Source organism: Notolepis coatsorum, assembly GCF_963971535.1.
Source record: "Notolepis coatsorum genome assembly, chromosome: 3".
NCBI classification, from domain to species: Eukaryota; Metazoa; Chordata; class Actinopteri; order Aulopiformes; family Paralepididae; genus Notolepis; species Notolepis coatsorum.
This window is the reverse complement of record NC_140167.1, coordinates 142371826-142481903: the sequence shown is the minus strand read 5'-3', so window position 1 is coordinate 142481903 and position 110078 is coordinate 142371826. Positions and strand designations below refer to the sequence as shown.

Genomic DNA, 110078 nt, shown 5'->3' with positions numbered 1-110078 from the left:
CGGATGTCTCCTAGATTCCTAGAAGACTCATTTCTGAACGGATTTTTATAAAATATGGACCTGTACTACATAAGACTTCAGGCTATGGATTTGCTGTGTTTTCCAGCTTATACAAAAAAAATATATATATATTATTTTTAGGGATGTCCGATATTATCGGCCTACCGATATTATCGGCCGATATCGGCATTAAAATGTGATATCGGAAAATATCGGTATCGGTTTTCCAATTTTTTTTTATTTTTGCATTTCTATAGAAATGATGTCCGATATTATCGGCCGATATTGGCATTAAAATGTGATATCGGTTGGTATCGGAAATTAAGAGTTGGACAATATCGGTATCTGTAAAAAAGCCAATATCGAGCATCCCTAATTATTTTGGAATATTGCAACTACTACACAAAAACGTGAGTACACAAGTTCAAGTTCAACTCAAGTTCAGCCCTATGTTACTCATTAGCACTAAAAGTGATTTTTCTTTATTGTGTAAGAAACGTCAGAATGTTATCTTTCAAAAGAGACCAAGCTTATGCGTGTGCTAAGCATAAAGTATAAAGATAAGCTTTGCAAAAAAAGTATGCAGTCCTCAAGTTCAAGTAAAAAAGAATTGGCCACTTTTCTGGGTGCATGTTATGTGGTTAAATTTGGGATATTGCAATCACTACAGAAAAATGTCAGTACACAAGTTCAACTCAAGTTCAGACATATTATGCTACTCTATTTCATTTGCACTAAAAGTGATTTTGCATTAGTAACTTCAGAATGTTATCTTTCAAAAGAGACCAGGCTTATGCATGTGCTATAGGGAGGTGTAGTCTGACGTCACTTTGGACCGCCCGCACGGTCCACCCGTTTAGGGATTTATCATTGGGAAAATGTATTATCGGCTATTGTAATAATTCTGCCTCATGAACATTGGCAAGCTTTCCATTTTTGCACAAAATGTGTTCCCTTCTATCACTAACATTGTTTAAGCTTTTTTGGTTGAAATCAAATTCAACGTAATTATTTTACGATTAATTGTTTCATTTTGAGCTATAGATTGTGGATGAATACACACAGAAAGGTACACCATGCCAATGTTCATGCTTTATTTGTTTTAAACGAGACGATTTACAAATGTGTCCATTGGAAAATTTACAGTGCAATTTCAAGCGAGGTGGACCAGCCGGAAACAACAATGACGTAACCACTACACCTCCCTAGCTATAAGCATAAAGTATAAAGATAAGCTTTACAAAATAAGTATGCAGTCCTCAAGTTCAAGTAAAAAAAATTGCCACTTTTCTGGGTGCATGTTAAGAAGTTAAAACAATAAGGCATCTTCAAGATTCAAGAGGTTTATTCATCACATACATAAGACATATAGTGAAATGAAGGTGGCCATGCCCGCTTCGATTGTGCAAAGTATCATTAAGTATCTCGAGGCTGGGGCCAGCATGTCCTCCTTTTTGGAAATCAAAATATGGTCACCCTAACATATCTACAATTGAACAATTTGCTATACCGGAGAAATCTTTGAGTTTGGCTAAACTGTCAAATTGTATGTTAATGTTACAGTATGTGTAACTGAGGGGTACAATTCCCTGACTGTATTGATAAGTATGGTATCATTAAACCACTACCGCTTTATGTACTTTAACTACTGGCCATACAGTACACGATATCTAAATATGATGAACACTTTCCACAATGAAATCGGTTCCAGTCAAAGGTAATAATCAAATATTTAATGGAGCAAAAGGTACATAGAATATTTATCTTACATTTATCATTTGAATGCACTTGTAAGGCAAATGAGTACTCTAGGCAAATCAACACTGAATGTCCAATCTCTGGTTACGCAGGAAGCAAGTATACAACCTGGCTCTTAGGGAATTATATCTATGGTACACTTAATGATATAGCGGGATATTCTGGAGGGGGTCCTCCCGGTTGTAAGCCGGTAGGGGGGGTAGGAGAGCCGTCGGTAGTAGACCGTCTGGTCAACGATATCTATGGAGACTTCAAGTACAGAAGACAGTGCAATAGACTCTTGATCCGCAGACGAATACACCTTGGTTCTCTTGTAGGCTGTAGCTCCACAATGAAGAAGAAGCTAGGCGACCTCAGTCTCTCTGAGCGCCGACTCAACTTGACTCCTCTCGGGGGTAAATCCAACACTCACAGGCGTCGGCGATTATCCGCTCCACAAATCACAGTACCAAAGCAAATATATATTCCAGCCGCATAGGGCTCAGCAGTCGTCGGGTAGGTAATCCAGTGTACATGTCCCTCGGTCCTCGCCTAGATCTCCTCGGATGAAAGCGCCATGTGGTCGGCCCAACCTGGATAAGACTCTAGATAACACGAGGAAGCGTTGGAGATGCTGGTCACTTTAGAACTCTAACCGCACGATGCACCATACACGATAGACTATTATTACTTGATAGAAATACGTCGCACTCGGCGGTACAGTGCCAAACTCTGACAATTCAGTTATTAATTCGCACGAGGTCTCAATGCTATTCTAAGGCCAAACAGGCCATACTTCACCGCACGTCGTATCGTGGGTGAGGCTTCACGTTCTGTTACTAAGTTGGGAAGAAGGGTAAGGGACTTCTACATTTACTTGCGCCATATTTATGCACGGTGAACAAATAGTGCCACTCTCATTTCGGTAGCCGTATCCCTGAGCGGAGCCGGGGCTAGTACGGACATGTCTCGTCGGTACCTTTGAACTTGACGCCAGGGGCTGGTCCCCTGGCGCCTGGTCCTTTGTCCAATAAGAGAATGAACTATTATGGGCTATAGTAGGCTAAAGGGATATTCCGTGCATATGTACAAGGAATATACAAGGGATATCAAACGACATACAAATACTATTCAATATATATCCATAAATAAATATATATATTCGGTTTAATCTGATCCTTCGTAACAGCCGCCCCCTAATTAGTCCCACCTAATTAGCTAAGCAGAGACAGATTAACCGCACTGTCCACTACTCAATGTCCGCTGTGAGGGTCAGTCAGTTCACAAAGTCATGGGGTCATGGTCGTCATCGATAGTATCGGGGAGCCTTGGCAGTTCTATTAGCCTCGCCACGGGTCGGGTGTAGGTCCGCCCTTGGACGAGCACTTCAGCTGCTCGGACCTTTCCATCGGCACCGGTGATCACTTTGCTTACGCGGCCAGCCGACCACATAGCTCGGGGTAGTGACTGGTCGATAATCATGACGACTGTTCCTTCTGTCAAATTGTCTCTCTCTTTCACCCATTTCTGGCGGGTCTGTAGAGACGGTAGGTAGTGGAGTAGGAAGCTGTTCCAAAACTTGTCAGCCAATACTTGACTGTACCTCCACATTCTTCGGCCGTTCGCTTCTTCAGGCCTGTACATTGTCTGGGGTAGCGCGGGGTCCAGCCGCCCCATCAAGAGTGTGTTGGGGGTGACTGGGTCGACATCTGCTACACCACTTGAGACGTAACCGAGGGGCTTTGAGTTCAATACTCCCTCGATCTCCGTGAGGACTGTCATTAAGACTTCTTCCGCCACGGTCTGGGCCCCAAGCACGGCGTACAGGGCTGTCTTTATAGAACGTACTTCTCGTTCCCAAGTTCCACCGAAGTGAGGTGCGTTCGGGGTATTAAACTGGAAGTCAATCTGGGATGGAGCGAGGTGGGTCTTAAGTTCTGGGCCCATAACTTGGAAGTTCTCTCTCAGCTCTCTTTCTCCGCCTTTGAAGTTTGTCCCGTGATCAGACAATAATGTAGACGGTTTTCCTTTCCGTGATGTGAATCTTTGGAAGGCCATAAGGAATGAGTCTGTGCTCATGGTTGGAAGGAGTTCGATATGTATCGCTCTGGTGGTCATGCATTTGAATACAATACCCCACCGCTTCTCGGTTCCTCTTCCTTTCTTTATATACAGCGGGCCGAAACAGTCCATACCGGTGGAGTGAAAAGGCTTGTTGCCGAGTCGGAGGCGACAGGGAGGTAGGTCAGCCATCCGGGGTATACTGGGCTGGGCTCGCCACTTACGACAGTCTAGACAGGTTCGCTGGAAGCGCCGCACTGCTTCTCTCCCTTGCAGTATCCAATAACGACGTCTGATCTCCGCGAAGACTCTCTCTGCCCCTGCGTGGTGCACATCCTCGTCGTATTTCTTTATGATCAGCTCTGTGACCTTGTGTCGGCTGTTCAAGACTATCAGGTACTTGACGTCATCCGGTAAGTCTGGGGCTCTCCGCAGACGACCACCCACTCTGATGAGACTATGGGCGTCGCTCTCGGGGGCTAGGTGGAGCAGTCTGCTGTCTGATGGGACGGGCTTTGCTCCCTGTAGACAGTCTAGCTCATCGGGGAACGAGTCTCTCTGGGCTCGTTGTAGTAGAAGAAGTTCTGCTTCTTCGTAGTCAGCTGCTGAAATGTCAGTCGTGGGCTGAACCTCTGGGTGGTGCCACAGAAATGTCTTTAGCTGCGCACTCTGTAGGGTGAGGCAATCGTCTATGTCGGGGTCTGTGGAGACGAGTGTGTTCAATCCACAGAACATAGGTTTCTTGTTTTCGGCCTCCTCTTTACTCGCCTGGGTGGGTGTAGGCCACTCTTCTTCGGGGAGCTTGAGAAACTCTGGTCCGTCACTGTAGAGGTTGTGACGGGTGAGGTCATCCAGGGACATTCCCCGGGTGATGACGTCAGCTGGGTTGTGTTTGGTGTCCACATACCTCCAGCTCGCTACTTCTGTTAACTCTTGAATCTCGGTGACTCTGACTCCCACGAAGACCTTGTATCTGCACGAATCAGACCGGATCCATGTGAGTACTGTCGTGGAGTCTGACCACAAGATTGTTCTTTGCACCGGGATGGTGAGTTCACGTTGGATTAACGTGGCGAGCTGCGCTCCTGCTAGGGCTGCGCAGAGCTCTAGACGCGGGATAGATTGTTGCTTTCGTGGGGCTATTCTTGAGCGAGCCAGGATGAAAGCAGTATGTATTTCTCCTCCCTCCTCTCGGGCACGCAAGTAGGCCACCGAACCGTAGGCTACTTCGGAGGCGTCGCTGAATACGTGCAGGTCCATCTTGCATGTCTCTGGCCTCACTGTGGGTGGGAAGTAGCTGCGGCGTATGTTAACACCTGGGAGTGAGCGGAGTTCCGTCTCCCACTCTCTCCATGTGGATGCAAGGTGTTCGGGTATGGGATCGTCCCAGCCCTGGTCCTTGTCCCATAGCGCTCTTACAATCATCTTTGCCCTGGTGGTGTAAGGTAGAATACATCCCAACGGGTCATATTGTCTGGCGAGTGTTCTGTATACACTCCGTCTGGTGGTCGGTATTGCCGTCGACCTTCCCTGCTCCTTGGTCAGGGGTTTGTGTCTATAATGGAGCGAGTCTGTTTTGAAGCGCCAGACTAGTCCTAGTGTCATTTCTTGGGCTTCTCCTGGGATGGTCGCCATCCAGGTCTCGCTGCTCGCTGCCTTGTCCTCGGGGGAGAGGCTGCGCAATACTTGCGGGTCGCTGCTGGCCCACTGCCTGAGATCAAAGCCGCCTTTGATCAGGGAGGCGCGGAGCTTGAGTAGAAGAGCCTCGGCTTCTTCTGGCGTCGAGACGCTTTGTAAACAGTTGTCCACGTAGAAACTATTTGTCACACTTTGTCGGACCTCTTCATCTGCTGCTGGGTCCTCTGCGACGTGTTTTTGTAGTACAAACGTAGCACAGCATGGGCTGCATGTGGTTCCGAAAGGGAGGACTTCCCATTGATAGATGGCTGGGTGCTCATCTCCGATCCTCTCTCTCCATAGGAACCGCAGCAGGGGCTTGTCCTCCTCCACTAGTCTCACCTGCAGGAACATCCCTTTGATGTCGCCGCTGATAGCCACCTTGTCCTGGCGGAAGCGTAGTAGCACGCCTAGTAGAGAGGGGCCGAGTGTTGGGCCGGGCAAGAGCTCTTTATTCAGATTTTGTGATCCGATCTGGTAGCTGCAGTTAAACACAATACGATCCTTGCCGTTGTGGTGGACCTTGTGGTGCGGCACGTACCATGATTCGGTCGTCTGATCGGCCTCTTTAATGTCAATTTTCTTTATGTGTCCCGCTGTGATTAGCTTGTTAATCTCAGCGCGGTACACAGTCTCTTGAGCGGGGTCTTTGGCTAGGCGCCGCTCTGTGTTCAATAGATACCGCTCCGTCGCTTCTTTTGTGGCGTGAAAGGTGGGCATTCCCTCTCGCCTCAGGAGTGGAGTTGCGTATCTCATCACTTCGTTGACTGTGACTCTCTTTGTCCCTTGCTCGAGGAGGGCTATAGCGTAAATATCTTCCTTAGAACGAATGTCTTTCTTTTCGTTCTTAAAGGGCATTGTCTCTAGTGTCCATAGCCTCTCTACATGCTGCAGGAGAGTGGTGTCTTCTTCTGTCACTCTGGAGTGGAGGCAGCTAGTGGCTGCTGTTCGGTTAAGAGACTTGGCGAGGGGGCCTTGTAATGTCCATCCTAGGCGGATCTCGACTGCTGCAGGACAACCTCTGGGTCCTGTATGGACCCGGTCTATCGGGACTATGAGGTCTGCGTGGTCGGAGCCTATCAGCAGGGTCGGGGTGGCACCGTCTATGAGCGGGATAGGTAGTTGACGCAGGTGCACATATTTATCCATCAGCTTGGCGATGGGGTAGGTGTACTGCGATAGTCCTATTTCTTGGCTGGTGAAAGCATTAGTAATCCTATACCGTCTCTCTGGCTGCCCGCTTGCTGCGATAGTGAAGGAGACATTCTCGCCCTTTATTGTCTTTAGATCTCTTCTTATTGTCCGAATCGTCATCTGGTTTTCGCTCCCCCGCAGCCCCAGCTGGGCCGCAGCGGACGCGAGGAGAAGGGTCTTCTCTGACCCGTCATCAAGGACGGCGTAAGTGTCCATGACCTTATCTTGGTAACTCAGTGTTACGCTGACCACCTTTAAGAGCACCTGGGCGCCCCCGCTGCTAGCGGGGTCAATGTACATAACACTTGCCTTTGTGCTGCTGGATGGTGCAGGCTTTCTTCTGTTACTGTCGTGTAGGACATCTAGGTGGGCTCCGTCACACCGACTACACCTCTTCTTTAGGCGGCACTCGGCTGCCATGTGACTGCGCGCACATCGGTAACAGCGCCTGTTGGACTTTATCCAGTGACTCACTTCTTCAGCGGTCATCTTCTTGAACAGGTCACATTGTGACAACCAGTGTTCCTTTTCGCAGTACGGGCACACCATCTTCCACTTCTCTTTCATCGAGGGGGTACTGTGGTTCTTGCTGCTCGGTACTGATTCTGATTGGTGCATGACAGTCACCAATCTTCGGCCATCGTTTGCTCTCCTAGGTCCCTCTCTGGAGCTTGGTGTGCTCCGCACGAACGTATCCAACCGTAGGCTGCTGACTTCTCTCGCCAGGAAGTCGGCTAGGTCTAGGAGGGATGGCTCGGGACCGTTAGGATCACGGTGGTCTCTTTGCCGCCTGAAGCGCTCCTGTCGGGCGGGCGGCAGCTTCTCTAAAATCCTCTCGACATTCGAGTTTGCGTATAGTTCGTGCATACCCTTTTCTCGTTGCGCCCCCAGCATCCCTACCAGGGATTGTACTTTGATAGACAGGTCGTCTAGTGAGCGATTGTCTGTTGCTGGGGGTAGGCGGTCAATATGCCTTATCTCTTGTATTACGTAATCCCATATACGTCCATATCTTTGGTCTAGTGCTGCTAGAGCCGCGGTGTATGGGGTCGTAGAGGTGGCATAAGCTAGCGCTATGTTGTGCGCTCTGGGCACTTTCAGGTGCTTCAATAGGATAGCATACTTGTGGCGTTCATCAGCTACATCCACCATCATTGTCTCTAAGCACATCCGTAGCTCCGTGTACTGTGCTCGGTTCTCATGGGTGAAGTCTGGAAACGTCGGTGTGCCAATGTATGACGCCGTGGATGGCTGGCACATCGGTGAGCGTTGGAAGAGAGGCCTCCTAGGCGAGTCTCCTCTTACGCCTCTCGGTGGGCTGGTACCGGCAGGGTACCATGGCCCGCTGGTCCAGGTGCTATTCCTCGGGACTGGTCGTGCGTCATGCTCACCCGTGAATGGAGTCGGGGGTCTGTAGCGCAGAGCCGCGGGGGTATAGCCTGGGCTGTACTGGACCTCCTGGTCCTGTGGAGTACTGTGCTGCTGTCGGGCTTGACTCTCCTCCTCTCCCTCTTCTTCTTCCTCTGTCAGGTCCTCTAGATCCTGTAGTCGTCTATTTAGCCTCTCCGCGGTGTATACCGTTCCTTCCTTGTAGCTGGGTCTCACTGGGACCGGTCGGGGAAGGAGTTCGGAGGGGGGTATAGGCTCTCTCTGGTGGTCGGGCTCAGGGTCGCTTAATCGGTTAGGGGAGGGTGCCCTTGACCCGTGTCTTGACGAGGCCCTGGAACCCCGTGTGGAGGGAGGGGGTGTTGCCCTGGCGATCAGCTGCTCCATTAGCTGCGCTTGTAATCGGTCGCGCTCGGCTTCGCGCTTGGTGAGAGCGATGTCGCGCTCTGCTTCTCTTTGGGCACCGGCAGCGGCGCGCTGGGCTTCGGCGGCGGCGCGCTGGGCTTCGGCGTGGTCTCTTACCATATTCTCTTCCGTCTGAAGGCGTCTAATCTCTAGACGTATACGATCTTCGTCGCTCCGTTGCTGCGCTTGAATGCGTTCTCTTTCCATGGAAGAATGTTCGCGCTCACTAAGCGTCTGTGCTTGGAGTCGATCGCGCTCTGTTGAGGCTGCTAGGCTGGCGAGGAACGCCTGTGCCAGCATCTTGTCCGCCTCGCTGGGGGAAGACGCTGGTTGAGGTGATCCGCTCCTGGCAGTACTCGTTGGAGATGCGTTCTCCTGCGGGGAGTCCTGGAGCTCTATCTCCGCGGCGCTCTCCTCATCTTGTACCGTGCAGAGTTCCATCTCTGGAGGGTTGTCTTCCTCCCGGAGCTCTCCGGGGACTACTTCTTCGGTCTTGGCGGGGGGTAAAGTCGTGTCGGTTCCCTCCTGGTCCCCACCGTGAGCTTGGTCAGTTACATTAGAACCCACTAGGGCCTCTGTGGTCGGGGTATCCTGGTTGATAGGGTCGGACATAATTTTACTTTCTACTTTTACCGCGTTTACCGTCTGTAGAAGGCTAGGTAGTATACTGGCAGCGTAATCCTCTAAGTACTGAGGTGGCTGCCGTCTACGCTGCGGGCGATCTACTTTAGGAGGACCGTTTTGTGGAGTGTTCATCATAGGCCATTTCAATATTAATACCACTATATTAATATTACACTAATTACCCTCCGGCTCGAAGGACCAATTGTAACTGAGGGGTACAATTCCCTGACTGTATTGATAAGTATGGTATCATTAAACCACTACCGCTTTATGTACTTTAACTACTGGCCATACAGTACACGATATCTAAATATGATGAACACTTTCCACAATGAAATCGGTTCCAGTCAAAGGTAATAATCAAATATTTAATGGAGCAAAAGGTACATAGAATATTTATCTTACATTTATCATTTGAATGCACTTGTAAGGCAAATGAGTACTCGTAGGCAAATCAACACTGAATGTCCAATCTCTGGTTACGCAGGAAGCAAGTATACAACCTGGCTCTTAGGGAATTATATCTATGGTACACTTAATGATATAGCGGGATATTCTGGAGGGGGTCCTCCCGGTTGTAAGCCGGTAGGGGGGGTAGGAGAGCCGTCGGTAGTAGACCGTCTGGTCAACGATATCTATGGAGACTTCAAGTACAGAAGACAGTGCAATAGACTCTTGATCCGCAGACGAATACACCTTGGTTCTCTTGTAGGCTGTAGCTCCACAATGAAGAAGAAGCTAGGCGACCTCAGTCTCTCTGAGCGCCGACTCAACTTGACTCCTCTCGGGGGTAAATCCAACACTCACAGGCGTCGGCGATTATCCGCTCCACAAATCACAGTACCAAAGCAAATATATATTCCAGCCGCATAGGGCTCAGCAGTCGTCGGGTAGGTAATCCAGTGTACATGTCCCTCGGTCCTCGCCTAGATCTCCTCGGATGAAAGCGCCATGTGGTCGGCCCAACCTGGATAAGACTCTAGATAACACGAGGAAGCGTTGGAGATGCTGGTCACTTTAGAACTCTAACCGCACGATGCACCATACACGATAGACTATTATTACTTGATAGAAATACGTCGCACTCGGCGGTACAGTGCCAAACTCTGACAATTCAGTTATTAATTCGCACGAGGTCTCAATGCTATTCTAAGGCCAAACAGGCCATACTTCACCGCACGTCGTATCGTGGGTGAGGCTTCACGTTCTGTTACTAAGTTGGGAAGAAGGGTAAGGGACTTCTACATTTACTTGCGCCATATTTATATGCACGGTGAACAAATAGTGCCACTCTCATTTCGGTAGCCGTATCCCTGAGCGGAGCCGGGGCTAGTACGGACATGTCTCGTCGGTACCTTTGAACTTGACGCCAGGGGCTGGTCCCCTGGCGCCTGGTCCTTTGTCCAATAAGAGAATGAACTATTATGGGCTATAGTAGGCTAAAGGGATATTCCGTGCATATGTACAAGGAATATACAAGGGATATCAAACGACATACAAATACTATTCAATATATATCCATAAATAAATATATATATTCGGTTTAATCTGATCCTTCGTAACAGTATGTATGGTACAATAAAGGTGACAAGTCTGATCTACACCATGTAAGATTCAACATCTTGAAGCCTTTCCCTGAAATACAGGTCACATTCAGTGTAAGAGGGCAGGTTTCCAACATCGAAACGGCCAGAGATCTGATGAATGTACACCGGTTTCCTGAAAAAAGGAAAAAAGGCGATAAGCTAAGAACTTATGCAACCGTATGCAACAAAGAACATTTTCAACTGCATACTATGCACTACATGAGTCGGTACACATCCAACAGCATCAAAGTAATGTTGACAGAGTTATCTGTATTTGCTACATGTACCATGCATCCTGCCTTCCTAATTCATTCAACATGTATTGATGCTATCTGTGGCTACGCCTGGGCTGGCCTGACAATTGCCCCTCAATTAAAAGTTTTCCTTTAAAGGAACACACTAACATCATGGGAAATGCACTTTTTTGGTCACTACCATTATTGCTGTGACAAAAGAATGAATGGAAATACCATACTTTTTTGTAGCTAGTCTAGCTGCTGGCTAGTGGTCCATATCAGCTTCCATTCATTTGTGCCAAGCTAGGCTAGCTTGCAGCCGGTAGCTTTCTACTTGAGAGTAAGTTTCCCATAATGTTTGCGTATTCCTTTTTAAAGGTTTAGGCCCAGTATATTTCAGTGTTTTACACATGTGGAAAATAATGATAATTGGAATCCATCGTTGAGATCATTGCTTTGTTGTTACAGCCATGAAGTGAACCATCGATTAAAAAAAATACCTTGGAATGAGCCAAGACACAAAGTTTCCTGGAGCATCTCTTTCTTCAATAGGAGCTCCCTGTGAAAACCATTTTACACATTAGATTAAAATATATCTGCTATATACTCTTTTCTGAATTCACCACAGGATTATTAAAGTTCTATCTAATTTACCCTTTTTTCTTCAAGGAAGGCATCCAAGAGGGGAAGGCTTTTCTTGGAAAACAAATAAAAACAGGGGCACTGCAAGACAAATGCAATGAAATTAGTCAGATTCTGCTTTTCTTGCACCAATGTTAATTGTTCGTTCTGATGTAGAATCCAGGTTATTGTCCGCTTACTGCTCTCCTTGATGTCGTCTCAGAAGGAAGCGGTTTCTCCTTCATGCAGATCACCCGGAGATCTTCATCCACCTCCAATATTCCATATTTACGGATCTCTGTGAAATTAAGATAAGTCTTAATTCTACCATAATTGGTCCAGAGTATGTAGATATATTTGAAATTAACGTTTAGATTTTACAGGCAGCAGGAAACATTTCTTGTGGGCAGACGTGGAACTAATGCAGGACTTGCCTTCGTCTTTACACTGGTAGGAAAGAACTAGACAGGTGGTGGGAAGATGTGGAACTAATGCAGTACTTGCCTTCGTCTTTACACTGGTAGGAAAGAACTAGACAGGCGTCCTCGCACTTTGCTTGCAAGTCAGAAAACCTCTCCTTCACTTTAATGAGGCTGAAGTCTTCCTTGAAGAGGGTGTCACTGTGACAGTAAAGATTCATCAGCTGATTAGAAATGGGCTTCACACCTGTATTAGCATTGTTAGCGCATGCTAGCATACAATGGTTCAGCAAATGGCTTGTAAACATACCCCCCTATAACAACGATATGATCCTCTATTTCAAAGTGCTTGAGTACAAGCTGCAAGCAGGCCACTGCACCAAGACGCTCCTGGTGGAATAAGACAATAAGTTAGGCTGATCATTAAGTTGACAGTGAAAACACAATGTGTCAATTCCATTGGGTGAATTCCCATCCAACCCTTATGAAAAAGAAGCATGGTAGTTTTGATGGTCATTTAACTTTTACCATGGTACTGCCATACAGGTTTATGGCCCCCCCGACACTCGACTAACCGCCTCGGACAGTCCTTCATACCAGCAGCCATCAGGCTCCACATCAGTGGGCAGGGACTGCTGCCAGACATCCAACTACTAGGAACCTAAAAGGACAATATACTACCTTATGCATACCGCACCTTATGTGAATACTGTATACTTCATCAGATCATATATTTAGCATTTTTAGATTATATATTAGATTAGATTTTTGGATTAGATTATATATTGTAACTATTTATTGTAGGGCTTAATTATGTTAATTATATTGATTTGTTATATTGTTTACACTGCTTTTTACTACCTGTACCCCCTCCCCCATGCTGCTATGATGCCTGAATTTCCCCAAGGGGATCAATAAAGGAATATCTTACTCTTACTTATAAATAATGTACTATGATGGTACCACTTTTGTACTTAAATAATACCATGGTATAATTGTATTTAAATCATGATACTGATGGTAACATGGTATCCGGTCACTACCATCATTGCAGTGATGACAAAATAAATTATGGAAATACCATGATACTTTTTCATAAGGGAAAGAACTCATCCCTAACTCCTAGTCCATGGTCACAGGTACCCGACAAGAGATACATCATTGGGGAACCTGCATTGTGTTATTTTAGGAGGAAAAATTACTCTGAGTAATCCTTAGAATGATACATTTTTATGTCATAAATCTAAATCTTTCTGAGGCAGTTTGAACCAAACTTAAAATTAACACGCCAACATTATGGGAAATGCACATACCATTTTCTCCAGTCAGACAAGAAGAGAGATACCAATTTACTCTCTGTGCTTTCAGTAGAAAGCTATCCGGCTACAAGCTAGCACAGCACAAATTAATGGAAGCGGATACAGATCAGCCAGCCCAGCTTTTGGCCAAAAACACCTCCCGGAGTTTCAAGCTTGGCTAGCTGATCCGTTCTACTAAACGCACAGAGAGGAATTTGTTATCCATCTTCTTGTCTGACTATGGAGAAGACGGTAAGTGCATTTCCCATAATGTTGGTGTGTTCCTTTAAGCCTAGAAGCCGGGACCTCTTTACATAGTATGCATTGTAAACCAAATGGTTGGCCCCTGGACATGTATAATACGGTGACACATCAGTTTGTTATGCATGTTATCAGATAACAGTCTGTCAAGGTGCCCCAGGACCACCATGTCACTATATAATGTGGAGGAGCCTGTAGTAATAACAATCACAAAATCTTGATTTACATCGTTGCTTCTTGTCTGGTCGCTGAGAATCTTGACATTTGGGAACTGGGCTGCCCACTCGCTGAACGCATCATGGTAAAGCGCATTGGTCTGTTGTAGAGGAGAGGGTAGTGGGGACAGTTGGGGAAGAGAGAAATAGTGAGTGATTAGACAAATAGATTCAAGTCTCAAGTCATCTAAAGGCCAAATCTGTAAATTGATATAAATGTTGGCTAGATGCATGATTCTTGATGTGTAAATGGAATATTGGAAATGTTTCTAACTTTCATAACTCATAAAAACTCAAACCTGGTAACATTTTAAAATATTGTGAATGTAAGCGAAATGTACAGCATACAAAATATATTTTATTTGCATCAAGAGCTCACATTCTAGAATAAGAAAACATTCAATCACATAATTTGGTTTTCAGTGGTAGCCTGTGGCTGTGTTACAAAGTGTTGTAAGAATGGGGGTGGAAGGTATACTCACCTCAACTCTTGTCTACCTTTTTGATTTTTGAAAGGCTTCAAGACTTACTGAAATGTTAAAGTTGTAGGCCTATGATCTATTATATAATTGTATAACCTACTATGTCGTCTATATGTTCTACAGTCTATGGTTATTATACAATTTTCTCTAAATACGGTAGTTAGTTAGGCTTCCCCAAGCCAATAGTGCTCTCATTCAAGATGGAAACTCCTCATTCTACATGCGTGATGATGTGCCACGAACAATGAAGAATATATCAGAGCACATCTTCAAAAGTCTACCGGCTGCAGCTGAAACAGTATTCAGCACAGACACTATACCTTGACCGTCTTCATTCACCTAAATCAGCTGAGAGGGATTGCAGAGGTTGTGGTGAACGTTTTTTTTTTATCCACTTTTTCTCCCATTTTCTATATTTTCTCCCATCCCAATTTCGTATAATCCAATTCAACCCTCCCCTGTCACAAACGCTGTTTCTTGCCTCCCACAAGCCGGCTGCAATGTGGACTAAGTCATACATAGCACAAGTCCCCTCCGGTACTTGAGGTAACAGCAGTCGCATCTTTTCACCTGCGCAGCTCGATCTCTCAGTGGCGAGGAGTAACGCGTGGGAGGCTCACGCTGCCCCCGACACTTCCTGATTCTACTGCGCAGGCGCACCAACCGACCTGTAGGAGTCGCTGTCCACAACGCCCGATCCCCACCCATCAGTTTCCCACCCCCTAATACGGCCAATGTGTATTAGTATGAACGACCAGCTAAACTGAAAGCAATGTGGAGCGCTGGCGTCTCCGCATTCGTGGCGAGCGCCTTGCCCATTACGCCACGTAGCCGCCCTGTTGTGGTGAACGTTGGGGCTAAATGTTCATCGGCCCACTGATTGGAATGGTTCTCACAAATGATAAACAAGAAGGCCCTCATTAATTTACTTCTGGATCACTGGAGCTCTGAAGATATGATGAAAGACATCCTCCGAAGGCCTGTTATTTTCATAGAGGCTGGTCAAGCCTTTAACACTTTAATCGCCAAAAACGCTGGAACACGTCTTTCCCCGCCATGCTCATTCTGCCAAAGACGCTGGACCACATCTTTGATATCAATATTTCAAAAATCTGTGATCGAAATCATATTTCTCCCCCGGAGACCTGAGATCTACTGTTGAGCCCCTCTCAACTCTCCAACGGTTCAAGAGCGCCATCTGGTGGCCGATCGGCGGATCGCCCAAACAGGAAGTGATGCGCCGGATGTGGTGCTCTCCCATATTTCGTCCGGGCACTTGCTATCGTTAGCGGGACTCTATCTTGAAACACTGAACATCGATCGGTTGCAAATAACTCGATAAACAACATGATTTGGACGTATATACTACAGGGTTAGAAATTAACATTTTTTTCAAGGGCTTTTTTTGCCCCCCTTAATTGATTTTCGGGGGCTTTTTTTTATTTCGGGGACACTGAATTTTTATGATAAACGGTAGGGGTGGGACGGTTCACAAAATGGACGGTTTGGTTCGTATCACGATTTTGGGGTCACGGTTTTCAGTTCGATATACGTTAATTTTTATTAAAAAAAATGTAACACTCAAATCTAAACATGCTTCTCATTTATTAAAAATAAAATAAAAGGTTTACAGTGTTTACAGCCTTAAATAATGTTTGGCACACAAAGACCGAACTGACTGAAAAATATAGGCTACATTTGTCAAAGTATTAACTTAGTGCAAACAAACAATATGCTCAGCCAGCACTAGACTTTCCTTTCTTTAATTAATATAAACACACACAAACAATGTCAACCATGTTTAAATTCCCTGATTGTCAGTTCTTAATGGAAAGATTCGTTTTCTGCTTGAAAGTATTATGTTTCTGTCTACATTTATTTAGACTAACATTATTTAAATATTGAGTGCAACTGTGGTGGATTACGTAATTCGGTGAGTTGGAACTATCTATGGGTTGGCGCCGGGTCCCCACGGACATTTTAGCGTGTGGCACCTAAAGCTCCGGTCACGTTAGGAGCAGTTCATAACATCAACAAGCAGCGCGAAAGCGATAATAGTCCCGGTTGGAGTTAGTAAAACACAGTTGTATGTTAGCCTTCTTGGATGTTAAATAAACGCCTATCATTGTCTTTAAACACCCCGCCTCTCAGACTCCCATTTCCTCCTCTGCTACAGTAGCTAGTAGCTACGGTGTTAGCTGTTGTTGTGAAGGGCTAGCTAGCTAACAGCTACAAACATTGTACAAACTGCTAACGCTATGGCAAGATGTGTGTAGGCCTATGTAATGTTAATGGCTATGTTTTTAAAGTCGTAATGAAGATTGATTTATATTGTGCGTGCCATTTTTACACAAACTGACTAGCACCTGGCTGGCTGCAGTGCTGCTGCCTGCAGCCAGTGCAGAACACCGGCTCCGCCAAATGAATTTTTTTATTTGCGCGTCATCTGAACCGTACGATACACAGACGCTCCATTACCGGATAAATATATATAATTAGTAAACTGTCGGGGGCATTAAGTGCCCCCCTTAACTGATTTTCAAGGGCATTTTGTCCATTTCAAGGGCATTATGCCCCAAGCCCCCGTTAATTTCGAACCCTGATATACTATTATACAACCTGGAAATGGATCGCATATTTGTACATCCCATAATAGGAAAATTTCTGTTCCACGCTCATCGCCCAACGGCGCGAGGAAGCTACGGTGAGTTTCAACGTTATTTTTCAATGTGTTCGATACTAACTGCTCTAATGATCATATCACCCACACTAGATGAATCATATAACGTTGGCCACGGAATTATAAACGACCCCCCCCCCCATCCGGTCATCATCCGATCATACTTAGTAACTTCTAGAAGCACGTCCATTTGAAATTTATCTTGCGCAGATTCCTATCAAACTGTATTTCATCATCAATATAATGCATTTGGAGCTATAAATCACGTTCTGGAGAAAGCTGCAGAAAACGATAAAAACATACTTATACTTTAGACCGTATTTTAGTATGAATATGTGAATGAAAAAGTATAACGTTGCTACACCCTGAACAATAGATATAGGACGTTGAATGGGCCATAGTAATGTCAATTTAGCAATACAATTTAAAAAGTTATAGCCCTGCAAAGAAGGGGAACTTCTCCATATTAAATAGGGCTGGCGGAGGATGGTAAATTATGAATTTAAGCATGGCGATCAAAGTGTTAAGATAGAATGCAATGCTGGAGTGATGTCTAAAGAGCTTCTACCTGAGATCTGTTAAAAACATGAAGAAACGGATGTGAGGGTAATCATTTACATGCACGCAGTATAATCCAAACCAAAATGCCTCACATCACAACAGTCAGAGTCAGAGCAAAAGATTCTGACATTTTCTTCATCCTGTATTATGCCAAGTCATCAACTGTCAACATCCTCTTTGACATGGGAGATAGACTTATCAACATCAACCAGCTGGCTGAAGATTACTCAGAGGAACACATTTCAGTTATCCTGGCCTTGCACGCATTCACTGGTGCTGACTGCACACATCATCATTCAAAGGCAAAGGGAAGGTGCGACCGATGAAGATTCTGAATCAGAACTCAAAGTTTATCCAGATCATTGCTGAAGTGGGGAACTCTTGGGAGCTTGATGAGCGGATTCTCAGTGGTGTTGAAGAGTTTACCTGTCGCCTCTATGGTTTCAGTCGTCGAATAAAGAAGGTTGATGAAGCAAGAGAGATTAAAGTCAAGATGTGTGGCTCAAGCCTTGAGCGTCAACAGGGTATCTCCGTTGACCTCTCTACCTTCCCACCTTGCAAGAGGGTCCTCTTACACCACATGAGAAGAGTCAACTTCCAGGCATGTGTCTGGAAGAGGGCTCATGAGATCCCATCCACTCTCGACCATGGATTTCACATTAACACAGAGACTGGCAAGCTAGAACCACTGTGGTTTGAGGGTGACGTCATCCCCAAAGCCCTCGTCGATGTCTTGGCAGAAGGAGAAACAGATGAAGATGACTTTGCAGATGGATGATGATGAGGAAAATGATGATTAAAATTGTAATCATAGTTTTATAATCAGCTAATGGATCACAGCAAATAGAGTAAGCAGCAAAAATGGTCTAAGAACCAAAGAAATGTATTCTATTTTTAGTTTGAGCTGTATTTTATTTTCTCCATTTGGCTGTATAGAATATCTATCTACAGTTTAGTCATGTTGATTCTATTTACTTCTTGATAACAGACTTCTTCAATACATTTCATATTTCAATCTGTTTTATGTTGCACTGTGATACCCCGGTCCACCAGGTGGCGTAACATTGTTCACTTTTCATTGATTGATTGATTGATTGAAAACTTTATTAACAGATTGCAGAATCGGTACAGTACAGTACAATACATACAACTGTTAAGGGGATGCAGACCAGAGAAAGACTTTCGTCTTGTTTACATCAGGGTCCCCCATTTTCAATTCATAACATATATGACACACACGACATACAGATAGACAGTACTGCTACATCTATACATTTATGACATACCAGATTTGCAAATACAGTACTGTTTGTGATACAAAAAGAGTCCAGAAAAGAGAGTATATACATTTGACGTAGAAACTGTACATTGGAGGAGGTTGGTTAGGTGGGGTGGGGGGAACTGTACATTGGAGGTGGTTAGGTGGGTGAGGTGGGTTGGGTAGGGGACACTGTACACTGGAATATTGACAAAGCCATACTTGGTAATTTACTGTACATTGGAGGGGGTTGGGTTAGGACATTTGCAGGGGCCAGTTTAGAATTGCAGTCTCCCGTAGGTGTTCTTTGAGTGTTTTTGAAAGTGGGTAGTGATTCACATTCCTTTACAGCTTTGGGTAGGACGTTCCACATTGATGTGGCATAATTGCGAAACGTGTTTAGTCCCTTGTTTGAGCCGAATCTGGGTTTAACATGATTTGTGGAGCTCCCTCTGGTGTTGTGATCGTGGTATTCACTGACCTTTGGGAAGTATTTTGACATGTACATGGGTACCTTGGTCGTGTAGTGTATCTTGTAGACCAGGCCCATTGCAAGTTGCTGTACTCTGTCGTCTACTCTAAGCCATCCTAGGTTGTCAAAGTGGGCAGGGGTGAGGTGGGTTCTAGGAGTCAGGTCAAGCAGTAGTCTGACCAGTTTGTTTTGAGATGTTAGTAATTTAGTTTTTAGTGCCTTTGAGGTGCTTTGGTACCATGAGGTGCAAGCATAGTCGTAGTACCCTTGAATGAGTGCTCCTGCCAGAGTCTTCAGGGTATTCTTGTTTACCAGAGAGGAGATCCGGTACAAGAATCGAGTTCGTTGGTTGACTTTTTTTATTACATTGGATGCCATTTTGTCACAGGAAAGATTAGCTTCTAGGATGGAACCCAGGTAGGTAATTTCATCTTTCCTTGTGACAATATTGTCACCCACTGTAACTGAGAAGCCGTTGGTCTTGCTGAGTTTGTTATTTGAACCGAAGAGAATGGACTCTGTTTTGCCCATGTGTAATGATAGTTTGTTATCGGCGAGCCATATACATATTTTGCCTAGTTCCGAGCTGAGGGTTTTTTCAACCTGTAACTTGTTCTTGTCAGAGACCAGCAGGGCTGAGTCGTCTGCAAACAGGAAAAATGTAATTAACTTCAGATAGTATAACATTACATTACGTCTCAACTCTTGTTTAATATATTTTAGATATAAAAAAAATAAGGGAGACAAAAAAGAGAAGAAATAAGGGTAATGCTTGAATGTTAAATCTTCTCGATTTGAGATACAATGGAGAACTTTGGTCATAGCAGGAGTAATATTCTAGATAGGTCATCTTGGACTTAAATTGAAGCTTATAAATGTGGCAAGTTTTTATATCCATGTGAGGCAGCAACATGTATAATAAAATACTTGAAAATTATCACTTTTGATGACAATTTGTCAGGCGGACAGAATTCTTTTTGTCTTTTGGGGTATTCTGAGGGTGATATTTGACAATAGAAAGGTAAGCCCCAGAGTATTATTCTGATACTTTCCCCCTATGTGTCAGGATACACCATGCAAAGTTTCAGACTTATTTGACCATTTATGCAGTTGCAGACACCCTCATATTTGCAATTACATAATTTCGCCAGAAGCTTTCCCCAAAAAGAGGGTTTTTTGGCCCCTGAGGCCAAACAGGGCTGAGTTGGGGCTGATCATTATCAACTCGTGATGGCCCAAGGTCAGGTATGTATTAGGGGTGGGACGATACATCGATCCAGATCGATACATCGATGTAATTATCAACGATCGAATCGGATCGATGCGATGTAATAAGATCGATTCATATCGATACTCTTATTTTGAAAATCCTGTGGCAAGTCTCATAACTGATTGTGTTAAATGGGCATATGATATCATCTCATATCGATCGCAGGCACCTGAATCTAATCGTATCGTATTGTATCGTGAGAGACTTTGTGATATCGGCAAATATCGTATCGTTGTCCAAAGAATCGATATCGTATCGTATCATGATGAAACTGGTGATTCCCACCCCTAGTATGTATGGGATAACAGGAAATAATAATGGAAAAAAGGTAGAAAGAGACATCCTGAGGGGTGGACCTGGCTCCCGGAGTGCTCTGGGATTTGTAAACTGCCCTCGGATTTGCGTGGGTATCGATTCGTAATCCGAGATCCCCCCCCCCACCAATGTACAGTTTCTACGTCAAGTATACTCTCTTTTCTGGACTTTTTGTATCACAAACAGTACTGTATTTGCAAATCTGGTATGTCATAAATGTATAGATGTAGCAGTATCTGTATGTCGTGACTCGTGTAGACATACGGGGGTCAGGGTCCCCCGTATGTCATATGGGGGACCCTGATGTAAACAAAACGAAAGTCTTTCTCTGGTCTGCATCCCCTTTTTGTAACAATTTTATGTATTGACTATTGAGCTGTACTGTACCCATTCTGCAATCTGTTAATAAAGTTTTCAATCAATCAGCGCGTTTTACAAACCAAGAGATACCGACAAATTCTCACTTCCTTTCCTCAGATGACCTTAATAATTACTTACAACAACATAAACGGTGTCTATACATCCAGAGGCGGTCAGGGCGTGAACCCAGTGTGAGATCAGGGCACAGGGGCCCACGGGGAGCAGGGGTTTGGCGACGCCAGCCAGGTGTTGGAAGCGTCCGCTCCTGTCGACGTCTCTCTGGAGCCTCGTTCCATATCCTGCGGCAAGAATCACCGCTTTCATTGAACTAGGGGCTGACGTTAGGTTACTAGCTGAAGTAGTTTGTCTGGTTTGTTTAGGAGAACGTTACAACAAGCAACACACGAATGAATCAACCTGAGATTTTAAATATTTGAGTCAAAAGTGAAGTTAGCAATAACAATCCAGCAGATTGAGGAGTTTAGGGGCGGTGCTCATGTTGGCTGCGCCTCTTCCTCTCTGCTGTGTGAAGGTGGCAAATATAGGATTTTCAAAATAAAGGTCGCTATTCTTTCTCTCTCCCTTATAACCTTATGGTACCGTCTTCCCTCTCGACCGGGAGCGACAGACCATAGGTTGGCCCCAGCACTGTATGGGAGGGAGGTCTAGCACTACAGGTGAAAAATACTATGTTCAGTAGGCTATTATAGCTTCTTAGGTAATTTCCCCAGCTGTCAGAATGTTGGAAGGTACAATAACGACATTAAATCTTCCTATAAAATTAACTGAACACTGCAATGTCCAAATCATAGTGGCTCTGGTGGGTCTTATAGTATAACATTTAAACGTAAACAAATAGATAGCCCCGCCACCACATTTTAAAAGAGCAATGGAGACAAGTTTTCATTCTCTAGTTGACCGACTCAGCTCTTGATGCATGGACTAACACTGGCATTACCCTTTCATTTTAAACGTCATCAGTCTTGGACAGAAGATTGAAAGACACAGGAGTAGTGAAATCAATACAAATGAGATCAGGAGAGACTATAATGTTTCTTTTATTCATTTATTATTCACGACAAATAAATGCAATAGTAGGTGACAAAAACAAACAGATTTGCAGAGAAATATAATTGTTTATCTAAATTTTGAATCCATTCCTATTTCCTCAGATCCAGATTCCAGATTCACTCAGCGTCTTCGGTGACACTACTGGCCTCAGCTTCTGTGATACTTTCTTCAGTAGCATCTCTTATGGGTTCCTTTGAGTCTGAAGGTTCAGCATGCAAGGCTTCCATTGGTTCCTCAGTGTCTTCTCCTGGAGGTGGTGAGCTTTCCTCCACACTCAACGATTCCACCACCTAGCACAATTATTCAAGGGGGTTTAATCATTCCAACTGTTTATGCAACCAAGGTTTGGGAAGTTACAGATTATAGTAATCTGATCACAAAACATTGGAACCTGTAATCAATTACAGTTATTAAATTAATTAAAACCCCCCAAAAAACAGTAATCAGAATACATACGTTTGAAAACATAATACCTTTGAAATAGTTAGTTATAATAGTTAGTTATAATAATAACCTGTTCCACCCCAGGTGAAAATCTGCATAAAATGTATACCTAAGTAAATGGAATATTGCTCCACTTCTACAAGGGCTATTTGCATATTCTTGGTATCTAGGTATATCTATGGACCTCAGTGAATGTATTCTCAGTGTCAGAAATATTGTGTCTATTACTAGGCTTGCTTAAATTGTGATGAAACAAAGGAAAATATGAATTATGATTTTTCTTTTCATCTTTGACAGTGAATAACACCATGATAATAATGACCAAACTTAAAAAACTACCACTGAACTCATTCAGTACCCTCTTGAGATCATGTGTACAAAAGATCTAAGGAAATTAATAAAGGGAAGATGATAAAACTGAAGGTTCTGTATATACAGTACTGAATTCTCCCATCCGGACCAATGCAATTTGAAATATTATTATAGAATATAGAATATATGCTTATACATTACCTTATTATAGCCAATTCACACATATATATATATATATATATATATATATATATATATATATATATATATATATATATATATATATATATATATATATAGTATCTTTCAAATGGCCGAGTTCAATTTGGATATAGTATCACCAGGCGGCGTGTAGCTTTATGCCAAGCAAGCAGTGCACAAATTTACCGTAGTGGCGTGCAGTAATGCGCCTTTCATTTTCCGCCGCCCAGCGCCCAGGTCGCGCGGAAATAGGCTGTCTATTGCCATTCTCTTTGACAAACTCTAACCTTAACCAGCTCCTTAACAGCGCCTAAACTTAACCGTTCTAACCTTAACCAACTCCGAAACAATGCCTAACCTTAACCTTAACCTTAACCATGCCTAACCTTAACCATAGAAATTATATTGCCATTCTCTTTGACAAACTCTAACCTTAACCAGCTCCTTAACAGCGCCTAAACTTAACCGTTCTAACCTTAACCAACTCCGAAACAATGCCTAACCTTAACCTTAACCTTAACCATGCCTAACCTTAACCGGCGAAAGAATACACGTTAAAAAAAAATCACGTTAAAAAATATTTTCGATGGGATTCGAACTCGCCAGCAAACGAGCCATAGGATCCACAGCCATGTGGCCTTGCCAATTGAGCTATTTCTAGATACTGAATAAGGGGCGGTGACTTATATATATTGAGCTCCGCTCGTGTCGAACCAAGGCGGGATCTCATGCGCATGCGCGGGCACCTCGCGCGAGCACGCCGGCGCGCGCACGCACGCACCTGAGCGAGCACGCCGCCGCCGGTGCACGCACGGTAGCATTTGTCTAAGCGGGGCCTGAAAAGAAGGGCGCTTTACCGCACTGGCGTGCGGTGACGAATGCGGAAGCATTTTTGCACTGCTTGCTTGGCATAAAGGAAAACGCCACCAGGCGTGCATAATAACAGATACTGATATTTACTGTAATCGACTGTACTTTTTTATTTCCCCCACAGTGTAACCATTTTGAAACTAATTTCAGATCCAACTGTTCCTACATGGTAACAATAGTGAGGAGAAACTGACTGCGTTTCAATATTTGTCAAAAACGTTACCTTTTGTAGCTTATTATCGCGAATCATAACAATTATTGATATGATTCATTCAGAACGCTGAACTTTGAACCACCATAGTATGTGACAGGAAGTGTAGATCGGAGAAATGTCAACGCTGGCCGATAGCTATAGACCACCGTAACACTTCCGGGATTCTGAAATCAGGGAGGAGATTGCGGGGGGGTCAAATGAATGAATGTGGACGAGAGCCGTGATGTAAGTGGTTGCCGATACGGCTGTGGGGGTGCTAGAGACATGATCGAATAGACGTTTATGCGCCTCGCTCTCCTGAACATGGCGTGACCCATAACTAATCGATCAGAACTAAATCGGCAGAGAAAAAGCCCATTTTAAAGCACCTATTCCGCATGGACATGCGCAGAGTGCCCATGGAGTCTGGACGACGCGAGATGACGCTCGAATGAATGTGGACTGTTCCATCAGAGGGGGAGCTTTGATGGTCATGTAAGTGGCTACAGACCGCTGCACTTAAATATAAACATTAGTCTACCTGGAGACTCAATGAGGTAATTGTAGATGTCGCCATAAGACGCGTCTGGCCATTTAGTGGGATCATTTTTTCATTATCCTGTTCGGCTGGCCACCGAAGCTCCCCCCTCTGATAGAACAGTCCACATTCATTCGAGCGTCATCTCGCGTCGTCCAGACTCCATGGGCACTCTGCGCATGTCCATGCGGAATAGGTGCTTTAAAATGGGCTTTTTCTCTGCCGATTTAGTTCTGATCGATTAGTTATGGGTCACGCCGTGTTCAGGAGAGCGAGGCGCATAAACGTCTATTCGATCATGTCTCTAGCACCCCCACAGCCGTATCGGCAACCACTTCCATCACGGCTCTCGTCCACATCCATTCATTTGACCCCCCCGCAATCTCCTCCTTGATTTCAATGTAACGCGGAAGTGTAGTGGTCTATGAATCTCCTCTACAAAATGGCAGCAAAAAAACTACAATTCCCATGGTTCAACATTTCCATTTCCGGTTCCGGGTCAGATAGGCGATTGCATATCGAAAACTTAAAACGATATAAGTACACTTTTAACCTATTGCTAAACTATTGCCAACCTAACGTTTTACATTCTACATGCATTTGTGACATAGTGGTGATGTTAATACTTGAAAACGGTTGATTTTAAAATCACAAATTATTTTCATCATTCATAAAAATATGCCTATATGATTATAATGTCAAAAGGGGTCGGTACCGACCCCGTCGAGTGGAACAGTCAATAATTTTCAAAGGTAAAAAGGAATTTTCATTGTAGGAGAATGATTGCAATTTATATAACATTTCTTCAGGTGTGTTACTGTAATTTCTTCAGTGGAATCTACAACTGACATTTTGGGGGAACCTTTGTCTTACTCCAGTCAACAGCGGAGGAATAACATTTTAAATTGCAATGCATGGAAAACAATGCTCTCTCTGGCCATTTTAATTATCAGTAAGCAAGAGAACAAGGACACACAATGTCAGATGTAAAGCATACTATGAATTGACCTTACACAAAGTGTGATGTACATGAGCCGCCACTAGGGGCAGAGTGGCTAACCATGAGTGAGTGAGTGAATGAATGAAGGAAGGAAGGAATGACTGACTGAATGTCATAATCCGGAAGGAAATCAATATATGTCATGCATGAGTGTAGCTGCAGCCATGTTATCCAAACTTCTTCTGTTTACTTTGTGTTTTTTATTTTTTATTTTTTTAGGTATGGTGAAATGGATTCACCCATGACCCTTTTGTTTTATTTTCTATTGATTATGTATGTGATATATGACTGATTTACACTGAATGCTTCATATTTGTATGTGTATATCTGTGAGGACCCCAGGAAGAATAGTCAACACGTTGATGATGACTAATGGGGATCCTAATAAACATAAACACATTTGTGAGTGACTGTGAGTTGGTAGCATTGCCGTTTATGAGATTTTTACATATTAGGTCCAAAACTGCAAGCCTTCCCTTTAATAACTAAACATAAGATTTATTTTACCGGAGAAGATTCTTGAGTAGTTTCCTCTTGGCTTTCTGGCTTGGTCTCCTCTTGCTCCATGGGCTCCTCCTCATCCGGTGTATTCGCTGGTTGTTGCTGGGCTGGTTGTTGCTGGACTGGTTGTTGCTTGACTGGTTGTTGCTTGACTGGTTGTTGCTTGACTGGTTGTTGCTGGACTGGTTGTTGCTTGGCTGGTTGTTGCTTGGCTGGTTGTTGCTGGACTGGGTGCCGTTTGACTGGTGGTTCTGGAGTTTTCAGTGGAGCAGGACGAGTCACTACTATGTTGGCAGGGACTAAAGTAGGTGGCGGCTCAATCTGAGGAATAGAAGAGAAGGAAGAACGGATAATTACAAAACAGAGGAAAGTCCCAACAATGTATTAATGTTGCCCCCATCATCATCATCACCACCACCACCACCACCACCACCACCACCATCATCATCATCATCATCATCATCCGGCAGTTCAACAAGTTGAAAGTACTAAACTCCTTGGAGTGATGCTGGATTGCACTCAGTCTTGGTCTCTCTCAGCATATTAATTATATTGTTTTGAAAATGGGAAGAGAAATAGGTATTTCCAGGAAATGCGCTTCTTTTGGTGCCCATCCCCTTTTATGTCATCTTGACTATTGCTCTGCGATGTGGTCATCTACTGCCAGTGGTGACCTCAGGAAGCTCCAGGTGGTCCAGAACAGGGCAGCACTTACAGAGGTCAATAAACATGTTTTCCAACTCTGGGTGAGTTGACGTAAATTGCCCACTGTCCCAGTTAAACAAATAAATAAGTCAACAAGACGTATGCAGTATGGTAGGCCTCATGAACCCGACTGTGTCCATTACCTGTCTCTCCACAGCAGGCTCCACAGGCTTCGGCTCTTGTGGCTTCTTATTGGCCTCCAGTACCGCCATGATGGAGCCAGGGATGTGCAATTGCTGGAACACAGAAATGAGGGCGTTTCAGATGAGCAAGATCCCTTCCCATTTTACACGTCAAAAGTCATTACTTATTCAGACCTTGCTGGTCCCTGGCTGTTAATAATCATGCAACACTAGCTACACATCACAGCCAGTAAAGATTCACTGAGATTAACTCAGTTTGGTTTAGTTACAATGTTAAAGGATGCACAGTGTGTCTATGCAACACTCTGCAGGTTCCACAGACATTGGTTTATGTAAACATTACAGTAGCAGTATAAATTGAGCATGAGGATCCAACATCTCATAGACATGTCCAAGCCTACAGATGGCGTGGTTACCTGATGGGGGGTGAAGGAGTGGACATGCTGTAGTAGAGGCTCTCTCATCTCTGGGCAGCGCTCAAACACACTGCTGAGCTGGGCTGGCGGCAGCTGGAGCAGAACGCTGTACGACTGAGGCTTGGTCCTCTGGCAACACTTCACAAACCCCTCCCACACCTTGGGATACTTCCACACCTACGCAACACAAACATGACTGCTGTTAGTCCGACAGGCACTGTGGTCGTCTGGCAACAGAGGAGCCTTCGCCTCACCGATAAGCTTCACCGATTATCCCAGATTGTTTTCAGTGACTTCACGTTCACAATTCACATCTTTGCGAGCCCAACTATTCAGCTATGTGGAGGAGGGGTGCTTGAACTATGTCCATTTCCTCCAGTGACTGGACAAACATGTAATTGCGTAACACATCTTGCAGTTCACAAATTCATCCCACAAAGAAAAATATGACTGAACAGTGGGAGAGTCTCCTTTCTTCAAACAAATTACTTTACTTTAAAGTCTGGATCTGACATTAGAATGACTACTGTAAAGTTGAAATCTGGCATTAGAATGACTGAGGTAAAGTTTGAATCTGGAATTAGAATGACTTTACTGTAGGGCTGGACGGTATGGTCTAAAATGTATATCATGGTATAATTTGAAGCATAGACGGTAATGGTATATATTGCGGTATATAAATGTATCTTAAAATGGCTAACGTTAGCCCGTTGCTGTGCTAAAGCAAGTCTCCTCTCAGCCTCCTTAGCCAAATTGAAATGCCCAAACTATATGACAAGGTCCGTGAGCAAGTGGAGAAAAACTCAGTACAATTAAACACTATGCAACGACCACTGCAAACGTTGAGTGAATCGTCAAGTAACGTTAACGTCATTGTTACTGCTGTGACTAGCTGCTCTAGTCTACCGGTCACAAGGTATGAAGGTATAATCAAAATCCATACCGTAGCGCAAATTCATACCGTTTATACCGTCCACCCCTACTTTACTGTAAAGTTTGAATCTGGCATTATAATGACTTTACTGTAAAGTTTGAATCTGGCATTAGAATGACTTTACTGTAAAGTTTGAATCTGGCATTATAATGACTTTACTGTAAAGTTTGAATCTGGCATTAGAATGACTTTACTGTAAAGTTTGAATCTGGAATTAGAATGACTTTACTGTAAAGTTTGAATCTGGCATTAGAATGACTTTACTGTAAAGTTTGAATCTGGAATTAGAATGACTTTACTGTAAAGTTTGAATCTGGCATTAGAATGACTTTACTGTAAAGTTTGAATCTGGCATTAGAATGACTTTACTGTAAAGTTTGAATCTGGCATTAGAATTACTTTACTGTAAAATTTGAATCTGGCATTAGAATTACTTTACTGTAAAGTTTGAATCTGCAGCAGACAGAGCGGGGGATGCGAACAGGCTGGAAAAGCTGGTCAGGAAAGCCAGTAACGTGGTGGGGGTGGAGCTAGACTCTCTGGGGGTGGTGTCAGAGAGGAGGAGTCTCGCTAAGCTCCACACCATCATGGACAACCCCTCCCACCCACTATACATGGACTTGACCGATAGGAGTACGTTCAGTGTTCGACTCAGACTCCAAGATGCAACACTGAACGTCACAGGAAGTCCTTCATTCCAACAGCCATCAGACTGTATAACGCCTCACTGAGCACAGAGTAACAGTATAAATCCTTGTATATCTTCCTGTACATTTTACTGTATATTTCTGGACTGTATATTTTAGAATGTATATACATATTTTAGAATGTATATCTCTGACTGTGTACTCTTATTCCTATTTTTTTTACTACCTAAATGTTTATTGTGAGCGATCTGTGGTGCCGAATTTCCCTCGGGATCAATAAAGTACTTCTATTCTATTCCATAAAGTTGGAAACTTGGCATTAGAATGAGGTGGCGTTTGAAATGTGGCACCAAGACGTTGACCTGCTTGCTGATGAGGCGGGACAGGATGTTCATGACGAAGCCTCCGAGGCGCGGGTACATGGTGAGCGACTGGATGACGGTGCGCATCAGCAGGATGGGGAGCGGACTCTGCTCCATCAGCTGCTGCATCACCACCGCCAGCACCTCCGAGGTGTACACGTTCTTCTCCCCGAAACACAGGTTGGTCGCTGCGGAGATAATGTACCAGATTCACTTCACCGCCCAGCTTTGATCGACCAATTAACTTCCATGTACTTAAAAAAACAAAACATGAAAACTACAGCTATGAAAAACAGGGAGTCAGATAACGAGTTCATCATTCCAATAGTGTATTCTGCCAACGTTAAACTTGATCAATATGGTGCCTAAAGTGAATAAGGAAAATATTAAAAATGTACTGTATGTTTCCAATAATTTTAGATTTAACCAAATCTTTTTTTTTTTATAAAAGATGCTTAACAAAAATATGCTAAAGCTATGGCGTAGGACAGTTAATTTTTTTGTGTATAATTTATCATGAGCTAGGAGTAAACGGGGACCAAGAGCATTTCTCTTAGAAAAATAGCACATTTGAGTCCATAGAAATGCCATGCAGATTCTGCTTTCGGGTGGAAAAGGAATTTAAAACTCACCTTTTATGATGGACTTCATGTCACACTTGGTTGAGTCTATGTTGTGCAAGGCAATGAGAAGCTCGCCTGGTGTGAGAGGAGACATGGAGGAACTGCCCTCACCTGAAAGAAGACACACACTATAGTGTCAGTATGTTACAGGTCATCATGAACCTTAAGTGAACAAAGATCTGTTAACATAGAATGTTTTCCTTATGGTTGCTGGCAAACACATTTTCATTTTCAACCAGAGAGGTCGCCATTTCGCAGTAGCAACAAGTTCCCAGCACTTTTGCAAACATTTGCTTGTTTCTATCGCAAAAAAACATTGAGAGAAATCAAACGTCTTACGGGAAAGAAAACGCAGCAGGAATCAGATGGGTTCTAGCGATAGAGAGTATCCAGGCACGTGCACACATAGAGGCCAAGGGGTGCCTGAGCACCTGCCTTTTTGAGCCTCATCAAAAAAGTGCCCTTTTTGAAAAAATAAATAAATAAAATGATTTTTTTATTTCTTTTTTACCATTACGCATATAGACTGCCCTTCCAACTGAAAAATGTCAGGATAGAATCAAAATATTAGGTAAAGAGAGAGAGATGCCCCATATTCCATTGCAGTTTGCACGGCCTCCTCACCGTGCCTCTCCGCGGACCTATATATTTTATGCATAGCGTGGGTGGTGATGATGATGATGATAGAAACCGCTGTTGTTTTCAAGTTTCAAGTTTCTTTAATAGTTGTCATACAGAAGTACAGAATACTTTCATACAAAATGCTTCTTACTGTTACGCTCCAGAGACTGTGCTAGACAAGATAGTATCAAATAACATAGTATAGCATGTAATTTAGAAGAAGAAAATGAGGTCACAGTGTTCGGTATAGACATATGTACAATGTTCTGAGTTACCATATAATATACAATACTATGCAGTGTACTTGTTGTGAAGGGCCAGATTAAACCGAATATATATATTTATTTATATATATATATTTAATTGTATTTGTATATTCTCTAATATTCCCTGATATCCCTTGTATATTCCTTGTACAATATGCATTGAATATCCATTCTAGCCTACTGAACATCCCATAATAGTCTCCATTCTACTATTGGTCGAGACCTTGGTGCCAGGCTGCCATACCCCCCAGACCCAGTTCAAACGTACCGCTCAACATGTACGAACAAGTCCTAGTTCCGCGTAGGAATCTGGCTACCGCACCACTAATGGTACTATTTGTTCATAGTGCGTATATATACTGCGCTACTAAAGTAGGACTTCCTTTTAGTCCAGTTTCTTACCCTCCAATAGAGTGACAGACGTAAAGCCTCCCCGCGACGCCACGTGTGGGAGTAAGGCCAAGTTCGGCCTACCATCGGTATTGAGACATCGTGTATATTAATATTTGAATAGTCATATTTGGCACTATATCGTCGAGTTGGACGTAGTCTATTAAGCTAATAATAGTCTATTCATATGTAGTGCTTCGTGCGGTGAGAATACTAGCGTAGTCAGTACCCCCATCGTTTCGGGTAGAACTGGCTGCTTATCCAGGGTGGCCGACCCCATGTGAGGCTGCACCCGAGGAGCCCCAGAGCCGACGAGCGAGTGGACCTGCATACCGGATTATTCTACCGACGACAGCCCGCCTTCCCAGGCACGGATTATGCTTTGTATACAGTGATTATTCTATGGATAAAGACCAACACTGCCGTGTGTTGGAAACCCCCCCCCCCGGAGAGGACGACAGGTGAGGAGACGCTCTACACGACGAGGTCGCTTCACGTCTCTCCATCGTGGACCGGAGGAAGCCGGCCCACAGAGAGTCCAACTGCTTTCATCTGTGGATCGAGGATCGCTGAGGCACCGAGCCGCACAACCGTGGGTTCTCCCAGGATACCCTCGGCCAGACGGATACAGCCAGACTCTACCCCCCCCCCCTTCTCCAGTTGTCTTACAAGCGACCGGAATTCCCCCCTAGTGTATCCAGTTCTATAATCATTAAAGTATCATTGCTATTATTCCTTAAATATTCCAGGTTGTATATTTACCGCCTGCGCCACCAGAGATTGGACGTTCTCTATTGATATACCAACGAATACTCATTTGCCATAAAAGTGCATCCTATTTCAAATCATAAATGTAATTAAGTGATTGCTCTACATACCTTTTGCTATGTATTAATTATTATTAAACGCAGACTTTCGACTTGGTACATTTGTGTTGGATCGTTTCATCTACGTGGGAGTGTTTACCATAATTATTTATGCCTAGTACTGGGTGGCCAGAGTCTAAAGTACAAGAGGTAGTGGTAGTAAGTATCATATCTAACAATACAGTCAGGGAATTGTACCCCTCAGTTACAGTACTAATGTACAGTACTATATAATGCAAAGCAGAAATGGGATGAGGTACAATTTAGGTACAATTTACAGTAAGGTGTACGAGTTGTAGTGCAATCCTTCATCAATAAATATAAAGTGTGGGGAGTGGGTGCTACAGTGTGTTTGTTTAAAGTGAGTGTGTGCTATAAAGTGTGGGGAGTGGGTGCTACAGTGTGTTTGTTTAAAGTGGGTGTGTGCTATAAAGTGTGTGGAGTGGGTGCTACAGTGTGTTTGTTTAAAGTGAGTGTGTGCGTGTGGATGTGTGTGCTATGTGCGTTTGGTGGTTGTTGTTGTGTAGTGTTCATTGTTCGTTTAGCAGCCTGATGGCCTGGGGATAGAAGCTTCTTCTGAGTCTTTCTGTGCTCGCCTTGAGACTCCGGTATCGCTTGCCTGACCGCAGCAGTTCAAAGAGGCAGTTGTTCGGGTGACTGGAGTCTTTAATGATTCTCTTAGCCTTGCCCTTGCAACGCTTGTTGTAAATGTTCTGGAGGGTGGGGAGCCCCCCTCCAATTGTGCGTTCGGCTGAACGTGTCACTCTTTGTAGTCTGCTACGGTCTTGTGCAGTGCTATTCCCAAACCAGGAGGTGATGTTGCCGGTCAAGATGCTCTCTATTGTACATGAGTAGAAGTTCTTAAGGATCTTCTGACTGACTTGGAACTTCCTTAGGCGCCTGAGGAAGTAGAGGCGTTGTCGTGCCTTCTTCACAACACTGTCAATGTGTGTGGTCCATGTCAAGTCCTCGGATATGTAGGCTCCGAGGTACTTAAAGCTGTTGACTCTCTCAACCGGTGCCCCGTCGATGCTGAGGGGGCTGTAGTCCTTGACCCCCGACCTCCTGAAGTCCACAATCATCTCCTTTGTTTTGCTGACGTTCAGGGAGAGGCTGTTTTCCTGGCACCATCCCGCCAGGACCTTGACCTCTTCCAGGTAGGCCCTCTCGTCGTTGGCAGAGATCAGGCCCACCACCACTGTGTCGTCAGCAAATTTGATGATTGCATTGCTACTCCGCTGAGCCACACAGTCGTGTGTGTACAGGGAGTAGAGGAGGGGACTCAGAACACAGCCCTGGGGGGCCCCTATGTTGAGGGTGATGGATGAGGAGGTGCAGTTGCCTGCTCTCACCACCTGGGGTCTGCCAGTCAGGAAGTCCAAGACCCACTGGCAGAGGTCATAGTTCAAGCCCAGGTCCCTGAGCTTGGCTATGAGTATGGAGGGGACTATGGTATTGAATGCCGAGCTGTAGTCGATGAATAGCATTCTCACATAGTTCCCCTGCCTCTTGTCCAGGTGTGATGCTGCTGTGTGCAGCACATGGGCTATGGCGTCCTCCGTGGACCTGTTGGGGCGGTATGCAAATTGCAGGGGGTCCATGTTGATGGGGAGGGAGGAGCAGATGTAGCCCTTTACTAGCTTCTCAAAGCACTTCATGGCTATGGAGATAAGAGCTACAGGGCGGTAGTCGTTGAGGCAAGCAGGCTTGGATTTTTTGGGTACAGGGACATTAGTGGACTTCTTCAGGCAGGTGGGGATGACAGCCTGTTCTAAGGACAGGTTAAATATGTCAGTGAATACTGGGGCCAGTTGGTCGGCACAGACTTTTAGGACGCGGCCGGGGATGCCGTCCGGACCTGCTGCCTTCCTGATATTCACTTTTTTAAAGGTCCGCCTCACCTCATGCTCTGTTACCCTGAACACTGCGCCTCCATCAGCAGCCGACCCCCCCCCCCCCATTGCCGTGGCTTGTGAGCTGGTGTTGTTATTACCAGCATCAAACCTCGCATAGAAGGTATTGAGGTCATTTGCTAAGGAGATGTCACTGTTCAGTTTGAGGGAGGCGCCTTTGTAGTCTGTCATCGTTTTGAGCCCCTGCCACATAGCTCTAGAGTCAGCTTGTTCAAACTGGAGTTCAATTTTATCCCTGTAGCGCCGTTTGGCCTCTGACACTGTCCTCCTTACGTTGTATCGCGCCACCTTGTGGTCATTCATGTTGCCTGCCACTAGACCGTCGTTGTATGCTTTGGTGCGCTCTCTCAGAGCTTCACGGACGGATTTGTCTACCCAGGGTTTTTGATTTGGGTAAACTCTCATTTTGGTAGTGGGGATTGTTTCTTCCACCAAAGTACAAACATAGTCCAGCACTGTCTCCGTGTAGACATTAATGTTATCTGTGTCGCGGAACACATTCCAGTCTGTGCAGTGAAACGCAGACTCCTCTGACGTCAAATCCCATTTCTGCACCTCTCGCGAGACTACAGGAGTACTTTTGATTCTCTGTTTGTACATTGGTGAAAGAAAGATGGACGCGTGATCTGATTTACCAAAGCCACTATCAGAATGAGCCTTGTAGCCACCTTTAAATTGCGTGTAACAGTGATCTAGGATGTTACCGCCTCTGGTGTTGCAAGTCACATGCTGATAGAAGTCAGGTAATACCTTTCTCAGATTGGCGCTATTGAAATCACCCAGCACCAAAATGGCGGCGTTAATGTTCGCCGCTTGTATTCTATTTACCTCGTCGTGGAGTCTGGAGAGCGCGACGTTGTTGCTGGCTTGCGGTGGAATATACACTCCTACAAGGATGATCGCCGTTAACTCCCTCGGGAGGAAGAAAGGACGACACTTGATGGTTATATATTCCAGGTCTGGGCAGCAGTGGTTGGATAATTCCTTCACGTTAGTTGGATCGCTCCAATTGTTGTTAAACATGAAGGCAATACCTCCTCCTTGAATGCTGGTATTACACTCATTGAGGGACACGAAGAAGTCAAGTCCGATGGGATTTGGGAATCTCAAATACAAATCGGGATTGGAATAAAAAATGCATTTATATTAAACAATACAGAATATACAGCACTTCTTGGGGTCTGTAGGGTAAGCACTTATTCCCTCCCCCCTGAACATTTATGGAGATGTATGGGCCTTTTATGTCAGTGATAAAAGTGTCTTTCAAGGATAAGTGAGCTCCTGCACTGATTATTATAGTTCAATATTCAATATTTGATCACCAAAACCCCCCAAAAAGCATAAAAAGGGGGCCCCCGCCCCAAAAAGGGCCCTTAAAAATCGTGCTCGCGCGCTACGCGTGCTCGGTTAATATATACACACAAGTGTAGTGCCCTTTTCAGCCTTTGAGCACCTGCCCCTCTAAAATCCTGTGCACGTCCCTGAGTGTATCCACTTCTTCTTGCAGAATTAAAAGTAATGCGTGAGTCTATGTCAACTATGCAAAAACAGCTGGAGAAGTTGGATCTTTTAAAAAAGCTAAGTGACAACGTGAATGAGTTAAAGGAATCGGTGGAATTCAATAAGTCCCTAATTGAAGTCCTAAAGAAGGACAACGCTTCTCTCAGGGCTGACGTTATTAGACTACAGAAAGTCACAATCGAGCTCCAAGAAGACAACTATAAAACAGCGAATGATGTCCTGGATCTTCAGAACCGAAGCATGAGAGACAATATAATCATACATGGGCTTCCTGAACAAAGTGGTGAAGAAAGAGGAGGTAAGGGAGCTTACATAAAGTCGGAGCAGATCGTTCGGTCTTTCTTGGTGGACAGTCTCAAGATGATGAAGCCAGACGCAGACGCAATACGTTTCTGCAGAGTGCACCATCTTGGACAATCCAAGCCTGGGGTCCAGAAGTCTCGTCCCATAGTGGCGATGGTAACTGAGTCCAGAATGAAGCACGCCATCATGGAGAGAGGCAGAGAGTTGAAAGGCTCTACCTTCTCGATCACGGATCAATATCCATCGGAGATCATGAGGAGACGACGTTTACTACATCCAATCATGACGGACGCCAGAAACAGCAATAAAAAGACCCGTCTGTTCATCGATAAACTCTTCATCGATGGACAGATGTATCGCAACTCCGACATCACATATTGGCTGACGGGTGGTGATGAAAAAGCACAGGCTGGACGCTAACGTGTTTCTTACTGCAGTAAACAATGGCGCAGGCTTGTGACGGTACACACGCGACGATGGTTGCTATGGTAACTATCCTCATTGAAAGTAACATCCCGTTCCAAGTGATGTCTGATGACCATGTATGTGTGTCCTGGGTTGTTGTGGTGTTTCTTAAGTATTTTTATAACATGTGTGTGGTATTTTCTACATCATGTCTATGGGCAATTTACCTAAGGGCTTAATCTTTGCCCACATTAATATATGTAGTCTTAGGAATAAGACACATGAGCTGGCTCTCTTCTTACAGGCTAATAGGATACATATTCTTGCTGTGTCAGAAACGCATTTGGATGACTCTATCTGTAACTCTAGTATGGCTATAGCTGGTTTTACTTTATATAGAAAGGACAGGAACCAATTTGGGGGAGGAGTGGGATTATATATATGTGATTAGGGCTGGGCGATATGACGATATTATATAAATATCGGGTACAGTTCATTAACGATACACTTTTTCAACGTATCGTGGATATCGTGATGTTTTGCCCAAGAGGATTGTGTCGCGTCAATCTGTCCACACGTTACTCGTTCATATCTCAGCCCGTGCTGAGATATGCCCATTCCGCGGTCTGTTAATAAAGTTTTCAATCAGACAGATGTATGGAAAGGCTTTTATTATAACATTCGTTGTAGTAAAATCATTATGCCTCATTTAGTCATCCTGTTGAGCACTAGTCTCCTACTCGACGGCCGCGGGGAGCTAACGTTAGTAGCTTTGTTGACGTTGTTCAGCCACAGGACATTCAGGAAGTAAAAAACTAGGAGCTTGCCGATTGGTGCTAAGAACAGCAGGGCGGGTGCAAGCGCTGTGACGTAATTGGCAGACTCGACTGTCAATCAAAATTATATGTTTCCGTCAGAATGAATGAGTGAAGACTTTGTTAAAGGGTTGCAGAATGGGTACAATACAGTACAGGAGGATGAAGACCAGAAAAAGACTTTCGACTTTTTTACATAAGGGTCCTCCATTTTCAATTCATCAAAACATTTAGAGACATACATATATACAGTAGTTTCATTAAAATGCTATTGATTGATTGATTGATTGATTGATTGATTGATTTAAAACTTTATTAACATATTGCAGAATGGGTACAGTACAGCTCAATACATACAATTGTTAAGGGGATGCAGACCAGAGAAAGACTTTAGTCTTGTTTACATCAGGGTCCCCCATTTTCAATTCATCATATTTCATATCTAAATCATATAATATCTCATTGCTAAATATATGCAATATATAATCTAATAATCTAAATCTAATATAAAAATGCTAAATGCATGGGTATTTTATTTTGTCTTTAATGTTAGCTTGCAAAATCAAATACTGTCTTGGTAAGCCTCATAATGAATTGTTTGGGGTAAAAAAGAAAAACATCGTGATGTGTATCGTGTATCGCCGAAAGGTCAGAAAATATCGTGATATCATATTTAGGCCATATCGCCCAGCCCTGTATGTGATCTATTTCCGGTAAAACTACGAAATGACATTGACATCAGTGATATCAAGTGACTAAGAAACGACGTAAACTCCATGATCAAAAATGCAAAAAAGAATTTCATCAATGACAAAACTGAGGAAAACAAAAACAAACCACGTGAACTTTGGAAATTACTCAATAATCAACTAGGATGCAGTAAAAAACTTAAAACCAGATTCTCAAACATAAACATAAAAACGGACAACACGCTCATCACAGACAAGCTGGATGTAGCCAATTACTTAAACATTTTCTTCACAAACATAGCCACAACACTGGTAAACAAACTACCCTCCCACTCAGGGCTTTATGGGGTAGAACACATAGTAGCTTACTACAAAAACCTAGGGGTCCACAAGGACGACTTCAAGCTGGAAATGGTAACAACAGATGAGGTACTCAATAAACTGAGCGCCCTCCAACCTAACAAGGCCACTGGCCACGACAACATCCCTTCCAAATTCCTCAGAGACTCAGCAGCCGCCATCACCCCAATCATCACACACATAATAAACCTCTCCATAAAACAGGGACACGTCCCCAAGGACTTCAAAATTGCGAGGGTGACCCCTCTGCACAAAAAGGGCAGCAAATTAGACCCAGGCAACTACCGCCCGGTTTCTATTCTTACCTCCATCTCGAAAGTCATGGAAAAAATAGTCTACAAACAGGTCGAAAAGTACCTAGCAGAAAAAAATCTAATCTACGAATTCCAATCTGGCTTTAGAACATCCCATTCCACTGACACATGCCTTCTCTATTTGAACGACCACATCAAACAAGAGGTGGACGCAGGCAAATACTGCGGCATGGTCATGCTGGACCTACAAAAGGCCTTCGACACTGTCAATCACTCCATTCTGATTGACAAGCTAAAAGCAATAGGTTTTGATAGTTTATCAGTGAGCTGGATGCAATCCTACCTTGGGGGGAGAGAACAGATGGTGGAGGTAAATAGTACTCTATCCCCCCCTCACAGTGAGCTGTGGTGTTCCACAAGGAAGCATACTAGGACCGCTACTGTTCCTAATTTATGCAAATTACATGTCGTCAGCTTGTGACTGCAACTTGTTCTTGTTCGCGGACGACTCAGCCCTGCTGGTCTCTGACAAGAACAAGTTACAGGTTGAAAAAACCCTCAGCTCAGAACTCGGCAGAATCTGCACCTGGCTCGCTGATAACAAACTATCATTACACATGGGCAAAACAGAGTCCATTCTCTTCGGATCAAATAACAAACTCAACAAGACCGACGGCTTCTCAGTTACAGTGGGTGACAATTAGGGATGGGCATTTTTAAGAAAAATCCAGATCGATTGATCGCATGCTATACTCGATTGATCGTGTATTACTCGAAGGGGGAAAAAAAATACCAAAAAATAAAAATGTATATATATATATATATATATATATATATATATATATATATATATTGTTTTACTTAATTTTGTTCATTCACGTATATGTTTAAGGAAACCAACAGTTATAATCTTACACATACATGTGAAACAAATGTTAAAAAATATATATATTTTTTTTCATAAAGATTATTAACACTTTAAGTGCCAACCGACGAGAAATCTCGTTTTTAATCGTTATTTTGTTTATTACGATTTCCATAAATGTTTCATCAATCTAGCCTCACGTTACCACTGGGACTCTGTCTGAGTTTGAACAAGGAGAATACCGCCCCCTATCGTCTGACGGATGGTAATGCACCCTTTGGATTGGATTGAATGAAAACGCATTCAAAAAATCAAGTCCGGAATCCACATTTTACTTGTCAGGCATGTAATCCGAGCCGATTGCAGTCTTCGCCGACCCTCAGAACAGCGTGGAATCGGTATTTCCAGTACCCAGCGTTGGATCAATAAACACGATCGATATTTGGAATGGCGATCAGGAATTGGAATAATCTTTTTGGAGAACATCTGAGGTAAGGAATCTATTTTACCAGTCTTGGGATAATCAGAGCTCTTTTCACCTATATCTCAGCGTGTCCCATATGTGTGTGTGTGGCTGTGAGTGCGTGTGTGCTGATCAGGAAATAAGAGAATCGATTTTTCAGCCCGCTTCTCTAGCGTGCATAAGTACACATATACTATCGATAATCTAGCGTTTATTTGAAAACGATTCATAAATAGGCCGGAAAATTACAACATGTTTTGTGTATTACAGTAAAACGCGATTCATGCAGAACCTTTTTTTTCTTCTTCTGGAAGTCTAAAAAAAACGAGCGTTTTTCAAAATGGTATAAAACGGAAATGAACCGATTAAAAAAACAATCCGTTTCGACAATGTTGACTGCAAACAAGTCATTGATAAGCGACGGGCGTATTAGACACATAGCCATAATTTAAGATATAGTTTATGCGTTCGCAAATGTGATCCCATTGACTACAGCGCTGGCACTCAAGTGCTATTTTTGGCTCCCCCTGCTGGCACGGAAAGTGTTAATAATTTAAGATCGAGTTTCAAGTTTCAAGTTTCTTTAATAGTTGTCATACAGAAGTACAGAATACTTTCATACAAAATGCTTCTTACTGTTACGCTCCAGAGACTGTGCTAGACAAGATAGTATCAAATAACATAGTATAGCATGTAAATTAGAAGTAGAAAATGAGGTCACAGTGTTCAGTATAGACATATGTACAATGTTCGATGCATAATAGCCGTAACTGAGTTACCATATAATATACAATACTATGCAGTGTACTAATGTACAATACTATATAGTGCGAAGCAGAAATGGGATGAGGTACAATTTAGGTACAATTTACAGTAAGGTGTACGAGTTGTAGTGCAATCCTTCATCAATAAATATAAAGTGTGGGGAGTGGGTGCTACAGTGTGTTTGTTTAAAGTGAGTGTGTGCTATAAAGTGTGGGGAGTGGGTGCTACAGTGTGTTTGTTTAAAGTGAGTGTGTGCGTGTGGATGTGTGTGCTATGTGCGTTTGATGGTTGTTGTGTAGTGTTCATTGTTCGTTGAGCAGCCTGATGGCCTGGGGATAGAAGCTTCTTCTGAGTCTTTCTGTGCTCGCCTTGAGACTCCGGTATCGCTTGCCTGACCGCAGCAGTTCAAAGAGGCAGTTGTTCGGGTGACTGGAGTCTTTAATGATTCTCTTAGCCTTGCCCCTGCACCGCTTGTTGTAAATGTTCTGGAGGGTGGGGAGCCCCCATCCAATTGTGCGTTCGGCTGAACGTGTCACTCTTTGTAGTCTGCTTCGGTCTTGTGCAGTGCTATTCCCAAACCAGGAGGTGATGTTGCCAGTCAGACTGCTCTCTATTGTACATGAGTAGAAGTTCTTAAGGATCTTCTGACTGACTTGGAACTTCCTTAGGCGCCTGAGGAAGTAGAGGCGTTGTCGTGCCTTCTTCACAACACTGTCAATGTGTGTGGTCCATGTCAAGTCCTCGGATATGTAGGCTCCGAGGTACTTAAAGCTGTTCACTCTCTCAACCGGTGCCCCGTCGATGCTGAGGGGGCTGTAGTCCTTGACCCCCGACCTCCTGAAGTCCACAATCATCTCCTTTGTTTTGCTGACGTTCAGGGAGAGGCTGTTTTCCTGGCACCATCCCGCCAGGACCTTGACCTCTTCCAGGTAGGCCCTCTCGTCGTTGGTAGAGATCAGGCCCACCACCACTGTGTCATCAGCAAATTTGATGATTGTGTTGCTACTCCGCTGAGCCACACAGTCGTGTGTGTACAGGGAGTAGAGGAGGGGACTCAGAACACAGCCCTGGGGGGCCCCTATGTTGAGGGTGATGGATGAGGAGGTGCAGTTGCCTGCTCTCACCACCTGGGGTCTGCCCGTCAGGAAGTCCAAGACCCACTGGCAGAGGTCATAGTTCAAGCCCAGGTCCCTGAGCTTGGCTATGAGTTTGGAGGGGACTATGGTATTGAATGCCGAGCTGTAGTCGATGAATAGCATTCTCACATAGTTCCCCTTCCTCTTGTCCAGGTGTGATGCTGCTGTGTGCAGCACATGGGCTATGGCGTCCTCCGTGGACCTGTTGGGGCGGTATGCAAATTGCAGGGGGTCCATGTTGATGGGGAGGGAGGAGCAGATGTAGACCTTTACTAGCTTCTCAAAGCACTTTATGGCTATGGAGGTGAGAGCTACAGGGCGGTAGTCGTTGAGGCAAGCAGGCTTGGATTTTTTGGGTACAGGGATAATAGTAGACTTCTTCAGGCAGGTGGGGATGACAGCCTGTTCTAAGTTTGAGTATGAGTTTTCTCATAGCTACGAGTAATCGATTACTCACGCCCATCCCTAGTGACAATATTGTCACAAGGAAAGATGAAATTACATACCTAGGTTCCATCCTAGAGGCAAATCTTTCCTGTGATAAAATGGCATCCAATGTAATAAAAAAAGTCAACCAACAAACTAGATTCTTGTACTGGATCTCCTCTCTGGTAAACAAGAATACCCTGAAGACTCTGGCAGGAGCACTCATTCAAGGGTACTACGACGATGCTTGCACCTCATGGTACCAAAGCACCTCAAAGGCGCTAAAAACAAGATTACAAACTTCACAAAACAAACTGGTCAGACTACTACTTGACCTTACTCCTAGAACCCACCTCACCCCTGCTCACTTTGACTACCTAGGATGGCTTAGAGTAGACGACAGAGTACAGCAACTTGCAATGGGCCTGGTCTACAAGATGCACTACACGACTAAGGTACCCATGTACATGTCAAAATACTTCCCAAAGGTCAGTGAATACCACGACCACAACACCAGAGGGAGCTCCACAAATCATGTTATACCCAGATTCGGCTCAAACAAGGGACTAAACACGTTTCGCAATTATGCAATTATCAATGTGGAACGCCCTACCCAAAGCTGTAAAGGAATGTGAATCACTACCCACTTTCAAAACCACTCTCAAAGAGCACATATGGGAGACTGCAATTCGAAACTGGCCCCTGTAAATGTCCTAACCCAACCCCCTCCAATGTACAGTAAATGTCCTAACCCAATAATACACGAGACCCTCTTCTTGGGACCAAGTAAGGTTTCGTCGATATTCCCCCCCCCCCCGCCTACCCAACCCCGCCCCCCACCCCACTCACCTCCAATGTACAGTTTCCCCCCCCCACCTTGACTTCTATTTAACTTAACTAACCTGTGTGAAACACCTCACATATCTAATAAATCAATAGAAGTCATGAATAGATCATCTTACTATGCTGGGTTCCCAAGAGGCGGTTGAACACCTCCTTCACAACAATGGGGTTGAGTTTGATCAGCTTGGGAAGAGCCAGGATCACCTCTTTCTGTACCAGAAAAATGATTAGGAATGGAGTCAATGGAGCACAGTAATAATGACAATCTTCTGTTAACTCTGTCCCACATCTGCTATGAGTTTCAGAACCTTACAGAACAAGGCTATCAAGGGAGTCCATTCACTTTCTATTCCAAATGTAAAACAGAATAATGCAGCTCATTAGCCAATGATAAAACGTTAATTTCTCATTTATTGCACAATAGGTTAGATGAGACAATTTTCTTGTGCTCCAAAAAAATAGTAGACAGTAGACTATAGTATAACTCTACATATAAACATTAAGTTCTATATTACAGTACAACAATTTAATAGATTAGCGCGGCTGGGTGGCGCAGCGGACTAAGCGCTCGTCACCAACGCGAGAGACACTGGTATCGAATCCGGCTGTCAGCGTTGCCTCCGGCTTGGCCGGCCGTCATACTGGCTCAATTGGCAGAGTCAGCGGGAGGGAAGCCGGTAGGTGGTAATCTGGTCGTTGTAAACAGCGACTCCTACAGGTGGGTCAGGGCGCCTGCACAGCGAGGAAGGGAGATGGTGAGGGTAGTGTGAGCCTCACACACGTTACACCTCACCAATGAGAGTCCGCGCTGGCAGGTGAAAAGAAGTGGCTGGCTGACTCCGCATGTATCGGAGGGGACATGTGATAGTATCTATCAACCCTCCCTAGACCGACCAGTGGGGGGCACATGCGAGCAACGACCAGGAAGGGGAGGGGGGAATTGGCATGACTAAATTGGGATGGGAGAAAAATCACAGAAAAACAGGAGGAGAAAAAGTGGATAAAAAAACAACAACAATTTAATAGATTAGCATACAACAGTGATCATCAACTTGTGGTAAAATGCATTCTATTTAGGACGGGCCCGGTGCCACAAGAGCTTAATTGTATTTTTTGCCCCCGCTGTTTAAGCAAAAAACAACAACAAACTGACTGGCAGAGATACATGAGACTAATGCTTAGCTGTTGTTTCAGAACCATGGACAAGTCTCTTGTGAGTAGGCATGGGGTGCATGAAACAGCTAAGCGATTGGCCAATAATCTTCTTGTTTTTGCTATTTTTCTCTAGATACTGTATATAAACTTAAACAGGGGGGGGGGGGTACAATTAAGCCCTTGCGCAGTCTCGTCCTAAATAACACTTTTGTTCCTCTCACATATTCTGCGGGGCTGGATGGGGAGCGGCCCGTGGGCCACCAGTTGATAATCACTGCTATAGGGTGTTAAATTCAATAGTGACTTGCATGAGTTATGTTGCTGGCGTTTTTACAATAAAAAATTGTGAAAAACTGTGATGGATTAAAGAAAATCCATTTTGTGAGGAAATAATACCAACATGGTTACAGAACTGGAAGACAAGCTTACCTTCTCCAGGCCATTTATGACTGGGATTAGGAACCGAACATCTGGTACTCGTTTATGGTAGAGGTCTCTTACTCTCTCCACCAGCTCTGGTGATGGAGGAACTAGAGAAAGAGAGGACAGAACCGTGTTACAGTATGCATTTTGTTTGAGCCTATGGTGTACTGCACTTGAACTGGAGATAGTTGACTTAAACAACATAGGGAAAAATATAGTGTAGCAGTTCTTTTGACAGATATAGTGTAGCAGTTCTTTTGACAATTGCATTAATAATAGTCCAAAGTTTGAGAAACACTACCAATACACAGATCCTTATAAAAGTGTGTATAATAAAATAAATAAAGGGTGTATCTTTACCTTTATCAGTCAGAATGTGCAGGCAGCGAGTGACTAGAGTCTCTGCTCCTTTAGGGCAGTTTTCAACCAAGAGCAGCAGATCAGGAGAGTTCATTCCCATTCCACGGATCTAGATGGTGGTCAGATAACTCATGAATATGGGGTGATGATCAAGTTGGAAAGCAGCTACAGTACACAGTTAAGATTGAAAGGAGTCATGCTGGTTTAAAACATGCATTAGATATGCATAACAGCTAACAGACTAATATTAACGCACAGAAGTCATAGCAAGGATTTGATTCACTACGTGCTTTTTGACTGCTGACAGTTGATAAGACTGAATTCAAATGAACTGGGTGCAGAATTGTTGCCATCTACCCTGGAGTTAGACAAGAAGATACATACCTTTTTCTTCTCTGTGCATGCAGTAGGAGTAGGAAGATGTTGGGAACTAGGCTAATGGAGGAACCTACTTCCAGTGACTGACGCTAAACTAGGCTAACGGTGCACGTCTTCCTACTCCTACTGCATGCACAGAGAAGAAAAAGGGTATGTATCTTCTTGTCTAACTCCAGGGTATATGGAAAATGCCCAAAATGTTGGAGTTTTCCTTTAAGATGCTCAAACGGGGTACTAGCTCATTTTTCTTATTCATCATTATTTTAATATCAGGACAACAACTTGATTGGAACCAGAGAGGGGCCTACATGCAATGAGCACAATACAAATTAAAATAAATCTCACTTCAGAAACACTTTTAGCAAAGAAAACTAGAAAAGGTTTACTTTTTGGAATGTTTAACGTATACACTATTGGTAGTAAAAAGTAAAATGAGTAAAAATCAATCCAGAAAGAAATAAACAAATCTTTTATTTTTTTTATTTAAAACAATGAAGATTTTACTGGGTCCCATTGTTAGAAGCATTCATTTGACACACTAGACTGACAGGCTTAATTGTTAATTGACCAAACAAACTGAACCAAATATAAACATTAATGGTTGATAATCATAGATAACCATGATAAACATTATTTTAATGGTTATTAATAATAACTCAGAGCTGAAAATGTCATTCCTATTGGGTGTAGTATCCTTTGAGCATGAAACTTTCAAGTAACATTTTTAGCAGTTTTCATTGTGCTAAAAGGCAAGTGAAAGAATATACGAGGAAGGAGTGACTTACTGGCTGTTCAATCACTCTCAGCACGCTGCGTTTGATGTCGGCGATGGCCTCTGTGTAGACGGACGCCAGCTCGTGTACCAGGCGGTGGTTCAGAGGCAGGAGGGACAGGTAGAGGAACAGGCACTGTCTCACCGTCTCCTCCGTCCAGGGGGACGCCACCTCTGTGGCAAGGAAGACATATTGGTATGACGGATGGCAGCGTTGGGAAGGTTGCCCTGTTATCACCATCTACAACTAGTATCGATAATTATGTTAACTTAAAAGGAAAACTCCAACATTTTGGGAAATTAGCTTATTTAACATCTTCCCTGGAGTTAGACAAGAAGATACATACCTTTTTTGTCTATCTGCATGCATTAGGCTTAGGCATTAGGCCAATGTACAGTAAATGACAAAGTATGATCTTGTCAATATTCCAATGTACAGTTTTGCTTGTACAGTTGTACAGTGTCCCCCACCCACCCCTCCTACCCAACCTCCCCCCCACCCACCCAACCACCTCCAATGTACAGTCCCCCCCCACCCACCTACCCAACCTCCTCCAATGTACAGTTTCTACGTCAAATGTATATACTCTCTTTTCTGGACTCTTTTCGTATCACAAACAGTACTGTATTTGCAAATCTGGTATGTCATAAATGTATAGATGTAGCAGTACTGTCTATCTGTATGTCATGTATGTCATATATGTTATGATAAATTGAAAATGGGGGACCCTGATGTAAACAAGACGAAAGTCTCTCTCTGGTCTGCATCCCCTTAACAATTGTATGTATTGAGCTGTACTGTACCCATTCTGCAATCTGTTAATAAAGTTTTCAATCAAGGGAAGGCCCGCACCGTTAGCGTAGCTTAGCTTCATCACTGGAAGTGGGTCAGACTTTTACCCTGAAGTTCCCTACAGTCCCCTACAGTCACGAAATACACTCCAAATACAACTCCAAAATGTTCCTGTAAACATGTTGTGACCTGTGTATTTACCACGTGGAGAAATAAAAAATAATTGAATTCGACATTTACGTTTTCTAAGCAAATATACTCTGAACAATTTTTTGCCGAACCACTCCTCTCTGGGCACAGTGATTTCACGCAACGCAGTGCTACTTTCTAACGTGACACCAGTGTTTGTTTACATTTTCATTTCATTCAAAGGATCCGAACCGATTGAAGTTTATGGATACCATGATTGTGGTAAGTTTTAATTTATGTTTTTAGATGGAAGGCTGTATTCCATCTGTCTAACGTTAGCGAATATTGTGAGATTGATGAATCACAACGTTGCTGGACTATCGACCTAGTTAGCCCCTGGCTTTCGTGACTGCGATGCACGGCTACAGGGTTTGGGCGAGTGAATCCACACTTGTGGTATTATTATAACTAATTTATTGTGTAACGCTAGCCCCTTAAAAACTTACCACAGTCATGGTATCCATAAACTTCAATCGGTTAGGATCCTTTGAATGAAATGAAAATGTAAACAAACACTGGCGTTAGCGTTAGAAAGTAGCACTGCGTTGCGTGAAATCACTGCGCCCAGAGAGGAGTGGTTAGGCAAAAAATAGTTCAGAGTATATTTGCTTAGAAAACGTAAATGTCGAATTCAATTATTTTTATTTCACCACGTGGTAAATACACAGGTCACAACATGTTTACAGGAACGTTTGAGTTGTATTTGGAGTGTATTTCGTGACTGTAGGGAACTTCAGGGTAAAAGTCTGACCCACTTCCAGTGATGAAGTTAAGCTACGCTAACGGTGCAGGCGTTCCCTAAGCCTAATGGATGCAGATAGACAAAAAAGGTATGCATCTTCTTGTCTAACTCCAGGGAAGATGTTAAATGAGCTAATTTCCCAAAATGTTGGAGTTTTCCTTTAAGTGTCTATTAGTATGACTTTAAGTTGTGTCTAATGAGAACCATCTTAGTGTGTCAACCTCCATTAGAACCAAGACACAGATGTGAACCCCCCCCCCAAAAAAAAGGTTTCCAAATGTCCATAATCGTATAACTGTGTTTTGTCTCGTTTTTATAAAGTAACTAAAGCAACAGAAAACACCATATTCTATTATCTTGTAATGGGATTAATATAACCACATGACAATGACATAAACACCCAGAAGTGAGTTTGATTACCACTGGAACCACCCATAAAACTATTTATGCACACAAGGCACTTTGGACAAAAGCGTGCACCAGAACAGTTGACTTATAAATGTTATGTTAGATCACAAGGTCTAGTGAGATACTAGTTTGTGGGTATAGTTATATCACAATGTCTAGTGAGATACTACTAGTTTGTGGGTATAGTTATATCACAATGTCTAGTGAGATACTACACAGTAAATTTCGCAGAGTAAATTTTACTCAAACTGAGTACATTTAACTCATTTTACTCAGTTTGAGTCAAATGTACTCAGTTTGAGTCAAATTTACTCTGCAAAATGTACTGTGTACTAGTTTGTGGGTATAGTTGTATCACAAGGTCTAGTGAGATACTACTAGTTTGTGGGTATAGTTATATCACAAGGTGCAGAAGTGAGATTACTACTAGTTTGTGGGTAGTTATATCACAAGATCTAGCGAGATACTAATAGTTTGTGGGTATAGTTATATCACAAGGTTCAGGAGTGAGATACTACTAGTTTGTGGGTATAGTTATATCACAAGGTGCAGGAGTGAGATTACTACTACTTTGTGGGTATAGTTATATCACAAGGTGAAGGAGTGAGATACTACTAGTTTGTGGGTATAGTTATATCACAATGTGAAGGAGTGAGATACTAGTTTGTGGGTATAGTTATATCACAAGGTGAAGGAGTGAGATACTACTAGTTTGTGGGTATAGTTATATCACAATGTGAATGAATGAATGAATGAATGAACTTTATTTAACAGATTGCAGAATGGGTACAATACAGTACGGCTCAATACATACAATTGTTAAGGGGATGCAGACCTGAGAAAGACGTTTGTCTTGTTTCCATCAGGGTCCCCCATTTTCATTTCATATAGACATTTATGACATACATGACATTTATGGCATAGGGACATATAGGTATTTAGTACTGATACATTTGTGACATAAGCGGTATTCAAATATACAGTACTGTTACCCCTAGATCCTGACAGAGTATATACATATGATGGGGAGGGGACTGTACATTAGGAGGGGGTGGGTGGGTGGGAGGGAAATATACATACGGCGGGGAGGGAATATATACATGCGGTGGGGAGGAGACTGTCTATTAGGAGGTGGTGGGGGTTTTGGGCATTTACGGTGGCCAGTTTCGAATTGCAGCCTCCCGTAGGTGCTCTTTAAGAGCGGTTTTGAATGTGGGCAGGGATTCACATTCCTTTACAGCTTTGGGTAGGGCGTTCCACATTGTTGTGGCATAATTGCGAAACGCGTTTAGTCCCTTGTTTGAGCCGAATCTGGGTTTAACATGATTTGTTGAGCTTCCTCTGGTGTAGTGGTTGTGGTATTCACTGACCTTTGGGAAGTATTTTGACATGTACATGGAGTGAGATACTAGTTTGTGGGTATAGTTATATCACAAGGTGAAGGAGTGAGATACTACTTTGTGGATATAGTTACATCACAAGGTGAAGGAGTGAGATACTACTAGTTTGTGGGTATAGTTATATCACAAGGTGCAGGAGTGAAATGAGGAGCAAGTGAAATAATGGAACATTATTGACGTCCATTCGTGGAGGCAGACCTGTGTCTTTGTCAGCCCCAAAGAGCACAGAGGGGGGGTTGGGGTGGACCAGGAGCTGCATGTAGTTGAGGGCAAACTTCTCGATGTAGTCCCTGAGCTGCTCCTTGTCATACATCCTCTTGATGAAAGCCAGGGCAGTGGAGCGCACCTACACATAAAAAACACACAATGAGTGAGAAATACGCCAAGCCATGGAGAACCAACTGATGAAAAGACACGGGAAGGTCAGGGCAGGGCATTCAGCGTGAGAGAAGTCATGTAACGTACAGTACGGTCTTTCGTTGTTTTTGTTGGACTGCTGGCATCTTAGAAATGTCAACACAAGCAGACTTGGCTGTAACTGGTGACTTCAAACAGCAAAATCTGAAGAATTATGAAGAATTTCTGATTGCCATTAAGAAGAAACTGCTAGCATCGCTAACTGTACAAAATGTAATTATTATTTTGCTGTTGGTGCCGGCAGCCAAGTATGCCTGTTGTAACCATAGTGACGGAAATACTAAATCATTGTTTAGTTTAAGATAAGGCCAAGTATGCCTGCTGTAACCCTACTGACGGAAATACAAAATCATTGTTTAGTTTAAGATAAGGCTAACGACTGAAAAACACCTTAAAGTGACTTACATTTTACAAAAAAAAGAAATCCATTTGCGATGAAGGACACCTTGCTCGGCCTCCTCAGTGTTTATCTATAAAGGCCTCCACCTGGCACTTGTGTAACTGACACAGCCACTTTACAGCTGGTTGTTATGTGTTGCAATGGTTCTTAAAATGAGGAAGGTTTCAGTCAGAGACCTTCATCAGGACATAAAGCTGACCGAAACGTTGACTGAATAAAGCAGAGAAGTGAGTGTGGGTAGTAAGCCAATTCGATTAAAAAGGTTTTTACACAAGGAGATTAACTTCCACCACAACATTTCTTGAGTGTGCATGTTGATTGCTTCTTAAGATAAGCAAACCACATTCATTTGCTGCAATGGAGGCACAGCCTTAACACCAAAAGAGGAAAAATATCACCAACAAATTCTTAAAATTTTTATATTATTACCATATATGGAATATTCAAACATTGTACATTGTATATTACTATTGCACTTTACCGTTACATTTGCACTCTGGTTGGAGGCCAAACTTCCTTTCATTGTACTGTACTAGTGCTGTATAATGACAATACATTTTAATCAAATCTAATATACATTTGTCATTTGGCAAATTATGTGAAGAAAGAAGTTCCTCCATTTGTCCCTACAATGCATTGTTAGCACAGCATTTGCATTCCTCATGGAAACCAAGGGGCACAAACGAGATGGACAAAAACGTAGAAACTGTTGGCCCCCAATGCAACGAGTGCCTGGTGAAGAAAAGGTCAGGGGTATCTACTGGAAGAACAATGAAGCACCTTCTCTTTCTCGTGGGAGCTGAGGTCCAGAAGCACGTGGAGATACTGAAACTGCCTTGAGGGACGCTTGACGATCAGTTCCTTCAGAGTCGTCATGCCTAGATACACCCTGGACTAGAAAAGACAAAATGGTACAACAAAAAGAGGAGTCACATCAGGAGCCGGCAGGAAGCTATATAAGATGTCATTTTTATCATAATGAAGGTCATAACCGGGCATGGTTATTATTGTTGTACACAAGGGTTAAATGTTAAAATAAAGGGTTTTAACTGTAGCCTAAGTATCTATGTTCCTGCTCCTGTTTAAGAGTGCCGTCAGTTTGTTTCTTCTTTCATATGATAATTATACAATATGTTTACCTCATCTTCACAGTAACGTCGTATTACATCCAGCGCTGATTCTGTTATGATAGGGGCCTCCAGTACAAGCTTTGTGAAAAGCCTGGAAAGATAAAGAGGGAATATCACTCAGTTAATCATTTACATAGTTATAGTTAATAACTTACTGGTACATTGTTCCTATTATCTCAGATGGCCCAATTGGTATCCGTTAACATGAACAACTCTCTCCCAAAAACAGAAATGAAAGAACCAAGATTTGAAGATACATATGGATATCGCAGCTGAAATGTCAAAGGAATACAATTGGACATTTAATAAAGCTTTTGTTAGTCCTAGATCTGGAGAAACGCCCTCCTGATACATCTTCAATGAGGGATGAGTATTAAGCATGGCTGCCCCCATGTTTGATGCCATTAAAAATTGTCCTCTATCCCACAATGCAAAGTAGCTAGTGTTAGATGTAACATTTGGTAGCTAATTTCAGCCATATTAACCAACAGTAAAAGAGGATGTGTTGAATGCTTTGCATTGGGGGGTAGATTAGGAGGAATGTAACTTAATACAGTACCTCATTCTAGAAGCACACAATTGAGCCATGCTAGACCCCAGCAAGGTTCACAGAGAAAAACATGGGACGGGTGACGTTATATCATATTATAAAAAAAAATCTTACTCAGAAGCATTCTATAGTTAGCCTGCCTTAACCTCTTCCACCCGTGCGGACCGCAAATGACATCACGTCATAAATCATTCTCTCTAGAGTCTACTCATACCAACAGTAAACATCCTACCAATGTCACAACAGCAGTCATAGTGTATATTTTCAGCAATACGTTTGTTTGTTTGTACTTATTTGCGTTTTTGAGAGACTGGCCTTTTTTATGTGACACATTGTACTGTTTTATTGTGTGCTTTTATTCCATTTTTATGTTTTATGTTTTATCCTATGTTTGTGGACTTGTACAGCACTTTGGTCAACTTTGTAGTTTTAAATGTGCTATCTAAATAAAGTGGATTGGATTGGATTGGATTACCAATAGGTTAACACATTGGATGCCACGGACGCTTTTTGTCGTTAGTTCATGCCGACCTTTGAGTGCCCCCGACGCTATATAGCGTCTGTTTGCCGTTTTTTTTATTTATTGGCGATTTGAATTCATATTTCATCAATCGAGCCTCGGGTTAGTGCTGCAGTCTCTCTGAGCTCAATTGGGAAGATACCGCCCCCTATCGTCTCTCCCTGTGTAACTGCACCCCATTACTTAGTTTAGACTGATGCAGGGGGAGTGGTCAGTTTGCTCATTTTACTTTTCAGTCGAGCCAACTGAAGAGACCAAGTGATCGCCGGCCATCAGAACAGCATGGATTATGTATTTACATAAACGATTTCCGTTTATCACGGAATCTATATATTTTCCTTGAAAACGAGGGCTTTTCAAAATGCTATAAAACGAAAATGAACCAATAAAAAAACAATCCGTTTCGACAATGTTGACTGCAAACAAGTCATTGATAAACGACAGGCAGATTAGACACATAGCCATAATTTAGGAGAGAGATTATGCGTTCACAACGCTATCATTGAAGTGGGTGCTGGCATTCAACAGGGTTTCCAATGTTAAATGGCTGGCACTCAAACTGTTAAAAGTATTATTAACTCATTCCCCGCCAACGTTTATATACGTGATTGGCCGACAACCGTTGAACGCCAACCACGTATATATACGTTATTTGGTATAAAAAAATAGATTTTAATATTCTATTCAATGTCACGGACCCGTATGTTGCTGTTAAAAGGCATACTGGGACGCAGAGGGTGCAGTACCGGCCAGATCCTGGCAGGTGGCAGTATCGAGAGTGCAGTAAACCCTGTTCGAGACTGGGTGTTACGTTTAAACCGCTCCGGGCGCAGTTTTTTAGTACAGGGAAGCCTAGGGCTTCACTCGATCGCATTGAATCGTTTTCGGGACAATCGATGCATGTGTTGTGCTGGATTATGTCGTGGACCAGATGGACCAGATGGCGATCAAACAATTGGAATATTCTTTTTGGATTACCCCCGACCTCAGGTAAGGACTATCTGACGTCAATTCCAGCTTGATCCTGCAATGTTTTCATTCCGATCCAGCTGATCGGCGTGTGTGGTGTTCATAACGAATGCCGTTACTGGCAATCAAAGCATCAGAAACGACCCCCCCCCCTTTCATGCATTCATGATGAAACATAATACCTATTATATACATTTGATTTGTAAATAGTAGCGTGTGCAGGGATGAAACGCCAATGCTTTTAGTAGAATTCACGTTGCACCCTTTATCTCAGCCTCCCAGGAATTAGCCCGGATCATTCCGAAACTATACTTATATTCACCACGGGATAACGCGATTCATGAAAAAATGTATTCTTTTTTGCATCTTGGACAGAAGATAGGTACTGTCAAATGACCATAGTATTGTATCCATAGCTATAATACAGAATATAGATATAGCTCTACAAACAAGGTGACGCACTCCTATCTTTTAAAGCATGGCCTAGCTAGAACAGGATGAGGCCAATAGCTGGCAGTCAATGTGTTAATAAAATATGAGTTTAGGAATTATATTCAATAGATCGCGAATTTCGACTGGAAATAAACCCGAGCGGACATTTTGCTAGAGGCATTATGATGAAGGAAAGACGGGGCTTTCAATGAGCGTTGAAATAAAATAAAAAACTACATCTCCTAGGGTTCTCCAGATTTCTGGAAGCGAATGACTTCCTGATTATTATTTATTTCTCGGGATTATATACCACAAAACTGAACGTTATTGGCATAGTTTGAGAGCGCAGTTAGTTTGTCTCCCTTCTGTGAACATTTAGCAACAATCCACGTTCCAAATGGATTCAAAAATAAAAAGCTGATTAATTTCATTCTCGGTTCTTCATGCACGCCTGGTGATACTAAGTCCAAATTGAACTCTGCCATTGGAAAGATTTGGCCCGATCCATAGATGTGCAAGTTGGCTATAATAAGGTCATTTATAGGCCTCATATTCTATAATAATATTTCAAATAGCATGGGTCCGGATGGCAGAATTCAGTACTGTATCTACAAAACCTTCTGTGTAATCATCTTCCCTTTATTAATTTCCTTATATTTTTTGTACACGTGATCTCAAGAAGGTACTGAACGAGCTCAGTGGCAGTTTTTCATGTCTGGTCATTTTTAGCATGGTATTATTCACCGTCAAATATTCAAAGAAAAATCATAATTCATATTCTCCTTTGTTTCATCACAATTTAACCCTTTAATCGCCAATGACGACTTTAGACGTCATTGCTCGCCATGCTTAATCTGCCAATGACGTCTTACAGCGTCTTTGAGATCAATATTTCAAAAATCTGTCATAGCAATCATATTTCACCCACGGAGACTTGAGACTTGCTGTTGATCTCCTCTCAACTCTCCAACGGTTCAAGACCGCCATCTGGTGGCCGATCGGCGAATCGCCAAAACCGGAAGTGACGCGCCGGAAGTGGTGCTCACCCATATTTCGTCCGGGCACTCGCTAGCGGGACTCCATCTTGATACACTGGACATCGATCGGTTGCAAATAACTTGATAAACAACATGATTTGGACGCATATAGTATTATACAACCTGGAACTGGACCAACTAGATCGACATCCCATAATAGAGAACTTTCTGCTCCACGCTGATCGCCCAACGCTACGAGGAAGCCGCTGTGAGTTTCAGCGTGTTTGATTATTATTAAACATACACACTGCTCCGATCAACATATCACCCATACTAAATAAATTATTTAATGTCGGCCACGGACTTATAACCCCCCCCCCTCCGGTCACCAGCAGATGATGAGGCATGACGTGTAGGACCTTGTACAATTGAAATTTTTTATCTGATGTCAATCGGTATCAAACTACATTTGATGATCTAATATAAGTATTTGTGGCTATAACTCACGTTCTATGGAATGCTGCAGAAAACGATAAAAACATATTTATACTTTAGACCATATTTTAGTATGAATGTGTGAATGAAAAAGTAGAACGTTGCTACATCCTAAACGATAGATACTTGATGTTGAATGGGCCATAGTAATGTAAATTTAGTAATGTAATGTCAAGGATGGATATAAGCGTGGCAGAGAAAGGGTTAAGCAAGCCTAGTAATACACAATATTTCTGACACTGGGAATACATTCACCTCAGGTCCATAGATGTCCCTAGATACCAAGAACATGCAAATGGACCTGGTAGAAGTGGAGCAATCTTCCACTTCCATTTACTTAGGTATGTATTTTAGGCGGATTTTTTGAAAATAGGGCTCAGGCTTAAGAGGTTAAAGGAACACACCAACATTTTGGGAAATTAGCTTATCGTCTTCTCCAGAGAGAGACAAGAAGATAGATACCAGTTTCCTCTCTATGCGTTCAGTAGAAAGCTATCTGGCTGCATGTTAGTCTACTGTAGCTTAGCACAATGAATGGAAGCGGACATGGCCGGTTAGCCTAGGCATTGTCCAACTAACACCTCTCCCGAAGGCTAATCGGTCATGTCCGCTTCCATTCATTGTGCTGTGCTAGGCTAGGCTAACATGCAGCCAGATAGCTTTCAACTGAACGCACAGAGAGGAAACTGATATCTATCTTCTCATATCTCTCTGGAGAAGACGATAAGCTAATTTCCCCAAAATGTTGGCGTGTTCCTTTAACTCATTGACTGCCAGATATTAGTCGGGGCCCGTCGTAGCAATGCCACGCTTTAAAAGATAGGAGTCAGGAGTGCGTCACCTTGTTTGTAGAGCTATAACTATATTCTATATTATAGCTATGGAATCACCGTGGCGGCACGGTGGTGTAGTGGTTAACACAGCAAGAAGGTCCAGAATTCGATTCCCGCTTGGGGACTAGGTTTCCACGATGCCAGGTACCCAGGTGGGGTATCTCCCAGGCCCTTCTGTGTGGAGTTTGCATGTTCTCCCCGTGTTCGCCCCCATAAGAGAAACCCAATGGAAAAACATGCACAACAGATCCCGGCTGCCCCTGGGGGGGGGGAAGGACGAGCTCAATCGCATCGGCGACCCTGAGAAAGACAATGCATGTGTGTGTGTGTATTCCTGTGTGTGTGCCGCCCATTGCATGTCCTATGTTGTTGCATGCCGAATAAAGACGTCTCTAAAGAGGTCCTGCATTATTATTATTATTATTATTATTATTATTATATGGATACAATACTATGGCCACTTTGACATCACCTATCTATCGTTCAATATGTGAAAAAGAATAAATTCTCTCATCCATACGTTCCCGTGTTATACCGTGGTGAATATAAATATAGTTATAGCGTGGTCTGGGGTAATTCCCAAAAGGCTGAGTAATAGCCTTATACACGTCAATTCCACTATAGATGTTGCCGTTTCTTTCCTGTACACGCTATTATTCCGAAATCAAATCTATATCATAGGTATTATGTTCCATCATGAATGCATGGGGGGGGGGGGGGGGCTGAATGAGTTAATGAGTTAAACATGAAAACAATAATAATGATAAACAATAATATCTAATCGTGGCCCCAGTCCCAATGGGGAAGGGGAAGGTGTCTCACTGACCCGTCCCTCTGCTCCGGCTTCTCCTGCAGGCCTGCCAGCAGGGTGTAGAGACAGTGGTCGTAGCTGTCCAACAGCCCGGTGGGAAGCTGGCTGAGGTAGGTGTTGTACTCCTGGTAGAGGACCGAGAAGGCCAGGTCACTCCTGGTCCTGATGTCCTCTAGGATGAACTCCAACACGTCCTCTTTCATCATCCCTTCAAACTGACTCACCAGCCTGGACAGAAGCTTCACCCGCACCTGACAACGCCACCCAAATTAACCCTTTCACTGCCACACGACAGAAGGTTAACCCTTTACTATCACACAACCGACGGTCGCAGTGAAAGGGTTAACCGTTTTGGTAGTGCGGCAGTGAAAGGGTTAAGAATTCCATTCATGAGCTACTCAAAGCCAGAAATCAGACTCAAACTTGTGATGTCATCAGCTAAACAAGTCTGGTGCTGCTCCATAGACAATGATTGGGCATTGGGCAATTCGAGACAACTTTGAATTGGCTGCTGAATGTGTTATTTCCTGGAAAATGATAAGCACATTATCTAGCATCACAATAATATTCACCAATATGCTTTGGTTTTTAACACTTTGTGCGCCAGAAACGAGTATACTCGTTATTGCCCGCCATGCGTTGTGCGCCAGAAACGAGTTAACTCGTTTTTGGGATCAATATTACATTTTTTCGCCATGGCATTCATAATTCATCCAGCCTCCCTCCGGGACGCAGCTGGACCCTGTTCTGATATTGCAACGCCTCAATACCGCCGCCTGGTGGATTTCGGGCAAGTTACACTCCACGCCAAACCGGAAGTGGCGCTCGGTGCATCTGGGAGAATCCTCCGGTAGTAATATCTTTTAACGTGGATCAAGAGACACAATCGAGTGCATTGGGATCGCTTTCTAAATGCAATAATCAATATGATTTCGGCGTTTATTGTGTCATACAAACGGGAAATGGATCTAGCAGATCAACGTCAAATAATTGGAATATTTTTCCTCCAGTCTCATCGGCGAACGGTAAGAGGAATCTAACATTATTTTCAGGCCGATTGTTTATTTATTTCACTGCAATTCATCTGATCAACGTATCAACCCATAGTAAAAAAAGACGCTACTGACTATCAAAGAATTATAAGCGTCCCCCCCCCCCTTTCCTTCACGCATGATGAAGCATAATGTATACGATCATATACATTTGAATTTTTTAATATAGCGTGTATAGGAAAGAAACGCCAATCGATAATCTATCATATGCGTTGGGGCCTATAACTCGCGCTTTAGGAATTACTGCAGAAAACCTTAAAAACATACTTATATTCACGACGGTATTAACACAACAATGTATGAATTAAAAAAAAATAAAACGTTCCCACATCCGGAAGGATTAAAAAAGTTATAGCCCTGCAAAGAAAGTAAACATCTCCATAGGGTTACAGCACTGGCAGACTGGGCCCAAGGATGGGTACAATGCATGGCGGACAATGTTAATATACGCTAGATTTAAAGACATACTTCTGCGTTACTGCATTAATTTGCATTAGGGAAATATTACGGATAGATCGGAATCTGAGCTGTTCACAGCATATTTTAATTGATTGGTATCGGGTTATTAAATTTGATTTAATATTAAGCCCAATGAAATTCTTCTTTTGTTAGACAAATGTATGAAAACCATGAAGGAAAGCTGTGATGTAGGCTATTTAGTTTTCTTTTATTTAAAGCAGAATTATTCTTATACAATTACCTACCTACATGCTACCTACATTGAAATGGTTTTACTAACTAATACACTTGAAGTGTGCACTGTGCTGCTATATTATCTAGGAAAATACAAATATCAGATCGGGACTTGATATCGGCAGATAAAATAGAGGACAGGCCTAAAATATCCATTAATAAATTATTCAAACAAGGGCGGCTAGGTGGTGCAGTGGGCAAGGCGCTCACCACCAATGCAGGAGACGCTGGGTTTGAGCCCAGCTCTCCGCATTGCTATCAGCTTGGCTGGTCGTTCATACTGGACCTGCCAATTGCCCCCTCTGAGAACTCTTTTAAAAAACAATTGAAAACACATTTGTTCAGACAGGCTTTTGGTCATGCATAGGCACTTTTTTTTTCTTGTCCTCACTGTAGTTTGTTTTAATTAGTGACTCATGATTTTATCCAAATTCTTTTATTCTACTTTTTCTATCTGGTTTCACTGTTTTTAACTGCTGTTTGTTGTTGTTGTCATTTATTTCTGATTTTGTTTTTATTGTGTTTTTATATTAAGCTGTAGTGTTGTGAAGGGTGCTATATAAATAAAGGTCTTTTAATATAGCGTGTATAGGAAAGAAACGCCAATCGATAATCTATCATATGCGTTGGGGCCTATAACTCGCGTTTTAGGAATTACTGCAGAAAACCTTAAAAACATACTTATATTCACGACGGTATTAACACAACAATGTATGAATTAAAAAAAAATAAAACGTTCCCACATCCGGAAGGATTAAAAAAGTTATAGCCCTGCAAAGAAAGTAAACATCTCCATAGGGTTACAGCACTGGCAGACTGGGCCCAAGGATGGGTACAATGCATGGCGGACAATGTTAATATACGCTAGATTTAAAGACATACTTCTGCGTTACTGCATTAATTTGCATTAGGGAAATATTACGGATAGATCGGAATCTGAGCTGTTCACAGCATATTTTAATTGATTGGTATCGGGTTATTAAATTTGATTTAATATTAAGCCCAATGAAATTCTTCTTTTGTTAGACAAATGTATGAAAACCATGAAGGAAAGCTGTGATGTAGGCTATTTAGTTTTCTTTTATTTAAAGCAGAATTATTCTTATACAATTACCTACCTACATGCTACCTACATTGAAATGGTTTTACTAACTAATACACTTGAAGTGTGCACTGTGCTGCTATATTATCTAGGAAAATACAAATATCAGATCGGGACTTGATATCGGCAGATAAAATAGAGGACAGGCCTAAAATATCCATTAATAAATTATTCAAACAAGGGCGGCTAGGTGGTGCAGTGGGCAAGGCGCTCACCACCAATGCAGGAGACGCTGGGTTTGAGCCCAGCTCTCCGCATTGCTATCAGCTTGGCTGGTCGTTCATACTGGACCTGCCAATTGCCCCCTCTGAGAACTCTTTTAAAAAACAATTGAAAACACATTTGTTCAGACAGGCTTTTGGTCATGCATAGGCACTTTTTTTTTCTTGTCCTCACTGTAGTTTGTTTTAATTAGTGACTCATGATTTTATCCAAATTCTTTTATTCTACTTTTTCTATCTGGTTTCACTGTTTTTAACTGCCGTTTGTCGTTGTTGTCATTTATTTCTGATTTTGTTTTTATTGTGTTTTTATATTAAGCTGTAGTGTTGTGAAGGGTGCTATATAAATAAAGGTCATTCATTCATTCATACTAATACAATTGGCAGTATTAGGGGGTGGGAAGCTGATGGGTGGGGATCGGACGTTGTGGACAGCGACTCCTAAAGGTCGGTTGGTGCACCTGCGCAGCAGAATCAGGAAGCGACGGGGGGCGGCGTGCCCTCCAAAACGCAGACCCCCCGACGCTGAGAGATCGCGCTGTGCAGGTGAAAAGATGCGACTGCTGCTTCCTCGAGTACCGGAGGGGACACGTGATGTAAGGCTTAGTCCACATTGCAACCGGCTTGTGGGAGGCATGGCCTAACAGCGTTCGAGACAGGGGAGGGTAGAATTGGACGATACGAAATTGGGATGGGAGAAAAATAGAAAATGGGAGAAAAAGTAGATAAAAAAAAATAAAAAATATTCAAACAAGAAAAGCTTTAGTGCTATCAGCGCCGCTAGAACATATGCTGGGACCAAAACAGGAAGGGATACAGATCAAAATGACTTCCAACTACCTGCTGCTAAAAAGATATAATCAAAAAGTAAAACACTAACTAACTATACTGTCTTCTAGGGGTGGGACGATACATCGATCCAGATCGATATATCGATCTATTATCAATAATCAAATAGGATCGATGCAACGTAAAAAGATAGATTCATATTGCGATTATTTTGAAAATCCGGCGACATCGCCCCGCGCCCAGTATTGTGAAACTCCATTTAATATCAACATCACACAGCAGTAGAGCGTCACTAGAGCAAGACTAGTGTGCCTATTCTGTGACCCAAAACATGTCCCTGCCGTTTTATTCCGCAACGGGTCCAATGCATCTAACCTGCTTTGCAATCCTCGCCACTCCATTATGCCCACGTCGCGTTAAAGATCGAAGATAACGTTACGTTAGCGTAAGCTAACAAGCTAACCCAGAGCCATAGGCAGAAAGAAGTGGGGACTGGGAAGGAGGGTGCATTCTCGGGATAGCCCCACTAACAGGATCTGGCCGGTACTGCACCTTCGGATTCCCAATATGCCTTTTCCAGCCAAAATACAGCTCTGTGACAGTGAATAGGATATTAATATCGAGAAAAAAAAAGAAAAACGAACGAAAAACAGTGAACAGGAGGTCTATTTGTATTAAAAACAATAGATTGTTTTTCATTTAAATGTCTGGAAGAGCTCAAAAATAAAAATGTCAAATGATATTTCCATTGCCTTTTTTTTGTTGATTTAAATGTTACTGATTGTGTTAAATGGGCATATAATATCGTCTCATATCGATCGCAGGCACCTGAATCGAATCGTATCGTATCGTGGCAGACTGTGTGATATCGGATAATATCGTATCGTTGTCCAAAGAATCGATATCGTATCGTATCGTGATGAAACTGGCGATTCCCACCCCTACTGTCTTCTAGAGATAGGTGGTGACATGGTTTGGTTTACTCACGTGGGACATTCCACTCTGTGCGATGGCCTTTTCTGAATTCAGGATACGCTTCACAGCCGTTGCGGTTAACTTTTCAACCTGGGTGTCTGATAGAGGCTGGACCACATCGGCCAATCGAAACACTTTCTTTCTCCCGCTTACACCGGATGCTCTGAGAACAAGAACAAGAAAAGGATCAACTGTGGGGTAGAGACAAGACTAAGAAAAACGAATTCATGAAGACGATTAAAGGGGCACTTCACAGAAAAACAGTTGAAAGCTAAGAGGGCCACCGTTAGATTGACACTCTACTTGGCCCATTACGTGCTTCCAATTTCGGGTTATAAGACCAAACAGCCAAAGAGCATCAGTTTAGGAAAAGAGACAACCTCAGGTTTCGCCTCCCGGTGACTGGACCAATCACCTCTGACTAGGGTTGCCCCCCGGACCCCGGTTCTAAACGGGAACCAGTACTAAATTAGAAAAAAACGGAGTATTAATAAGCTCCGACGTTATCGGTACTGCTATCGATACTCGAGAAATTATTATTATTATGAGTTTTTTTCCGAGGAATTTAAACGTTGCAAACCATCTCTCCTCTCTCTGTCTGCATGAGAAGCGAGGCAGCAAGCCATTACACACACTTGTCGTGAGCCGCTCACACTCACATACACGGGTAGGGAGGTGCCCGTCCGTGGCTAGCTACGTTAGCTACGGAGCTAATAGAGTGTACCATCCAGCAACACTGAAACTGACTAACGTTAACGTTATGCCGAGTTCATCATTCATACTACACGTATGAACTCGACATAGCGGTGACGTTACTCCGTTTCCATTAAGTGTTTAATTAGCAGCAATCTGTTGTTGAAAATTTAACGTTAAGGTAGGTATCCGATGCACTTCCGGCGAGGACAGGAAGCAGTCATGAAATCGTTGTAGTCATTTTTTAGTCTTATTAACTAAAAGATTTTAACAAAATAAAAAGCAGCAGCACTATTGCATAACTGAGTCATGTTTGCTATGTATTTCTTTCTTTAGGGGAGTAGGACATTTGTTTCACAGTTTTAGCATGATGTTTTATAGATGGCCAGGTTAAACACAGGTTTTTGTTTTTTTAAGAGGGGGGGTTTGATTTGATTGAAGTTTCTTTCAAATATGCAACACAACAAACAAATATCAAGTACAGATATAGCCTTAAGCCATTCAAATAAATTGTATACATTTTTTTTTTAAATATATTTAAATAATAATCTAAAAGAACCGATAAGAGTATCGATAAAGTACCGAACTGTTAAGCAGTAACGATAAGAGTAGTATCGATAAAATCCTAACTATACCCATCCCTACCTCTGACGGTGAAAATGATTGACCGTTTTTGTAGCCAATGAAATTCTGAAAACGACGATATCTTACGTGAGGGATATTTCCAAGGATATTGTAATGGCAGAATTTCTTTGGACTTTTGTTTACCATTTCGTTTCCAGTGCGGGCAGCAAAAAGGTTTCAGACTTGTGTCCAATGGCTAATACAAATCTGTATCCACAATTATGATGTACACACTCAGACTCCAGAATACGTTTTGAAGGTTCTTTACTTTCTTTGGGCAGTGACAAAGTATAACATCATTCTTCATAGGATATATAGACCGAACTAGGATCATGGACTACGGTCAAAAAGTTATGTGCTTCCAAACTGCATGGGCACTGTCTCACTACTAACTAGGGTTGGGCATCGTTTGGATTTGAACGATTCCGGTTCCGATTCAGATTCTCCATTTAGATTCCTGTTCTAAATTATTCTCGATTCCGATTCTTTGAGGTGCAGGTCAAAACAGGTCACAGCTTATTTCGAAGGAGATTTTTATTTTTTTAAATCAAAAATAAAAATCATATTATTCACATTGTCAGTTGACTTGATACAGTTTAATTTGGTTGCTGTACTGTAACTAGGGTATTAATTAAAACAGAACCGGAAGTTAGTAACCGGTTCCTATTAGAACCGGTTCTCGTGCCCAACCCTACTACTAACTAGGCAATACATGTTCACGGCATATCAAGACTCTCACACATGCGCAGTAACACATCTAAAGTACATTTATCGTTAAATTCTTAGAATAATTCGCAACTAAATTATAAATATGGCTTATAGCATACCACAGCATTACAAATTAAACTACTGCTCATTTTCTATGCAATAACTAAATATATAAAATACAAATATATTCAAAATATGACTAAGATTTGGCTCTTACATTTCCGGCCTCTAATTGGAAGAGAAGCAGGCTGCCAATTACTCAATAAACAAACTAGAGCCAACGTAAATTTCAAACAAAGTATTATCCTATATGCTAAGCAAATTCTAGCGTGAATGTAATGAACGTACAAAGGATACGTAGATCAAAGTCCTTTTGTTTAACTGTCCTTCTCATAGATGAGACACAGCTTGTCGACAGGTCTTTCAAGGGTGTTTGTCTTCGTCTTGACCAGCACACGCCTCACAAGTCCGTTTGCATCGGGAATTATCTGAGCGACTCTTCCCAGCAACCATGAGCTCCGTGGCGCTGATTCATCCAAGATCATGACGACATCTCCAATTGACATTCTTCTTGATCTGGGTCCATCGTTGACGCTCTTGCAACTGGGGAAGGAACTCACGCACCCATCGCTTCCAGAATAAGTCGGCGAGATATTGTATCTGCTTCCATCTTCTGCGTGCATATGAATCCTCCTTGCTGAACAGTCCAGGCGGCATGACTGGCTGTTTCTTCATCAGTAGTAAGTGGTTAGGGGTCAATGCTTCGAGATCTGAAGGGTCGTCTGTTGTTGTTGTGAGTGGTCTGTCATTTAGTATGTATTCCACTTCACACAGCAATGTGTGTAGACACTCATCACTGACTGTTTGTTCCTTCAGCACAGATCTCATTACTTTCCTTACAGATCGGATCCGTCTCTCCCAGACTCCTCCAAAATGTGAGCCTGCAGGTGGGTTGAAAACCCATTGGATTCCTCTTTGCATCAGTGCATCTTGAATCTTTGATTGATTCCAATGCTGAATCGACTCTCGCAGCTCACGCTCAGCGGCTACAAAATGTGTCCCATTGTCTGAGCGCATAACTGCTACTTGTCCTCTCCTGCACAGAAAACGACGGATTGCATTCACACACGAGTCAGTGTCAAGCGAGTGCGCTACTTCAATGTGTACTGCTCGCGTAGTGAGACAGGTAAACAGGACGCGTGTAGCTTTTCTCCAACGCGTCCGTGTTTCCGGGTTCCCGTTTTGCGCTCTTATTGGCCAGGTCATGTGACATGTGCGCCAATCGTGGGACGGCAAGTTCTGCGCCTATTTCCGGGTCGAACAGCCTGCAAACTACCTAACGCCTAGTTTATCACTGGTTAAGCTTAGGCGACTCTTTCGAAGTTGGTTAAGGTTAGAGTTTGGAATCAGGGCAGGCGTTCTATCGCCATGCTCTAAGACAAACTCTAACCTTAAGCAACTTCGAAAGAGCGCCTAAGCTTAACCAGTGTAGAAACTTGCGGTCCCACGATTGGGTATACATGTCACATGACCTGGCCAATCAGAGACACGGAAACACGAACGCGTTGGAGAAAGGCTACAGGCAAACAGGACGCCATATCTCTTCACAGTGCTGCGGCCCTGTTTTACGTCAAACGGACCAAAATAATCCACCCCTACGTTAGTGAAAGGGGGCTTGTCAGGTTCTGGCGGCAAGTTTGCCATCTTTTGTCCGAGGGTCTTGCTTTTGACTTTTCTGCAGACCACACATCTTGACAAGAACTTCCTCACCATTGAGTTCGCTGAGGGGATCCAATACCTTTGACGCAAACATGAGCATATAGTTTCTTCCAGTGTCCGATTTTCTCATGAGTGTCTCTCAGAATCAGTGTAGTGACGTGCAAGTCCTTTGGGATGATGACCGGATGCTTCACATGCTCCGGCATAGCAGATGCGCAGAGACGGCCTCCGACCCTCAGAACTCCATCCTGGATCACTGGGTCAAGCTTTGTTAGATTACTGCTCTTCTTCACGTTGCTTCCTTTCTCCAGCATGAGTACTTCTTCAGGAAACTGCTGGGTTTGACTGAATCTGATGATCTCCATCTCAGCTCTCGTTAAGACATTCAACTGTCAAGGCGCCCAGGTCTGGCGTCTACTTGGTGTCGTTCTGGTTATCAGTTCTTGTTTGACCATTGGGATCCGTTTGTAGATCAGTCTTCTTCCTACAGCGCTGTAGCAGCATATCCTTCAGTCGAAGAATCCAAGCGACGGCTCTTTTCAATCTGTACCAGCTGGAATAGTGGTTGATCAGCTTGTTCACAGCATCTGTGTCTTCGACTGCGTGTGTAAGATGTACGCGTCTCACCTCGCTGTCGTCCTCTTCGACCTTCATCTCGGCAGGTCTGTCCGGCCATTGACTCTGTTTCTCGAAGGAACGCTGGACCATGAAACCAGCTAGGGCTCTCCATGAACTTGGTAGGTGTAAGCCCCCTGGAAGCACAGTCGGAAGGGGTGATTGAGGTATTGACATACTTCCATTGGTGGGGCTTCGTTGCATCTCTGATGGTGGCGACACGGTTGGCAACAAAGGTCTTGAAGCGCAGTGTTTCATTCTCTATATATCTCAACACGGTTGTGCCGTCAGTCCAGAATGTCGAGTCACGAACGTCCATCTGGAGCTCTCGTCTCAACATCTTGTCAGTGTTCACGGCCACTACCGCTGCTGTCAATTCCATTCATGGAATAGTAGTTTGCTTTGTTGGAGCAACACGGGCTCGTCCCATCATGAAGGCGCAGTGAACCTGTCCATTGTTGCTCGTCAGTCTGAGGTAGGAGACTGTCCCGTATCCATTTTCGGACGCGTCAGAAAAGTGATGAAGCTGTGCTTCTGCAACAGGTCCGAAGTCCACTGGTCTTACACATCTGGTCACACTCACTTCTGACAGTTGGTGAAGCTCTTGCAGCCACGTGGTCCATTTTTGGGCTAACCTTTTAGGAATTTGTCATCCCATGCAAGCCTTTCTTTGCACAGCTGCTGCATGAGCATCTTCGCAGGGAGGATTGCTGGGGCAAGGAAACCCAGTGGGTCGTAGATAGAACTGGTTACTGAAAGGATTCCTCATCTTGTGACGGGTCTGTCTTTAAGATTGATCCTGATGAGTCGGACTCGATACACCACAACACTCCTAAGACCCTTTCCACAGGGAGAGCGTTGTTGGTCAGATCCAGGTCTCTCAGTTCGTTTGCTCTTTCGTTGTCTGGAACAGACGCAAGCAGCCTGCGACTGTTGTCCATTTGGTCAGGCGAAAACCTCCGTCGGCGCACAATGCGGTGAGGTCTGCTCGTAGGGCGAGTTTCGTTGGAGACCGACTTTAGACAGTCGTCTACATAAAAGTTCTTGAGAACTGTATCTACAGCCTCAGGTGGAGACTTGCTCCTATTCTCTTGTGCTGTCCTCTGTAGAGCAAATGTGGCGCAGCTGGGTGAGGAGGTCGCACGGAAGAGGTGCACAACCATCTAACTCCCCCCCCTCCCCCATCTCTCTGAGTGCCTGTCTCCTAGCGCTGACTAAGGTGATGGATGCCTCGGGGTCTTGGCCAAGACTGCAGTGACTGCTCTACATGCACCACCGAGGCCTTGGATCAGCTACTTACCGTTGTCTGTCCGTGGTCCTGTCAACTGGTGTCAACGCGGTTTCATTGCTGGGTTAAGTACTTCTATTCTATTCACATAATGCTTATTTCATACATCTACTCTATTCACATATATGCTTACCACTTGTATCTATTGCTATGTCCGCCCACTACAATCACACAAGCTGTCTAACGCCTGTCCCGTCTCCCTGTCCCCCTGTGAGTTGCTGTCCTGGAGTGCTGACCGGAGTGTCGGACGTCCCGTGATGAAGGCCGGGAGGATGCGACCCTCTCTGCGTGCCCTCCTGTCTCCCTGTCTCCGGAGGTCTCGTAGTGGTGACCGGAGTGCTGGACGTCCCGCGATGATGTCGGGGAGGTTGCGACCCTCTCTGTGCCGCCCCCTATCTCCCTGTCTCCGGCTGTCTGAGCAACGACCGGAGTGTTGAATGTCCCGTGATTAAGACGTGGAGGACACGACCCTCTTTGCGCCGCCCCTGTGCCTCAAATAGATTCGCCATCAGCTCTATCTTCAATCTTTCAAAATGTTCAGTTGCTATCGCTATCAGCTCCATCTTTAATCTTTCAAAATGTTCAGTTGCTATTGCATGCACTCATCTGTGTTTCACTACACACTTGAGTGCATGCTTACCAACTGTTAGTCTGCAACACTACCATCACCGACATCTAAGAAGGGAGATCCCCCCTTGAATGGCCCTTCTATGGTTTCTCTCCTCCACACTGCCTGTGGAGCATTTTTCCCTATTGTTAGGTTTTAGTGAGTTTTTCCTTACCTTCGCGTGGGGTATGTCTGGGAGTGCTTGCATTCTTTCATTTATTTGCATTTATTTTAAATTTGTTGGACCTTATGGTGTTCTTGTTCTGTTCTTGACTTATTGTTGTTTTCTTCTTGACTTGTTTAAAGAAGACATGTACGGCCCATGGGGACATTAACGTGTTGTCGGACCTTATAAATAAATTTGATTCGATTGTACTCAGCGATGTCCTGGGTGATGTCTCCCTCGGGCCACCACAGGAAGCGCAGGAGATCGGTGTCTTCATCAGGAACGCACACTTGGTAGTACATCTTTTCGATGTCAGCCATCATGGCAATCGGCTCCTGTCTGAAGCAAGTCAACACTCCGACCAGGGTGTTCGTTAGGTCTGGTCCTTGTAGAAGCTCACTGTTCAATGAGACTCCTTGGTAGCTGGCGGCACAGTCAAACACCACACAGATCTTTTTCTTCTGCGGGTGGAAGACTCCGTGATGGGGAAGGTACCATACTTAACAGTCTTGTTGGTACTTTTACTGCATATCCTGCGTTAAACATGTCACCCATGAAGCTGGTGTACTCAGCATGGAACTCAGGATTCCTCTTCAGCTTGGTCTTGAGGTTTAGTGCTCGTTGCATAGCAGCACTTCGATTGTTTGACATTTGGACACTCGCTCTCTTCAGCGGAAGATTTATGTAGTAATGTCCATCCACATAGCGTGCAGAGCCTGACACAAAGTCCATGAAACGATGGTCCTCTTGTGACATCTCTAACTTGTCATCACAGTTTCGTTCGGGAAAGTCATGGTTATATTGCTGGAGAAGAAGCCAGAAGAAGAATACCCTCAGTCTCAACAGCAATTCTGTTCACTGCAGCACTTGATTGTTCACCGTCACTTGCTGTAGTGTCCGTTGGCTCTTCCAGTGGACCATTCAGAATCCACCCAAGAGCATTCTTGACTGCATATGGTCCGTTTGCTTGGCTGTGGATCACTTTCCATGACTCTAGCAGCTTGTGTTCTCTTGTTTCGATGAGAAGCTCCACTTCGGCGTTGATGCGTGGTAACCTGACTTCGTTGAGGTACGGCCATTTGTCAACATCCTTTTGTTGTGGAACGTTATCCTCCTCTAACCCACTAACTTCCAAGTCAGTGAGGATGTAGCTCTCCACTCGCTTCTTTGCATTGATGGTGCTAAGCACTAGCTCCGTCTTTCTGCCTTGAATGTTCAATCGCTCTGCCAGTGTCTCTGTAAAAAACGACGCAGAACTGCTTGGGTCCATGAATGCATAAACCTCCACAGCTTTGTTGCTTTTCTTGTTCTTTACTCTGACGGGCACTATGGCGAGCACGCAGTTGTCTCCGGCCCCAGTGCATGCACTTAACACTTTGTTTTCTTCTGTACTGGCTGCATTTCCTTGGGAGGCAGGTTCATCTTCTTTTGAGGCAACTTCTGTTGTCTTCTCCTTTGCACCTTTGTCTTGCTTTGCAAAGTGTAGCATGCTGGGATGCTTCATGGAACAGTGTTCACATGTCATTTTCTTTTTACACTCCTTGCTAAGGTGGCCTTTCACCAGGCAGCCTAACAGAAGCCGTTCCTCTTCAGAAACTCCACTCTTTCCTTATGTGTTTTTTCTCTCAGCTTGCGACATTCTTCCAGGGTGTGACCCTTCTCACAGAAGACACATGGCTTTGTAAAGGCACGGTTGAAGGATGTAGCATCTTTTGACTTTGATGATTCGCCTTTTTCATCATCCACTTGTTCAGCACTGGTAGCGAAGCTGCTTCCCCTTTTAGCTTCTCTTTGTTCTTTCTTTCCGTGCTGAGGTTTCTTTGTATCTTTCTTGTCAGCTGTTGCAGAGTCGAGATCTCCAAAGAGAGGGTCAGATGTGATCTTTGCTTGGCGATCTACGAAGCTCACCAGATCTGTAAACTTGGCTCGCCTCCGATGGCGTTCTTGAAGGTCATATGCATGAACTCTCCATCTCTCTCTCATCTTAAATGGCAGCTTAGCAACAACCGCCCTCATGGTCGTCGGATTGTCCATCTCTTCCATATAATCGACATCTTCCATAGCGTTGCGACAGCTCACAAGAAACACTGAAAAAGCGCTGAGGGCTTTCCCATCTTCTGACTTTATCAACGGCCACTTGCAAGCCTTGTTTATCAAAGCGTCTGCGATCTTCAGTGGGTCTCCGTAACGTTCGTGAAGCAGCCTCACTGCCTCCGAATATCCACACGCTGCAGTCATATGGTGGCAGCTCTTCACGAGGTCCTGTGGTTCCCCTCTGGTGTACTGCTCTAAGAAGTACAGTTAGTCAGCGCTGCTGTCGGCTCGTGCATCAATAGCATGATTGAAAGCGCTCATAAAGGATCTGAACTCTAATGGTTCTCCACTGAACACTGGCACGTCTTTGTGGCAAACGAGAGAGCTCCTGGTTCTTTGCGAGCATTTCAGCGAGGTCCGTCTGTCGCTGCATGAGCCGAAATATTTCTCTAGCACTGTCCATTTGTTGCGGACTGCCATTGTGTAGTTGATGATCATCATATTGTTCCATATCAGGTCTCAGCTGAGCATTTTTATTTTTTTTTATCCACTTTCTTTGGAAGTACTTTTCACATTGGACATTTCTTTCTTTTGTGGCTTGGTGGGTTGGGCGCTACTCATGCAGCCATAGAGCTCCAGACTCAGATTTTACCTGGAGAAGCGTAGTCAACGCGCATTTGTTCCTGCTCACGTTGCTCCGATGTTCCTCACATTCCTGATACTTTGATCTTTGCATTGGATACTGCTAGAGCTGTATTGATCGCCAACTGTTCCCGTTCAGCTTTAAGCTTGGCTTCTTTTCTTTCTAATGCCTGTATTTCTGTCAGGGCTGTCTGTGCCATGAGGGCAGCTCTGGTGGCTTCTTCGTTAATGCACACCGAACTTGTAGTAGAAGAAACCGCTGTGGCTACATTAGACACACTGTCCTTACTTGTCACCTCATTGTTACATGTTGCAGCCTGAATGCATTCTTCTATTTTTGTGATAAATTGTTCTGAAACCACAATTCTTGATCAGCATTATTTTCTTCTTCACTGAGATATAACAGCACTAAGTAATTAAGGTTAATAAATTCTTGATAGAATGTATCATTTTTATTTCCCTTTGCACAGTAGTTATATCAGGCACACATTCCTCATTTGCCAGAAGAATTGTCCTAGCTTGCATCTCCTGGATTTTATAAGGCCATTCAGCTTTTCCTCTAATCCCTTGGGTGTTAGCTCCCTCTTGCGGACAGTCAGTGCAACTGCACTCTCAATTTCAGGCTCCATGACGGCCTTGGCTTTGGCTGCAGTATCATTGTCGTCCATCTTTGTTGTTTGATGAGGAGGTAAACAACTTGAGAACGGTAATAATTTAACTCTTTGAATTATATTCTTCTTCAGGTGTCACTTGAGACACTTTTGATAAAGATCCAGACACTTTTCTTTATTCAGTTGACATGCACAATGTTCTTATTTGTTTCGTTTTTCTGTTTTTGCTATTAGCAACGTCATCCAGTTTAGCTCAGCAAAGTAAAGTTAGTTTCTAGCTGTCGTCACGAGTCCACATGCTAATTAGGGGTGGGAATCGCCAGAGATCTCACGATACGATACTATCGCGATACTTGAGCCGCGATACGATAGTATCGCGATACTCGATATATCGCAATTTTTTTTTATCAATTTTTTTTTACCTGCAAAGTAAAACTGTCAACATGTTTTATCTAATAAAATAAAGTTCAGTCTGTTCATCTCACTTCAATAATTTTTATTGCAGAACATGGTATTTTCTCAAGCAGACAGATGTAAACACTGTAATCTGTGTTGCATGTACCTGACAAACTGAACTGTTTGTATTACAGTCATATTCCAACTTAACTGAATGCACATGTGTGTGTGTGGACTACTGTACTATTATAGGTATTGAAATGAACAATCCAACTTCCGTATAAAAAAGAAAAAAAAATTTAATGAATAATTAAATATCGATACTTGGCGTCCCTGTATCGATACAGTATGGCCACGCAAAGTATCGCGATACTACTACGTATCGATTTTTCCCCCCACCCCTAATGCTAATCGTTGCTAGCTCCTGCTTTCGTCGTCAACGAGGGGCTTCTTTAACTAACTCTTCCAATAGCCAGTTTATTTTCTTGATAACGATGTCAATAGCAATATTTCCTCTTGGTTAGACAACTTTTTGACTATTGTAATGGCATAATTTCTTTGGACTTTCGTTTACCATTTCATTTCCAGTGCGGGCAGCAAAAAGGTTTCAGACTCGTGTCCAATGGCTAATACAAATCTGTATCCACAATTATGATGTACACACTCACGGACTCCAGAATACGTTTTGAAGGTTCTTTACTTTCTTTGGGCAGTCACAAAGTATAACATCATTCTTCATAGGATATATAGACCGAACTAGGATAATGGACTATGGTTAAAAAGTTATGTGCTTCCAAACTGCATGGGCACTGTCTCACTACTAACTAGGCAATACATGTTCACACGGCATATCAAGACTCTCACACATGCGCAGTAACACATCTAAAGTACATTTATCGTTAAATTCTTAGAATTATTCGCAACTAAATTATAAATATGGCTTATAGCATACCACAGCATTACAAATTAAACTACTGCTCATTTTCTATGCAATAACTAAATATATAAAATACAAATATATTCAAAATATGACTTTTCAAGATTAGGCTCTTACAGATATTATGTTTTTTTTCTCTGGCGAAAGAAGATGACTTGTTCGACTTCTGCTGTGCGTGCCAATGCATTGGTGCCAATGGCCATTTTGGATAAACATACCTATACATACCATTAGAAAAAAACATGTGTAAAACACTCATTTTCCGTGGTATTGTTATCAACTTTCGACCTGTACTAGATAAGACTTCAGGCTGTGGACCCATTGTGTTTCCCAGCCAATCCCTCTCAGCTGGAACCTGTAAAAGGCATCCGTTTGCAAAACAATTCAAATGAAAGCAAATAAATTTTTTAATTTCAGTTCAAACCTCTAACTATTACAGTAGCACTCAAGGGTGATTCTTCCTGTTGTGGAAGAAAATTCAGAATGTTTCTTTTCAAAAGAGGCCAGACTCATGCTGTGCTATGAATGGTTCAAGAATAGCTTTCAAATTACTTTGGGTATGCAATCAACAGGCGTTTTATGCAAAATTTGGAGGACTGTTAAGAGGTAAGAGTTTTGTTCGAGCGTGTGAAACTAGTCTGGCTGGTTAAGTATTAGGGATTGGCATTTGAAGGCATATCAATATTCTATCAAAACACTTTGGTTAATCGGTTTCCCATTTATTGGTCAAATAAATAAGGAAACCAAAACCAATTTATATGAACATGGAAGAAGAAAAGAAAAAAAGAAAAAATGCGAAATCAGTCGGCTGAATCAGTGCATATGAGACACAGAACCCACCCAAGCTACACTCTTAACACATTCTGTGCCACGCAGTTTGCCCATCTTATACCACTCTCTGCCAGTGCTGTAAGCCTATGGAGTCACTCACCTTCTTTGCAGGGCTATAACTTTTTAAATATTATAGCTATATCAACATTACTATGGCCCATTCAACATCAGGTATCTATCGTTCCGGATGTGGGAATGTTATATCCATTCATACATTGTCGTGTTAGTACCGTCGTGAATATAAGTATGTTTTTGGAGTGTATAGCAGTAATTCCTAGAACGCGAGTTATAGGCCCCGACGCATATTACACATAATCGATGGCGTTTCGTTCCTATACACGCTATATTAAAAAATTCAAAAGCATACATTATGCTCCATCATGCGTGAAGGAAAGGGGGGGGGTCATTTATGATTCCTTGATTGTCAGTAACGGCTTTCCTTAGTACGACATCATACCTTGCTTGAGCAGATGGATTGCAATGAAATAAATGGACAATCGAGCTGGAATTAACGTTAGATTCCTCTTACCTGTGGCCGATGCGCCTGGAGAAAAAAAATCCAATTATTTGATGTCGATCTGCTAGATCCATTTTCCGTTTGTATGACGCAATAAACGCCGAAAGCATATTGATTCTTGCGTCTCGAAAGCGATCAAATGCACTCGAGTGTTTGTCTTGATCAACATAACAAGATAGCTCTGCCGGAGGATTTTCCCCGATGCACAGAGCGCCACATCCGGTTTAGAGTGGAGTGCAGCTCGCCCGAAATCCACAAGGCGGCGGTATTGAGACGTTGAAATATCAGACATGGTGCAGCTGGCTCCCGGAGCCTTCCTGGATGAATTATGAATGCCAATAGCGAATAAAGGAAATAACGACCATAAAAACTAGTAAACTCGTTGTTGGCGTTATTAGATTGGCGGGCAATAACAAGTATACCGTAAATCCTCTAATAGTGGAGGGTACTCGAATAATATAAGGTCGCAAAAAAAAGTATATATTTTTTTCGTGCCGTGATATAGAATGAGATAAACTCTTGCCAATGCAAATAAAGTGCTGCCTCCCGCTACACTGACTACCGTACATTAACGTTTCCCTCTGGTTGGCGCTAGCCGCTAGCTAACGTTGTCATAATATCTAGATCTGTGGTGTCAGCTGGATGACGTTGACTTGGTGTATATATTGGGCGTTGGCAGGCGAGGCTGGCGTTGTCCAGTTGACACATTACTAGGGATGCACCGATATGAAAATTTGCCACCAATACCGATTGTTCAACTAACACAATCGGCCGATGTCGATATTTGTGGCCAAAAAAATATATGTGTAATATATAAAAAAAATAAAAATAAAATTTTTAAATTTTTTTCTTTTATGAAACTACTGTATATTTGTATGTCTCTAAATGTTTTGATGAATTGAAAATGGAAGACCCTTATGTAAAAAAGCCGAACGTCTTTTTCTGGTCTTCATCCTCCAGTCCACTGAGCTGTACTGTATTGTACCTTGTGTGGATCCGAATAAACTAAACTAAACTACCCACTGCAATCTGTCAATAAAGCTGTTTCAATCAATCAATCAGACAAATGCATAGAAAATCCCTTATTTATAACCAAATAACAAAAGATTATATTATTGTTTATGAAAATGTTTTAGCCCTATGCTTGACTATTATTTTAGCCATGGCAACAAATAAAATAATAATAATAAAATAAATAAATAAAATATTAAATAAATAGGCTACACGTCTCTCTTTTTGTGTTACAAATTGTGCTCACCGATGTGAACATAGGCCTCTTTACTTACTTAAAAAAAGGAAACATCAAGAAATATGTGTATGGTATTAATTCCACCAGTATGGTCTGCCGGGCTGCAGCTGGATACTATTGTCTCAACCAGAGCTCTCAACCAATGCAATGCAACAGAACAATTTTGATTGACAGTCGATTCTGCCAATTACGTCACACCGCTTGCACCCGCCTCTGCTGTTACCACCAATCGGCAAGCGCGTATTCATTTTTTACTTCCTGGATTGCCGCCATTGATCTGCAGCGAGAGCTCAACAACAAACCAACGCGCTAATAACGTTAGCTCCCCGCTGGCCACGAGTAGATTACCAGCGCTCCGCAGGATGACCAAACGAGGCATAATGATTTTACTGCAACGAATGTTATAATAAAACAAAGCTTTTCTATACATTTGTCTGATTGAAAACTTTATTAACAGATTGCAGAATGGGTACAACTCAGTACGGGCTCTGAGCAACGGAAGGAACTGAGCTATGAATTGAGTAATGCTTGCTACTTGCTATGTTCGGGTAAATAATATGCTGATGTTATTGAACGTGTAACACTAACTATGTAACGTTAATGCCACAAAACGAATGCCTTTGTTAATCATAAGTAGTAACTTTGATGCAGTAGCTTCAAGCTTGCGTGTGTGTGGGGTCGTCGCTTGACTAAACTTTTTTTTCTCCGTTTGACGCGACACAAATTGATGGATATTTATCGGCTACTGCCATCGGCACATCTGAGCTTATTGGCCGATAGGCCGATTGCAGTCAACAAGGCGCTTATCGGCCGATACCGATACCAGACCGATACATCGGTGCACCCCTACACATTACAGATCATGATGCTATGACAGCGTCAGCTAAAGCTACTGCATGTTATCATCAACTCGATTCGACTGAGGAAGTCGAGAAGGTAGGTACCACACGCTAAATCGTCCCCGGACCCTGCAACCTATAGACAGTTCCAACTTCAGTGTGTGAATTATGTTAATCCCACAATTACTCAACTGCACTCAATATTTAAATACCAATGCTAGTCTAAATAAATGTAGACAGACAATGTACGTATAAAATAATAAAATAAATAATAATAATAATGCAATAAAAGTCTGAAAATTAAGGGATTATGTCCATGAGTGTCATTTTTAGAAATTAAGGCCTGCCTCTTATATAAGCCTCTCTCTAATAAATGCCTGGTGCTCTTTGCAGCTGAGGTAAATAGAAGACTCGTCCTATATTTGAGGATTTACGGTACTCGTTTTTGGTGCAGAACCAGTTAATACCCGTGACATGTGGAATAACCGTGCCCATCCCTAGCAAGTATTGAGGAGGGTTCTCACTTGGGCTGCACGGAGGGGACGATGGGCTCGGGCAGCTTCTTGATGGGCGGAGCCTCCGCGGCCGTGGCCTTATCGTATCCCCCCAGCACCGAGATGGCCTGAGGCAGGGACATGGCGGAGCCTTTGCGCTTGATGAGCTGGTCCTTTGAGTCGTCTATATCGATGCCCTCGTCTTTTAGCGCGTCGTCCTCCCGCGCCTTTGTCTGCTCCAGTCCTATGAGATGGAGTGTTTCATGAAATTACACCACAAAGATGAGCTGGGTTGGGTTGGGGGGGGGGGGGGGGGGGGGCAGTTTACTTTCAATTAAATTGATTCAATCAGGACGTAGACTCAAATATATGTATACAAAAAATATTATTATGATGCCAAGGCTGTTCAATTCAACAGTGTCAGTGGTAACCTAATGGTTAGAGAAGCAGGATCGGAAAGTTGTCAGTTAAAATCCCCAAAGCGGCAAGAGAAGGTCTCACCCTCCCTCAAAACACTGCCACAGAGGTGTCCTTGAGCAAGGCACTTAACCGCCAACTGCTTCAGTGGAGCTGCTCAGCGGCCAACAATGTCAGACTGTGGTCATACTGGGCAACTCCCAGGTATGTGTAGTGTAGAACGGGGCGTTGCTGAGAAACGTTGCTAAACACAAAAGTTAAGTCCAAGGCGCTTCAGCCAAGACAGCATATAGGCAACTCTTGGGAGGAAGACACATCAGTGCTCCAGTGTTTTGCTTCAGGTCATCCATTTCAAGTGCTCAGGTAAAAAGCCTTGCCTAAACAACGCTAAAGATTGAAAAATCCATAGATAAATATAAAACTGACTGAAGTGAAGTCAGTCCACCCCTGGTTTACATAGACGCTCCACTTCTTCCAACCACTGACCTGGACCGATCCCGGCTGCAGTCATCTGTGTGGCCATCAGCCGAGCTAAGTGTTTGATCTGAGCGTCGGTCCCTGCAGACTCCACTGGTGTGTATGTGGCCTGGAAGGAAGCAGGCATGATTTCTGGCAGGTACACCATGCTGATTAGTACCTGGAAGAGAAGAGCAGCACAGAGGTTTCACTTTGATAGAATGTTTTACTTGTTTTTACTTCTTAGCAAAAGATCACTGTAGGAATTCAGGAGCAGTCCACCTCAGGCTCAGACATTAGCTTCCCTGGGTATCTGTGCTCACCACCGACATCCAGGCTTAATACCATTATATATATACCATTACCACTACCATTACCACTTCCCCCTTGAGAAGATCACCCTTGGAGGTGTGATCCATGTGTGTGTCTTGGGGCCTTTAACTGTGTGCTGTTGGACCTTACCAGCCGGCTTCCTGTTGTCTGCTTTCAGACTCTGGCATTTGACACAGCGTTTGACAAACTGACTGACATCTGTCCACATTCTAGGCCAAAAAGCTACTCCATGAAGCAGTTTGTAGGTCTTGAATATCCCAACATGGCCACTTAGAGGGTTATCATGATAGTCTGGGAGCCAGTGGAGTCGCGTGGGTAAAATAACAGAGGATGCCAAAAAAAAAGTTATTAAAAAAAGTATTATAAAAGCCAAGCAGTCACCATGTACCAGGGGTGTACAGTGCGACATATATGTTGCACGTGCGACACTGACGTCAGTCTGTGCGATGAATGAATTGACTTCACTAGCACGGGTGCGATGGCCCGTGGCGCAAGCAAAAAAATAAATAAAAAATGTGACGGTAAATGAATGGACCACGGCGCTATCCACTTGGTACTTGTAGTCTTGTGCGATTAAATAATGTCCCTTCTGCGTAAGACTCCATATATCAAACACCAAATCCCATAATCCCTAGCGAACAATATCCCCGCGAGTTGCGAGCAGTGACTCTATCCGCTCGGCTCAGCTCACAACACAGCAGGTGAGCAGGACTCGTCTCAGCAGCAGACAGTAGCCTTTGGAACGCGGATATTGAAACAGAGCTAGTGGATAGTGTTGTCGCGACCCAAAACAAATCCCTGCTGTTTTATTCGGCAACGGGTCAAATGCATATAACATGCTTTGCAATCCTCGCGTCATAAAGTCCGAAATTAACGTTACGTTAGCATGAGCTAACAACAAGCTGTTTATAGCCATATAGAGAGAACAGCAGACGGGCAGAGTGAGGAAGAGGGGGCAGACATTCTCCCTTCTCTGTGTGTGTGTGTGTGTGTGCGTTTGGAAAGATCACATGAAGTCAGACGAGTATATTATATTGATAGTAAATGTACTGAGGGTGGACAGATAATGTTGATATTTAAACATAAAAAATACAATACAAAATAAATGTATTCATGATCATGCAACATAAAACGGTTGCGTGTTGTGAGTTCCAAAACATTTAACTTAAAGTTTAAAGCTCAATATATCAAAACGTGGCACTTTACAGTGAACAGGAGGTCTATGTGTATTAAAAACAATAGATTGTTTTTCCTTTAAAAGTCTGGAAGAGGTCAAAAATAAAAATGTCAAATGATATTTCCGTTGCCTTTTTTGAGTTGATCTAAATGTTACTGATTGTGTTAAATGGGCTTATGTTATGATATCGTCTCATATCGATTGCAGGCACCTGCATCGTATCATATCGTGGCATATATCAGCAAATATCGTATTGTTGTCCAAAGAATCTATATCGTATCGTATCGTGATGAAACTGGTGATTCCCACCCCTAGTAGAGTCCATACACCCAACACCAAATCCCATAATTCCTTACACGTAACGTGTCTGGCTGTGTGACGTCAACTTGTCAGCATAAAATGACAGCCAAACATGGCACTGCAACTAAATAACACGAATACAATAGGCACATTTGTGACTGTTACAAATATAACACATTTTATACTTGTGCTACAAGATTTTGGCCTGTGCTACAAAACGATCAACCTCTGTAGCACCAGTGCTATGTGCAAAAAAAGTTAACGTACAGCCCTGCCATGTACAGTATGGCTCGGCGGCCAGTCAAACCAAGCAGTCACCATGTACAGTATGGCTCGGCGGCCAGTCAAACCAAGCAGTACCTAGCCCCTTTCGTGACTGCGATGCACTGTAATCATAACAACTACTACCTTACACTGTAATCATAACTACTACCTTACACTGTAATCATAACTACTACTACCTTACACTGTAATCATACTTGCATTTGGCGTTGGGTGCATGATGCGCATGTGCTGTGATGGCACACCAGGCAGCCAAATACAGAAATACAGCTGTTTTGAGCATTGTTGACCAGTTTATAAAAATGACTTAAAATGTTTATTAGCAACACCAAGCTTTCAAACCGCGCCGCGTGTGTGTGTGAAACCCTAATAGAATGCTGGGTACCTTTGAAATTTATATTGGATATATTTTGGACCCACCACTAGCTTTTAAGCAGTGCTTGGTGGTGCAAATTAACCTGGCTACTACGGAGGAATAAGTGACTGCGTATTCGAGCCCCTGGCTTGCATCGCAGTCACAAAAGGGGCTACAACCAAGCTAGCTTGGTTTCGTTCGTTAGCATACCTGGTCAATGTGGTTCTCCTGGACAGATAGATTTGTTGTTAAATCAGAATATCCACAGTGGTGTGCTGTGCTGGTCCCCAGTAAAGGTCCCGCCGGCGAAAAATAAGTTGCTGCTCAATGAATGAATCCGAGAGAGGAATCCGAATTTCCGCTCTCTAACTAGTGCTATATCCTTCATTGAAAGTGCCCGCGAGGCAATGACGTTTGGTCACGTTTAGCTTAATGTGATTTGATTGGCCAGAAGCAAAATTAGACTATATTCCCCTACCTAGAACCAAGCTGGGCCATGTTAACACTTTGATTGCCTAAGGCTAAATTCATGATATACCATCCGTTGCCAGCTCTATTTAACATGGAGAAGTTCCCCTTCTTTGCAGGGCTATAACTTTTTTAATTCTATTGCTAGATTGCCATTATTAGGGCCCATTCAAGGTCCTATATGTATTGTTCATTGTGTAGCAACGTTAACACTTTTTCATTCACATATTCATACTAAAATAATGGTCTAAAGTATAAGTATGTTTTCATCTCTTTCTGCAGCTTTCTCCAGAACGTGATTTATAGCCCCAAATGCATTATATTGATGATGAAATACAGTTTGATAGCAATCGGCGCGATATAAAAAATTCCAACTGGACGTACTTCTGGAAGTTACTACACGTCATCTGATGTTGACCGGATGGGCGAGGGGGCATTTATAATTCCGTGGGCAGCGTTATACCATTCATCTAATGTAGGTCATATGTTCATCATAGCAGTTAGTATCGAACACGGTAATATTACACGCTAAAACTCACCCCAGTCTCCTCGGGCCATTGGGCGGTCAGCGTAGCGTAGACAGTTTTCCATTATGGGATGTCGAAATACCCGGTCCATTTCCAGGTTGTATAATAGTATATACGTCCAAATCATGTTGTTTATCGAGTTATTGGCAACGGATCGCTATGTATTGTGTCGAGCTCGAGTCCCGGGACCTATAGCGAGTGCCCGGAAGTAATATGGGTGATCACCACTTCATCCACATGACTTCCTCTTTGGGCGATATGCCGATCGGCCACCAGATGGCGCTCTTGAACCGCTAGAGGATTGAGAGGAGATCATAACTGTGTGTGAAGGCTGCAGAGGGGAAATATGATTCCGATCACAGATTTTTGAAATATTGATATCAAAGACGAGTTACGGCATCCTAGGCAACTTGAGCATGGCTAGGAAAGACGCCTAAACACGTTTCCGGCACTTAAAGTGTTAAAGGAAAACTAAATGTTTGGGAAATTAGCTCATTTAACATCTTCCCTGGAGTTAGACAAGAAGATACATACCTTTTTTGTCTCTGTGCATGCATTAGGCTTAGGGAACAGTCGCTCCGTTAGCGTAGCTTAGCTTCATCAATGGAAGTGGGGCAGAGTTAGAGCCTGACGTTCCCTACAGTGCCCTACAGTCACGAAATACACTCCAAATACAACTCCAAAACGTTCCTGTAAACATGTTGTGACCTGTGTATTTACCACGTGGAGAAATAAAAAATAATTGAATTCGACAATTACATTTTCTAAGCAAATATACTCTGAACAATTTTTTCCCGAACCACTCCTCTCTGGGCGCAGTCAGTGATTTCAACGTGTCGCCGTGTTTGTTGAGGATCCGAACCGATTGAAGTTTATGGATACCATGACTTAAAATCCTCTTACCTTGACGATTAAAAGCCTCCCCAATTTAGAAAACAGTATTCCAATGGCTGGTCTTGATATACTGCACGCTAACGGAGCTAACCAGCAACCGGACACTCAAGCAGATAACGAGAGCAATGACTTCCTTTCTGGGGGGGGTTTCAAAATAAAAGAGCGACGTCTATAGCAGCGGAATGTTTATTTTGTACATTATCTAACGTTAACACGAACCTAAACTAACTTTAGGTTAGTTGTAACGTTAGTTTAGGTTCGTGTTAACGTTAGATAATGTACAAAATAAACGTATTCCGCTGCTATAGACGTCGCTCTTTTATTTTGAAACCCCCCAGAAAGGAAGTCATTATATTTGCTTTAGTGTCCGGTTAGCTTTAGTGTCCGGTTAGCTCCGTTAGCGTGCAGTATATCAAGACCAGCCATTGGAATACTGTTTTCTAAATTGGGGAGGCTTTTAATCGTCAAGGTAAGAGGATTTTAAGTCATGGTATCCATAAACTTCAATCGGTTCGGATCCTTTGAATGAATGAGAATGTCAACAAACACGGCGACACGTTGAAATCACTGACTGCGCTCAGAGAGGAGTGGTTCGGGAAAAAATAGTTCCGAGTATATTTGCTTAGAAAACATAATTGTCGAATTCAATTATTTTTGAATTATTATTATATGGAGTGTATTTTGTGTGTATTCGGCACTGTAGGGAACGTCAGGCTCTAACTCTGCCCCACTTCCAGTGATGAAGCTAAGCTACGCTAACGGAGCGACTGTTCCCTAAGCCTAATGCATGCACAGAGACAAAAAAGGTATGTATCTTCTTGTCTAACTCCAGGGAAGATGTTAAATAAGCAAATTTCCCAAAATGTTGGAGTTTTCCTTAAAGGGGAACTATCTTATAAATGGCCTTTTTCAGTGTTTAGCATTGTTTCCTAGCTATGTGGACTTATATTAATATGATCTATGTCTCTAATTCTCATATTGGCGCATTCTTCCAATTCTCCTCTCACAATATTCACCCTCACTGAACTGAGTCATCTGAAAATGTGCTGATTTGTGATGTCAGAGAGACTCAGCTGCATAATAATGTGGCCCCATGTGGCATCAGGCCACACAGTGGCTGGAGCCCAGGCTCAAAACGGCTTAAGATCTTGAGGTAGAAAAATGCTGTTTGAGTACTTGATTAGAAATACAAAACAATGAATTAAAAAAAGAAAAAAATTACAGAGGTGTTCCATAAACTCACAGGAATTGTGTAAAAGTGCCCAAATAGTGAAAGAAATTGTAAAATAGTTCCCCTTTAAGGCTTAGGCGCTAAGCCCATTAATAATAAGAATTAGTTCAACATGGGGGCGGTCAGGTGGCGTAGCGAAGATTGCGCTCGTCACCAATGCAAGAGGCTGCGGTCTCGACTCCCGAAGTCAGCATTGCCTCTGGCTTGGGCTGATCGCTATACTAACCCGTTTGGCTGGGTTAGGGGGAGGGAAGTCACGGGTGGGGATCTGGCGTTGTGGACAGCGACGCCTACAGGGTAGGTCTGGGCGCTTGCTCAGCGGAGGCAGGAATGGATGAAGGCAGCGTGACCTCCCACGCGTTACACTTCACCAATGAGAGTCCTCGCTGCCAGGTGAAAAAAGAGTCACTGGCTGTCGCCACACGTGTCAGAGGAAGCGTGCGGAGGACTTCAGGATTCCCTTGTACCGACCAGTTGGAGAACATGCGCACAACAAACAGGTAGGGGAGGGGGGGAATTGGCACAACGACTAAATTGGGACGGGGAAAAAAAGAGAAAAATCTGAGAAAGAGGATACAAAAAAAAGAATTAGTTCAACAGAAAGGTATAGATTAGGCTATCACCTAAAGTCTGTTGGTTGCTATGAGTTCAGCCTCAACCGAGCTCAGTCTAATAAACGTCTCTTCTTTCTCTGTTATCCTCTGACCGTCGCCGTCGGCAGATCGATGCGGGAGTATGGTATTCCTCCTCTCCCTTGGCAACACCACAACACCGTTTCCAACAAATAACGGCACTAACGTTACCACCACAGCGCTGTAGCAAAACACCTCTCTCTCCTCACTTTTATTCTCCAACTAACGGTTATCTTTTCTTTTTCTCTGTTCAATATGTGTTGAGTGGCTCGGCTGTATACAAAACTAACGGTATAACTTTGTCTCCGTTCCAATGCGCGCTGTAAGCAGCGGCGATACAAGGAGCATATATATACGGGTGAACAATAAAACACTATCAGGTCAACAGTAAATATATATCTTACAAATAAAACAATATATATATATAGAAAATAATAATAGGGCTCCACGACCGCGTTACACTCTCCCAGGTCGCACGTATTTTTCAGACATTGCCCTGTACCCGAGCTCTACCAGGCAGTGTATTCGCACATTGATAGCCTTCTGAAAGAAGACGTTTCTTCAATTAGCTTTACCAGTGATATTTGGAGCTCTGATGTCAGCCCCATGTCAATGCTGAGTTTGACAGCTCAGTGGATTGACGCATACTTCCAACTCCGTAAAGCGCTCCTGCATTCACAAGAGTTCTCCGGCTCCCATACTGCTTCAGCCTGCAGTGCTGGCATGGCAACAGCATTCGAGAATATGTTCCAGACGTGGCATATTCCGAAAGAAAATATTCATGTCATACTCCGAGATAATGCCCGAAACGTGGTCAAATGCATGAAAGACGCAGGATTACAAAGTTTGGGATGTATGGCCCACGCGCTTCAGCTGGCTGTCCAGTGTCCCCACCAATGTTCCGAGACATATTTGTATAATTGTTAGGCTATTTGAATCCACCATTTAGGGCTGGTGTATTCAAATAGCCTAACAAATTAAATGTAATATGTCTCGGAACATTGGCCCGCAGATGCACCGTGCTGCAAACCAAAGAAATGTGAACTCAAGAAGCCAAAACAAAGTTTAGCCTGTTTTAGAAGGCTATAGCCAAAGTTGCCTTTTACCACCGCATAGCCTATATTTTACACAGGCTAATTGTTTTTTTATTCGTTTTAACTTTCAGCCTGTTAATAAATGTGTCGTTAATTCAGTATTTAACTTCTTGAATTCATATTTATTTAGGCTATGCTAATTAAAAACACAAATGTTATGGACATCTAATTTAATTATCTGCTTATTTATTAATGCTTCAATTCATTCAGAAACGTTGCAGCAAACAATCCATATGTGCATTTGTTTACATAATGATAACGTACATAAATAACATAATATTATTGAGGGAGGAAAAAAAGGAAAGTGATACCTACTTCACCCTGTTAGTCAAGTTGAACTATCGCTCTGACTCAGACTGTGGGTGTGTGGGGGGGGGGGGGGGGGATGTCTCGCAGATATATATTTTTTCTGTAGGTAACGTTACATTTGGTTGACAATTTACTGACCGACTTTCACGACACTCCATATTTACGTAGCTATCTAACCAGCACTGTAAACCGGGACCCAGCCCAAACCATCACTGTGACGTCACCATCCAGCTAAATCTAAAATGGCGGCGCCCATGGCAAAAACAAGGAAATTACATTTGAGTTTTCAGACAAATAAGCAGGATTTCACATTTGATTATAGGACCATGTACACAACAAAGAAACTAGGCTCATATTGTTTAACGATTCATCTCCCCTTTAACACTTTGAGTGCCAACGACGAGATATCTCGTTTGTTCATGCCGACCGTTCAGTGCCAACAATGATGGATCGCGTTTAAATTTTTTTAAGCTATTTGAATTCATATTTCATCAATCTAGCCTCACGTTAGTGCTGCAAACTCTCTCTGAGCTCCATTGGGAAAATACCGCCCCCTATCGTCTCTCCCTGTGGTACTGCACCCCTTTGGAATGGATTGAATGAAACGCATGGGGGGGGGGGGGGAATCCTGCTTCCTCATTTTACTTCTCAGGCAAGTCACCCGAGACGATCGGATTCATTGCAGAGCCCCAGAACAGCGTGGAATACATATTTCCAGTACCCAGCGTTGAATCAATAAACGCGATCGATATTTGGAATGGCGATCAGGAATTGGAATAATCTTTTTGGAGAACATCTGATCTGAGGTAAGGAATCTATTTTACCAGTCTTAGGATAATCAGAGCTTTTTTCACAGAGATATCAACGTGTGCTCTGTGTGTGTGTGTGCGTGTGTGTGTGTGCTGATAAGGAAATTAGATAATAGATTTTTCAGCCCGCTTCTATAGCGTGCATAAGTACACATATACTATCGATAATCTAGCGTTTATTTGAAAACGATTCATGAATAGGCCGAAAAATGACAGTTTTTTGTGTATTCCAGAATATTCCAGTAAAGGCGTTTATCACAGAATCTTTATATTTCCCTGAAACTTTCAAAAAACAAGTTTTTCAAAATGGTATAAAACGGAAATGAACTGATTAAAAAAACAATCCGTTTCGACAATGTTGACTGCAAACAAGTCATTGATAAGCGACGGCCAGATTATACACATAGCCATAATTTAAGATGTAGTTTATGCGTTCGCAAATATGAGAGCTCTATCATTGAAGTGGACGCTGGCACTCAAGCGCTATTTCTGGCGCCCCCTGCTGGCACTCAAAGTGTTAAGGGATAGTTAGATAAACAACTTTTTAGGTGTAAATATTATTGCAAAAAAGGACCGCTCTACCTCCTGAGCTACTGTCGCCCATGTGTAGCAAAATGTCACTTACTAGATATACTTTTTTTTTTTTTATCCACTTTTTCTCCCATTTTTCCATATTTTCTCCCATCCCAATTTCGTATCATCCAATTCAACCCTCCCCTGTCACGAACGCTGTTTCTTGCCTCCCACAAGCCGGCTGCAATGTGGACTAAGTCATACATAGCACAAGTCCCCTCCGGTACTTGAGGTAACAGCAGTCGCATCTTTTCACCTGCGCAGCTCGATCTCTCAGTGTCGAGGAGTAACGCGTGGGAGGCTCACGCTGCCCCCGACACTTCCTGATTCTACTGCGCAGGCGCACCAACCGACTTGTAGGAGTCGCTTGTTCACAACGTTCGATCCCCACCCTTCAGTTTTCCCTCCCCGTAATACGGCCAATGTGTATTACTGCGGACGACCAGCCAAACTGAAAAACAATGTGGAGAGCTGGATTCGAACACGCGAATCCTAGCGTCTCCACACTGGTGGCGAGTGCCTTGCCCACTACACCACCTAGCCGCCCTACGGTAGATATACTTTAATAATCCCCTTAGAGAAATTCAATCAGGGTGTCACAGCAGCATTGCATTGAGCATCACAGTCAAAGTGAGAAATGATTGACGGACGGTCACTCCAGCTCACCAGATTGGCTACGTTCTCGGGGGTGAGCAGTGGGCGTAGGAAGTCAGCAGTGAGGTCTATAGAGGAATGTGCTACTGGCACAGTGGACGGCTTGGAGACAGACAGCGGAGCCGGTTCCTCCTTGTCCTCGTCCTCATCCATCAGGGCAGGCTCTGAATACAGACCAACGAGTTGTGTGATGTTGGATCATTTGAAAAATAATAATACATTTCCCCTATACTTCCCCTATTTAATACTTTTTTTTATGTATATAGTGGCTTCAGAATGGGCTTCCTTGGCCCTAGGTTCATGCAACTTACGAAACACACATAACAAATGTAAACATTAAGTTCAAATTTAAGCATGAAAATCATCCAAAATTGGAAACAGGATTCACATGACCACTACTACTACTACTAGTACTGCTACTGCTACTACTACTAACCCATCTTGAGCTTCTTGCCCTCCGTGTATGGTTCGTGGCGAGGTCTTTTGCGCTGCTCGCGTGGTGCTGGCGTGGAGCGGGTGATCTCACTCTGAGGCATGCCCAGGTCCAGTAGCAACGTGCTGATCTGAGCCTGGAACTCCAGGCTGCAGGGATGCTTGAGCACAGCCACCAGGTGCAGCTTCAGGTTCTTTCTCACACTGCTCACCTGGGACTTGGCCAGAGTGGGCGGCAGGTTGGCTAGAGTGGAAAATTTGATAATTTTGATAAACATTTTAAAATAATTTTGATAAACAATATTTTTTTTAAATGTATAAATAAAAAGTATAACATATAAAAAATAAATCAGAATAAAAACACTTGCATGAGCTCGATTCAGAGTTGCAGATCAGAGTCTGGGACTTAGTTTTCTATGGGACTTGAGACCCGAGCATTACTCATTTACATTAATATTCCGGATACTAGCTAATATTCTGGTTACGGTCTTTAAAAAGGTATAATGTATATGCATTTTCATATCCTGATCACACCAATATCCCTGCATACATGAGTAACCAGAACATTGTGTATATTACCATGGAAATGGAACTTACACTGACCACTGCAAAAACATGGTAAACATGATCAAGTACATACATTAACTTTTCCTATGTCAAGGTGTTTATAAATCCAAATACAAGACAGAATACTTGGGAGTATCCCAAATATTGGATTATTAAAGGGGAGATGAAGCATTGAACAATGTGATCATAGTTTGTTTGTTGTGTACCTTGTGTAAGACAGGGTCCTATAATCAAATGTGAAATCCTGCTTATTCGTCTGAAAAACCAAATATAATTTCCCTGTTTTCCCCATGGGCGCCGCCATTTTGTTGCTGACGTCACAGTGTTGGTTTGGTCTGGCTCCTGCTGGGTAGCTGCCTAGTAAACATGGAGTGTCGTGTAAATGCAACGTTGCCTACCAAACAACGGGACCGCGGTGGTTCTTTTTGTATTGCTCCTGGCTGTTCAAACAAATTTTACTGTGTGAAAGAGAGGAAAGTTGGTTCATTTCCACAAACTACCAGTGAAATAAACAGTGTTGTTCAACCACCGTCGCGGGGCATTTAGCTACCTGGCTACCTAGCTCCAGTTCAACCACCGTCGCGGGGCATTTAGCTACCTGCCTACCTAGCTCCAGTTCAACCACCGTTGCGGGGCATTTAGCTACCTGGTTACCTAGCTCCAGTTCAACCACCGTCGCGGTTGTTTGGTAGGCAACGTTGCATTTACTGACACTCCATGTTTACTAGGCAGCTACCCAGCAGGAGCCAGACCAAACCAACACCTTGACGTCACCAAACAAAATGGCGGCGCCTGTTGTGAAGGGCCAGATTAAAGGCTGAGAATCTACATTTATTGTTTTATATACCTTGTATATTATTTATATATACACGTTATATCCCTTTAAGCCTGCGTTTGAATCCCAGTAATATTCACTTTCCTCATTGGATAACGTTATCGGCGCCAGACGGCGAGCCCCTAAAGTCAGGTTCAAAGGCGAGTCCAGGCATGTTGGAACATGCCTGGAGCCGGCGCATTGATTTGAGACGAGAACTGAGGTTCGGCACTAGAAAGCCACTTAAGTATATATATCGCGGCAGGTGCGAACAGTAGCTGTTCATCAAGTTCAGTGTGATTCTAATGTAGTGAGAAGCAGTTCGTCTAACAGAGCGTTGAGAACCACGTGCGAATTGAATAGTAAAAGTGTCAGATTTAATGTAGTAACGTCAAGTTCGACTTAGCTTAATGTGAAGTAAGAGTCGTTATTTATTGTGTATCGTGCCATCAGCAGTTCGTTCGTGTGCAGCATTACCCAGCAGTTCGTTCGTTTAGCTAGTGGAACCTTAGCCAGTGTGCGTGGACTAAATACATTGGTGCCAGTACACGAGGAGGGCCTAGTTGGAGAACCTACTGGACATGTGCATATTGGAACCGACGGCGGCGATTGCAGAACCAGTATTGGTTGGATTATAGTGATTGTGGAACGTACTACCCTTGGAGAAGAGCATCGTTAATACCCACTGTCGTTTGGATTTAACCACCGTGAGGATCTACTTCGGGCTGGCTTCGTGGACCGAAGCTAGCTGGCTATCATCATTGCTATCGTGCAATTGGATTACAGTTATTGCTTTGTTGCTGAGCATTTGGATTACAAGGACTGGATTCTGTACGTGAACCCCCTTCTTCTTCAATTGAACAGACTGAGTATCCGAACATTCTTCTTCCCTCCAGAGCTTACATCTCTGGGAGGAAACCCCTTGTCTCCAGCGGTACCAGCGTTTCCCCCTATACTACCATCCTACGCCAGGCGGCGTTAGCCTAGTACCCCATCGTAGGAATTATTCTATTCCCACTGACTTTTGCTACTGACTGACGCATATTCTTCGCCATACAAGCGCAACCTTAATTCTCATATCTGTACAATTTGCTGCATAATAATAAATACCCTCAATGATATTTCTTTGTCACTGTGCCGTGTTATTATGAGCGTCTGCCATAATTAGTTGTACTGTCTGGCAAGTAATACTAAGTACATAATTAGCAGTGGTTTAATCTATCACAATCTTTAATACAGTCAGGGTTTTGTAACCCCTCAGTTACAATTGGTCCTTCGAGCCGGAGGGTATCAGTAATCTTAATATCATATTAATATTGATATGGCCAGCGGCGGACACTCTCCAGACGGCTCTCCCAAACTAGAGCGCCCTAGGCGCAAACGTCAGCCACCTCCACAACTGGAGGACTACGCTTTCGTTTTACCTCCTAGCTTATCTAAAAAGACCTTAAGCATGGATAAAACTGATAGCTTAAGCATGCCCAATCCTATCGACTTGTCGGCCCCACCAGTAGAGACCCCAGTGGGTTCAAACGAAACTGACTTAGCTCACGGGGGGAACAAGCGGGACATGACGTGACTATACCCCAAGACAGCGCCACCGGGATAGACCCCGGAGCGCCCAAGGATAAAGAAAGCGCCACCGGGATAGACCCCGGAACGCAAGACCACCAAGAGCGCGCACCCGAGATAGACCTCGGCGCGCACCCAAGAGAAGAGTACCGCGTCTTAGAGATGGACCTCGGGCGCGGGAGAAATCAAGAAGCAGCGCTCAAGAGATGGACCTCGGAGCGCGCCAAGAGAACAGGTCCCCACCAAGTCCTGTCAGCGCCCGATCACCTCCATCAGTGTCATCCCCCAGCGAGGCTGACCAGCGACTAGCACAAGCCTTGATCACCACACTAACTGCATCAACCGAAAGAGACCGTCTCCAAGCACAGACACTTAGTGAGCGCGAACACTCTGCAGTGGAACGAGAGCGCCTCCAAGCGCAACAACAGAGTGCGCGCGAACAGTCTGCAGTGGAGCGCGAACGTCTCCAAGCGCAACAACAGAGTGAGCACGAACGCATCCGACTGGAAGAGAGTCGCCTCCAGGCTGACGCAGCGATGACTATCGGACTGGAAGAAAGGCGCCTCCAGGTTGAAGAGAACATTCAGCGAGACCGCACCAACGCGCAACGCGATGCACAGCGCGACGCCGCCAATGCACAGCGCGAAGCGGAGCGAGACCGTCTGCAGGCGCAGATGATAGAACAATTGATCCAGAGGGCGACCCCCCCCTCCTCCACACGGAGCTCCCGGAGATCATCACGACACGGGTCGAGGGCACCTTCCCCTACCCGACAAATCTACACGGGACCCAGCCAACAGGAAGAACCTGCCTACGTCGCCGAGCCCCCTCCCCGACCGGTCTATACGGGACCCAGCCAACGGGAAGAACCTGCCTACGTCGCCGAGAAACTAACTAGAAGACTCCAGGACCTAGCGGAGGACGAGGGAGGACAGCAAGCCCACCAGCACGAACCTACTTTGGACCAGGAGGCCCAGTACAGCCCCGACCTCAGCCCCGAGTCACTGCGTTACAAACCCCCAACCCAACCCATACACAGTCAGCACCGAGGAGCAGCACCTGGGGGCCCGGCCTCTGGTACCCACCCAGCACTAACCCACGACCACCCGTACGGGGAGACTCGCCCAGGAGGCCTCTCCCGCTACGCGCATCGGTGTCCCAGCCATCCATGGCATCTTACCTTGGAACACCCACGTTCCCAGACTTTACGCGTGAGGACAGAGCACAGTATACGGAACTACGCATGTGTTTAGAGACTATAATGTCCGATGTACACGACGAGTCTTATAAATATGCCATCCTCCTCAAGCATCTTAAAGTGCCCAGAGCGCATAACATAGCGCTGGCATATTTGAACTCAAGAACCCCCTACTCAGATGCTCTGGTGGCCCTCGACGCGCGCTATGGACGCATATGGGATTACGTGATCCAAGAAATACGAGATATCGACCGCCTCCCCCCAGCCAAAGACAATAGAGCACTAGATGACCTCTCTATCAAGGTACAATCCCTTGTGGGGATGCTGGGGTCACAAAAGGAGAAGGGGAGATATGAACTATATGCAAATTCCAACGTGGAGCGGATACTGGAGAAGCTCCCTCCAGCCCGTCAAGAGCGTTTTCGGCGGCAGAAAGACCACCGTGACCCCCACGGCCCAGAACCATCCCTCCTAGACCTGGCTGATTTCCTCGCGAGGGAGGTCAGCAGTCTACGACTAGACACATTCGTGTGGAGTGGCTGGACCGAGGAGGTTCAATGACAACCGCCGGTCCGTGACCGTTATGCACCAGGCCGAGTCAGTGCCGCAGCACAAGAACCACAACACCCCCCCCGCGAAGGGAAAGTGGAAGATTGCCTGCCAGTATTGTGAACATGAACATTGGCTGTCTCAATGTGACAAAGGCAAAGGGAACTGCTCCCGCCTACCTCCGGTCAATGGTCTCTAACTACACACCCTCAAGACCCCTACGCTCTGCATCTTCTGGCCGCCTCAGACCTACTCCTATCCAAGCTCCGGGAGGGTCATCAAAGAGAAGTCGCCTATTCTCAGTCCTTGCCCCACAATGGTGGAATGAACTACCCACCCCAGTTAGGACAGCCGAAACACGTCCAATCTTTCGCCGTCGACTAAAGACGCACTTCTTCAACCATTATCTGAATTTAAAAAAAAAAAAAAATCTAACCCTAACTAACCATACTGTCATGCACTTGTCCTAATAAACTAACCTACACTGTAGCACTCAACACTTTGATGAACATTGTTACTCAGCTGATAAGAGTTGTGCTCTTCCTGATGGCTTGTCGTACAGAACTTGTAAGTCGCTTTGGATAAAAGCGTCAGCTAAATGACTAAATGTAAATGTAAATGTAAATGTGACACCTTTAAGAAGCTGACTGCTGACGAAGTGAGTCAGTGGATCAAAGCGAACCGCCGCTGCTTCCGCTGCGCGCGCAGCCACATGGCAGCTGAGTGCCGCCTGAAGAAAAGATGCAGCAAGTGCGACGGCGCCCACCTGGATGTCCTACACGACAGCAACAAGAGGAGACCCGGACCACAAAGCAGCTCGAGAGTAAATGTCATGTATATAGACCCTGCGAAGAGCGGGAGCTCCCGAGTGCTCTTGAAGGTGGTCCGAGTGCTCCTAAGCTACGAGGACAAGGTCCTGGACACTTACGCCGTCCTCGACGATGGGTCTGAAAAGACTCTCCTCGCTTCCGCCGCAGCCCAGTTGGGCCTGCGGGGTACCGAAGAAACAATGACAATCCGTACTATTCGGCGAGACCTAAAGACCATAAAGGGCGAAAACGTCTCATTCACAATAGCAGCGGTCGAGCAGCCCGAGAAGCGGTACAGCATCACTAATGCCTTCACAAGCCATGACATAGGTCTGTCACGTTATACCTACCCCATCCCACAGCTGATGGAGAAATACGTGCACCTACGCCAACTGCCTATACCGTTCATCGACGGCGCCACCCCGACCCTGCTCATAGGCTCCGACCACGCGGACCTCATCGTCCCAATGGACGCGGTCCACATCGGACCCAGAGGCTGCCCAGCCGCGGTCAATACCCGCCTGGGTTGGACGCTACAAGGCCCCCTCTCCGGGTCTTCCAACCGACCGACAGCCACCCGCTGCCTCTACACGAGGGTAAGCGACGACGACACCACCCTCTTGCAGCACGTCGAGAGACTATGGACATTAGACTCGATGCCCTTCAAGAACGAACGGAAACTAGTTCGTTCCAAGGAAGACAAGTATGCCATAGCTCTCCTCGAGCAGAAGACAAAGAGGGTCGAGGTCGACGGAGTGATGAGATACGCAACTCCACTCTTGAGGCGAGAGGGGATGCCCACCCTCCATGCATCAAAGAAAGCGACACAACGCTATCTACTGAACACCGAGCGGCGTCTAGCCAAAGACCCCCCTCAAGCCACTATATACCGCGCCGAGATCGACAAACTGATCACAGCGGGACATATAAAGAAAATCGACAATCAAGAGGCAGACCAGACGACTGAATCCTGGTACGTGCCCCACCACAAGGTCCACCACAACGGCAAGAACCGCATTGTATTCAACTGCAGTTACCAGATCGGACTACAGAACCTGAATAAATTGCTATTACCCGGCACGACACTCGGCCCCTCCCTCCTCGGCGTACTACTACGTTTCCGCCAGGACAAGGTGGCCATCAGCGGTGAGATCAAAGGGATGTTCCTGCAGGTGCGACTGATGGAGGAGGACAAGCCCCTGCTGCGGTTCCTGTGGAGAGAGGATCAACGATGAACAACCCTCCATCTATCAATGGGAGGTCCCCCCCTTCGGCACCACATGCAGCCCATGCTGCGCCACGTTTGCACTACAAAAGCACGTGACCGAAGACCCTGGAGCTGACGAGGAGGTCAGACAAAGAGTAGAGAGGAGTTTCTACGTGGACAACTGCCTACAAAGCGTATCAACGCCAGAAGAAGCCGAAGCCATCCTGCTTAAGCTCCGAGCCTCCCTGATCAAAGGCGGCTTCGACCTTAGGCAGTGGGCCAGCAGTGACCCTCAAGTACTTCGCAGCCTCTCCCCAGAGACAAAGGCAGCAAGCAGCGAGACCTGGATGGCGACCACCCCAGGTGAAGCACAGGAAATTACATTGGGCCTCGTCTGGCGCTTCAAAACAGACTCGCTCCATTATAAACACACACCCCTGACCCAGGAGCAGGGAAGGTCGACCCCTCTACCGACCACTCGACGGAGCGTATACAGAACACTCGCAAGCCAATACGACCCGCTGGGGTGTATCCTACCTTACACCACTCGGGCGAAGATGCTTGTGCGAGAACTGTGGGACAAGGAGCAGGGCTGGGATGACCCCATACCCGACCACCTGGCTTCCACCTGGAGAGAGTGGGAGGGAGAACTCAACTCGCTCCAAAATGTGAACATTCGCCGGAGCTACTTCCCACCCACAGTGCGGCTGGAGACGTGTCAGATGGACCTGCACGTCTTCAGTGACGCCTCAGAAGTAGCTTACGGTTCGGTGGCTTACTTGAGAGCCCGAGAGGAGGGAGGAGAAGTACACACAGCCTTCGTCCTGGCTCGCTCAAGAATAGCCCCCCGCAAGCAACAATCTATCCCGCGTCTAGAGCTCTGCGCAGCTCTGGTAGGCGCGCAACTCGCCACGCTGATACAACGTGAACTCACCATAACGGTGCGAAAGACAATCCTGTGGTCAGACTCCATGACTGTGCTCACATGGATCCAGTCCGATTCTTGTCGATACAAAGTCTTCGTCGGAGTCCGAGTCACCGAGATTCAAGACTTGGTAGGTTCAGCGTGCTGGAGGTACGTTGACACCAAGCAGAACCCAGCAGATGTCATCACACGGGGGATGTCCCTAGCCGACCTCACACGTCCCAACATTTACAGTGACGGTCCTGAGTTCCTCAAGCTCCCGGAGGAGGAGTGGCCTACCCCCACACCACGGGAGGCTAGTCAAGAGGAGGCAGAGATCAAGAAGTCTATGTTCTGCGGGCTGACGCACGCCCCAGCTCCAACGGACCCTAACATAGACGACTGCTTAACCCTTGAGAGTGCTCAGAAAAAGACATTCTTGTGGCACCACCCTGAGGTTCCCCCCACCACAGACATTGACGCATCGAACTACGCAGAGGCAGCACTCCTTCTGCTAAAGAGAGCCCAAAGAGACTCATTTCCAGATGAGCTAGACTGCCTGCAAGGGAAAAAGCCAATCCCCTCAGACAGCCGACTGCTCACTTTGGCCCCCGAGCTCGACACCCAGGACCTCATCAGGGTGGGATGATGTCAAGCATCCTATCGTCCTCAACAGCCGACACAAGGTAACCGAGCTGATCATACAGAAGTACGACGAGGATGTGCACCACGCGGGGGCAGAGAGAGTCTTCGCTGAGATCCGACGACGTTACTGGATACTGCAAGGGAGAGAAGCAGTACGTCGCTTCCAACGGACTTGTTTAAACTGTCGCAAGTGGCGAGCACAGCCCAGTATACCTATGATGGCCGACCTGCCTCCCTGCCGCCTCCGACTCGGCGAGAAGGCCTTCCACTCCACAGGCGTGGACTGCTTCGGCCCTTTCTACGTCAAGAAAGGAAGAGGGACAGAGAAGAGGTGGGGCATTGTGTACAAGTGTATGACCACACGAGCTGTTCATATAGAAATCCTCCAGACCATGAGTACGGATTCATTCCTCATGTCCTTCTGGAGATTTCAAGCCCGAAGAGGAAGCCCGTCTGTGTTGTTGTCCGATCAAGGGACAAACTTCAAAGGCGGAGAAAGAGAATTGAGAGTTTCCAGGCCATGGGTGAAGGACTTAAGACCCGCCTCGCTCCCTCTCAGATCAAATTCCAGTTCAACCCCCCGAACGCCCCTCATTTCGGGAGAGCCTGGGAAAGAGAAGTCCGTTCTATAAAGACTGCTCTGTACACCGTGCTTGGGGCCCAGACCGTGGCGGAAGAAGTCCTCACGACAGTCCTCACGGAGATCGAGGGCGTCTTGAACTCGAAGCCCCTCGGTTACGTCTCAAGTTATGTAGCAGACTTCGACCCAGTCACCCCAAACTATCTCTTGATGGGGCGGCTGGACCCTGCCCTTCCACAGGCGGTGTACAGACCTGAGGAAGTGAGCGGCCGAAGAATGTGGAGATACAGTCAGGTATTGGCTGACCAGTTTTGGAACAGTTTCCTCCTCCACTACCTACCGTCCCTCCAAGCCCGTCAGAAGTGGGTAAAGGACAGGGACAACCTGAAGGTGGACACAGTCGTTATGATCATAGACCAGTCACTACCCCGAGCTACGTGGCCGGCCGGCCGCGTAAGCAAAGTGATTACTGGTGCCGATGGGAAGGTCAGAGCGGCAGAAGTCGTAGTCCAAGGGCGGACTTACACCCGACCCGTGGCGAAGCTGATAGAGGTCCCGGAGCTCCCTGACTTCCCTGATGACGACCATGACCCACTGACTTTGTAGATTGCCTTACTCCTCACAACAAGTATTGAGCCGTTGACTGGACTATTAATCTGTCTCCCTTAACTAATTAGGTGCGGACTAATTAGGAGGCGGCTGTTGTGAAGGGCCAGATTAAAGGCTGAGAATCTACATTTGTTTTATATACCTTGTATATTATTTATATATACACGTTATATCCCTTTAAGCCTGCGTTTGAATCCCAGTAATATTCACTTTCCTCATTGGATAACGTTATCTGCGCCAGACGGCGAGCCCCTAAAGTCAGGTTCAAAGGCGAGTCCAGGCATGTTGGAACATGCCTGGAGCCGGCGCATTGATTCGAGACGAGAACTGAGGTTCGGCACTAGAAAGCCACTTAAGTATATATATCGCGGCAGGTGCGAACAGTAGCTGTTCATCAAGTTCAGTGTGATTCTAATGTAGTGAGAAGCAGTTCGTCTAACAGAGTGTTGAGAACCACGTGCGAATTGAATAGTAAAAGTGTCAGATTTAATGCAGTAACGTCAAGTTCGACTTAGCTTAATGTGAAGTAAGAGTCGTTATTTATTGTGTAGCGTGCCATCAGCAGTTCGTTCGTGTGCAGCATTACCCAGCAGTTCGTTCGTTTAGCTAGTGGAACCTTAGCCAGTGTGCGTGGACTAAATACATTGGTGCCAGTACACGAGGAGGGCCTAGTCGGAGAACCTACTGGACATGTGCATATTGGAACCGACGGCGGCGATTGCAGAACCAGTATTGGTTGGATTATAGTGATTGTGGAACGTACTACCCTTGGAGAAGAGCATCGTTAATACCCACTGTCGTTTGGATTTAACCACCGTGAGGATCTACTTCGGGCTGGCTTCGTGGACCGAAGCTAGCTGGCTATCATCATTGCTATCGTGCAATTGGATTACAGTTATTGCTTTGTTGCTGAGCATTTGGATTACAAGGACTGGATTCTGTACGTGAACCCCCTTCTTCTTCAATTGAACAGACTGAGTATCCGAACATTCTTCTTCCCTCCAGAGCTTACATCTCTGGGAGGAAACCCCTTGTCTCCAGCGGTACCAGCGTTTCCCCCTATACTACAGTACCATCCTATGCCAGGCGGCGTTAGCCTAGTACCCCATCGTAGGAATTATTCTATTCCCACTGACTTTTGCTACTGACTGACTTATGCATATTCTTCGCCATACAAGCGCAACCTTAATTCTCATATCTGTACAATTTGCTGCATAATAATAAATACCCTCAATGATATTTCTTTGTCACTGTGCCGTATTATTATGAGTGTCTGCCATAATTAGTTGTACTGTCTGGCAAGTAATACTAAGTACATAATTAGCAGTGGTTTAATCTATCACAATCTTTAATACAGTCATGGTTTTGTAACCCCTCAGTTACAGCGCCCATGTTGATAAATGCTTCAAAAAAGGACATAACAAATCGTTTTTTCTTAAAAACTGCTTATTTTTATAACGTGATTTTTTCTGTGGCTTATCTAAATACTAATTTGATGCTATGACTATGTTTATATTGCTATGCTTCATCTCCCCTGTGCATGTAAACTCACACATTAACACTTTGAGTGCCAGCAGGGGGCGCACGATTTAGCGCTCTATTCAATGAGAGGGCGAGCACATTTGCAAACGCATAAACTATATCTTAAATTATGGCTGTGTGTCTAATACGCCCGTCGCTTAACAATGACTTGCTTGCAGTCAACATTGTCAAAACGGATTGTTCGGTACATTTCCGTTTAATACCATTTTGAAAAACGCTCATTTTTGGACATTTCCAGAAAAAAATTGTGATTCTGCAGGAATCGCCCTTTACTGGAATACACAAAAAACGTTGTCATTTTTCGGCCTATTTATGAATCGTTTTCAAATAAACGCTAGATTATCTTGATATTATTTTTATTCAGTGTTTCAACAGACAAACAAAGGAGACAGGACAGACTAAATCAAGACATTACAGTGACAAATTTTAAAATATATACCCTCCCCCCTCCCAAAAAAAACAAACAAAAGAAACGCTAGATTATCGATACTATATGTGTACTTATGCACGCTAGAGAAGCGGGCTGAAAATCGATTCTCTTATTTCCTGATCAGCACACACACACACTTTGGGACACGTTGATATATCTGTGAAAAAAGCTCTGATTATCCCAAGACTGGTAAAATAGATTCCTTACCTCAGATCAGATGTTCTCCAAAAAGATTATTCCAATTCCTGATCGCCATTCCAAATATCGATCACATTTATTGATCCAACGCTGGGTGCTCCAACACATATTCCACACTGTTCTGAGGGACCACAAAGACTGCAATCGGCTCGGATTACATGCCTGACAAGTAAAATGTGGATTCCGGATTTTCTTTTTCCCATGCGTTTTCATTCAGTCCAATCCAAAGGGTGCATTACCATCCGGGAGACGATAGGGGGCGGTATTTTCCCTGTTCGAGCTCAGAGAGAGAGTCCCAGTGGTAACGTGAGGCTAGATTGATGAATAAATGGAAATCGCTAATAAAAAAATAACGATTCAGGGCTGTACAGTGCGAGATATATATCGCACGTGCTACAGCAACAGCGGTCTGTGCGATGAATGGATTTACTTCAGTAGCACTGGTGCGATAGGCATTCGGTTCATATCGATACTCTTATTTTGAAAATCCTGTCGCGGGTCTCATTTCCGCCTAAGCGCAGCTCCAGCTATAATAACTATGGCTCCGGCAGCTAGCAACGCTCAGTTCATATCGATACTCTTATTTTGAAAATCCGTGGTGTCGTGACTCATATCCGCTCCACAGCACACAACAGTACTTGTCTCAGTAGCGTCTGGAACGCAGACATTGCAACATAGCAAGGCTAGTGTGCTTATTTCGCGACCCAAAACAAATCCCTGCTGTTTTATTCCGCAACGGGTCAAATGCATATAACATGTAGGGATGCACCGAATGGGAAATTCTTGGCCGAAACCGATACCAAAAATAGGAAACAGTTGGCCGAAAACCGAAAGCCGAAAGGCCGAAAATGATTCATAGAATAGATTTTTTTTTTACCAATGTTGTTCAGCTACCCGATTATGGAAAAATATATGATTATGGCAAAACTTAACTTAAATAATAAATAATCACTATTATGGGTCTTTTTGTATCACAAACAGTACTGTATTTGCAAATCTGGTATGTCATAAATGTATAGATGTAGCAGTACTGTCTATCTGTATGTCATGTATGTCATATATGTCCTGATGAATTGAAAATGGGGGACCCTGATGTAAACAAGACGAAAGTCTTTCTCTGGTCTGCATCCCCTTAACAATTGTGTGTATTGAGCTGTACTGTATTGTACCCATTCTGCAATCTGTTAATAAAGTTTTCAATCAATCAGAGAGAGAGAGAGAGAGAGAGAGAGAGAGAGAGAAAGAGAGAAAGAGAGAAAGAGAGAGAGAGAGAGAGAGAGAAAGAGAGAGAGAGAGAAAGAGAGAGGCGGACATCTGTGCTCTACTGAGCGCACCTTTCTAGTCCCCAGATGACTTTGGCACAGTAGACGCGCGACAGACAGCGTCAATGTGAGAAACACAATCCCTCTCGCTCTGAATAATATGCATATTAGATCACTCAGTGATTAACCGCAACGGGCATATAGTAAATAAGGATAAAGTATGTTAAAGACGCATTTATTGGACTCGTTGCGCGCAGTTTACATAGAAACAGCGCGACTCCCGAGGAGATGCATTGCTCCCGAGTCCCAAGAGGAGTATCACGCAGGACTGAAGAGCTCACAGCGGCATGTAATGACTGAATCCGCGTTTTGATGACATCATCACAACAACACGCGTTAGGTTACAGGTTGCTTCTGTTTCGGTGATATATTTTCGGTGAAAAACCTCTTTCGGCCAAAAGCCGAAAGGCCATTTTTTTCGGTCACCGAAATTTCGGTGCATCCCTAATAACATGCTTTGCAATCCTCGCCATTCCTTTATGACCACGTCGTGTTTAAGACCGGAATTAACGTTCCGTTAGCATAAGCTAACAACAAGATAAAACCCTGTTCAGAGCAACAGAGAACAGCAGAGTGGGGACTGGGAAGGAGGGGGGGGGGCATTCTCCCTTCTGTGTGTGTGTGTGTGTGTGTGTGTGTGTGATATTTATATATATATACAGATGATATTTTCCACTCGCACCGGCCAGATTAGGGGGCAATTTGCGACGAGATGCTCGCAGTGTACAGCCCTGGGTCTGTGCTACAAAACTATCAACCTCTGTAGCACCAGTGCTATGTGCAAAAAAAGTTAACGTACAGCCCTGCGATTAATAACAAGATTTCTCGTTGTTGGCACTGAACGGTTGGCATGAAATAACAAGAATTCTCGTTGTTGGCACTCAAAGTGTTAAGGACTTGGCTTGGACTTGTTCGTGTTTAGCGAAGACAACAGCAATACCAGCTCAATCTCACTCACCATGCAACGTCTCGTAAGCCTGCACCACTTCAGACATAAACATGGGCCTTTGGCGGGCGATGTTGGCCAGGGAGCCTAGTGCTGTGGTCAGGTTGATGCTGGTGATGGCAGGGTGGACCATGAACTTCAGCAGCTGCTCCAGGGCAGCCTTTCCCTCGTCACACAAGGTATCTGATGGGGACAATGAGTTATGGCACATCAAGTAGTCTGAGGATGTTGACCACACATATAATAACCATTCCATTAGCCCAATTATCCTCCCCTTCCGCTTGCTGTTATTGAGGCCCCTCTTACCAGAGCGGATATAGGAATCTTTAACCACTAAATGATGAGGCCCCTCTTACCAGAGTGGATATACAGTAGTGATCATTAACCACTAAATGATGGGGCCCCTCTTACCAGAGCGGATATAGTCATTTTTAACCACTAAATGATGAGGCCCCTCTTGAGCGGATATAGGAATCTTTAACCACTAAATGATGAGGCCCCTCTTACCATAGCGGATATAGGAATCTTTAACCACTAAATGATGAGGCCCCTCTTACCAGAGCGGATATAGGAATCTTTAACCACTAAATGATGAGGCCCCTCTCACCGTAGCGGATATATTAATCTTTAACCACTAAATGATGGGGTGCCTCTTACCAGAGCGGATATAGTAATCTTTAACCACTAAATGATGAGGCCCCTCTTACCAGAGCGGATATAGGAATGGTCTCTCGGGATCTTGTCCAAGCTAATGTCCCCGTCGAGTCGCTTGGGAACGTCGGAGTCTGCTGTCCTCGGTGAGAGCGTGATTATGAGGGTCTCTGTGAACTTGATGGCGTGAGTGCGAACCCCGTCGTTTTCTGAGTCCAACAAGGCCAGGACGTCCCCCTTCATCTGGGTAACCATGTCCCAGCACGCTTCCTGCATCTCCGACACAGCTTTTGAGCGTGCCACCAACCACTGGGTCGAGAAAGAGACAAGGGATCAAGAAGAACCAGAGAAAGATCAAATCCTGAACACACACTGGGGCGGTCACATTTCCCCTAAAATTTTGTTTGAACAAATCAGAAGTAAAATAATTTGTTTGAAGTCATTCAAACTTTTATGTAATCAGAATCCACAATATAATATCAAGTCCATTTTATTATGAGGAGTCTGTATTAGACTACTGTCCTACTCTCACCCGTTGCCCCTCTCTGCTGGCACACTCCTACCAGCTTCCCATCTCTCAGTCTCACCTGGTTCATCTCTCTCCGTCTCACCTGGTTCATCTCTCCCTGTCTCACCTGGTTCATCTGTCTCACCTGGTTCATGTCTGTCTCACCTGGTTCATCTCTCCCTGTCTGACCTGGTTCATCTCTCTCTGTCTCACCTGGTTGAAATCTGTCTCACCTGGTTTATCTCGCTCTGTCTCACCTGGTTCATCTCTCTCTGTCTCACCTGGTTCATCTCTCTGTCTCACCTGGTTCATCTGTCTCACCTGGTTCATCCCCGTCTCATCTCTCTGTCTCACCTGGTTCATCTCCCTTTGTCTCACCTGGTTGATCTCCCTTTGTCTCACCTGGTTGATCTCCCTTTGTCTCACCTGGTTCATCTCTTGTCTCACCTGGTACATCTCTTGTCTCACCTGGTTCATCTATCTCCATCTCACCTGGTTCATCTCTCTCACCTGGTTCATCTCTCTCTCACCTGGTTCATCTCTCCATCTCACCTGGTTTATCTCTCTGTCTCACCTGGTTTATCTCTCTGTCTCACCTGGTTTATATCTTTCCGTCTCACCTGGTTCATCTCTCCGTCTCACCTGGTTCATCTCTCTCTCTCACCTGGTTCATCTCTCTCACCTGGTTCATCTCTCTGTCTCACCTGGTTTATCTCTCATCTCACCTGGTTCATCTCTCTGTCTCACCTGGTTTATCTCTGTCTCACCTGGTTTATCGCTCTGTCTCACCTGGTTCATCTCTCTGTATCACCTGGTTCATCTCTGTCTCACCTGGTTCATCTATCTCCGTCTCACCTGGTTCATCTCTCTGTATCACCTGGTTCATCTCTGTCTCACCTGGTTCATCCATCTCTGTCTCACCTGGTTCATCTATCTCCGTCTCACCTGGTTAATTTCTCGTAACATACATCAGGCTGGCACATCTGGGTATGCCGCCGTTACATTGTTTGAAAAGTGTGTTTTGTTAGTGCATCATGTTAAGTCAAGCTATTCCCTTCCAACACTGGCCACCATTGAGCGTTCACACCATTATGAAAAGTTAGTTTTGATCCGTTTTCAGGCCATTTCCTAATTTCCCTACCTGGAGATTTAATATTAACAAATGACCTAAAACTAAGATGTAATGACTATTTCTGGGCAACGATGGTCTTCAGTGTGATTTGTCCTAAAGTTGTAGTTTATGAACAAACGCCACCTAATTGCCGTTTATTCCCGAAGTTGTTTCCCCCCAAATTTGGCGTGGCATGACCAAAATCCAGTGCCATTGGCGTATTGCCGGTCTGATGTATGAAAACCTTTAGGACCATGGTTTAAGGGTCCATCGTTACCTGCAGGGCGACTTTGTACAGCTGAGTGAGTGTGAGGATGGCCTTCTTCACCACATTCACACTTTCGTCCCTCAGCAGCATGTTCAGGTTAGCAATCAGTCTGAGCAGGAGCTCATTGTCCGTTTTACTGATGAGACATGGGAAAGTAAAATGTTGAGAGGGAACACAGTATTTTAGTTGTGAACATGCAAAAAATCATTTATGTAAAAAAAAATTAAGAATTAAAGTCGATAACGCACCATGCTTCTTCAATGAAGCCAATGACGAACTTTCTCACTTCCATAGACTTATCTGTCTGAAAGGCTATCATCTCCTACAAGGGACAGAGGAAAGACGAGCTTTAAAGATTAATAATGTAAGACATTAACATGCAGATAGAAACTGCACATTCAAGGGTACTTGAAATGGCATAACGCACTGTAGCTCAAATTCTGGTAATTTGTGTTTGTGCATGCTTACTTACATCTAGAAAATTGTCAAGTAGTGAGGGATTCTTGTTGATGATAAGCTCCTGAACCTGAAAAGTGAAAAGGTTATGTTTAGAAAGCTTAAATACCTATCTAAAACACACAATTAAAAGGAACATGCCAACATTATGGGAAAGACGCTCACCGCCTTCTCCAGAGTCAGACAAGCTAGCCTAGCTTAGCACAAATTAATGGAAGCGGATACAGACCACTAGCCTAGCTATCTTGCAGCTGGATAGCTTTCTACTGAACGCATAGAGGGGAAATTGGTATCAATCTTCTTGTCTGACTCTGGAGAAGACGGTAAGCAAATTTCCCATAATGTTGCTATGTTCCTGTATTGGCACACATGAAGGAAACTAAAACTCGTTCCAAATAATCTTGCAATACTAAATTTAATTGAATTATGGTCCTCATTAAAAGAGGAAAGAAATATGACCTGAAGACAGCAGATTACAAACCTGTTTCAGAACTGTCAGTTTATCATCTGTGGTCATCAGAGCCGCCTGGTTCAGAAGATCCACAACCTATGAGTGTGTGTAAACAGGTATTATTTATAGGAATGACTTAAACCATATCCATCTTTTGTAATCATTACAATTTGAGTCCTGATTCCCAGCTATCCTTGATATTACATACATTTCATGTCTCAACAGTCGATGGTCACTCAACAATGTTCCTGACAAGATTTGTACAGCGTTGTGTATATAGACGTTAAAAATACATTTGTGGTACGTTGTTTAAAAATGGTGAAGTGAGAAATTGACCTGTTGCTGATATGAACTGAATCTAATATTAGTCATTGTAAGTCCACTTCCCTGCTCGCAAAATCAATTACATGTATTACAATTATGTAATCTAATGGCCCATCAAGCCCATAACAATTATCTTTCATAATTCTCAGACCATATCATCTCTCCTTAGGCTTTTCATGTCTCACAAGCAGGGTGGGAAATGACAACCGGGCCAAACTTTAGCTCTGGTTAGCAGCCTGGCAAGTCTGTCTACTCTACCAGCCACTTTGGATATAAACTGAATCGGGTTCCCACGCTTGCCTTGAAAACATTTTCCATGCTACCTCCTGATTTTCCAGGTACCATATTAAGTGATGATCTATAGGCCCCTGAAGCTTTCCGCCCCCATCTGCGCCCCCCTCCCCTCCCCTCACACACACAACCCCCTAGGACACCTGACTACTTACTTGATTTAAAAGATGTGCCAGTCAAGTCTACATTGTAAATGCTTAGAGATTATGTCTTATTGATAATATCAATGCATGAAATAATGCAACAAGCTGTAGATCAGTGGTCCCTAAACTACGGCCCGCCTCCACATTTGGCCCGGCCCCCTAGAGCCCCGGAGCTTTAAAAAATAAAAATAAAAATAAAGATTTTTTTTGTTTATGATGGCAGCATCCCCATTGTCGGTGCTGAATGTTTGTTAGTGTTTGATCTTTTTTTTTTGGTTTTTAGTACGTTTAAACATCCATTTTAGTAAGTAGTAGTTTTCATTTGATCCTATACATTTTTCATTCACCGATTTGTGGACTTTTTTTTTAGTGTCCTGAAAAACGCCTTATAAATAAAATGCATTATTATTATTATTATTATTATTATCATCCAGGAGGGAAAGACACTTTGGATAGTAGGGACTGCATCTCTGCCTGTCCTGGCCAGGAAATACTTTGCAACTGTGATCTCCTCTGGCAGTAGTCATGGATATTGTAATGTGTGGCGAGGGGTTGCAGCAATTCCACTGAGAGAAACTGGTCTGAGGCTGGATGACATGCCTGTATGCCTCTCATAAGTTGTTCTCCAACTCATGAGAACCTGCTCTCAAGCTCTTGCAGCATTCTGTCGAGGACTGGATAGAACAGTCTGTCTCAGCTGATCTCCTGAGCTGAGGTCTGAGCTTGTGCCACAAGATGACTCAACTACATACTCGTCCATCCTTTTCTGCTTCCTCCTTTGGCTGGTAGTATGTTCCTCAATCCCAAGGCCATTACATATGGCCTTTGTCCCGTCATACATGTCCACTGCCATCTCTGAGGTGCGATAACCTTTGAGTGTGTCCTGCACTGTGCTTTTAAATAGTACAGAGCTAGAGCTAGGTGGTCTGTAGGTACTGTATATTTATTTCATAAATAGTGTTATTTATTTCATTAATAGTGTTATTATTTATTTCCTGACTTTTTTTTTCTGTGAAGATCCCGGAAAGGGTTATTAATATTTGGTTATGTGTGGCTTTCTGGAAAACAATAAATGTTTACGTTTAGGCACCCCTGCGATCGTCACACTTTTTCTGTTACAAACTGACCCCGGCCCCCACCAGAGAAGGAAAAAGTTATGTGGCCCTCACAGGAAAAAGTTTGGGGACCCCTGCTGTAGATGAACAACAATTTATTGAACTGGAACTTTGAGACACATGAGCACTGGGATTGATATATGTTCTCTCTTCCACTCCTCTCCTCATCCTGTCCGCTCCTGTCTTCTCTTCCTACTCTTCTTAACTCCTCTCCACTCTTCTCCTCAGTCATCCTCTACTCTCTTATCCTCCTCTTCTTCTTCTTCTCCTCTTTCATCTTCGCCCCTCTTCAATTCCTCCTCCATCTTTCCTTCTGTGCCTTCCTGGCTCCTCCCCCTCTCCACTCCTCTTCCTCCTCTACAGTCTGAAGATCTGAATGATCATGACCAATGATTTTTCAAAAATGTCTCACCCCAAATGTTCCTATTATTAGTATCATTTATTTAACGAAAAAAAAATGAAAAATCACAAAATAGTTAAAAGTAGAACAAGACTAGACTGGTCATGTCAACTAGTATAGAAGTAATGTCACAGCCTAATGTGAAAATGTATTGGTAGTTAGCTATCAATGCAAGCTAGCCAACACTAGCTAGTTAGTTAGCAAGCTGAATGTTGGCTAGCAAGATTGTACTGCATGTGTTTGCTAACCATCATTAATGAATCCAAATTCAAAACAAACTCCCCTAAATGTGGTGAATAACACGGTTTTAGGAAAAGTCAATGAGTGAAATAGTACATATGGGGATCAAACATAGTTCTAGTATTTTAAAAGCAAGGTAAAAATTACCTCAACAATTCTAGTGTAAGCTGCTAGCTAGCAAGATTGCACTGCTTACTAACTAACGTTGATACACCCAGGTTTACCACACAGTTAAAACACAGCTACTTGCATAAGAAGTTTCACTGTAGATGTCAAGGCTCCTGTGTTGGCTGGGAAATGCATGTATTTGACCGTTCTATTGAGATCGCGAGTAACGGTTCTCGGTTATTATTCCGGAAGTCCACCAATCCGAAACTATACTTTTAAAGTCCATATCACCAGGTTGCCTGCATCAATTCCAACATCCAATATACCAGATATGATGCCAAGAGCATGCTCTAAAAGCTGTTCACATGTAAAGGGTTTTTATAAACTCATCTTAATTATGTGCTCAATAGTTTCATTTGATTACTATTTTACACATCATCCAATAACATTTTCCAGGACAACTGTTTCAATTTCCATGTAAGTGTTCACTTTTGCTCAGTTTCCATGACTTTTCCATACTGGAAAATGAAAAAATAAATTCCATGTTTTCCATGTTTTCCAGGTACCGTGGGAACCCTGTCATTGTAAGCCCACTTCCCTGCTTGCAAAATCAATTACATACAATTATGTAATCTAAGGGCCCATCAAGCCCATAACAATTATCTTTCATAATTCTCAGACCAGGTGGCTGCAATTAGAAACTGGCCCCGGTAAATGTCCAAATCCCCCGCCCCCTCCAATGTACAGTTTATTCCCCTTTGGATTTATATATTTTTCTTATGATCTTTTTTTTTCCCCTAACAGTACTACTGTATATTTGTATGTCTTGTATGTCATAAATGTCCTGATGAATTGAAAATGGAGGACCCTGGTGTAAACAAGACGAAAGTATTTTTCTGGTCTGCATTCTCGTAGCAGTTGTTTGTATTGAGCTGTACTGTATTGTACCCATTCTGCAAACTGTTAATAAAAGTTTTCAATCAATCAAATCTCCCAACTGCTCAGTGGCCAAACGTACAACAAGACTGTGATTGTACTGGGCAGTTCCCAGGTGTGTAATGTTTGTGTGAAACGGTCTCTCTCCCCCAGGCCTTTGCTATGAATAAGAATGTTTGAATGTGTAGTAAACTTGCCTGGTTAAATAAGTATTATTACATGCGTGTATATATATATTTACACACACATATATAGTTACAATATTATGTTTATATTTAACACCTTTAGAACAGATACCACCACGACCACAAATAATAAGGTTAGGGCTTGGATAAATAGATGCATGAACCAACCACCTCCAGTGTGTTGGACACATTACCTTTTCACTGGTGGTCATGTTAACGACATGGGGGGTGTCCCCCTCCTCTGCTGGGAGCTGGGATGCCATGGTTGATGCTGGTTCTCGTTACGGGACTTCCTTCACTACCTGCTTACCATAGTCTTCAACATCGTATAAGATATTGGAACCACAGAATACAAATAAATAAAAAAAATATTATAAGTTCGTCTTCGTTCACCAATGTTAATTAGCCCTGTATGGAGTTACAGTACAATACGTCGTTAGTTGCTAATCGACTTCACATTAACTACTGTATCATCTAGAACCAAACAGGTATCGAAACGTATGCACAATACAGTTTAAGATGCATTTCAACAACTAACGTTAGCTTGCTTTAATTGTTGGGTAGTTCACATTACCTAGCTAAGCTAACATTAGCTATCGCAGTAGAATTACGTTAGCCAGTCTAGAAGCCACCTGCCGGTTAGCAACCACACGTTATAATCAAGGATTTAAACAATACCTCTCGCTAATTCGATTGGTTTTTCTCAAGCAAGACCACCAAATGTGGTTGGTGTAAAGAAACAGCTAACGCAAACTAAACAACTATTTATTCAATGAGCATGTCAATAAGGAAGCCTATTTTGTGCCCAAAGAGCGGTTCTTCTTCTTCGTTTACTGCTTCTTCTTCTTCTTCTTCTTCTTCTTCTTCTGGTGTTTTAGCTACAGACGTTAGCATTCCACATCATTACCGCCACGCGCTGGAGGATCCTTTCTGGAATTTTTGTAATGAAAGGTCTGTTACCTAAATATTTTTGTCTAGATGGAAACATAGCTGCCTCCACCTGCATAGGGTGGATTTTTTTTCACCACCTATTTTTTCTTAATCCTTGAAGTATCTATTTTAAGATTCTGACAGGTAACAGGTTGGAATAATGTCGCATGGGGTTTATCTTTAACCCTTTA

General features: G+C 43.9%; 2 protein-coding genes across 2 annotated transcripts; both read right to left on the bottom strand.

Moving 5' to 3' along the window:
* Positions 1-10654: 10654 nt before the first annotated feature.
* On the bottom strand, positions 10655-21495 carry LOC311226015 (uncharacterized protein). Its single transcript, XM_084311396.1, has 8 exons — positions 21257-21495; positions 13732-13821; positions 12257-12336; positions 11974-12147; positions 11728-11881; positions 11561-11629; positions 11407-11465; positions 10655-10803 (listed from the first exon to the last, which is right to left on the bottom strand). The coding sequence occupies exons 1-8, from the start codon at positions 21440-21442 to the stop codon at positions 10683-10685; spliced, it is 933 nt and encodes a 310-aa protein (XP_084167522.1). The 5' UTR covers positions 21443-21495; the 3' UTR covers positions 10655-10682.
* A 665-nt stretch (positions 21496-22160) lies between these two features.
* On the bottom strand, positions 22161-109800 carry sympk (symplekin). The gene is made up of 27 exons (XM_084309736.1): positions 109636-109800; positions 109152-109273; positions 105246-105311; positions 104781-104834; positions 104557-104630; positions 104318-104444; positions 102478-102730; positions 101783-101953; positions 87883-88122; positions 87459-87610; positions 77839-77989; positions 76966-77179; positions 61978-62128; positions 57149-57384; positions 51556-51637; positions 51197-51310; positions 49798-49945; positions 46081-46241; positions 44918-45026; positions 44564-44664; positions 43099-43189; positions 30088-30189; positions 29456-29643; positions 27513-27689; positions 27097-27189; positions 26255-26569; positions 22161-22479 (listed from the first exon to the last, which is right to left on the bottom strand). The coding sequence occupies exons 2-27, from the start codon at positions 109218-109220 to the stop codon at positions 22306-22308; spliced, it is 3813 nt and encodes a 1270-aa protein (XP_084165862.1). The 5' UTR covers positions 109221-109273; positions 109636-109800; the 3' UTR covers positions 22161-22305.
* Between the last annotated feature and the right edge of the window lie 278 nt (positions 109801-110078).

Coding starts and splice junctions, on each gene's coding strand:
- sympk (XM_084309736.1), bottom strand. CDS start 109,220: ATGGCATCCCAGCTCCCAGCAGAGGAGGGGGACACCCCCCATGTCGTT. Junction 87,611..87,882: donor GGGCAAGAAGCTCAAGATGG/GTTAGTAGTAGT, acceptor GTCTGTATTCAG/AGCCTGCCCTGATGGATGAG. Junction 29,644..30,087: donor CATGAAGTCCATCATAAAAG/GTGAGTTTTAAA, acceptor TTATCTCCGCAG/CGACCAACCTGTGTTTCGGG.
- LOC311226015 (XM_084311396.1), bottom strand. CDS start 21,442: ATGAAAGCGGTGATTCTTGCCGCAGGATATGGAACGAGGCTCCAGAGA. Junction 13,822..21,256: donor TAGACACCGTTTATGTTGTT/GTAAGTAATTAT, acceptor CCTCTACAACAG/ACCAATGCGCTTTACCATGA. Junction 12,337..13,731: donor ACCAGACAAGAAGCAACGAT/GTAAATCAAGAT, acceptor TTATTCCACCAG/GAGCGTCTTGGTGCAGTGGC.